This window comes from Impatiens glandulifera, chromosome 1 (assembly GCF_907164915.1).
Source record: "Impatiens glandulifera chromosome 1, dImpGla2.1, whole genome shotgun sequence".
NCBI lineage: Eukaryota > Viridiplantae > Streptophyta > Magnoliopsida > Ericales > Balsaminaceae > Impatiens > Impatiens glandulifera.
The window spans coordinates 64,300,302-64,413,880 of NC_061862.1; the positions used below are offsets into that span (position 1 = coordinate 64,300,302).

General features: G+C 31.5%; 2 protein-coding genes and 1 pseudogene across 2 annotated transcripts; 2 read left to right on the forward strand and 1 right to left on the reverse strand.

The window, feature by feature from the left end:
* Positions 1-55,995: 55,995 nt before the first annotated feature.
* LOC124918716 (cullin-3A-like) lies at positions 55,996-61,479 on the reverse strand. Its single transcript, XM_047458764.1, has 2 exons — positions 61,052-61,479; positions 55,996-58,195 (listed from the first exon to the last, which is right to left on the reverse strand). Exons 1-2 carry the CDS (start codon positions 61,210-61,212, stop codon positions 56,155-56,157), a joined length of 2,202 nt encoding a protein of 733 aa, XP_047314720.1. The 5' UTR covers positions 61,213-61,479; the 3' UTR covers positions 55,996-56,154.
* Positions 61,480-84,473: 22,994 nt separating this feature from the next.
* On the forward strand, positions 84,474-90,001 carry LOC124918717 (ABC transporter B family member 19-like). Its single transcript, XM_047458765.1, has 9 exons — positions 84,474-84,914; positions 84,992-85,046; positions 85,216-85,391; positions 85,475-85,675; positions 85,754-86,013; positions 86,106-86,422; positions 86,497-87,540; positions 87,621-87,862; positions 88,683-90,001. The coding sequence occupies exons 1-9, from the start codon at positions 84,672-84,674 to the stop codon at positions 89,889-89,891; spliced, it is 3,747 nt and encodes a 1,248-aa protein (XP_047314721.1). The 5' UTR covers positions 84,474-84,671; the 3' UTR covers positions 89,892-90,001.
* An 11,524-nt stretch (positions 90,002-101,525) lies between these two features.
* On the forward strand, positions 101,526-104,582 carry LOC124930154 (annotated as a pseudogene).
* Positions 104,583-113,579: the final 8,997 nt, after the last annotated feature.

Below are 113,579 nucleotides of genomic sequence, written 5' to 3' on the forward strand. Positions count from 1 at the left end.
ATGGATTTTTATTAAAAAAATAATTGTTTATTCTAAAAATTAAAAAAAATTGTTTTTCATGTTGTATTAATTAGTTTTATTTGATTAGTATCCTATTGAATTAGTTTTTTTTTATATAAAAATACATGTTTGTAAATAAATAAATAAAATTTAAAATAAAAGTAATGAAAAACTATATATATATATTGTTTTTCAAAAATAAAATTGTTTGGTCACTATTAACTTAATATAGGCACATAAGGGTTCAAATTAGTATTTTTTATTTAACAATTTTTTTTAAAATATTTTATAAATATTTATTTATTTATATTTATTAAATACTTGCAATCACTTTCATTTATTCTTTGAGTGAACTGTAGTATATTTATGTTCTCAAATGAATGAATGAAAAATATATATATATTTTATATTTTTCCTATTTAATTAAACTTGTCATAAATATTATTTTTTATATTCTTAAAAAGTTATTTATGTTCCTAGATTATACATTGATAATTATTTTTATTATTTTTATCATTTTTTAAATTGTATGAAAATTCAAAATTCTATTTTTTAATCAAAAATTATTCCTTACAAGAAATTGTCATGATACAAATCAAATTCAATTTAAAACTATAAGATTTTGTTAGGATTTCAGTTATTTAAATAATATTTATGAAAATTTGAGTTTTTGTTAAAAACAAATAAATAAAATTTATTTAAAGAGTTTTGATCTATAATAAAAAATTATATAAGATATTTTAATTTATTTATTTATAAATTAATTAATTTAATTGATAAGAAATATTTGTGATAAGATTATGAATTATTTAAATAATCAGATAAGTTATTCAAATCATCCTTATCAAACCAAATTTAAATTAAAATATAATAGAATAAAAAAATAAAAAGTAATACATGATATATGTACCTCGTACAACAAAATATTAAAATAATACAAACTAACTTAATATAGACTGTAATATTTTGTTTCAAAATAATATTATATATTGATTAAGATAAATTGTCAGTAATTCACAAAGGATAAACATTTTGAGCTTCAATTTCATTTATTTATTCTCATTCAAATTAAAATATCATTAATTATTATATTTAGGTTTTTTTTTTGAAAAAAAAGATAATTATTTAATGAAAATGTTTTTGTTAATTGGTTAAAATTCTATATAGAATGCCTTTTATATTTAAATTTTAAATTAAAATTAAAATGAAATATTTTAATATCTAATTTGAATAATTAAATATTAAAAAATAGAGATTATATAGTTAAATATTAAGTTTCTTTTATTTTGTTCATTAGTTGAGTATTAATAGAAGAAAGAAGATAAATATTTAATATAACAACAAACCAAAAACAAATGTATCTAGATAACATAAAAGAAATATTGAGGGTTGTTTGATTCAGTTTTTTATTTATTAAATATTTAAGTATATTCAGTTTATTTATAACTTAAAAGGTAGTTACCGAAAAAGAACAAAAAGAGAAGAAAAAAATGCTAGCCTTGTTTGTTTCAATTTAAATGTGGTTGGTATATTCAAGAGTAATTGAACAAAATGTTAAGTCTTGTATGATTAATTTAAATGATTGATGATAAAACAAATATGCAATCAGAAGAAAAAATAAATTATATCAAAGAAATCAAGAAGAAGAATTTAGGTATTCATTTATTATATTTTATTAAACAAAAAGATATGTAAATAATAAAAAAATTTAAAATAAAATTAAAGATTATAATTAAATATATTTAAATAATAGTCTAGAGTTTAATGTAGGAGATAAAAAGTGATATTTACACTTTTAACCAAAACAAACAAGCCTGTGTTTTTGAATTGTTAAATAAATTACGAATGGTATAAAGTATTTAACAATATAAAAATAAAATTATATTAATATTTGTTTACATATTAATCTGGGCTAGCAATCATTTTTATAATAGTAGTATTAAAATTTTATAAATATTTGTTTCTATATCATTATTGTGAGAATAAAAATAATCAATTATTCCTATTTAATTAAACTATATAAATATTAATTATTATTATTATTACACCATGTATTATGAATTGATAAATTATTATTTTTAATCAAATAATAAAAATAATATTAATTTTTAATATTATTATTTTTAATTTATTAAGTTTTAATAAAAATAGAAGCTGAAAATTTTAAATTTTTATTATAATATTAACAAAAATGTATTTTCTATTATATTAACTGTGCAGAAATTTTAAGAAATTAAAAGAAGGTGGCATCGTGATTTATTTGAAAAGTGACTATATAGAATTTAAATTAAAAATATATTTAATATAATATTTTTATAATTCAAATTATTAATTTATATTATTGTAAAAAAAAAAATCAAATAAATTTAGAATTATCCTTGATCTTCATAATTGTACTCAATTTTTAAGCTAGTTATGTTCAATTTTTTTTATAAATAATCAATGGATTATTTAAAAATCTTGATTGATATTAATTTTGAGAACTTATTTTTTAAAATGAAATAATATAAAATAAAATATTATTAATATATAATGATAAAATAATTTATTTTTTTAAATATACGTTATCTTAAAATTTTAATTAATTAATTGATTAAATAGTGATTAGTTGATGCTTTAATAACAATTTATTTAAGATTATATAAACAAAATTGTACAAGAACATCAATCATAATGATGTATTTTTTTTAATTTTTTTATATCATTATCTTAATTTTATAACTAATTTATTTTTGTTTTCTTCAAATTTTAATATAATAAAAAAAACTAATTTTGTATTTTTCTTTTCCATTATTTTCCTTTTTTTGTTTGTGTGTGTTTCATCCTAAATTAAAATTGTAAGTATTGATTTAGGATAATTAGTTGGTGAAGAGTTATGAAGATGAAAATTATTTTACATACTATATTAAATTAAATGTTACAAATGAATAAAAAGAATCTTAAATTATTTTTTTATAAAAGATGATTTATTATTCCTTTTCAAATAAATATGACTTAATTTTATGAATGAGAAATTATTGATAAAATTATTTGAAAATACTTTTATTTTTCTAAATTTAGATAGCCCATAATTAAAACCATTTTAAATATATCATATACAAGTGATTTTTATAATTTTTTATTCAAAAACACTATTTGAATTAAGTTATATTTAAAATTGTATATATATATATATATTAATTATTTGTCTTGATGAAATTTAGTAAAAAATAAAATAAAATTATAAATATATTAAATTCTCATATATATTTAAAAAAAAAGAATATTTGATCTTTTTAAAAGTTTATATTACCTATAAAGAAAAAAAAAACTCAATTGTTTTATGTTTTTCTCTCTGACTTTCACAATTATCAACTTTTATTTTTATTCAACATTTTTTATAAATATAATTTTTTACTATATTCAGTTAATTAACATTTTAAAATTTATGTATATTAAATTATAATAATATTTTATTTATTATAAATATTAAATTTATAATTATAATTTTTTAATTAACTTTGATTAATAATCTATAAATTTTAATAATGATTATAAATTTAATTATAAAAAAATATATTTAAAAACAATTAATGTGATATCTACAAATTTAAAAATAAAATAAAGATAATTTAATATGATTAATTTCAATAAAGAGACCACAATAAAATAAATATTTATTCAAAATAAATAATTATATCAAATAAATTAACAAATTTAACGTTATATAGGCTTATTAAATAAAAAGTGTTAAGTTATGTTTGGTTATAAATATATATTTCAATAAAAGTTAAATAATATTACTTGTAACTCTTAAAATAAATAAAAAAATTGATAATCTTAGTTATTCTATAAGAGAGGTAAAATAGAATAAAAAATAAAATTATTTAAATAACAATCACTCCTCTTTTCCTTTTTTTGGCATCTTTGTCACTATCCATCTATCAAGAGGCTCATTTTCTAATGTAAATTCCATCATAATAATTAATAATGATTTATGGTCCTTTCCTAATATAAACTCCATCATAATAATTAATACAAATAATCTGGATAGATATGGGATAGTTTAGGCCTCGTTCGTTATAGGTTTTTATTTTAATTTTTATAAAATTAATTTTTAAATTAATTACTTCTCATCAATCACATCATTCATTTAATTAATTAAAATATTAAAATACACTCTATTTAAAATTATTATTTTATATTTTATTTATATATATCAATACCTTTTAAGTCTTTTTACTAAAAATAATCATTACATCCTTAAAATTATCACCCATCATTCAATTTCTCTCTTAATTTTAAAAAAAAGTTAGAAACGAATAAGGCCTTAGAGTTGTTTGATATTTTAATTTATATATTTATAAATTAATTAATTTAATTGATAAGAAATATTTGTGATAAAATTATAAATTATTTAAATAATCAAATAAGTTATTGAAATAATTTTTATTGAATCAAATTTAAATTAAAATATAATAAAATAGACAAATTAAAGGTAATACATGATATAGTCTAACTCCTTCAGATTAGTCTGAAAAGAAACGTAGTTAGACGTGACGTCTAATAGATGAGAGTTAGACGTGTAGTCTAACTCCTTCAGATTAATCTGAAGGGAAACGTAGTTAGACTTGCCGTCTAACAGATGAGAGTTAGACATGCAGTCTAACTCCTTCAGATTAGTCTGAAGGGAAACATAGTTAGAAGTGTCGTCTAACAGATGAGAGTTAGACGTGCAGTCTAACTCCTTCAGATTAGTCTGAAGGAAAACGTAGTTAGACGTGTCGTCTAAGAGACTAGAGTTAGACATGCAGTCTAACTCCTTCAGATTAGTCTGAAAGGAAATGTAGTTAGACGTGTCGTCTAACAGATGAGAGTTAGACGTGCAGTCTAATTCCTTCAGATTAGTCTGAAGGGAAACGTATTTAGACGTGTGTCGTCTAACAGATGAGATTTAGACGTGCAGTCTAACTCCTTCAGATTAGTCTGAAGGGAATCGTAGTTAGACATGTCGTCTAACAGATGAGAGTTAGACATGCAGTCTAACTCCTTTAGATTAGTTTGAAGGGAAGCGTAGTTAGACGTGCCGTCTAATAGATGAGAGTTAGACGTGCAGTCTAACTCCTTCAGATTAGTCTGAAGGGAACCGTAATTAGACATGTCGTCTAATCCCATTAGACTATGTGGTCTAATGGATCCTGCTATTAGACGGGGGCGTCTAACTTCATTAGACTTGTCAGTCTAATTGAAAAACGTCTAATTCCATGCTTAAATAGTTGCTTGAAGCTAGCATCCGTCTACCCACGATCAACTAGTTGTATGCTACTCCTGCTCCACTTTTCCGTGCAAAGTAGTATGACAGTCAGTTGTAACCAATCATCTAATGTCATGTAAGCAAATATTCTTCCCACTACTTGTTTCTTGTAGGAATATCCTATAAGAATATTTGGCACTCTACCAGATTGGTACGACCACGATTGTGGTGCTCAGAGTCTACTATACCTGTGTACTATGGAGGCGTTCCAATGGAAGTTTTCCACGTGTCATTATAGAAGATTCGACCGTTGGTACCTGCTCTCTATTTAAAGATCTTCAAGGACAACGGAAGAACTACTGGAATTTAGAGAGACATTGATCTATCAGTCGCTAAACACTAAACTTACTCACGAATTACTTTCTTGCTTACTGTGTGTTTATCAAGAGAGAGAAAGAATCAAAGTATTGTCTAGCTGAGTTATATTCTTCAATATACTATAAGTTGAACAGAGCCTGTTCTGTTCAACAGTGAGCTAGCCTTACAACTGTATTTGATTCTAAGAAACGTATAGTGAATCCTTGCGGTGGTTGGAAGAAGGGGTGACGTAAGAGAGTTTGCTCCGAACATCCATAAACAAACTGTTGTGTCATTTACATTTTGTCATCTTCTCCTTCTTTGGTTCTTAGCTTCAAATCTGAAGAAACGTTTCCGCACTTGAATCGTTCAAGAGTTTGCAAGGATTTGTGAAGAATAGAAAGTGATTTAAATCCCTAATAGGATTTCTATCAAATCGTTTATCTAAAGCCGTCAGACCCCGTCTCTATTGATTACGTCGATCCTATCAATTGGTATCAGAGCCCTGTTTCTATTCTCAAACATCAAGAACCTGCATCATGTCTATCATCAACGAGATCCCTATTCTGTCGAGAGATAACTACGACTATTGAATGATGAGAATGCAAGCTCACTTGGCTACTCTTGATTGCGATATGTGGAGCGTCATTACCGATGGTCCCATAAAAATTTCGAAGCCAAGATGTGAGTGGACTACTAAAGATAAGATGACCAACAACCTGGACAATGTGGAATTTGTATGGTATCTTGATAACGGTTGTTCCAGGTATATGATAGGAAACAGACGACTTCTCACTGATATAGCAGATTATTCTAGACCTAAGATCACTTTTGGTGATAACAAGAAGGGTAAGACCATGGGTAAGGGTAAGATTATCCATGGTAATCTAACCATTAATGATGTGTTACTTGTTGATAATTTGTGATATAACCTAATTAGTATTAGTCGGAGATGTGATAATGGTTTGTTAGTTGGTTTTCAAACTCATGCATGCTTAGTTAAGGATCAACATGGTAATACTTTATGTTAGGATCTAGGTCGCCGCTGGAGGACCGGGGTTGGGCCGGTTAGCGCGTCTCACTCAAAGGGTGGTGATTAATCCGGTTAGAGATTAACACCGGGGTTTCAATACTACACAAACTGTCACAAGCCCTTGAACTAGGTTCAAGCGCGGAAGAGGTTTGTTTCAGGTTGAAGCAGCACACTCACGAGATAGGCAGAACCGGTTTTTGTATAAGGTAGGTTTGGAAATTATGGGTCGGTTTTTGTAACTTGGTGATTCAGTTTAGATAGTGTAGAGTCGGTCAAAATGGTGTAGGTCGGTTAGTACAGCTCGGTTATAAAGTAAATCAGGCGGAAAGTAAATAACAAGACAAGTTTTTATGGATGTTCGGAGATAAAACTCCTACGTCACCCCTTCCTCTCGAAACCGCGAGAAGGATATTCACTAAGGAATACAAATACAATCCGATCGAGACTTATTTCCTGCTCGATAACACCCGTACAATTTTAACCGAAATTGTAAAATTACACTTCAACTTAGCACTTAAGCTTTCTAGAGAGAGAACACACTCTTATCACTTGTAAATTAATTGTTCACTGTGTCCCGTATTTACTCCTCTTCAGCTGCTCCTTTTATAGGTGAAATATGCCGACGGTCATATTTCATTTCCTTGAATTTGATTGGTTGAGCAGAGGTTCAGTGATTCAGACCTGGCGGTCAACTTTTCAGACCTGGCGGTCAACCTTTCAGACTTGGCAGTTTGTTCTTCCAGTATATAGGACAAGCCGGCTAGGTTTGTTTTTTACTCAATGTGGTAACTGTCAGTTAGACAGTTGTCTGTACTTGGAAGATTGCCTTTCTAATTTATCCTGAAGTGGAAAGATTTTGAAGGACAGTTTTCTGCAGCCTGCAGACTGTCCTCAGACTTGTATGAATGTGGAAATGTTCAGTCTGTTCCTTTGATATCATTCTCAACAGATACCCAAAGTATCTTCTTATGCTGGTCGGTTATTTGTCTTTAAGCAAATGGCTTCCGGTTATTTGCCTTGGCTTCTGGTCGGTTAATGACCGACTGTCTGGTGTTTCCAGCCTTCGGTTTTGACCGATCCTGTCTTTCTTTGTGCGGTCATGTTTCTGGTCGGTTTGATAACTTGACCGGTTGAGTTTTCTTAACCGGTTCATTAGTTTGACCGGTCCGGTTCTTTGTTCCTGCATGGGAGGTTTATTTATGTTAAGTTCTGTTGGCCGGTCTAATTTTATCTAACCATTTATCCCTTTTTGATTATTTTATTTAAAATTATCAAAATCATGTAAGATTGCAAACGTAGGCCGGTTCTTTATTTGACCGTATTTTTTGAAACTGACTTGGGAGAATTTTTCGAAAAATTTGGCAAAATTTTGAGAAAAATTTTGGAAGATTCTAATCTTTTTATCTTATCAATTTCTCCCTTTTTGATTATTTTATTTAAAATTATCAAAATTATGTAAGATTGCAAGTATAGGCCGGTTTCAAAAATAACTTTATATATATATAAAAGTAACCGTAAAAGGTATTATATATGTAGAAACCGAAATAAGCATAGATTAAGAGAAGAAATCCCCTATTCTGATTCGGATAGCAGGAAGTCTTTCATCATATCATCGGTTGGTTGGTCCTCATCTGGTTGAGCCGTTCTTGAAGATGAACCTCCAGCTTGCGGTTGACCGACCGTGTTAATTGGAACCGCATGGGCGACTCGCTGTCTTGTAGATCGCGGCTCGAGATTCTCTTCGATTTAATCCTCGGTTTGCAGAGCCGGGTTCGGTTGAGTTTCGATATTCGTCTCGGTGATCCTCTCCAGCATCTTGGTTACTTGAACCTTCCTTGATGATATTTTCCTTTTCCGTTTTGCCGGAACCGAAGAGGAAGAAGCCGCCTTGGTCTTCTTGTGAGCCTTGGCATAATCGGCAAGCCTTCGTTTTTCAGTGTTTAACCGGTCTGCATCCTCGGCCTCTTGAGCTGCTATGTTCTTTGCGAGTTCCGGATCTCTGGCCATTGACATCCGTAATCGTTCGTATCAGATGATCGCGGTGCTTCCTTCTCTGTCCGGTTATGTTCATCCAAGGCATTCTGTAGTTCTTTAGCCGCTTGAGTATTTGCCTCGTCAACCGCCTTATCAGCATTAATCTTGACATTTATCAACTCAGCCACCTGTTCGGTGACCGCCTTAAGGTCGGCTTCAAGCTTGTCGTTGCGCTCTTCAAGGATTGCATTCTTCTTTTCAAGATCTGTGACCCTGTCAAGTGTTGAGCCGACTTCATTGCTTGACCGCCCTAGGTCCTCATCTACCTTTGTGAACCATTGATCGGTTTTCTCTTGAAACCGTTCCAAGTCATCCACCATCTTGGAGGTCTTATCTTCCAAGTCTTCGGTTCGCTTAAGATGATCGTTGTGCAGAGTAGTATCGTCCCGGTAGTCAGCTTCGATCTTTGTGATCCGGGCATCCGCCTTCACAAGATCATCTCTCGTTGTTTCGGCTAACTTAATTGTTTGAAGAGCGGCTTTCTTGATTTTCCTCTTCCATGGTCGAACCTTTGAGTTGGCAAACCCTTGAATAAGAGTCTTTACTCTTTCTTCTGTGACAGTCGGTTCTGAATCCCCAGGTTGACCGGTTTCAAGTGGCCCGGTGAAAGGAGTCTCTGTCCTTTCGTTGGTTTCGTTGATGACCGGATCCGCCAGAGGTGACGTATCACCTCGATTCTGACCGTCATTAGTTTCAAGACGCGGAGAGTGCGCTGTACCTCGCTGTCTGCGCACCGCTTCAATCTGCTCTATTTCGTCAATGAATTCTCTTTTCTTGACCTCAAGAATATCCAACACTAGGAGTTGTAACTTAGCTTTCGGTGTTCTCGCAACATACCTTTCTGTAAGCTTTCGTATGTGTACGGTTAGCTTTTATAGCCGAGCACGCGGTTTCACTATTGCGTGTCGGTCCATGGCTTCGTTAGGATCTTCGGCGTTTGTGAGTCTTATAACGTCTTCTTCTATCTCCTTCAGCCTTCTGAAACTTTGTCCATCGGTTAGGCCCGGTAGCATGTGCTTGAAGAATTTGTCGCATCGGTACCCGAACCATTCCCGGTATACTGCGGCAGCCGCTTGAGCTCGCAGATCAATTTCCTCCAAGATTTTTCGTACAATGTTCGCGACTATCTTTTGGTCGTTGTCAACGGGAACCTCTTCCTCCTCACGGCCGTCTGCACCGACATCGGTGTTTTCAAAGCTTGCGGTCGCACCGGCATTGTCAAGACTTGTAGCCGATTGTTCCTCTTCAATCGGTCCTTCTTTATCGGATGGATTGTCATCGGTTTTCTGCGAGCCAGTTCGGTCAGACGTGGAAGCCGAGTCTTCCTCATCTTGCGTTTCTGAGCGCAGTTCCGTGAATACTATCGGTTCTTTATCCTTGCTTCCAGACTTGTCTTTTACCGGAGCCGGTGTCTCGGTAGTAGATTTCTTCCTTCGGCCACCTGTAGAACTGGGGGCCGACTACTTCTTCTCCAGGAATTGTCGGGATCTTATTATCTTGCTCGATGAGAGAAGAACACCAGGACCGGTGTTGATGTTGTTGTGGAGCATGATCTTCCCAAGAGGGATGGCGTATCCCCATGACCGGGTGGAATCCGGTTTCACCATATCTTTCAGGTTGTTAAAAATTTCCTTCGCCCAGTTGACGTTTATACCGTCTAGTAAGCCGATAAGCATCTCGATTTTGGCCTTGGTGAGGTTGTCGAAATTTCCACCTCTCGCTTGAACCGACTTAGTGAAGATGTCACAGAGCGGTATATATTCCGGTCGCAGTGATGACTTCTTACCGGATACTTTTACAGGAGCCCCGGTTGCCGAGAGAATTTGGCAAGCCGCCTCGAATGTTGTTGGGTCTAGTTCCATCGAAGCGTTGCGGCCATCTGTTGGAAGACGTAGGATTTCCGCAACCGACTCTTCGGTTATATCGAATTGCTTGCCGCCAACAGTTGCAGTTATTTTGTCGCCATAGAGAGATGCGGTTTTGAAGAATTCTTCAACCGCTTCCCTGTAGAGAACAAAAGGGCCGCCTAGAAAGTACTCGAGTCCGGCTTCGGAAATCCGGGTAAGAACTTCCTTTGCCGGAACCGAACCGTTTTGTCGGATCTCCTCAAAATCCACCTGAATGATATGTTTGAATAAAGCCGAAGCACGACCCATTGTTGATGATTGAGAGAGTTTGAGAGAACAAGAGAATAACCGCTGTGAGAAAATTTGATAGCTTAGAGAGAGAAAACTATTTCGCGTAAGAGTAAAATGAAATGGCCAAGGACCCTTTTTATAGGCGCGGTCTGGAAGCCCAACCGTCCCATCAACTCTTGGCGGGATTTTTCCCTCCAAGCCAAAAGGCGGCAATCAATGGGCGGGAAGCTAAGGGCGCCAAATCAGAGGCGGGAAGTCAAGGGCGGGATTTATGAGCGGGAATTTCTGGGCGCGAAATTTCCCTCAAAAATTTCAATTTCGGTTTTGATGAGGCAATCCCTTTTGAAAACGTTTTATAGAGTAATTTGTTAACCGCGATGATGCGGTGTTTTGATCTTGACCGGAAAGTTCTACGAACACAGATTTGTCTATCGATTTAACCGGTTATGAGTGTTCTGAATATTTACAACTTTTGATTAAGCGATTCTTCTTGAGACCGTGCATAACTGCGAAGACGCGGTTTCTTTGATATTGACCGGATATTTCAATGAAAACGAAGTTACTTAATAATATTAACCGGTTACTTAGATGGATATTCTGATTGTTATGATGACCCAATTATTTAGACTGAAATAGAGTTTCATTGAATGAAGGTACAAGATAGAAACCGATATATGGATCGGTTTGGAAATAGAAATACATAAGAAATAAAGATATAACTTATGTGATAACGACTCTTGAGAGCTTTTCTTCCACTCCATCTATGTCAAGAATGTTTGAAGGAGATGCCAGTGTGCCCGGTCCAAATTCTGGGCGGTACTTGAGAATGATCTGACTGATGTGAGGAGCATAATCGAAACTTTTCTTGGTCAGCACCATTGTTTTCAAGTTCTGGAAGATAACCGATGACCAATTGATGGTCGTGTTGCTAACAATATAGGTCATCATGTCGAATGTTTTCTTGGAGTAACGCTGATTCGGGGATTGACAAATGATAGAGCGGTTTACAATCTCATGAAGGAGTTGAATGTGGTGAGCAAGGCGGGTTTTTAACCCATGATTTTCCACTGGTACATCGGTTCCAGAGAAGAATATTGAGTGATTGGTTACGGCGCTTCCCACCCGGGTTGGGAAGTCGGAAAACCCTTCTGTGGGCAGGTTGAACATCTGGGCAAATTCGGCTTCATCCAACCAGAAGGTATGGTCTATCACCGTGGAAACGATATAGTTTCCTCTGATGCAAGCACTTCTGAAGAAAGTCTTGACATCCTCAAGAAGTATGGGACCAGATTCTTCGAGAAAGGTTCGAAGACCGGTGTCAATGAGAGATTCAAACATGACCTCCTTTGTTTCTATATCCCAATGTTCCATACATGAATCGAAGTTGATGCTCAAGAAGTTTCCTAGAGTTTTGCTCGGCATGATTCGAACTTTGCTATTAGAGAGAGAAGGAGTTTAAGAGATTTATGATTTGAGATGTGTTAATTTGATTAGGAAAGGTCTCTTTATATAGATCCGGTTTTGGAGGGAAAATATCAACATTGAATGTCAGTTTTGTCTTATTGGAGAAGGGAATATTTATGTTTCCAAAGTGTGTTGGAAAGAGGTTACTTTTGACCAATTGCGGAGCTCGAGGTAGATATTTAGTTGAAAAGTAACCAAGTTAGTTGGGTAGAAATTACTCATGTGGTTGGGGGTTACCTCATTAATTAAATGTTACTTTTCATTAATGACTAATGCAACAACACACTGAAAAGTAACCGATTGAAACTGAAGATAACCTAGATTAAACCGAAGAGAACATAGATGAAACCGAAATGATCATAAGAGAGTTGAACAGAGATACAACCGATACGTGCAGCAAAATGACCGGGTGTAGGAGGGAGTGACCTAATATCCGCTTGAGTTGGTGTGACCGTTGGAGTGGATGTGACGGTTCCTCCTCTTCCACGCCTTCTCAAATCGCTCATAGAAAGAGTCGGTAACTTCCTTGGTAAGTACCTGGGCTTGGTTCAGCCCTTCCCCCGGGCATGTTGGAACTCCAAGCTCCAGAAGCAGACAACTTATTTGAGGAACGAGGCCGACTGTTTGAACGCCAATCATCCAGATTAGGACGTCGAACAGTACCCTCGACCAATTGACTGGTGTGCTAGTAGTTATAGCGGTCATCATGTTGAAGGCAGCGGTGCAGTATGTGTTGGTCACATCCCTTCCCAGGATGCCTCGACCGATTACATCATTGAGAAGCTGGTATTCATCTTTCAATAGTGACTTAGCACCGTGGTCATCCACTGGATGGCTTGACCGGGCAAAGGCTAAGGAGATCTCGGCTTTTAGTTCGACCGGTATGTTGAGATCGGTTAGCCCCTGCTTTGGTAGGTTAAAGCATCTGGCAAAGTCATTTTCGGTAAAGTCAAATACGATTCCTCCTACCTTTGACTGGATGTGAGTGTCAAAGTGAGGAGTTCCACGAAAAACCCTGGCGTTATAAAAGAACTCCAGGACAGACTCAAAATAGATGACATGTTTGTCATCTAGAAAGATTTGGAGACCAGTATCTTCAAGAGACTTGATCATCTTGAAGACATCATAATGCTCAGTGCTTTGAGCAGAGTTGAAATCCACTTGAAGGATGTTTGGAAACTGAGACATTTTGTCTTAGTGAGAGGAAGAGTTATACAATTTGTGATTGTTTTGTTTAAGGTTTGTTCAACTTATATACTAGTGGAGAGAGGAGCCTATTATCCAGGTATCACATGTGATAATGTCTATTAACCATAGGATAAAGAGTTTTGCATGAAATAAGCATATCTACAGCCTAGGATGTTGGTCATAGACCTGGACCATGAAAGATATCAAATCTTCACGTCTTTTTAGGTGCGACCATTTTACTTTGAAAAGGTAATGTTTCAGGACAGATAAGTTTAAATACAGGTAATTATTCCACTTTTGTTCGAAGACCAAATAATCTAAGATAACCTATTTCTAAACCGGTTAGTTATCAGTTGTTCGTCCCGATACGGTTATTTGGTGCATGCACTAAGTAACCGGTCGGTTTACTCTGTCTGATAGACCAGGCGGTTCTTCCATAGATGCCTTGGAAGATTTGAAATCCGACAATTTAGGAGGAACTACCGGTTTTGTCTGTCCGAACTGATTTCCCTTTTAAGCATCCTTAGGGATGATCTGACTAATGTCGGTTAAACCGAGCGTAAGTCTGAATTGAGAGAACTTAGCTTCCTGTAGAGGCTTGGTGAAGATATCCGCTACTTGTTGATCTGTTGGTACGTATTCCAACCGGATATGCTTCAGCATGACATGTTCCCGAATGAAGTGGTGCCTTATGTCAATGTGCTTGGTTCTAGAGTGTAGAACCGGATTGTAGGTGATTGCTATGGCACTTGTGTTATCACAGAAGATCGGAGACTCTTCAGCTGTGACACCGAAATCCTTCAGTTGTTGTTGGATCCAAAGAAGTTGTGAACAGCAGCTTCCGGCCGCCAGGTATTCAGCTTCTGCGGTTGATGTGGCAACTGATGTTTGTTTCTTGCTATGCCATGAGACAAGCCGGTCACCTAGGAATTGGCATGTTCCGCTGGTGCTTTTTCTATCAATCTTGCAACCTGCATAGTCTGCATCTGAATAGCTCGTTAGGTTAAAGGATGAATCCTTTGGATACCACAGGCCGACGTCAGGTGTTCCCTTTAGGTATTTCAATATTCGCTTTGCGGCTGTGTAGTGGGATTTTTTTGGATTGGCTTGGAATCTTCCACACACACCGACTGCAAATAGAATATCCGGTCTACTTGCTGTCAGGTATAGGAGAGAACTGATGATGCCCCGGTAAGCGGTCAGGTATACTGATTGACCCTCATCATCTTTGTCCAATTTGACCGATGAGCTCATTGGAGTAGCCGATGAGGAGCATGTATCCATCCCGAATTTCTTTAAAAGTTCCTTAGTGTACTTGGGTTGGCTAATGAAAGTTCCTTCTTCGAGTTGTTTAACCTGAAGACCTAGGAAGAAACTTAATTCTCCCATCATACTCATTTCAAACTTGTTAGTCATAAGGTTCGAAAATTTATCACATAACTTAGGATCGGTTGAACCGAAGATAATATCATCTACATATATTTGAACAAGTAGGATATGTCCCTTTTTCTCAAATTTAAATAACGTCTTATCCACCGAACCGATGGTGAAGTCATGTTTTAACAAAAATGCGGTTAGTGTGTCATACCAGGCTCTAGGTGCTTGCTTTAGACCGTATAAAGCTTTGTTTAACCGGTATACATGGTTCGGTAGTTCGGCATTTTTGAAACCGGGTGGTTGTTCAACATATACCTCTTCACGTAGATCACCATTCAAAAATGCACTTTTAACATCCATTTGGAAAACCTTAAAATTTTTGAATGCGACAAAAGCTAGAAAAATCCTAATAGCTTCAATCCTAGCTACAGGGGCGAATGATTCTTCAAAATCAATGCCTTCTTCCTGTTTGTAACCTTGTGCCACTAATCTGGCTTTGTTCCTCGTGACCAAACCGTCTTCATTGAGTTTATTTCTAAATACCCATCTTGTTCCTATGACCGGTTGATCTTTCGGTCTAAGGACTAGGTACCAGACTTTATTACTCTCGAACTGGTTTAATTCTTCTTGCATTCCCAAGATCCAATCCGGATCTGACAATGCTTCATCCACTCTTTTCGGCTCAATCTGGGATATAAAGGCGGAATTAAAGTATTCCTCCAGAATTTGATGCCTAGTTCGAACAGGTTCTGAAGGGTCACCTATAATCTGCTCAGGAGGATGTTTAGTGTTCCTTTTGAAATTCGGTTCAGGGATGTCTACCAAGTTACCGTTTATTTGACCAAGGCTAGACATGTCGGTAGGCTGAGCAGGATTGTCAGACCGACCGATTTCCTCGGTTTGAACCGAGGTGTCAGCTTCCTGTCGTGGGACAGCTTGATCCGGCTGGGCTTCAACATTACCCATTTGGTCATGGACAAACCGCCTGAAAACCGGAATTTCATCTTTACCATCAGAATGGATATTAATATTTTCTAATCTGTTGTGCAGATCAAAGCATGATGCAGTGTTGCTTTCAACCGATTCATCGAAAACAATATGAAGTGATTCCTCCACGGTTGAGGTTCTATTATTATATACTCTATATGCCTTACTCACTGCTGAGTAACCTAACATGATCCCAGTATCGGTTTTTGCATCAAAAGCAGAAAGATAGGTTTTACCATTTATATGAATATAGCATTTACAACCGAAAATCTTAAGGTACTTAAGGTTGGGAACCCTGTTAAAGTATACCCCATACGGTGTTTTGTTATGAAATTTGTTAATTAGAGACCGGTTTTGTGTATAACATGTAGTGTTGATATCCTCAGCCCAAAAATTTTGAGCAATGCCCGAATCGGCTATCATGAACCGTGCGGCTTCCTTGAGAGTCCGGTTTCTTCTCTCGGCCAGGCTATTTTGTTGGGGAGTCCTAGCACTAGACAACTCGTGTCTAATACCAGATTCATCAAGGAATGTGGTTAAAGTGTTGTTGGTAAATTCGATACCTCTATCACTTCTAATGCTATTAATGCGAGTTGATTTTTTATTTTGCAAACGTTTAAGCAGTGTGATCAAATTTGATGCGGTTTCACGTTTGGATGGTAAGAATATTACCCATGTAAATCTAGAGTAATAATCAATAACTACCATGGTGTAAAGCATATCTTCTAGGCTAATGACCTGAATTGGTCCAAATAAATCCATGTGAAGGAGATCTAAGCATCGGTTAGATTGAATATTTCCTTTACTTTTAAATGTTGACCTAGTTTGTTTACCCATTTGACATGCTGAACAAACCTTATCCTTATTAAATACTATGTCAGGAATTCCGTCGACTAACTTTTTACCGCGAATATAGTTTAAAGTTTTCATGTTCAGATGGTTTAGTCTTTTATGCCACAACCAGGTTTGATCAGTCTTATCTATCATGCATATAGGATATTCTACCTTAGTTTTCCAGTCTACCTTGTAGATATTTCCTAGCCTATTTCCGGTTAGTAGTATGGTACCTTGAGAATTCTTAACTAAGCATGTATGTTTAAGAAATTCCACCGCGTATCCAGCATCACACATTTGACTAATGCTTAGCAAGTTAAAACGTAGGTTTTCAACTAAGAGTACATTATCAATTGTCAGGTTACCATGGACAATCTTACCCTTGCCCACAATTCTACCTTTTGAATTGTCACCGAAGGTGATTAGTGCACCGGTTTCTATTCTGATGTCGGTTAGAAGGTTGTTGTTCACGGTCATATGCCTGGAGCAACCACTATCCAAGTACCACTTAGAGTTTCCTAGCCGTTTCTTTAAATCCTGCAAAATGTACATATTTACAACTATTTGGTACCCACATTTACTTGGGTCCACATGCGATTAGTCCCTTGGGCATCCAGACCTTGACAAACCGGACAACTTTCTTTGCTAAGGTCTTAACCGTTCTTTTGGCACTCGGTTTTGGATACTTCGGTTTTTTTACAAAGGCCTTAAATGAGGGTGATTTTTGGTTTGTCCTAGGCGGTTGAGGATTTGCTCTCCTATTATTGAGCAGGTCGACTTTTCTTTTCTCAGGGTCAAGCCACTTCTCAGAGTCGGTTGGACCTACATAGGTTAGTTTTTCTACCGTATAGTATGCGATCAATTCCTCTTCAGCGGTTAAGGAGCTTCTAATGAAACTTATAAGAGGGAGGTCGTTCTTTGTGAACCTTACTTTGTCTACGGGTTTTTGGTTTTTGGATCTATCATTTTTGTACCCTAGACCAAACATGCAAAAAGGATGTCTCTTATAGCTACACATCTTCTTTACCATGTCACTAGATCTTTTATATGCGGCCATTTTATACTGGAGTCGGGAATTTTCCTCTTCGGTCAGTTCTCGAGCTGATTCATTAGGCTGTTCGGTCTTAAGTGATGGTTCAGGTTCTGACTCGGTTTCTAAGGTAGGGGTTTCATCAGGTTCTATGATCTCTAGTTCGATTAGAGCGGGTATTTCTGGTTCTGTCAGAATGGGTACTATAGGGTCGGTTCTAAAGTTGAGTTGTTTAGGTAACAAGGCAAGTAGGTTCTTATACTCTGCTACCATATTATTCAATGCATTATATAACTCATCTTTAGTAAATTCTTCACAAGGAGAGTCAAATACCTGTTCCTCATTTGCCATGAGGCATGTGAGTTCATCATCACTGTCACTGTGAGCCCATAAGCTTCCTCCATCATCGGCTATCAGTGCTTTCTGAACCTCACTTCCTTCACCGGTTTGTTGATAGTTATTTCGGTTATTTTGGTTGTCCGCTTTCCGGTCATCCCTCCTCGGTTTTCTGCATTCCCACTTGAAATGTCCCAAACAGTTACAGTTATAGCATCTTATATTGGATTTATCACCATAGTTATAGTTTGTTGGTTGGCTTCTTTTCATGAACCTCCCAAATTTCTGTACAAGCATTGCCATGGCATCCTCGGTGAACTGTTCAGCGGTTCTGATTGGTGCAGGTGCAACCGGTTCTGTGGATGTGATCAGTGCTCTTGTTGAGGTTGAGGCTGAAACCTCTTCTTCAGTCCTAGATCTCTTTTCGAACTCATATGCCTTAAGGTTTTCGAATACATCATGTAGTTTCATCTTACTTAGAAAGTTTGATTCCCTCATCACCATTGTCTTTATATTCCACGCACTTGGAAGAGATCTTAACGCTTTCATGATGACCTTCTTGTTATCATACTTCTTGCCAAGAGTTGCTAGCTCGTCTAACACACCTGTGAACCGGCTATTGTATTCTCTCATTGTTTCTCCCGGTTTCATCTTGATGCTTTCAAACTTCTGAGTGACTACCATTACCTTGTTTTCCTTGGTTCTTTCATTTCTCTCATAAATCTGAATAACCGTGTCCCATGTTTCCTTTGCGGTTTTGCAGTCTCTGATCTTGCAGTATGTGTTTCTGTCCACACTGTTGGAGATCCGGTTTCTGGCATGGTTATCCAGGTTATTTCTTCTCCTGTCTTCAGTTGTCCATTCCTTCCTGTCTTTGTCAATGATTATCGGTCCTTCGGCCAGAATGAATTGCATCTCGTCATCCATGGTGATTAAGTGTAGGTGCATTCGTGCCTTCTAGTTGGCAAAGTCATCACCTTATAGCATTGGTGGCCTATCAAACGACATGCTTGCTTGAGTATTGAAACTAACGCTCTAATACCAATTGTTAGGATCTAGGTCACCGCTGGAGGACCGGGGTTGGGCCGGTTAACGCGTCTCACTCAAAGGGTGGTGATTAATCCGGTTAGAGATTAACACCGGGGTTTCAATACTACACAAACTGTCACAAGCCCTTGAACTAGGTTCAAGCGCGGAAGAGGTTTGTTTCAGGTTGAAGTAGCACACTCACGAGATAGGCAGAACCGGTTTTTGTATAAGGCAGGTTTGGAAATTGATGGGTCGGTTATTGTAACTTGGTGATTCGGTTTAGATAGTGTAGAGTCGGTCAAAATGGTGTAGGTCGGTTAGTACAGCTCGGTTATAAAGTAAATCAGGCGGAAAGTAAATAACAAGACAAGTTTTTATAGATGTTCGGAGATAAAACTCCTACGTCACCCCTTCCTCTCGAAACCGCGAGAAAGATATTCACTAAGGAATACAAATACAATCCGATCGAGACTTATTTCCTACTCGATAACACCCGTACAATTTTAACCGAAATTGTAAAATTACACTTCAACTTAGCACTTAAGCTTTCTAGAGAGAGAACACACTCTTATCACTTGTAAATTAATTGTTCACTGTGTCCCGTATTTACTCATCTTCAGCTGCTCCTTTTATAGGTGAAATATGCCAACGGTCATATTTCATTTCCTTGAATTTGATTGGTTGAGCAGAGGTTCAGTGATTCAGACCTGGCGGTCAACTTTTCAGACCTGGCGGTCAACCTTTCAGACTTGGCAGTCTGTTCTTCTAGTATATAGGACAAGCCGTCTAGGTTTGTTTTTTACTCAATGTGGTAACTGTCAGTTAGATAGTTGTCTGTACTTGGAAGATTGCCTTTCTGATTTATCCTGAAGTGGAAAGATCTTATAGGACAGTTTTCTGCAGCTTGTAGACTGTCCTTAGACTTGTATGAATGTGGAAATGTTCAGTCTGTTCCTTTGATATCATTCTCAACAGATACCCGAAGTATCTTCTTATGCTGGTCGGTTATTTGTCTTTAAGCAAATGGCTTCCGGTTATTTGCCTTGGCTTCTGGTCGGTTAATGACCGACTGTCTGGTGTTTCCAGCCTTCGGTTTTGACCGATCTTGTCTTTCTTTGTGCGGTCATGTTTCTGGTCAGTTTGATAACTTGATCGGTTGAGTTTTCTTATCCGGTTCATTGGTTTGACTGGTCCGGTTCTTTGTTCCTGCATGGGAGGTTTATTTATGTTAAGTTCTGTTGGCCGGTCTAATTTTATCTAACACTTTATTAATTTGTAGTAGAGTAGGAAACTCATATAAAATGAATAGGCAAAAAGAATCATCTCATCCTATGTGCATGATTGCCAACAATGACCAGAAATGGTTATGGCATGAAAGGTTAAACCATCTGAATTTTAAAATCATGAACAATATTTGTTCAAACAATTTAGTCATTGGCTTACCTAAATTACAATTTTCTAAGGACAAGGTATGTTCTGCTTGCCAGTTAGGCAACCAGGGTAGATCATCGTTCAAAAGTAAAAGGAAATCTCAATCCAGTCGCTGCTTAGAATTGTTACACATGGATCTGTTTGGTCCAATTCCTGTAAAGAGCCTAGGAGGAATGAGATTTGCCATAATTGTTATTGATGATCTTTCACAATTTATATGGGTAGAATTTTTACAATCAAAGGATAAAACTACTGGAAATTTGATTAAAATATTTAAAAGAATTCAAAATCAGAAATCTTTAATATTGCTTGCATTAGAAGTGATCAGGAGCTGAGTTCACAAACAGATACCTTTCCTCTTATCTCAAGGAGTCTGAGATTAGGCACGAGTTGTCTAGTGCCAGAACTCCACAATTGAATGGCATTGCTGAGAGAAGAGTGAGCACTCTAAAGGAAGCTACGAGATCCATGCTAGCTGAATCAGACGTACTTCAGAGGTTCTGGGTAGAAGCCATAAATGCAGCTTTCTACACACAAAATCGGTCAATAATTAACAAACATTTTGATAAAACTCCCTATGAACTGTATTACGGGAGAATTCCCACAATTTCATACTTCAAAGTATTCGGTTGTAAATGTTTTATTCATAACAATGGAAAGATTTATTTTACCGCTTTTGATGCCAAAGCAGATGATGGATTCATGCTGGGATATTTCTCAGTAAGCAAGGCTTACAGAGTATATAATAACATAACAAAAACTGTTCAAGAATCTCTTCATGTTATCTTTGATGAGCCTGTTGAGAGTAACTCCATCGATCCCATCGACCTTGTTAACAGATTAGAAGCGACGAGTCTTGAGTCTGTAAGTAAGGAAGAAGCTTTGGATAAACGGATTTCACTGTCTGATCCTGTGCCTATTCCGATTGAAATTCAACCAGACGTACAAACTCTTGTTCAACAAACTGTTGAGAGTTTGGACGTCGCGGAGTCACCTGTTCAGATGACCAATCCCTTTGGATCCAACTTCAGATGGAACAAGAATCATCCACCAGAATTGATCATTGGAAATCCTTTCTCTCCTTGAAGGACAAGACGTCAATTGTGGATGAAATAGTCAATTCTGCATTTATTTCTCAAATTGAACCAAAGAAAATTGGTGAAGTAGTGGTTGATACAGATTGGATCAATGCTATGCAGGAGGAGTTAAACCAATTTGTGAGAAATAAAGTGTGGTATCTAACTCCTAGACCGACTGATCAGTCAGTCATCGGAACAAGATGGGTCTTTAGAAACAAGCTTAGTTAAGATGGCTTAGTTATTAGAAACAAAGCCCGTTTAGTTACTCAGGATACAAATAGAGGAAGGTATCGACTTTGATGAGTCTTTTGCACCTGTAGCAAGACTTGAGGCAATTAGAATCTTCCTGGCATATGCATCATTTAAGAATTTTAAAGTTTTTCAAATAAATGTGTAAAGTGCATTTTTAAATGGTAAATTAAATGAAGATGTCTATGTTGAGCAACCACCTGGTTTTGTAGATCATACTTTACCAAATCATTTTTTAAACTTGATAAAGCTTTATATGGTTTGAAACAAGCTCCTAGAGCTTGGTATGACACTTTGACTGAATTTCTATTTGATCATAATTTTGTTATTGGAACTGTGGACAAAATACTGTTTAGATTCACTAAAGACTCTCACATTTTGCTAATTTAAATATATGTAGATGATATTATATTTGGATCAACTAACCCCAAATTATGTGAGAAAATTTCCAAGCTGATGCAGGACAGATTTGAAATGAGCATTATGGGAGAATTAACTTTCTTCCTCGGTCTCTAAGTTCGTCAACTAGAAAAAGGAACCTTCATCAATCAGGACAAGTATACCAAAGAGTTACTAAAGAAGTTTGGGATGGAGAACTGCTCTGTTGCAACCACTCCAATGAGATCCTCTAGTAAATTGGACAAAAATGATGGTAGTCAAAGTGTAGATGTAACAGCCTATAGAGGTCTTATTGGGTCACTACTCTATGTTACTGCCAGTAGACCAGATATCCAATTTGTTGTTGGTGTCTGTGGAAGATTCTAGGCTAATCCTAAACTTTCTCACTTTACTACGGCTAAACGCATTCTGAAATATTCAAAGGGAACTCAAAATGTGGGACTGTGGTATCCAAAGAATTCCAGTTTCAATTTGACTATTTTTTCAGATGCAGATTATGCAGGGTGCAAAATTGATAGAAAGAGCACGAGTGGAACTTGCCAGTTCCATGGAGATCATCTTATCTCATGATTCAGCAAGAAGTAGACGTCGGTTGCCACGTCTACAACGGAAGTAGAGTACCTTCCAGCTGGTAGTTGTTGCTCTCAGCTCTTGTGGGTTCAACAATAGCTTAGGGACTATGGGATTGAGGCTGAAGAATATCCAATTTTCCGCGACAACACTAGTGCCATCGCAATCACCTATAATCCAGTTCTGCATTCTCGGACAAAGCACATCGAAATTAGACATCATTTTATCCGAGAGCGTGTCAATCAGAAGCAGATCCGTCTTGAGTATATTCCTACAGATCAACAAACTGCAGACATCTTCACGAAACCTCTACCAGAAGTTAAGTTTTATTACTTTAGAAATGTTTTAGGACTTGTTGATCTTGATTGATTGCATTACGTGCATAAATTGAGGGGGGACATTTGTTCAAATATAACTGGACAGACAAGAAGATAGAGGTCTCAATACGTCCAATGGACTAGGAATTTAAGAAGCATGACTACTTAGACCTATGTCTACTCAAGCATATTTTATCTTCTTTTGGGAACTCATGTCTTGGTTAATTAACTTGCGCGATTAGATGTATACATCTAATAGACGTTAGACGTTTTTAAGACGAGCAATTGGAAGCTCACGTCTAACCGAACACACGTCTAGCACGTGGTGTTTATGCGTAATTAGACGTCTACGTCTAATAGACGTTAGACGTTTATAAGACAAACTTGATTAGACAACAACGTCTAATTGACGGATTTCCAAATTAGAAGTGAAGAATGTGAAACTAGACTAAACGTCTAACTACTTGTGTATTTAGACTTTTCATCTTCTGGCTATCGGGACAGTTGTCATCTGCAAATGAATTTGTCTATGTACTTATTCCCGCCAAAAATAAATCAGTCACTTCTCAAATAGATTGAAGACAAGTGTCTCTCAATTTTTCAAAAGTGACTAAAATTTCTAATAACTTTCTTCTATACGTCTAATATTGACTGTGCAGTTTCATCATTAATATTAATTGATAGACGTGTCCCTTGGGAATATGTTTCTGAAATTTTTGACGGTTGGTATAATCATTAAATATTAAATGTTACACGTTAGCTCTCTTATATTTAATGAATGGTGTCACTCAAATGGTTGAGTACTCCTAAATCCTTGTTTCTCTCTCTAGAATTCGAATCGATAAGATCTTGTGTTCATCGTGACTAAAATGGATTCTTTCTCTTCGAAATCCCTGCAAGTAGACTTCGAATTTGTCTCAACTCTTAGGATTCCTGAAATGGTTCAAATGTTTGAATCATTGAAAGTTTATGGGCTGAAGAAGTTTCTTCGTCCTCACTGCATCTATCACGAACAAGTTGTTTGTGAGTTTTTCGAAACCGCTAGCTTTTACCACAGTAAATACATTCGTGCATAACTTTATCTTTTAGATTTATTATTAAAATGTTATATATTATATAAGAAATCAAAATTTAAAAAATAACAATTCAAGTAAATCAAAATACTAATCGACAATTCTATTCACATTATTTGATTTATTCTTTCATTTTTATTTTAAACCTCTAATTTTTATATTATTATTTATTTGATTTTAATTAAGAAGAGTTCATTAATATTTGACTGTTATTTAACCATGATAGGTTTTATTTTTAATTTATCAAATTTCAAACAAGATTTTCAAGTTTTAAAATAGTATTTATAACTTTTATATGGGCAATCTGTTCAACATCATGTCTCAATGTCGTCCTGGGAGAAAAACTTGTCTTCAAGAGATAGAAGAATTTTGAAGAGTTTAAAAAAGAGGACCTAGACAGTATATCCGGATATATGTAATAAATAAAATATTTACAGTAATTATTTGAAACAAAAAGTTTGATAAAATTTTAATAATAAAAAGGTCTATAGAGGTTATTCCATGTCAGATTTCAAGTACTATTTAATGTATATATTTATGCTCCTCTCGTTTATTAATGTAATTCATAATATAATGGGTTTAGATAGAGAACTTATAGTTATTTATAGTTATGGTGAGAGATGATAAAGTGAAGTGAGGACTTAGTTTTTTTTGTTTAATTTGAGGATGAGAGAGATTGCTTGATATTATTAGGTTATTTCGTATAAAGTTATAAACAAACCAAAATGAAGAAAATATTATCCTATTAAGCAGGTTTGATTTAACTTATTCACAATAGTTTAAAATATAATAAAAACTACATGTTATATATAATTTTATAATTGTGTGGTTTGATACTAAATATAAGAGTAAATATATAATAATAAAAATAAAACAATGGTGTATCCTTTATTAATAAATGAAGAAGTTTTTTCTTAATTTATATTATTATTAGTCTTTAAAATTAGATAATAAATAAACTTAGAGCCGGCTCTGAATTTTGGTTTGCCCTGGCCCCGATAGAAAGAATGTCGATATTTTTTATGTTACACTAGGTCTAGTTTAAAAACTTGATAAAAATATAGTGTTTAGCGAGATTTCAACACATAACAAAATAAAATTGCAAGTTCTTATTTCCACTAAACTAGAGCCGTCTATGTTTAAACTTACAACAAATTTAATAAAATATCTTATTATATTTTAGTAAATGGGTTGCCCTAACTCAAAGACTTGTCGGACTTACCCTGATTAATTAAATTAACATGCCTATTTATTTATATAATTTTTTATTATTATTTTGTCACATTTAAATTATTTAGTAGTTAACCCACTAAACAATATCATAAAAGAATAATGTAAGATGTTTTTAATTTGTTTGGAAATTCATGTCAAATTCACATTAAACCTAATTACTTTTATAATTTATGACCTTAGGTTTTATTGCATCGATTTAATATTTTTGACTATCTTTTTCTGAGTTTTATTGTTTTAAAAATAGACAATCTAAAATTTTTATTTAATTGAGAATTAAATATGTTTAAAAACATTTGTTAGAAATTATTAGTTAAATAAAAATAGTAAGTATATAATATTTTTTTGAATAAATGTGTGCAATTAAATAATAATAATAATAATAATTACACAATATTTTATAAAATAATATAAATATACTAAAATAAATATTATTTAATAAAGTTACAGAAATCAGATTTACACTACAAATACAGAATTAATGTGTAATCATACAAGTTTAATTTAAAGAAATATTAGTTATATATTATTAAGTATTTTATAAATTAATAATTTTAATATATATATATATATAAATATAAAATTAAATTATTTATATTTACAAAATTAATTATATTAATTTATTTATTTGAAAAAATAACATTTTTATAATTTATAAATATAATTTTTAATATAAAATCGTAAAATTAAAATAATTTATAAACTTATTAATCATAAAAACTTAATTATTTAAGAGTTTAACTAAGACTCATTAATCTCTTTAATGTAGTTAAATTTAAAAAATTAACTCTAAATTTTAATATTTTGATGATGTTTCCTAAACAATTGTATATATCGTTCTTTAGTTATTGGTATTAACAAAGTCGCCCAATAAGCCAATTAATTAAGGTAATTTAACTATAAAAAAAAATTTAATTAATAAGTTTAAAATATATTAATTAGAAAAAAAAACTCACTTAGACGTATATACAACTAGCTCACTTTAAACGTATGTACTAATAACAAGTCATTTTTTCATTTAGCCTATTTTAGTAACCATGGTTAACTTTTATTTTTAAATTTATATATTTATTAATTAAATATTAATATATTTTCTCTTTCTTTCTTTTTTATTTATTATTTTATTTATTATTTATTACTAATAAATAAAACCTTTATTTTTATTTTATTTTTAAATTTTTATTATTTTTATATGAGTATTTATGATTGATTATTTTAATTTTATTTTATATATGAGCATTCATCATTAATTATTTTAACTCTATATTTCTTCTTTTTTATATATTTTTTATATTCACATTATTTATTAATTATTTTAAAATTGTTTGATCCCAATAATTGAATATAACAATAAAAATTCTTTCAACAATAAAAATCCTTCAACACAAAAATAAATTAATTAAGAATTAAGAATTGAATAATAATAAAAACTCATTCATCAAACACTAAAAGAGTAATAATCAAATATTAGACAAAACAATTCATTTACTACTAATATAAGTCGTGGATAAAAATTAAATAAAAATTATTAATTTCATTTTTATTTATATTAAACTAAATAAAAAAACCCTTTTTATTTTAATTATATTAAATTAAATAAGAAAAAACCATTCAAAAAAATATTACAGTAAAACATAAAATTCATAAATAAGTTGTTAAATATTTTTTAAAAAATGATAATTTAAGAAATATGAGAAATAAAAACTAATAAAAAAAGAAGATGAAATGTAAAAAAAAAATTAATATTAAAATAATAAAAAATTTAAAAATAAAATAAATTATCTAGTTTAATTAATGAAAAAGAAGAAAAGAGAAAATATATTAATATTTAATTAATAAATATATAAATTTAAAAATAAAAGTTAACCATGATTATTAAAAGAGGCTAAATGAGCCAATTACGTATATTTAAATGACATTTTATTACTACATACGTCAAACGTAAGCTAAAAGTACTTAGACAATATGTCTAAGTGAATTTTTTTCCAATTAATTATTCAAATTAATACTTTTAGTTAATGTTTGATTCCGTACTGAAAGTGTAACCTAGAAAGTGTAACCATTAGGATGACAATAATACATATATACTCGTGGATATACTTGATGATATGGGATGAGAAAGGTAGAAGGTTACCTTGATCAGATTCAAGGTTGAAAATGAGAAGGGTGATTATATATATATATTATTATTATTATTTTGTATTGAGGTAACTTTTTAAATTCTTAATTATTACAATTATTATAATAATATATCATTTATTATATTTTTATTAAAATTTTATGTCAATCCAAATATTTATCTATCATAATTGTGTTCATTTTCACATTAATTTTAATAACAAAAGGTTATTTTTATCTCATTATTCTTCACTTTCAACTTTATTCTCTCTTATTTCTTCAATACTATTCTTTCTATTTTTTTTTTTCAATTTTAATACATTTCTTTATTCCCGTCGACCACGACGAACAACAATGTTATACATTAATATTTAGTTACTACAATAATAAATGTTTAAACTATTCATTTATATCATTAGTTTAAAGTTATATTTCTTATTTTTTAACATTTAATATTATATAAATATTTAATCGGATAATGGGTACCTATTAAAAATCAAATACCCGACAAATCAGAGATAATGATATAAATAGAGATACATGCAGAAGGCTTCAAGTTCGGATAGTAAAATAAAAATCGAGTTTGGGGATAAATACTTCATTACCCGGGTAAAAAAGTGCATGATGGTCATCCCTATGGTATACTATAACCAATAGTGTTTTATTATTATGTTGGTTAGGTTTTCACTATTGATTTAAATATATACATCATGTCAGGGGCGGAGCCAGGATAAAAAATTACCTGGGGCTGACTCCAATTTGCATCTCATATTTAACTTTCTATACTCCGTTTTATTTCAATAAAATTTTCACGATTATTCAAAAATGGAGACTCGTCATGCCCTCTCAATGCACACGCTTACAAAGTGAGTCACCGAGTGCTTTCAATAGTTGTTATAAGCCGTAATCTGTTATTTTGTTTTTCATCTGAATACTATGCATTCAGTACTTTGTCAATATGACAAGGATATTCATTAGATTATCAAGATATTCAACTGCCCTATTATGTGATGAAATATTACATCCTATATGTATAACAAAAGAGCATATATCTCCATCATTAACTCGCTTTCAATATTTGAATTCATCTATTGTAAATGTAGATTTTTGGGGTTGCTTATGTTCAAACAAGAAACATGGAAAACAAAAAGTAGCATCTTTCAAAAGAGAGTATTCTAACCAAGTAAATTTCTTAAACCAATGACTTTGGAACCGTCGATTTTGATTTCCAAATTTGGTCGGCAGGTACTCATTCTTAATATGTTGATATGACCCCATCTTATATAAGCTAATCTAATTTCATCCATTTTATTAAAAGGATATTTTCATATCGGAATACGTAATATTGGATCAAGTTTAAGAGAACTTACATCAACATCAATTCTAGGAGATTTATTAGATTTTTGAGTATTTGTATATTAGAAAATATTGTTAGTATAAAATAAAATAATTATGAATTAATTTATAGATAAAATATATAAATTAAAGTTATTTATATAAATAAATCTTATTTATATATTAATTAAATTTTATGTATATTAGAAAATATTGTTAGGATAAAATAAAATAATTATGAATTAATTTTTAGATTATAAATAATAATTTTTATTATATATATTTTTTCATTTTATATTTATTTTATTATAATTATTAATAAAATTTAAATTAAATAAATATAATTTAAGTTTATATTATAATTTAATTAAATTACATTAGTTATTAAATATAATAATTTTAATATTAAATAATAATACAATAATTTATAATAATAATAATAATAAATAAGTTAATAAAATTAAAATAAATAATCATTATATAAAAATAATTTTAAATTCATATTTTAATTAAAAATTCTTATATTATATACAAACACAACATTATAAACTATATACAACTTATATTATTTATTATAATTTAAACCAAACAAAAATAACATATACAACTTATAATATCATATACTATTTATATATATTACAATTTAGGGTTTTACACAATTTATACTATATAATTTGTATTATATACCAAATGTTATCTTACTAAGTTATTTTCTTTTCTTAATTTATTATCTAACAACTTCATTAATTTATCAATAAAGTAATAATTTATATATACTAAAGTAAAAGAAATTGATAAAAAATAATAATTAAATTAAATAAAATAAAATAATAATAGTAAGAGAGTAATATATATATATTATAAAAGTTTCAAATAATAAACACCATCTAACATAACTATATTTTAAGAAAAAATATTATTTATTACTTATAAAAGTATGTAAATAATTTATTTATTTTAATTAACATCGTTCTCTTTATATGAGGATAATATTATTTTCTCTCCACATAACTCAACAACTCATATTTGTGTGGTTACTAGTTGTTACACTCAAAATTTAACCAAATAATAAACAAATTTCTAATTTTATAGATATTTTAATCTATATATTTATTTTTTTATATAATTTATTTTAATCTTTTAACTGAATTTTATATTTAATTTTGTATATAATTTATTTATATATTTAACTTTTATCTCATATATTTTTATTAATATATTTTACCTATCATAAATTTATAAAAATAAATAATATTAATAAAAAAATAAAAAATAACAAAAATATAATAATTACATTTCTTTAAAAAATACTTAAATTATCAATATTGTATTTATTTAACAATGTTTAATTTATTTTTTATGTACATAAATTATTAATTTATAATTAATTTTATCATAATTTTTCTTTAATTGATGTCAGTTCGAAAATTTGTTTGGGTTTAGTTTGTAAAATTTATAAATATATAAGTATTTATTGAAAATGTTAAAAATTGGTATAAAAATAAACATTTTTAGAATCTTTTAACTGAATTTTATATTTAATTTTGTATATAATTTATTTATATATTTAACTTTTATCTCATATATTTTTATTAATATATTTTACCTATCATAAATTTATAAAAATAAATAATATTAATAAAAAAAAATAAAAAATAACAAAAATATAATAATTACATTTCTTTAAAAAATACTTAAATTATCAATATTGTATTTATTTAACAATGTTTAATTTATTTTTTATGTGCATAAATTATTAATTTATAATTAATTTTATCATAATTTTTCTTTAATTGATGTCAGTTCGAAAATTTGTTTGGGTTTAGTTTGTAAAATTTATAAATATATAAGTATTTATTGAAAATGTTAAAAATTGGTATAAAAATAAACATTTTTAAAATATTTTTTTGAGTTTGAAACTTTTAAGTTTGAGAATGAATTGTTAAGTTTGAGGTAGTTTTGAGAGAGTTATTCTAAATGGATAAATCAACTTTATTTATTTATATCCAAACAAATCTCTTCTCCTTTTCTTTTCTTGCAAATCTCTTTCACAGGAATCATTTTCAATGCAAACCATTATTATGAATTAGATCATCATAAAGTAGTCTTGCATCATAATAAATGAACATAAATGTATGCATGAATTAGTCTTGCATAGATATGACCTTTTTTTAATTATAATTATCTATCCTTTTGATGGGCATTTTTGGATTTAGGGTTAAAATAGAACACAACCGGTTTTATAAATAACCAATGTAAAATGTAACGAAGAGAGATACTTTATTTACTAAATTAAATTAAATTAAATTAAATTAAATTAAATTAAATTAAATTAAATAAAATATTATAAATAAATAAAAAGAATATCAAATTATTTTTTTATAAAATTATTTTCTTATAAAAAATAATTTATTATTCTTTTCAAATAATTATGACAATAAAAAATTATTAATAAAGTTATTTGAAAATTTTTTTTTCTCTAACTTTATAACCCATAATAAAATTCATTTTAAATATATCATATATGACATGTTTATATAATTTTTTTTTTATCAAAAACACTATATGAATTAAATTATAGAGTAGTGAGAGAGAATTTGATGAGGGAATGACTCACATCACCTTTATTTCATTGGTTGAAAAATGTAAAAATAGGAGGAAAGAGAGAAAAAAAGAGAAATTATTTGATTTTTTCGGCTAATAAAATTATACCAAGTCATTCCTTCACCAAATTCTCTCACCTAATCATTTCTCTTAAATTATATTTAAAAATTGTAAATATATATATATATATATATATTTATATATATATAAAAATTATTTATCAACTTAATGAAACTTAGTCAAAAATATAAATATAAATTATAAGGAAAAAAGCTCACTTAGACGTATGTACTTGTACAATTAGCTCATTTAAACGTATGTACTAATAAAAGGTCATTTAAAACGTACCTACTATCAAAAATTGGCTCATTTAGTCTCTTTTAGTAACCATGGTTAACTTTTATTTTTAAATTTATATATTTTTTAATTAAATATTAATATATTTTCTCTCTCTTTCCTTCTTTCCTTTTCATTTATTATTTCATTTGTTACTAATAAATGAACCCTTTATTTTTATCTTTTTTATAATTTTTTATTATTTTTATATGAGTATTTATGATTGATTATTTTAATTTTATTTTATATATATGAACATTCATCATTAATTATTTTAACTCTATATTTCTTCTTCTTTTTTATATAATTTTTTTTATATTCACATTAATTATTAATTATTTTAAAATTGTTTGATCCCAATAACTGAATATAACAATGAAATTTTTTTCAGCAATAAAAATCCTTCAACACAAAAATAAATTAATTAAGAATTAAGAATTGAATAATAATAAAAACTCATTCATCAAACACTAAAAGAGTAATAATCAAATATTAGACAAAACAATTCATTTACTACTAATATAAGTCGTGAATAAAAATTAAATAAAAACTTATTAATTTCATTTTTATTTATATTAAACTAAATAAGAAAAAACCTTTTTTTCATTTTTATTATATTAAATTAAGCAAATTGCTTTTCCCACACCCTCCCATATTCTCACCCCCGCTTAACTCCTTAATTAATTTCAAAATGACTTATTTATCCCTACCACCTTTATATATTTACACATTTTTTATTTTATTTATTTTATTTTATTTTATTTTATTATTGAGTGTTTTTATTAAATATAATTAATTAATTAATTTTTAATATTTTTTAACTTTATTTATTTAATTAAAAATACAAAATATTATTATTTTTATATTATAATTATTTAAAATATATTAAATATTGAAATATATAATAATTTAATAAAATATAAATAATTAATATTTTATTATATTAATTATATATATATATATATTAAAATACTTACAAAAATTATTTATCAAATAATAATTAATAATTAGTCTAATTATAATATTTTAATTAATAATTAGTTAAACATAATATTTTTAATTTTAATTAATAATATTATATATTAATAATTATTTCTAATTTTAATTAATAATATTATATATTAATAACTAGTCAAACATAATATTAATAATTATTAATATTTTTATAAATAAAATTATCTATTAAATAATAATTAATAATTAATATAATCATAATATTTTATTTAATAATATTATATATTAATAATTATTAAACATAATATTTTTAATAATAAGTCTTAATAATATTATATATTAATAATTAGTCAAACATAATATTTTTAATAATAAGTAGCTTCACAGCCGCCCTAAAATAAATAAAATAAGAAATGTAAATATATAAAGGTGGCATGGTTAAATAAGTCATTTTAGAGTTGATTGAGGAGTAAGGGAGGGGGTGGGAATATGGGAGGGGGTGGGAAAAGCAGCTCCCTTAAATTAAATAAGAAAAAACCCTTTATACAAAATATTACAGTAAAATATAAAATTCATAAATAAGTTGTTAAATTTTTAAAAGAAAATGATAATTTAAAATATATGAAAAATAAAAATTAATAAAAAAATAAGATAGAAATATAAAAGAGAAATTAATATTAAAATATTTAAGAATAAAATAAATTACTTAGTTTAATTAATGAAAAAAAAGGAGAGAAAAAAAATATTAATATTTAATTAATAAATATAAATTTAAAAATAAAAATTAACCATGTTTTGTTTGTTAAAAGAGATTAAATGAGCAATTTTTGATAGTAAATATGTTTAAATGACCTTTTATTAGTATATACGTCTAAATAAGCTAATTGTACATATGTCTAAGTGAGCTTTTTTTCAAATATAAATATAAATGATAAGAAGGTCACTATTATAAGTTTGAATAAATTTTAGGAAACAATTCATCTTTCCCATATTTTAAGAAGAAAAATTGTTATTTGTTTTTTTTTTTAAAGTTTATATTACATATATACAAAATAAATAAAAAAAGGTTAATAAACTATTCTTTATGCTTTTGCCTCTCTCTTTTACAATTAGGGTTATATTTACCATTAGGGTTGTATTCTAAGTATCAAGCTTTATTTTTATTCAGCATTTTTTATTAATATTTTTTTATTATATTAAGTTAATTAACTTTTTATAATTTACGTATAAAATTGTAACAAATTTTTTATTTTATTTTTTAATTAACTTTGATTAATAATCTATAAATTTTAATGACGATTATAAATATAATTATAAATAAAATATATTTACAAAATAATGGGATGTCACAAAGTTAAAAATAGAATAAAAATAATTTAATATAATTAATTTAAATAAAGTGAACACAACAAAATATATCAACCAACAAATTAGTTTTATTTAAGCTTATTAAATAAAAAGTGTTAGATTATATTTGGTTATAATTATATATATCTCAACAAAAATTAAACATTTTTTTTAACTGCTAAGTAAGATAAATAAAAAATTATGATCTTAGTTATTCAATGAGAAATATATAATAAAATAAATTTTATTCGTATTTTTATTATAATTTATTTTTAATAATAAATTAATTTTTCATAATTTTATATCAAATAAAAATAACAATTAAATTTCTATTCATTTTCTTACATCTCTTTCGCTATCAATCCTTTTCCAATGCAAAATTCATAATAATTAATAGTCGTCTACCAAGACTTAAGAGGTCCATTTTCACTGTAAATTTATCGTGATAATTAATTTTTGCAATCGTTCCTAGACATTGGATGAGATAATTAAGGGTATGTTTCATATTTAGTTATTGGAATAAAAGTAAGTTTTTATCTCAAAACTCAACTATTATATCAATTATTTAATCAATTTAAAATCAAAATTATTCTTTATTATTTTTAATATAAACTAATTATAAAATAAAAATATTTAAAAAGAAGTTTTTATTAGTATTAATCAAACGCAGATTTATTTATAAAAAAAACATTATTAGTAGGTTTTTTTTAATTCTAATTTATTTAACCATTTTGTTCAAATAATTATTTTAAAAAAAATTATTTATTAGATATATAAAATTTAACCTAGGCTATAATTACAATTTTAATTAACTTTTAGTAAATATTATTTTAAATAAATTAAAATTAATTTATAATGATTATAAAAAATACAAAATTAATATGTTGTAGAGTTAAACTTATTATCACATGTGGAGAGAAAAAATGTTGACATCTAACATTGTCATTTAATTAAAATTTTAATATTATATTTATGACTAATGAATAATAAAAATAATAAATAAAATTATACGAATTATGATGATTGACAAATAAGGATTGTTAGGATCTATGTAGCCGCTGGAGGACCGGGGGTTGGACCGGTTAGCGGTTCTCACTCGAAGGGTGGTGGTTAATCCGGTTAGAGATTAACACCGGAGTTTCAATACTACACAACCTGTCACAAACCCTTGAACTAGGTTCAAGCGCGGAAGAGGTTTGCTTTTAGGTTGAAGCAGCACACTTGTTTGATGGACAAGGCCGGTTTCGGATGATGGAGGTTTGAAAATGGTGGGTCGGTTTTGGTAATCTGGAAATTCGGTATGGATAGTATAGAGTCGGTTTAGAGCGGTGTAGTTGAGTTAATCGGTTAGACAATGGAGCCGGCAGAAAGTAAATAACAAGACAGATTTTATGGATGTTCGGAGATAAAACTCCTACGTCACCACTTCCTCTCGAAACCGCGAGAAGGATATTCACTAAGGAATACAAGTACAATCCGATCGAGACTTATTTCCTGCTCGATAACACTTTTACAATTTACACCGAAATTGTAAAACACACTTTAACTTTAGCACTTAGGCTTTCTAGAACAGCACAGTCTTATCACTTGTAGAATAAATGCTCTTAGAATTTCTCACTTGTCTCACTGTATGTTACTTGTCCCGCATTTACTTTTCTTCAACTGCCCCTTTTTATAGGTGAAATATGCCAACGGTCATATTTCACTACCTTGAATCTGATTGGCTGAGCATAGGTGCAGTGATTCAGTGTTTCAGAGATTCAGACCTGTGGTCGTTTCCTCAGACCTGATGGTCAACCTCAGACCTGGCATTCTGTCTTAGACCTGGCGGTCTGTTCTTCCGGTATGTAAGACAAACCTGCCGGGTTTGTCTTTTACTTGATGTAGGCACTGTCTGTTGGACAGTTGTCTGTACTTGGAAGATCTTCTTTTTGACTTATCCCGAAGTGGAAAGATCCGGTAGTACTGTCTTCTGCAGCCTACAGTCTTTCCTCAGACTTGTATGGATATGGAAGTGTTCAGTCTGTTTCTTTGGTATCATTCTCAACAGATACCCGAATTGTCTTCTTGTACTGGTCGGCCGCTTGACTTAGCCTGATCGCTTCCGGTATGGGTGATATAACCGAACTTCTTCCGGTTATTCCTTTGCCTTGTGGCTGATCGGCTGTTTGATGATTCCGGTTTTAAGCTTTGGCCGATCCTTTCTTTGTGCGGTCATGTTCTGAGTATTCTTGGTCGGTTTAGTAGCTTGACCGGCTAGTTTTCTTAGCCGGTTCTTTTGTTTGTCCGGTCCGGTTCCTTGTTCCTGCATAGAAAGTTTATTTAAGTTAGGTTTATTTGAACCGGTCTAATTTTATCTAACAATTTCTCCCTTTTTGATTATTTTATTTAAAATTATCAAAATCATGTAAGTTTGCAACCGTAGGCCGGTTGTTTTGTTTGTCCGGATTTTTGAAACTGACTTAGGAGAATTTTTCGAAAAATTTTGAGAAAAATTTTGGAAAAGTCTTTATCTTTTATCTTATCAATTTCTCCCTTTTTGATTATTTTATTTAAAATTATCAAAACTAAGTAGAGATGCAAGAGATGGCCGGTTTCAAAAATAGCTTTATATATAGTATAGATAACCGAAAATAACATAATATGTAAAAACACTAAGACAAGTAAAGGAAAGAGAGCCCCTATTCCGAGTCCGAGAAGTCATATATGCTCTTCTTTTTCTTCTTCGGTTTCTGTCGACTGGTCGGTTCGGAAGGTCGTCGTCTTGTAGACCGGGACTGCAGTTGTTCTTCAACTTCCTCTTCGACTTGATCAGCCTGCTGCGATGTACTCGTGATGACCGTTTCAGTGACCTCATTTAGCAGGTCGGCTATTTGAACTTTCTTAGGGGCTTCCCTCTTTCGCTTTTTCGGTGCTGAGACGGAGGCGGCCGCCTTTTTCTTCTTGTTTTCGGCTGCGTAGCCTTCCAGCCTCCGTGCTTCCCTTTCCAACCGCTCAGCATCCTCCGCAGCTTGAGCGGCTGCTTTCTTGGCAAGTCCTGGGAATATGGTCTCTGCCCTTTTAATCCGCGCGGCTTCCTCTTCCTCTTCGGTAAGTTGGGATGATCGCGGTGCCTCCTTCTCCTTACTTGCTTCGGCGTCCAGCGCATCCTGGACCCTTTTAGCCGCTTGAGCATCAGCCGCTACAGCCGCGGCATCCGCGTTCATCTTAACTCTCAGCAGTTTGGCAACTTGTTCGGAAAGCGCCTTGAGTTCGGCCTCGAGACCCACATTTTTCTTCTCGAGTTCGGAGACCCGTTCGAGTGTTGTGCCGACCAGGTCATCACCCATCGTTGTCAACCGTTGACCGGTCTCTCTTTCAAACCGGTCGAAGTCTCCCTTTAACTCGGAGGTCAAATCCTCCAAAATTTCGGTTCGCTTAACATATTTATTTCGCAGAGCCACCTCTTCCTGTAGATCTTCGTCGACTTCTGAGATTCGGTCCCGATTGGAGTTCAAGAGATACCATGTGGTGTCGGCGAACTTGAGTGCCGAGCCAGTGATTCTTTGGACTCTATCTTTGAATGGCTGAACCGCGGAGTCTTCAAACTCTTGAATGCGGTTGTCAATCCGTTCTGCGGTCGAGTCTTCAAGCCTTTGGAGACGGCCCTCAACCCATTCCTTTGTGAAGTCTGATGCGGAGACTTCTGGTTGTGGAGGAGGTGATTGCCCGGTGAGATTGGGATCGGTTCTTTCATCGGATTCTTTTGATGCCGCATTCTCCCTTGGAGGTGTTGGACAGTGATCCGGAGTCGTATCGATCCGGGGAGCAATATAGACCGGTATTTTCATTCGGCTGCATATTGCTTCTAGCCGTTCGATTTCTTGAATGAGTTCCCCTTTGGCTTTTTCAAGCCTTTCTAACACCCGCGGTGCTAAGGTGTCTTCCGGTCCCATCGCTTTGAGCTCCTCCGTAATTTTCCGGATACGTGTTGTTAGTATCCGTAGTTGGACCTTTGGTTTTAAGAGGCAGGTTCGGTGTAATACCTCTTGAAGTGTGTTGGAGTTTGTAAGATTCATGATCAAGTCCTCCACTTCCTCCAATCTGTGGATGCACTCCAAGTCTGTGTGGCTCGGTAGGTTTCCCTATACGGTGTGTCGTACCGGTGCTCGTGCCATTCCAGGTATAATTCTTCAATTGACTCGGCTCGCTTTTTGACGCCCTGAAGGAGTTTCAGAGATATCCTATCGGCCTCTGCTTCTTCGGCCTCCTCCTTATCTTTGTCGCCGCCTTCATCATCGGCTTATTTATCATCCTCTTCTCCACCCTCGGTGGTCTCAGGATTGGCGTTATCGGGGCTCTGGGCCGAATTCTCGTTCTCATTGACCGATCTTTCGTCCTCGGTCTTCTCTATATCGGTTCTTTCAGAGTGGGAAGCCCACTCTTCATCCTCTGTTTGCTGCGGCGGTTCCGAGAAAGTTACTTTCTCCTTTCCTTTGCTTTCAGCCTTTGCTTTGGCTGGGGCCGCTTTCTTGTCGGCTTTCTTCTTCCGGCCACCTGTGGAACCAGGGGCCGACTGCTTCCTTTCTAGGAATTGCTTCGATCTGATGAGGGAATTTTGGGCGGGAATTTTCTCTCCAAATTGAAAGAAGCGGCAAACCGTGGGCGGGAGATAATGGGCGCCAAACCATGGGCGGTAAACCAAGGGGAGGGCGGCAGTTTTGGGCGGGAAATTTCCTTCCAAAGCCTTTGCTTATGCCATTGATGACGCACTCTTCTTTTTGAAACCGATTGATGGTGCGGTTTCTAAGTCTAACCGGTTATTTTGAGTGATTAGAGTGTTTGCAATCTTTTTATTTTAAGCGTTTTTAGGTGACCGGATGAAGACGCGGTTATAGTTTGAAGATGTTAGCCGGTTACTTAGATAATTGGTCAAAGTATTAAGAAGACCCGGTAATTTAAACTGAAATGGGATTGAATTCAAGAAACGTTACAGAAGGAAGACCGATAAATAAGTAGGTATTGAAATAGGCATGCATAATTAAAGGAAAGTACAGCCTATGGAAAAGACATTCTAGAAATTCGGTCTATTGCCGAATCCTTGTCGAGGATGTTCGAGGAGGAGGCCGGTGTCCCTGGTCCAAACTCTGGCCGGTACCCAAGAATCAGCTTGCTGATATGCGGTGCATAACCGAGACCTCTCTTGGTCAGCACCATATTCTTGAGGTTTTCGAATATGACCGTTGACCAGTTGATGGCCGATTCGCAAAGGATGTGGGTCATAATGTTGTAGGTATTTCTAGAATACCGTTGATTCGGCGATTGACACAGGATCGAACGGGTCACGATTTCGAGAAGTAGTTGACCGTGACTAGCAAACTGGGTTTTTGGCCCATAGTGTTCCACCGGAGAAGGGGTGGCCGATAGGTATTGGGCGAGTTCAAATCCCGCTAGGTCCTCTATGGTTGGAAAGTCAGAGAATCCTTCAGTGGGTAGACCGAATAGTGAAGCAAATTCAGCTTCATCGATCCAGAATGTGTGGTCTCTGACGGTAGAGACGACATATTTTCCCCTGATGCAGGCGCTTCGAAAGAAGGCCTTGACATCCTCTAGGAGAATTGGACCGGCCTCTTCAAGAAAAGGTTGAAGACCGGTTGCAGTAAGAGAGTGAAACATGAGCTCTTGTTCAGGATTTCCGTCCCTCTCTCCCATGCAAGAGTCGAAGTCAATGCTTAAGAAGTTTCCCAAAGTTCGGCTCGGCATGATTACGATATTGAGAGAGATGGAATTAGAAGTGTTTTTTTATGCTTTCGTATGTGGTAAGTTGATTAGAAGATGGCTCCTTATATAGGGTCGGTTTTGGAGGGAAAACATAAGCTTTGATTGTTAGTTTTGTTTTATTAAGCAAAAGAATCTTTATGTTTCCAAGGTGCATGGGGAAGAGGCAGATTGCGGAGCCCGAGGTAGGTGTTAGTTGAGAAGTAACCAGGTTAGTTGGATATTAAATGTTCAAGTGGTTGGGGGTTAACTCATTAATAGGGATTCCTTTTTCATTGAATGCACTAATCATAACCGAGATTAATTAGTTGAGACCGAAAGTAACATAGGACAGTGCCGAACAGGCATGGATAATAATGAAGAAAACATGAGATCAAAAGAAACATAAATGAAACCGAAGAGGACGTAGATCTGGCCGAAACGATCAATCATAGGTTGGATAAGGATACACCCGGTGCATGAAGCAAAACGACCAGGTGCAAGAAGGAGTGACTCTGTGCATAAGAGTTGACGACACCATTGCGGCGGTTTCTCCTCTTCCAAGCTCTCTCGAACCGCTCATAAAAGGAGTCGGTTACTTCTTTAGTCAGCACTTGAGCTTGGTTCAAACCTTCTCCGGGACAGGTTGGAACACCAAGCTCCACAAGAAGACAGCTTAGTTGGGGGATGAAACCGACTGATCGAATGCCAACCATCCAGATGAGGATGTCAAACAGCACCCTGGACCAGTTCACCGGTGTGCCGGTGATTATAGCCGCCATCATGTTGAAGTTCGAGGTACAGTAGGTATTTGTGACATCCTTTCCGAAGATGCTCTTACCGATCACATCATTGAGGAGCTGATATTCAGCTCTTAGGCGTGATTTTGTACCGTGATCCTCAACCGGTTCGTCAGATCGTGCGAAAGCGATGGAGATCTCGGCTTTTATGTCGGCTGGAACTTCTAGATCCGTTATCCCGTGCCTTGGCAGGCTAAAGCACCGCGCAAAGTCCCTTTCGGTGAAATTAAAGACAATACCTCCCACTTTAGATTGAATGTGAGTTTCAAAGTGGGGGTGCCTCTAAACACCCTGGCGTGATAGAAGAACTCCAAAATATATTCAGGATAGATGGTATGTTTGTCGTCTAGGAAGTTCTGAAGACCGGTTTCCTCTAGAGATTTGATTATCTTGTACACTTCATAGTGCTCTGTGTTTGAACAGGATTGAAAATCAACCTGAAGGATGTTGGGGAACTGAGACATTTTTGTCTTAGTGAGAGGATAATCTTTTGTCTTGTGAGTGTTTTTGGTGAATGTTTGCTTCACTTAAATACTGGTTGGGGGGCTATCCTATTGTCCGGTATTAAAAGAGATGATATCTATTAACTGCAGGATAAGAGGTATTGCATGAAATAGGTATGTTTGCAGTCTAGGATGTTGGTCATAGGCCTGGACTGTGAAAGATATCAAAATATCTTCACGTCTTTTTAGGCGCGACCATTTTACTTTGAAAAGGCAATGTTTCAGAACAGACATCTATAAACACTGATAATTATTCCACTTCTGTTTGAATTTCAAATAATCTAAGATGACCTGCTTCCAAACCGGTCAATCATCAGTTGTTCATCCCGATGCGGTTATTTGATGCATGCACCAAGTAGCCGGTTGGTTTACTCTGTCTGATGAACTGGGCGGCTCTTCCATAGGTAACTCGAAAATTTGAAGTCCAACAGTTTAGGAGGAACTACCAGTTTTATCTGTCCGATCCGGTTTCCCTTTAAGCATCCTTAGGAAGGATCTGACTAATGTCGGTTAAACCGAGAGTAAGTCTGAATTGAGAGAACTTAGCTTCCTGTAGAGGCTTTGTGAAGATATCGGCTACTTGTTGGTCAGTTGATACGTATTCCAGCCGGATATGCTTCAGCGTGACATGTTCCCTGATGAAGTGATGCCTTATGTCGATATGCTTGGTTCTGGAGTGGAGAACCGGGTTATAAGTTATTGCTATGGCACTCGTGTTGTCACAGAAGATCGGGGACTCTTCGGCTATGACACCGAAGTCCTTCAGTTGTTGTTGGATCTAGAGGAGTTGTGAACAGCAACTTCCGATCGCCAAGTATTCAGCTTCCGCGGTGGATGTGGCCACCGATGTCTGCTTCTTGGTATGCCATGAAACAAGCCGGTCACCTAGGAACTGACATGTTCCGCTGGTGCTCTTTCTGTCAATCTTACACCCTGCATAGTCTGCATCTGAGTAACTTGTTAGATTAAAGGATGAATCTTTTGGGTACCACAGACCGACATCAGGTGTGCCTTTTAGATACTTCAGTATCCTCTTTGCGGCTGTGTAGTGAGATTGTTTTGGATTTTCTTGGAATCTCCCACAAACACCAACTGCAAACAGGATGTCCGGTCTACTCGCTGTCAGGTATAGTAGAGAGCCGATCATTCCCCGGTATGCAATCTGGTCTACCGATTGGCCCTCATCATCCCTGTCTAATTTAATCGATGAGCTCATTGGAGTAGCCGTCGAGGAGCAAGTGTCCATCCCGAATTTCTTCAGTAGCTCCTTGGTGTATTTAGGTTGGCTAATGAATGTTCCTTCTTTGAGTTGTTTAACCTGAAGACCTAGGAAGAAACTTAATTCTCCCATCATACTCATTTCAAACTTTGTCAGTCATCATTTTTGAAAATTTATCACATAACTTAGGATCGGTTGAACCGAAAATAATATCATCTACATAAATTTGAACAAGTAGGATATGTTCCTTCTTTTCAAATTTAAACAATGTTTTATCCACCGAACCGATGGTGAAATCATGTTGTACTAGAAATGCGGTTAGTGTATCATACCAGGCTTTAGGTGCTTGCTTTAGACCGTATAAAGCTTTATTTAACCGATATACATGGTTTGGAAATGCAGCGTTTTTGAAACCGGGTGGTTGTTCAACATACACTTCTTCACGTAGGTCACCGTTCAGAAATGCACTTTTAACATCCATTTGAAAAACCTTAAAGTTTTTGAAAGCAGCAAAGGCTAGAAAAATCCTAATAGCTTCAATCCTAGCTACAGGGGCAAATGATTCTTCAAAATCAATGCCTTCTTCCTGTTTGTAACCTTGAGCCACTAATCTGGCTTTGTTCATCGTGACCAAACCGTCCTCATTGAGTTTGTTTCTAAATACCCATCTTGTTCCTATGACCGATTGATCCTTCGGTCTAGGGACTAGGTACCAGACTTTACTACTCTCGAACTGGTTTAGCTCTTCTTGCATTCCCAAGATCCAATCCGGATCTGACAATGCTTCATCTATTCTTTTCGGTTCAATCTGGGATATAAAAGCGGAATTAAAGTATCCTTCCAGAAGTTTACCCCTAGTTCGAACAGGTTCTGAAGGGTCACCTATAATTTGCTCAGGAGGATGTTTACTGTTTCTTCTGAGATTCAGTTCAGGGAAGTCTACCAAATTACCGTTTATTTGATCAAGGCTAGACATGTCGGTAGGCTGAGCAGGATTGTCAGACCGACCGACTTCCTCGGATTGGACCGAAGTGTCAACTTCCTGTTGTGGAACAGCTTGATCCGGCTGGGTTTCAATGTTACCCATTTGGTCATGGACAAACCGCCTGAAGACTGGAGTCTCATCTTCACTATCAGAATGAATATTGTTATTTTCCAATCTGTTGTGTAGATCAAAGCATGAAGTAGTATTGCTTTCAATCGATTCATCGAAAACAACGTGAATTGTTTCCTCCATGGTTGCAGTTCTATTATTATATACTCTATATGCTTTACTTACTGCTGAGTATCCTAGCATGATCCCGGTATCGGTTTTTGCATCAAAAGCAGTGAGTTGGGTCTTACCATTTATGTGTATATAACACTTACAACCGAAAATCCTGAGATACTTGAGTTTGGGAACCCTGTTAAAATAAACCTCATACGGTGTTTTGTTGTGAAATTTGTTTATTAAAGACCGGTTTTGTGTATAGCATGCAGTGTTGATAGCCTCAGCCCAAAATTTCTGAACAATGCCGGAATCGGCTATCATGGACCGTGCGGCTTCCTTGAGAGTCCTGTTTCTTCTCTCGGCCAGGCCATTTTGTTGAGGAGTCCTAGCACTAGACAACTCGTGTCTAATGCCGGATTCATCAAGATATGCAGTTAATGTACTATTGGTAAATTCGGTACCTCGATCACTTCGAATGCTATTAATGCGAGTTGATTTTTCATTTTGCAGGCGCTTAAGAAGTGTAATCAGGTTTGATACGGTTTCACGTTTAGATGGTAGAAATATTACCCATGTAAATCTAGAATAGTCATCAATAACTACCATGGTGTAGAGCATACCTCCTAGGCTAATGACCTGAATCGGTCCAAATAAATCCATGTGAAGAAGATCTAAACATCGGCTAGATTGGATGTTTCCTTTACTCTTAAAGGTTGACCTAGTTTGTTTACCCATTTGACATGCTGAGCAAACTTTATCTTGATTAAATACTATGTCAGGAATACCTTCAACTAGCTTTTTACCACGAATGTAGTTTAAAGTTTTCATGTTTAGATGGTTTAGTCTCGTATGCCACAGCCAAGTTTGATCAGTCTTAGCTATCATGCATATAGGATATTCTACTCTAGTTTTCCAGTCTACCTTGTAAATGTTACCTATCCTATTTCCGGTTAGTAGTACGATACATTGAGAGTTCTTAACTAAGCATGCATGTTTAAGAAATTCTACCGTGTATCTAGCATCACACATCTGACTAATGCTAAGTAGGTTAAAACGTAGGTTTTCCACTAGAAGTACATTGTCAATAGTTAGGTTACCATGGACAATCTTACTATTGCCCACAGTTTTACCTTTTGAGTTGTCACCAAAAGTGATTAAAGCACCGGTTGTGGTTCTGATATCGGTTAACAAATTGCTGTTTCCGGTCATGTGCCTGGAGTAGCCGCTGTCCAAGAACCATTTAGAGTTTCCTATCCGTTTCTTTGGATCCTGCAAAATGTACATATTTACAACTATTTGGTACCCACATTTACTTGGGTCCACATGCGATTAGTCACTTAGGTATCCAAACCTTGATAAACCGGACGGTCTTCTTTGCTATGGTTTTAATTGTCCTTTTGGCACTCGGTCTCGTGTATCTCGGTTTTCCTACAAAGGTCCTAAATGGTGATGGTCTTTGGTTCGGTGATCTATGGTTTGACCTGCGTGGTTCAGGAAAGGCTTTCATATGTTTGAGGATTTCGGCTTTTCTTTTCATAGGGTCAAGCCATTTCTCGGATTCGGTTGGACCAACATAGTCGTATTTTAGCTTTTCTTCCCTATAGTATGCGGTCTCCTCTTCTTCAGCGGTCCAGGAGCTTTTAAGAAATTTTATAAAGGGAAGGTTTTCTCTTGTAAGCCTTGCTCTCTCTATGGGTTTTCGGTCTTTGGAGCTATTCTCTGTGTATCCTAGACCAAACTTGCAACGAGGATGTCTGTAGTGTCTGTTCATGTTCTTTACTATATCACTAGATCTCTTATATGCGGCCATCTTATATTGAAGTCGGGCATTTTCTTCCTCGGTTAATTCTCTAGCCGGTTCACTAGATTGTTCGGTCTTAGGATCTAACTTGGTTTCTAAAATATGGGTATCATTAGGTTGTACGACCTCTGGTTCGGTTATGATGAGTACCTCTGGTTCTGTCGGAATGGATACTATGGGATCGGTTCTAATGTTGAGGTGCTTAGGTAGCATGGCTAGTAGGTTCCTATATTCTTCTACCATGTCATTCAATGCATTGTATAATTCATCTTTAGTAAATTCTTCACAGGGAGAGTCAAATACCTGTTCTTCATTTGCCATGAGACATGTGAGTTCATCATCACTGTCACTGTGAGCCCATAGACTTCCTCCATCGTCGGCTATCAGTGCTTTCGGTACCTCACTTCCTTCACTGGTTTGTTGATAATTGTTTCGGTCATTTTGATAATCCGGTTTCTGGGTATCCCTCCTCGGTTTCCTGCATTCCCACTTAAAATGTCCCAAACAGTTACAGTTATAACATCTTACATTGGATTTATCACCATAGTAGTTGTTCGTCGGTTGGCTTCTTTTCATGAACCTCCCAAACTTCTGTGCAAGCATTGCCATGGCATCCTCGGTGAACTGTTCGGCGGTTCTGATTGGTACATGTGCAGAAGCCGGTGCCGGTGCAGGTGCAAGAGTGAGTGCAACCGGTTCTGTAGATGTGATTAGTGCTCTGGTTGATGTTGAGGCCGAGACTTCCTCTTCAGTCCTAGATCTCATCTCGAACTCATATGCCTTAAGATCTTCGAATACATCGTGTAGTTTCATCTTACGTAGGCTCTTTGATTCCCTCATTACCATTGTTTTTATGTCCCAAGTACTTGGAAGAGATCTCAAAGCTTTCATAATGACCTCTTTGTTGTCATACTTCTTGCCCAGAGTTGCTAATTCATCCAACACACTAGTGAATCGGTCACTGTATTCCTTCATAGTTTCTCCTGGTTTCATTTTGATGCTTTCAAACTTCTGTGTGGCCACCATTATCTTGTTCTCCCTTGTTCTTTCATTTCCCTCAAAGATCTGGATAACCGTGTTCCATGTCTCCTTCGCGGTTTTGCAGTCTCTGATCTTGCAGTATGTGTTTCTGTCCACACTGTTGGAGATCCGGTTTCTAGCATGATTATCCAGGTTGTTTCTTCTCCTATCTTCAGCCGTCCATTCCTTTCTGTCCTTATCAATGAATATCGGTCCTTCGGTCAGAATGGACTCCATTTCATCATCCAACGTGACTAAGTGCAGGTGCATGCGTGCCTTCCAGTTGGCAAAGTCATCACCTTCTAGCATTGGAGGCCTATCCTGATACATGCTTGCTTGAGTATTGAAACTAACTGCTCTGATACCAATTGTTAGGATCTAGGTAGCCGCTGGAGGACCGGGGGGTTGGACCGGTTAGCGGTTCTCACTCGAAGGGTGGTGGTGAATCTAGTTAGAGATTAACACCGGAGTTTCAATACTACACAACCTGTCACAAACCCTTGAACTAGGTTCAAGCGCGGAAGAGGTTTGCTTTCAGGTTGAAGCAGCACACTTGTTTGATGGACAAGGCCGGTTTCGGATGATGGAGGTTTGAAAATGGTGGGTCGGTTTCGGTAATCTGGAAATTCGGTCTGGATAGTATAGAGTCGGTTTAGAGCGGTGTAGTTGAGTTAATCGGTTAGACAATGGAGCCGGCAGAAAGTAAATAACAAGACAGATTTTATGGATGTTCGGAGATAAAACTCCTACGTCACCCCTTCCTCTCGAAACCGCGAGAAGGATATTCACTAAGGAATACAAGTACAATCCGATCGAGACTTATTTCCTGCTCGATAACACTTTTACAATTTACACCGAAATTGTAAAACACACTTTAACTTTAGCACTTAGGCTTTCTAGAACAGCACAGTCTTATCACTTGTAGAATAAATGCTCTTAGAATTTCTCACTTGTCTCACTGTATGTTACTTGTCCCGCATTTACTTTTCTTCAACTGGCCCTTTTTTTAGGTGAAATATGCCAACGGTCATATTTCACTACCTTAAATCTGATTGGCTGAGCATAGGTGCAGTGATTCAGTGTTTCAGAGATTCAGACCTGCGGTCGTTTCCTCAGACCTGATGGTCAACCTCAGACCTGGCATTCTGTCTCAGACCTGGCGGTCTGTTCTTCCGGTATGTAAGACAAACCTGTCGGGTTTGTCTTTTACTTAATGTAGGCACTGTCTGTTGGACAGTTGTCTGTACTTGGAAGATCTTCTTTCTGACTTATCCCGAAGTGGAAAGATCCGGTAGTACTGTCTTCTACAGCCTACAGTCTTTCCTCAGACTTGTATGAATATGGAAGTGTTCAGTCTGTTTCTTTGGTATCATTCTCAACAGATACCCGAATTGTCTTCTTGTACTGGTCGGCCGCTTGACTTAGCCTGATCGCTTCCGGTATGGGTGATATAACTGAACTTCTTCCGGTTATTCCTTTGCCTTGTGGCTGATCGGCTGTTTGATGATTCCGGTTTTGAGCTTTGGCCGATCCTTTCTTTGTGCGGTCATGTTCCGAGTATTCTTGGTCGGTTTAGTAGCTTGACCGGCTAGTTTTCTTAGCCGGTTCTTTTGTTTGTCCGGTCTGGTTCCTTGTTCCTGCATGGAAAGTTTATTTAAGTTAGGTTTATTTGAACCGGTCTGATTTTATCTAACAAGGATGCATTTTGTGTTAAGAACACATTTATTATAAAAAAAAGTGATAAAAAAATTTTTATTCATTAATTATATTAAAAAATAATACACATAGTATTATATATGTTTATATTATCAATATTAAATAAGTTCAGATAAATAAATATAAGATCGGGAAATTTGATGAAATGGCTCTCATAAGTGGCTTAATTCCAAAAAAGGCCCACGCCTATTAATGTTTGCAAAATGGGCCTTTTTGCCCTGCGAAATGTCCATTTTACCCCTGTAATTACACTTACTCGAATTACACTTGCGCGTAATACACTTACGCGAATTACACTTACGCGTATTATATTTACGCGAATTACACTTACGCGTATTACACTTACGCGAATTACACTTACACGTAATATGTAATATGCGTACATTGAAAGACGCATATTACATATACGCGCATTATGTAATATGCGTCTTTCATACTATATAAAGCGCCTAATTTTGATCCTCATTTTAAATCTCCAATTTTTAAGGTTCCGACTCTCTCTCAAACCCTATCCCCTTCGATCCCGCTGCTCCTCTAAGGTAAGACATTCTCATCTCAATGCATTCTTATGTATTTTAGGGTTTTGAATATTATCCAAGTGCTATTATGTTGGATGAAGATTTAAGATTTTAAGTAAATCTTACAAGTTTATTTATATAAATGACAATCAACAACAACACATGGGTTTGTACTTCATTGATCTATGGAAGCAGAAGTTAAACATTTCGACGGATATGGAAATTGAAGAGGAGAATCTGACGGAGCTTAACACTCTCAACATCGGTAGAGGATTCGCTAGCGTAGGCAGATTGATGGATGAAGTAGGCAGAAAGTCAGATTGGACGATGAACCATGAATTCAATGCTCATTTATATTAAAAACATGCTCTTTCATTTTGTTTTCCATCTTCCATTGATGATGAACCTATTCCTATTTTGATCTTCTAGAAGGTGCATCCATATATTTTCTGCCAAATTTTCCTTTTGCTGCAATTAAGTAAATAACTTAACATATGGATTAATTACTATGGTACACATTTTCCATTTCTCGTTTTTTTTTTAAATAAACATAATTTTCAATTTGTTTGAACATTATTTTCCATTATTGCAGGAGATTCTTGATGGAATTGAGTTTGTTAAGGGTGACTCCAAATCAACCTGGGGTTCTATGCGTGCAGCAATGGGGCACCCATAACCTTTTGACTTGAAATATATTGCTATTGGGAATGAAGACTTTGTTACTATTCAATGATATTTTTTTATTGAAAAAGATCCATATTTTATGAATAGTAATAAAATATGTTAGTATTCAATGATCTGCGAATGTGAAACCATCAAATGGCAAAATTCTGAAATGAAATGCATAATCTATTTGAAATTGCGAAAACCTATGTTGTTTCAGGGAATTACCTCCAGTTCTATTCTGCCATAAAACACGCCTATCCAGACATCCAGATAATCACAATCTGTGACAGTTCTTCTCAACCATTGGATCATCCAGATGATTTTTATGATTTTCATGTAAGATTCAAGTAATTTTGTATAGATTAGAATTTGAACTGAATATTCTTACAATCTTCCTTCCTGTTATTAGATTTTTTTGTTAATAGATTGATTTTCTCAACAAATTTATAAAAATGCAGATGATGTCTTCTCTAAGACTTATAAGTTTGATCAAACATCACGAAATGGCCCAAAGGTACGCGCTAAATCTTGTCTTATATTTACATAATTCCATAAATATATATTAACAAAAAGATAATTGTTGCAAGAAACATTTAGATGGTTCTGAGGCCGACTCTATTATTTCAGGCTTTCGTTAGTGAATACGCTGTGACAGGAAAAGATGTCGGTCAAGGAAGCCTTCTAGCAGAATTAGCTGAAGCTGGATTCCTTATTGGTGTAGAAAAGAACAGTTTTTTTTATATAATTCTAAAAAAAGATCAATAAAGTTTGCCTATAGATGATAATACTTGGTTATATGTAAATATAGTTTTTTTCCACTAATATGCAAAAAATGAACAAGGAGGCAATTACATATCTTCTTTGCTTTTTCGGATTTTTAACCTTTCTTTGCTCGCCTTTGATACTTGAATGCAATGATGTTGTGTCAATGGTCAGTTATGCACCTCTATTTGTTAACTCCAATGATAAAAGGTGCATATGTTTTATTTGACTCTTGTCTACTATAATACTATTACACTAATGATGGTGTTTATATCAAAGTGATACTCTATTTTTTTATATGATCCCAATGAAGAGTCAACATATTTTGTGAAGGTGGTACATAATGGAACACATAATCTGGAACAACAGATTTAAGGAAGATTTCACCCATATATAAGTTCGTTGCAATGTGCAGTTGGCTCCAATCCAGAGTGTGTTTGATAACATAGACACGAAAATAGATGTAACGATCTCCCCGCATTCGTTTACATGTTTAGACTTGACAATTTATCAGTTTAACCATCTACATACAATATCAAACAACGTCACTGCAGTCAATGCTTTCAACATGAGAAAGACTCAATCTATCTTACTCGAAATACAATAATAAAATTGTGGGGGATGTATAACTATGATCACTACAAAGTAGTTAATTAATTATATATATGTTTGACTTCTTTATTATTGATTGTGCCTCTTGGACTGTACTGCACAGATGCATGTTTATTTTATTCTATGACTGTTGTTTATGTTTGAATTTGAGAAAAATATCTCATACTAATTTAAGGGTCAAAATTAATCTGGTTTCTTTTAGTACTTCCATTTAAAAAGCAAAAAATATGTAGAAATAATCTCAAACCAGTCATTCTGGAAAATATAAAGGCAAACAAGAAAATAGAATTAAGCCACAAGCTTAAAGAAAAGATATCACTGTCATAGTAACATTTTTAACAAAAGATCACAAACCAGATGACCATTATCTCACATTATGATTGTCTAATGTAACATTTTTAACAATGTTATTATTACAAATATCATATGACCGAAATTACTTGGTCGGTCGGTGTCTTATGAGTTCACACAGCTAATAAGTAACTTCATAAAGTCTTAGCCTGGTGGCCAGTTCATTTGACGTCCCCCAGGGAGATGGACATGAAGGTGTTGATTTACATTCTGCTAGTCCATCATTAATCACAACTCTAAAGCCATCTTCAAGGCCTTCCTGCTTGGCAACAATTTTGGCAGTGCACATTAGTCGGCCAAGAATCTCACAGTGCCTCTCCTCAGCCTGACAATAATATTAAGCAGCTATCTATTAGTTTTTCGTAGACTTCTGTTATTATGCAGCTTTCCATCTAGAAGGGTTAAGGTTTCGAACAAATTCCTTTTTTTCTTATATAAAAATACAAATTTTTAGCTTGTCCAAGTTATATGCCCATTTATTCTTCTGAATTTCTTTGGGAATGAATGAAGCAACTAGGTTCAAAAGAAAATATAGTCAACCAAACCAATCCTTGGATTTGCACTGAAAAATGAGAATTCCCCATCAAATAATTGGTTTAGTTTAATTATGTTGTCATAGGACCACAAATGGAAAGTTCTCAGGGTCATGTGGGCTAGCCTAAAAGACCTAAAAAAACTAACAAAATAGTTAGTTCGGTAATTTATGAATTTTTAAACCAAAATAGTTAGTACCTGAAGCAAAAACGACTTCATCACATTAACATCATAGACGTTCTCAGCAATCAGCCTCTCGATAAAAAGCCACGCCAAGACTTTGGAACCTTTCTTGTCCTGCTGTGTTCCATATCTGCAGGGATTGATTACTATACTAAGAATATTGAGAAATTAAATATATAGAAACTTGTGTAATGAAAATTGGAAGTAGAAGTGAGACATTTAGTCCATCACCAAACTGGCATTTCCATGTTCAACTTATTAAAGAATGAAAAATGAATATAAATTATCATCTAGCCATTATATCAAGTATATAGGACCATATTGGCATATTCAACATAAACATTTTGTTCATTGCAAATCATTAGGTGTTTGAATCCCGTTGTTAAACCCTAAAGAAAATGGCACAAAATTTAACCTCATTATCCTTTTGTGACCACCAAATACATTTTTTTAATGTGTTTAAGGATCTTGAAAAAAAGAATCTAGTGCTGACATTACATACCAATTAAATAATCCAATCAAAATCTAATAGTGAAGAAAGCTGACCTGCAAAGTGAAGGCTCTGTCTTCAAACTTTAAATTGCTGAACTTCTTTACTAAGGAAATCAGCTCCAATGGTAGCCTTATACTGATTGCTAAACTTACGATTCACATACTTACAGAGTCGAAGCAATAAATAAAACACTGGACAAAGAAATACATCAAAGAACTTCAATAAAAGAAATCATTATCAGAATGTAGGGTACCACATGATTCTTATTGATTCATCAATGACGTCTTCCCGACCTACCAGAAGAAGATGAAAGATATATCCATGTCAGCAAATCAAAACCTCGAACCTTATTATACAAACGAAATCAAAAGTTGAAATTCTATAGAAGGGCATGTTTTGACCAAATTCAGAAAATAATGTTTCAGATCTACGAGCAGCCAACATGATATCTCAAGTAAATGATTCGAATAGCAACATATTTCAAGTCAAAAGGTTATGGGTGCTCCATTACCGCACGCATAGAACCCCAGGTTGATTTGGAGTCACCCCTAGCAAACTCAATTCCATCAAAAATCTCCTGCAATAATGGAAAATAATGTTCAAACAAACTAAAAATTATATTTATTTCAAAAAACCAGGAAATGGAAAATGTGTACCATAGTAATTAATCCATATGTTAAGTTATTTACTTAATTGTAGCAAAAGAAAAATTTGGCAGAAAATATATGGATGCACCTTCTAGAAGATCAAAATAGGAATAGGTTCATCATCAATGGAAGATGGAAGACAAAATGAAAGAGCATGTTTTTAATATAAATAAGCATTGAATTCATGGTTCATCGTCCAATTTGACTTTCTGCCTACTCCATCCATCAATCTGCCTACGCTAGCGAATCCTCTACCGATGTTGAGTGTGTTAAGCTCCGTCGGATTCTCCTCTTCAATTTCCATATCCGTCGAAATGTTTAACTTCTACTTCCATAGATCAATGAAGTACAAACCAATGTGTTGTTGATTGTCATTTACATAGATAAACTTGTAAGATTTACTTAAAACCCTAAATCCTCATCCAACATAATAGCACTTGGATAATATTCAAAATCCTAGAATACATAAGAAGGCATTGAGACGAGAATGTCTTACCTTAGCGGAGCAGCGGGATCGAAGGGGATAGGGTTTGAGAGAGAGTCGGAACCCTAAAAATTGGAAATTTAAAATGATGGACAAAATTAGGCGCTTTATATAGTATGAAAGACGCATATTACATAATGCGTGTATATGTAATATGCGTCTTTCAATGTACGCATATTACATATTACGCGTAAGTGTAATTCGCGTAAGTGTAATACGCGTAAGTGTAATTCGCGTAAGTGTAATACGCGTAAGTGTAATTCGCGTAAGTGTATTACGCGTAAGTGTAATTCGAGTAAGTGCAATTACAAGGGTAAAATGGACATTTCACAGGGCAAAAAGGCTCATTTTGCAAACATTAGCAGACGCGGACCTTTTTTGGAATTAAGCCACTTATGAGGGCCATTTCATCAAATTTCCCTATAAGATCATTATATTTTTCACGTCACTTAATTGTTTTTTATTTTTCTTATTTTTTATTTTGGAATAGGAAGGAAATGACTATTTAGTGTAGTGATAAGACGGGTTTTTAGTGTAGTGATAAGACGGGTTTGTAGTGCTTCTTATGTTAGGGTTTTTTTGTTTTAAAATCACTTTATCAGATTTTAAGTTAGTTCATGTTTGATTCATTCCTTTAACTTTTGACTAAATAAAAATGAGGGTCTATACCAGGAAAACCCCAAAAAATTACTTACCAGGAAAACCCCAAAAAATACTTATCAAACTAAGGATTGTTTGAAAGAAAGCATAGCTTCTAATTAATAATATTTCACTCATATCTAATTTGTGTTTATAACATAATGTTTCGTTTTAAATTATAATAAATTAAAAATACAAAATAATAAACAAAATCACCAAAATAAAATATACACATATATTTGTTTTAACACCTTAAAATAGTTTATACTCTTTCTACTATTTTTTAAATATAGTGAATATAGTTAGTAAAGTGATCAACACTACTATTTATTGCTACTATTTATTACTACTATTTATTAACAAGTTAATTATTCTTATGAAGTAACAAAATAATATTAAGTGAATTAATATCTAAAATAATTAGTAAAAGAAAAATTAAAAAAACTAAATGAGTTAACTCTTTTAAATGTACATAAGAAGAAGTCCTTACTGAGATCACGAATCACTAATCGTCTCAAGTCCTTTTCCTCCTCTCGGATTTTCACTATTGTTAATTGTGATTTTATACAAAAAAAAAAAAAAAAAAAATTAACATTAATCTCATTGCATATATCATTTCTCTTAATATTTAATAAAACATATTTAATACACAATTAACATACATTATTTTAATATGTTATTTAATTTCTGTTATAACAAATAAATCAAATTATCCCCATTTTAATAGTCAAATATTTATCTTATTTCAGATCAATTTAAATGCAACAATTCCTTACATTTACTCCAAGATGTAAGTGGTAACACGAAGCTCCATTTCAAGGGGAAAAAAATAGTAAAAAAAACATTCTTTTATTTTGTTCATGTCAAATAAAATATTTAAAAGTATAACATCTAATCTTTAATTTAAAATAAATTACTTTAATAAACAATTCTATAAAAAAAATCTTATTATATAGTTATAATTTTTTTTCATGTGACACCTGATTCATTATTTTAATTTTGAATTAAGATATTTTTTTTCATTTCCTTCCCTTTTATAATTTTATTACATGAAGTTCTCTTTTCATAATACTAGTTTAAAGTTTTATAAATACTTGCTGTATAATTATTGTTATCACAATAATGAATAGAAGAAAAATAAAAATAAAAATATTTTATATATTTTTATTTAATTAAACATGTCATAAATATAAACTATTTTCACACTCTTAAATCTTAATAGTCTTACTCCCATAATACATTAATTATTATTTTATTTAAATTGGATAAAGTCTTAAATTTATACCTTTCTTTTTTTTAATCAAAGTTTATTATTTATAAAAAAAATAATAAAAATAAAACCTGAAATTTTGTATTTTTATTATAATATTAAAAAATAAAATTTTAATTAATTATATTAACTTTTGTGAGAAATTTTAACTTGTTTGTTTGGATATTAAAAGAAGGTGACGTGGTTGAAAAGTGGGTAACATGATTCATAGAGAATTTATATAAAAAATATAATAGAAAAAACAAAAAACAACTCGGTCATAAAGTCTGTCTCAATAATATTTTAGATGAACAAAGAGTAAAAAAAATAGATAAAATCACAATAAATTTAAAAATCACCAAATCTATTAATAATAAAAATTCAACAAAACAAAGTTACATATTACTCCTCTTACAAATAATATTATATTTATCGTATTTACATAACTAGACAAATTTACAGTATTCACGTTAGCTTAGAAAAATGACTACTAAAATAAACCATATTATAAAGACTAATGAAAAATAAATAAAAATTGCACTTCTTATCGTCTTATATTATGTTTTAATGATTTAGGGGACATTCAGAAAATAGAATTTTTCATTCGAGCTTCTCGCTAGCCCTAGAAAATAGAAAAATTAAGCAATATATTAGGGATGTAAATTAAAATAGAGAACAAATTACTAAATTAAATAACATGTATATATTTATGCATTTTCTTTGAATAATACTATTTAGGTTAAGAAAATTCCAAAGTAACCATAATACAATTACCAAAATAAATGTTCATTCATTCAAAATAGTATAAAATCAAAGTATGTACCTACATAATCAAAAACAAACAAAACATTAAAGAAGAAAACCATGAGAGTCTATAACATTTCAAACATCAAATTCAAGATCCAATTTCGGAAAACCACCCCTCCATTTCATGCGAGGTATCGATACAGCTTCCGATCAACCTTATCCCTTTCAAGAAACTCCCTCTCAATCAAACTCTCGATCCTTTTCTTAATCACCACAGGATTCGGCAAGAAACGCGACTGCAGCTGTTTCGTGACCTCGGCAATAATATTATTATGATCAAGCACCCTTCTCGACTTCATAATCCTCACGATCGCAGCTTCGATCTGCGGTTTCCTATCTTCCTCCACTCTCTGCCGAGTCTCCTGTTTCTCCGGTTCAGATTCCTTCTGAGCAACCACTGTTCCAATCTTCACCTTATATAGTTTACTCGTAAACTTATCGTTAAAAAGAAACGAATCTTCTTCACCCACTTCCTTACTCATCGGCTCCTTCCTCAGCACGTTCTTCCCCTTCACGCACGCTAACGACTGTAGAGAACGTTTTAGATCGGGGGCGGGTATTTCTGTCGCCTGCTCGATTTCTTTATAGGTTAACCGATCAGCGTTGTTGAATAGCATTAGGATGCACATTTGGTAAGTCGACACGTTTAGTTCGTGTTTCTTGTCTTTACCGAATGTTAGTTTTAGATCGGCCGTGCCCATGTTCGTTTGCCATGTCAATCTTCTGCCCGTGTGGGTCCCCAGGTAAAATGTACGAAACTTTTCACATATTCCTAGGATTTCGGATGGGAGATTGCATGTGACGGTTGTTTGTGTGGGCCATGATCCGGTTGTGAGGACTTGAACTGTTAGCGATGGGTAATCCGAAAGTTCCCCACCAATGATATCGTGGAAGCTTTGCATTGTATCTTGAGAGGTTTTCATATCGGTGAACATACCTTCTAGTTTCGAGGTGAATTGGTAACCGCATTCCGTTTTAAGCTTGACGATTAAGCTTCTTTCAGCATCGTCGGAAAAGGTTTTACCAGAGAGAAGTCGTTTAGCTAAATGTTGCTTGTAGTACTTTTCGAATACGTCTTTTTCCTGGAGGTAACGGAAAAGCATCATCACTTTGTCGAGGATTGTCTCAATTTCATCCTCGCTTACGCCTTTAAGACCTTTCCGAAGCTTATCGTCGACGAACAACGATATGAACTCGGGGGAGCGTGGGTTTAGATTAACAAAATACTCGAACGACGAATTTAGAGCGTTTTGGAACGTCTTGTCATTGTTGAACGCTAAGTGGATGATGTTATCGTGTTTATCTTTAGCGTCGAGTAGCCTTTGAACAAAATCAACTGGATCCTTTAACTTTTCTGGATCGGTAACGAGTTGCTTACCCGTTTCTCTAATGTGAGACGTCATTACATCTCTTATAAATGGAAGCCCATTCGACACCCTTTTGAACAAACAATACATTCGTTTGAGATCGTCGTATTTATCGTTGACGATCATGTTAACCAACCCAGAGTTCTCCATGTGTACAAGCCTGTTCATCTGATTCTCAATCATTTCCTTCTCGACAACATTGCAAATCTTGGCTTCGGTTTTCGAATCAAGATAATGGGAGACTCTTTCGATCTCTTCGTTTAATCGTGTCTCAGCTTTCTTAAGAAAATCTCCACAATCACAGCACTCAATATACTTTTGAGACTCAACCCAATAAAACGAAGCCGAGTCTGCGAGAAATGTTTTCTCAAAATCTTCCTGGTAAACAGTTGAGCCCAAATCGAGTAACATCTTTATTATGTTGCGTAATAAACCCCTTTCTATGACTTCCCCTGTTCTTTCTCTCTGCACTAGTTCGAGAAGAGTGCCCTGTAGCCTAGGCTGGATGTTGGGTGAATGGATGACATTTATCCTCCATAAGTTCAAACCCAACTCATAAACAGGGGTTTTATGAGTACTGGGGATGAAAGTTCTGTCCATGTACATGAGTATGTCTCTGATCATCTGTAATGCCTTGTTTTGGTCAGCCCATTTCCTGTTTAGCTCCTCTAGAAATACATCACCCTGAGCAACCTCGATTGATTTCGCTATTTCATTCAGATGTGACGTCATCGTGGTCACAAGCCCAGAGTATAGTTTCTCTCCAAATTTGTGAAGAATCATATTATAAGCATTCCTGCATCAAAAATTTACAGTTTAAACACCCATGAGATCTATATGATAAAAGCAACAAAAGCTACATGGTCACTGGTTAATTCATTTGGAAACAAAAACAACCAATAAATTTTTTAATCTGTCTGTAACTAAGTTTAGTTTCCAAACATTATATCATCCAGATGGGTTTCTAGATCCAAATATTTTGTACCAAGGTGTTTCCAAATGGGGATTGTTACTAAATAAGCCTTGCATTTCTAGCCAGTTTTGACTTCTTATGTTGAGGATAAGTTGTAATATGGAGTTAAATGATGGAAGACAGCTCGGTTTGCTTCCTGGACTTTTAAAAAATCGGTCAAATTACCTATTGTCGTCATTTATTGGTTAACTCCGTTAAGGTTTTAAATAATCTCTACACAATTATTGAAACTCCTTAATCTAAATTATTGGTTAATATGGTATTCTCTTTATAAAGTGCAGAGCCAGAACTTAACCAAGAAATGACTACATATAACTTGAGTCATGTTTAAAAGCTTATGAAACAAAACGAGTATGACACAAGTATAAAATGCATAACGACCTTTTGATGCATGTTTAGGAAGCAAATTGAGCTTCATTCATTAGACGATTGTAGCACACAACTAGAAATGATCAAAATTGATTCAAGCTTTTATGCAATAAGTTTCATTCAACAGTATAAGTATCAATGAGAAACATATTGGATGAGATAACTAGAAGATAATTGTAATGGATGAATGAAATCAAGGAGCCCTATTCAAATGAAATAAGCTTCCACTTATTTAAGAAAATAAGACCATCTTTCCTGGTCCATTAAATGTGTTCTTCATTGGTTTAATTTTGCTAATCTATCAAGTAAACAAATGTTTGAGCGCACTGTATTGTTATTAATCAAAATAGAAAGTTGGAAATTGTTCCATGTAAATCCATGAAATATGAACATTGTCATAATCAGCCCTGCTCGGACAAAAGAAAAGGAAAAAGAAGACAGATAATGTGATAGATTATTTTCCTGAGATGAGAAATTGGAGAAAAGCCGATGAGAAAATAGGTGGGAGATGATGAACATTGAACATAGAGAATTCCTTAATAATCTGATGATATATGTATGATTATTTACACAATGATAATCCTATATAATCTCCTAATTTCAATCTAGCTATTATCTTATTTAACAAATTACAATTATATACTTACAAAAAAACATAATGATTTAATCTTTTGGCAACGTGTCATATTCAGATTGACCATACTATGCCCTTATATTTATCTCATTTGAGTGCTCCCAATTTAAGAAAAATAACTCATCATCAGTGTTCAAGAACTTTTGATAGTAGTGTTTAACTCGGATTGTTGTCTGATTTCCTCCTTTCTAAAAGCACGGGGAATTTAGCTCTTATAATGATTGTTTTTCTAGAGTGAAAAGGATATGAATAAATAGGAGAAGATGAGACCATTAGAGAACTTTTCAATGATCTGATAATATATATACTAATAGGTAGTGTAATTCTAATGGAACTCTAATCCTATCTAATCTGCTCATTCTAATCTAACCAATACCCTAACAAATTATAATAGTCTACTTAAATAAAGATAATTTGCTCTAATCTTTCGGCGACTTGCATTCTTCAGATGGCCCTTTTATGTCCACATACCTATTTCATATCATAATGATGCAACACTATGTAAGTAAATTACACTCAAACTCCTTAAATCATGGACAAGGATCTTTAGTTTACTCTTATGGAAGAAAGAGTTTCATTTCTTTTTGATCATTGGATCTCATCCTAAGGATGGCATCTAATCTCCAACATGAGATGAAGTTGGAGCAATTAGATCTCATAAAACAACTTCAATTAAGTTAGTAGCATGAACGTGGATGACACATGTTTATGAGAGGCTCAGTATGCACCATCAGTGTTGTTGTAATCCCATTTACCTTTTATGCTATTTAATGTTGACGGCAATCATTACCTGAATAACAAGACAAATAGTATACCATATAATGTGTTGTCGTACTAAACCCTATACATTGTTCCCTGTACAGAACAAAAGTGCCTTTCTCTATAACACAAATAACTGGTGGTTACACCACCTTGAATGTCTCTTGCCTTTCATGATCTAATTTGGCAGTTTCTTTCTAAAGTCAATGCCAGGCCTTTAATTTGGTTCACTTGCATTGCTATAGTAAGTATATTCTACCACATTTAGTGCAGAAGGTTGAGGAATAGGGGATAAATGGATATTGACTCACAGATGGAGGTTGTGCTGACTCGTATGATTTCCTGCAATCAGGTGCAAAGAGAAACAAACAAAAAAGGCACCAGTCTACAGGACATTAAGTTGTATTCTAATTCATTGAATTAATGTGCCACAGAGAATATTAGTGCTACTGATCACAATTATGAATAAGGATGCAAAGGTTAATTTTCAAACCAATTGAGATGGAGACACTCAGTTCACATAGTCAGGTAAATGATGTCGTTTATATCATTTCCTGAGTACCCTTGAATCTCTATAAGTGTGTGGGAGGACCTCCACCATATCATGAATTGAATGCAACAAATTCCTTTCTTTCCTTTTAATTTGTTCATTACTTGCAAGGCTCAATCTCTAGATTTCTTCCAATTCAAATTTCAAAGAGAAATGGAGCCTTAACCAGATTGATTTAGATATCTACCTATTCAATTATCTCCAAAGAATGTCTAATTACATAAGAAAAAAGAATCGAAATCTAGTAACGGTGAATCAGAATCAGAATCAGTTTAGCCACCAACGAACAACGAAGCTCTCAGCAAATACATCCACTTTCCGGCATGAGAACTTGTTAAAGTCTGAGAGAGGTAGAGAGGAAACAAACCTGTAAAGCTCCTCGAAACTAAGACCACTGGCGTTGTGATTGTAAATTTCGTTAATGGCATGCTCCAATATCTTCCAGGTTTTCTCTGCATATTTGGGATCAACCACCACCCGATGTTTAAAGGCTTCTATCTTGAAATTCTTCCTCTTCGGAGCACTCATCCTCAGTTGGATTGCGAATCAAAGCAGCTCCAATAAGCAGACGATGTAGGGTGGGAAAGTGAGGATTACGCACGGCGATAGATTAGGGTTTCGGATTGACGAAATGGAGTTGTTGGTGGTGGTGGATGATAATATAGCAAGCAAATTGCTTCGATTAATTTTGCTAAAGCATCAATCAAATCAAATGTTCAAATTGAAGAAGAAAACCCTCGAAAACGGATTTCTCGATGCTTTGTCCAAATTTTCTCCACTTTCGCTTTTTCTCTTATTAAATAAAACTAAGGATTCATCTAATAAGATATATAACTCTCCTCATGCTCAGCTCATACAATATTTTGTTCATTTTTTTAAAAATTTTATTTTGAAGACAGACAATAAATTTAGAAATAAATCACATAACTTTTTTTTAATGATAATAAAGAATTAAATTTATTTTGTTTAATTAAATTATATAGCATATTAATAGAAATTACTAATAACTTATTATATAAAATATTATTGGCTTGAATCTTCAAATTTGACTTTTAATTGAAATTTTATACCATATTTTTAAACTTCAAAATTTGGATTCATATAGTTAAAGTCATAAAAACGATATTTTGGATTAATAGTTTCAAATTTGGTTAACTTATTATTTACGTTATATTTATAAATAAATAAACAATATATCTATATTATTAATTTAACTACTGAATTTTGATTATCAATTCTATTAATCCTAGTAAATTTTATTAATATAATAGTAAAACTTGGTATACAAAACAAAATATTATAATTTTTATTAAAAAAAATATTTTGAATAATTTGTGAGACTTTCATTAAAATATCTTAAATTTGTGTGTAATTAAATTATCATTCTAAATTCAAATATATATAAATATATATAATATTATTTTATATGAGTGATAAAGATTGGGAAATTGAGAAAGTAATGATAAAAAAAAAAATTGAGGAGAAAGAAGAGATAATTTTTTAATTTTTGTAGTCAATGAGATAAACTATATTTCAATACAAATTTAATAATTCATTTCCCAATTTTAATCTAAAATGTTGAGAAGGCCCGCCACCATCATATAAACATTTTTTAGGAAAATTGTCTCAAAGTTTATTTAAATACTCATCTTGATTTACCAATTTTTTTTCTAGTTTGTTTTGTTCTTGAATTTTTAGGAAACTCAAATTACTTATATTTTTCAGTTAACTTTGTTAAAATATTAAACTATATATACAAAATTGTTGGAGCTCCTTAATCACAATAATTGATTGATATGTTATTTTATTTCTAGATGCTTAAGCCTAACAAGGTTCGTCAACAAATAAGGGTATTCAAACTAGTTGATACACATGGACGAATCTAGGAACTCGGGTGGCCTGAAACTCACCCCGAAAAAAAATAAATTTTATGGTTAAAATATGAAATTACCTCTTAATTTTAAAAAAAAAAATCAATAGAATTCACTATTTTATTTATTAAATTATTAAAAAAAAATGGTAAAACTTACCTTTATTTACCCGTTTTATCCAAAATTTTCTCGTTTTTTACTTTAGCTCACCCTAAAATTTTGTACCCACACCTCACCACCGAATCCTGGATCCGTCCCTGTTATGCATATGCATAATGGAGAATTGATTGGGTTTTTATGTAAATGATATTTCATAAAGGTTGACTTTTAATGACGATAAAACAAAAATAAAATAAAAGATTATATAAAAAAAAGTATGAAATTATTTTTTGAATATTGTTAGCATTTTTTTAAGTCTTTTCGGTAGGTAATTTCAAGTTTTAATGATGAAAAATGAATCCATATTCTAAAATTTGATGTTGTCTTCATTGAAGAAAAAGCAATGACAATATTTGTTTAGTAGGTTGTATCAATAAAAGTTCATTCATAATAAATAGATTAATAAAATATATGGGCAGCGAAAGTAATGTTACGAATTCGACGTGACTTGCCACATAAGAAGAGAGAATTTTTTTTTAATTAATTTAGTATAGTTTCAATTCTAAAACCCGTAATAATCCTCAAAATATTTCTCTCTCTCAAATCTCTTCGGCAAAAATCTTCTCTCAAAACCTTAGATCATGGTATGTTTTTTTTATCTAGTTATACAAAACTTTTATTTTTTTATTTTAATGATAACGTACTTAATGTTCAGGAAACCAGCAAAGACAACATTGCAGTAGATACAGTATTGAACAAATCGTGCGTTGAGAGCGAAAGGTACCGATTTCTTTGTTAGCAACCTATCGAGAAGTTGATGCTGTAATTGAATCTGATGTTTGGGGAGATTTTTGGTTGGAGCTAGTGAATGTGTATATTCGGGAGAAAATGTGCATAAATATCCCGAAATGTGATAGTTTAGGAGATTTCGAGACATTTCAGGAAGATTCTGTTCCGAAAATCTACATCTCTATTCCGAAAATGTACATTTTGGGATAATTCTGGGAAGATTCTATCTTGAAACTTTATAATTTTGTCCCAAAAATATAATATTATTCCCCAAAAATGTACATTTCGGGACATTTCAAGATAATTTTGTCCTGAAACATTACAATTATGTCCCAAAATTTGACATTTGTGTCCCGAAAAGGATAATTAATTCCCGAAACTTTACAATAATATCCCAAATATTGACATTTGTGTCCTAAAAATATACTTTTCGAGAATTCTATCCTAAAACTTAACAATTCTGTCCAAAAAATTGACATTTTAAGATTGTCCCAAAAATTTACATTTTTGTCCCAAAATGTACAATTATGTTCCGAAAATGACCAATTTGGAATCACCTTTCGTAGTAAAATTCTCAATGTTGGAATGACATTTTCCTCCGAAGAAAAAGTTCGTGATTTTTACATATCATATGCCCACTCAATTGGATTTTGCGTCAACAAGTTAGGGACCAAAAATGTAGGTGATAAGAAGAAATACTTCAACATTGGTTGTGCCAAGAATTGTATGAATGAATCGAGGGCCAAAACAAAGTTTCAACGTAGACCTACAACTAAGATAAACTGTAAAGCTAAGATTAATGTAGTTGTTCGGAATGAAGGGGAATATGTTATAATAAGTGTATGTCTTGAGCACAACCATCCATTAAGCCTTAAGAAGATACGACATACTATATCCTACAAAGTAATAGACGGAATTGCAAAGAGGAGATTGTATACAAACGATGAAGTTGGAATAACTGTGGCCAAAACGTATCACTCACTTGTAGTGGAAGCTGAAGGTATGATGACATGTCTTTTGATGAGAGAACATGTAGAAATTACATTACAGAAGCACGATAGTTTAGGTTAGGGAGTGGGGATGCTGAAACACTCACTAATTATTTTTTAAGAATGCGAACCAGGAACTCTAACTTTTTTCTACTTGATTGATTTATACGAGGAATCCCGAATTAAAAATGGGTTTTGGGCAGATGAAAGGTGCATGACTGCCTATGAGTATTTCTATGATGTTATCACTTTCGATACAACCTATTTGACAAATCGCTATGACATGCTCTTTGCTCTATTTATCGAGGTCAATCATCATGGTCAATCCATTTTACTTGGATATGGCTTATTGTCAAGTGAAGATTCATAGTCTTTCACTTGGTTGTTCACAACTTGGTTGGAATGTATGCTTGATCGACCTCTAAATGTCATCTTCATAGACCAATGTCGATCCATGGTTGTAACCCCCAAAACAATCTTTCTACCCCCGAGGTCCCATAGCTTAGCACACGACGCGACGAGGCAGACACGTGGAAATATGGGAGGGAAATATCATATCGCAAGGTGGCTCGAGGTTCGATTCGTTTCAACCTCGGTTTGCGTGTCATACATCTTTTAAAATGAAACATTTAGTTTTTAAAAGATTTTGAAAATATCTGGAACGATAAGAAATTAATTATGTAAAAATAATTAATCCCTTGTTCAAATTTAAATAATTTGAGAGGCTAAATAACAATTTAAGTAGAACCCGATTTAAATTAATCAAACATAACTAACTTATAAGATTATTTATTTAAAAATCAAAGTCGTCAAGTGATTTTATAAAAATAAATAAAATGATACGTGTATAAACGTATTTATACAAGATTTTTTGAAAAAGGGTGGTTCGTGGTCTATTTACGCTCGGGAAATGACTTTCGCGCTATGTCCTCTACGCCCGCCTAATGACGGTTTTCAAGAATTCTTCTAAAATAAACAAAGTATGGCTTTTATAAATCTATTTGTAACACTTATTACTTTTAATTAGTAATCTAATGGTCCTAAATAAGGAGGGGTTTGAATAACTGTACAAAATTATTTAAAAGTGGTGTGTTTCTGTTGCGTTGGTATTTAGATTTAACAAAACCTGAAAATATCATTAGAGAATGTTAAAATTTAAAAATAAATTACAAACAGGGCCTTACCCAAAACATTGACTTAGGAAACATCCCAAAAATATAAAATATATAATTTTCTGACCTTTATTTTAAGATGGGTTCAGGTTCTAAAATTACAAAAATAACTTTGAATTTTGAAAAGTGGAACCAAACAGGCCTTAGAGGTCTGGGTTCGGGTTGGCCTATTTAGGCTCGGTCGGGCTCGATCAATACCAGGGTGGTTCGGACCATGGTTTGGGTCGTATGGGTCAAAAGACTAGAGAGCTCAGTCCCAAACTCAGGTTGGTCGATCCTAGACCTAGGAGGCTCGGTCCCATGTCAAGTCTTCCGGTCCAGGTGTTGTCTTAGGGTTATGCAGCTATCGGTCCTAAGTCTAAGGTTAAGGTTAGTTTTTTTGGTCCTAGATCTAGGAAACTCGGTCCTAATCATCGATCCTAGGTCTAGGAGGCTCGGTCCTATGTTAGAAAAATTGGTCCTAAGCTAAGTGGAGGACTCGGTCTTAAGTTTAAAAAAACTCGGTCGGTCTCCACAGTTCTAGGTTAAAACCATCAGTCGCGGGGCTGGGTCCTTCCTCAAGAACATCGGTCTTGGTCCTCAGTCGGAGCTAAAGAAAACCGGTCCCAGGTCAGAAAATTCGGTCATGGGATTATCGGTTCTAAGTCAATTTTCTTGGTCAGATTTCTCGGTTGCTAGTTAAGTCTCTCGGTCGTCGACGATCTTATCCCTAAATTTATCCTCAATCGTGGTAGCCTTATCTAGATAGAATAAGGCTGGAGGATAAGGGCGTCTTTCTGGCGGGAATAAGAGGATCACGTGGACGAAATTCAAGAGATTTGATCGTTTGTGGAGGAATATGGAGCTTTTGGAAGAATCGTCAGGGCGATGATCTTGAATCTAGTGAGGTCACGATTCCAGCGAAGAAGACGGGTTGGACGACGTTGTTTGGCGTGACGGAACGCGGGGTTCCGTTGGGTCTGTTAGCGGTCAGCTCATTTGACTAACAGGGTTAGTCTGTCCCGTTAGTTGATCGGGTGTGGCAGGCGTGCGCTTGATCCGTTTTAGCGGGTTGCATGAGAGCGTCTAGGCTGTTGGATAAAGCCTGAGCGCTCATCTGATGGTCCAAAATACTGCTGCAAAGATTAAAAATAATTTCGGCTACACTAGATTACCATATTTTATTTTTATTAAAAAGGTTATTAAAAATTGATTTTAATTTCTTTTTTTTACATTTTTTCTTCACAAAAAAATTAACAAAAATAATTTTTAGAATCATAATAAAAATTATGATCATATTCTATTTTTGTTTTTGGGTATTTTGAGAACTTTGGGGTATTTTATTTAATTGCTTTAAGTCTTGAATTAAACATAATTCATGATTAAATCACATTTAAATATTTTTAACATCTTCTTTGGTCTAATTTGGGTAAAAGAAATACAATATTTTATCCTCAAATTATTTTTGGAATTTTGAACGATTTTCCTAATTATGATTTAATCATAATAATTAACCCTTAATTAGGTTTTAATTTCTTCTTTGAGTTATTTTAAATATAAAAATTCAAAATAATATTTTAATATTATTAAAAGTAATAATATTATTTGAAAATTAAGGTATTTTCATGCTTACAATGACAATTGCAATTGAGAAGGTATTTCCTAAAGCTCATCATCATTTTTATTTGTAGCATATCATGAAGAAACTTCCTACAAAATTTTGAAGCCATGTTGAATACAAACTAATACAAAAAATGTTGAAAAACATTGTATACAACTCCATTACTATTGAACAATGCGAAGACGGTTGGATGAGACTATTAGATGATTGTCAGTTTGAAGATAATGACTAATTACATTCTTTATTTTTGGGAAGACCTAAATGGATACATGTTTATGTGAAATGACAGTTTTGGGCAGGGATGTCCACATCTTAACGGAGTGAAATTTTGAACGACTTCTTTGATGACTATGTGCAATCCAAAATATCCCTGAAATAATTCGTTGAGCAATATGATAGGGCTCTATTGAAGAATATTGAGAAAAAAAAGAAATTGAATTTTCAATCGATTAATTTTATTATACCAATTGTGAGTGATTATGCCTTTGAAATGAAATTCCAAAGCTTCTACACTCAACATATATTTAGGTTGGTCCAAAAACAATTTAGGAGGTGTTGTTCTATGATATCTTAGTATTGAAAGAGGAAATGGCAAATTTAATATTTCAAGTTAAGGAACACATTTTGGGTGTTAATGGAGAACATTTAAGAAAATTTCTTACAAAGTGCACTATACCGAACTAGACTACAATATTAAATGTTAATGTTAAATGTTTGAATTCAGAGATATTTTGTGTAGGCATATCATGGTTGTGTTGAAAAAAATGAGGATGAATGAGGTATCAATGTATTATATCATGGACCGGTGGCGTAAAGATATTAAGCTTGGGTATCAAACTATCACCAACATTTACAATTTAGATATGTTTGTGGAAGAAAAAAATGTTACAATAGTCTAACCCCATTTATGTAGGAGGTTCAACACCTTGAAGCAAAATCTAAAGAAAATTGTTCTTTTGTTATCAACGACATAAAAGCTATTAAGGAACATAATCATGGAGACAAAAGCATAAAAGCATCTCCAAACAAAGGCATAGAAGCATCTGAACAAAAGAAATCAACATGACATAACTACAAGAAGCATTTTATTTTTATGGAGAGAAAACGTCCCAAAAACAATGACATAGAAGCATCTCCAAAAAAAAGGCACACCAGCATCTCAATAATGGCAAGCATTTTATGTCTATGGAGAGAAAACTCCTAAAAGATCCATTTTCGGGGGGAAAAACGTCCCGAAAATATACATTTCAGGAACAAATCATCCCGGAAGATTCATGTTTGGGAGAGAAAACGTCCCTAAAGACTCGTTATCGGGAGAGGAAACGTCTAAAAATATCCATTTTCGGGAGAGAAAACGTCCCGAAAATGTACATTTTAGGAACAAATCGTCCTGAAAGATTCATGTTTGGGAGGAAAACGTCCTGAAATACTCATTTTCGGGAGAGAAAATGTCCCGAAATATACATTTTTGTGAGAGATAACATTCGGAAATGTATATTTTGTGAATAAATCGTCCCGAAAGATCCATTTTTGGGAGAAAATCTCCCAAAAATAAATTTTTCAATAACCAAACGTCCTGAAAATGAAACTTTCGGGAGAGAAAACGTCCCAAAAGATTCATGTTTGGGAGAGAAAACATCATGAAAGACTCATTTTTATGAGAGAAAATGTCCCAAAATATCCATTTTCGGGAGAGATAACGTCCTGGAAATGTATATTTTGGGAACAAATCGTTCCGAAATATCTATTTTCGGGAGAAAATCTCCCAATAATGGATCTTTCTCTCCCGAAAATGAATCTTTCGAGAACAAAACGTCCTGAAAATGAAACTTTCGGGAGAGAAAACGTCCCGAAAGATTTATTTTCAGGATATTTTTCTCTCGAAAGTAAAATTTTCGGGAAAAAATCATTCGAAAAGTAAAAACAGATTTAGTGGTTCGCCCAAACAAAAACATATTTTCAGCAGCTCCAACCAAAAATCTTCCTAATTGCTAAACCCTAACATCAAACATGCATGCAATTAATATATCGGGATCAAAATATCAAACAATCATACAATATATCGGGATCGCAAAATCCTAATCAAGAAATGCTAATCGCAACCCTACCCTAATCGAAAAACGATAAACCCTAACATCAAATAAGCATAAAATGTATCGGAATATTTTACCTTTTGGATGTAGGAATAATCTTTTCCTGAAACGAAGACGAAGAGACATAGGTTTAGTGACGAGGAGAAACGAAAACGAAGCAGACGGAAGTGACTTACCATTTCGAACTTTTAATCTGAAGAAGAAGGAACAAGACGAAAACGCTGAATTGATGTTGTCGGAATCGCTAACTGAAGAAGACGAAGACGCCGAATAAAAAAAAAAGAGGTTTTGCCGAAGAGAAAACTGAAAAGACGCCGAAGAGAGAAATGAAGAGAAGAGAGTGAAAGAATGGATAATATATATATATATATATATATATATATATATATATATAATTTATTTTTAAAAATAGGCAAAGTCACCTCAAATTCGTTGTCTTATTTTCTTATCCTTCATTGCGTAGGTTAGGTTAGTTGCCTTCTATAATAGTGAAAAAAATTAAATAATTTTATTGATACAAATTCATTCATAATAAATAGAGTAATAAAAAATATGTCTTAGATAAGATCATATAAGAGCGCTAATTTAAATAGTCGTTTTTTATAATAAAATAAATAAATGTATGTTTTTATTATTAATTTACTCTCTAAGTTGCCACAAAGATTTTATTTTTGAATAAGAGTAAATTGTATGTTTAAATATCATAAATAATCCTGTATTTGGATCTTTATTTGGAGGCTTGTGCTAGAGCACTTTTTGAGTTGGATCAAAAACACTAATTGTGTTGATTCTATAGATTTCAATTTAGAATAAATATGTTTATTTATTAATTAATACATATTAAAATAACTATGCATATTGTTTTTATATATTAATAAATAAATCTATGTATTATAAATATGTTTTAAGATTAAAAACTAATTTTAAAATATGTTAATAAAAATATTTATTCTGAACCCAGACTCATTCAAACAATCCCAAAAAATAAGTCCATAACATTTAAAACCCATTAATTATTAAAATTTTAATAAATATTTTCTTTCTGCTAATAATTGTTTTCCTTAAGAGATGTAAAATAATTTAAAATTTCTGTTTTGTTTATTTATTTTTCTAACATGGGAGGTTAGATTCTAATTAGAGTCTCATTTTAGTGAAAATTTTAAAGGCATGATAATATAGAATCTCACCACATGTCACAAAAAAATCATTATTTTTCTCTATTTTTATTTGTTATTTATTTTTCTCTCCTAAGAGTTACTTTTCTATATAACAGTCTATTTTTTTTAGCTTAACCGTAATATACTTTCGATAGGTATTTTTTTCTTTAATAACGCTTTGATACAATATTAGAGATAAAGATACTACATAATTTTTCTGGTTAGGTTCAATAATATTTAACAAATTTTGAATAATATATTAAAAGATGATAAATAAATTATTTTTGCCTACTTATTATTAGTTAATAAAAATTCAAAAATAATTATCATAAGTGCAAAATATTTTGACCTAATTAAGGAGACATGACGGGGATTTAGACTGATAAATGAAGAACATATATCAAAGGTCACTCGCAATTGACACATTTATATATAGATTATACTCCAATTTTCATATTTTTTATAATGTATATGTTTTAGGATAGATATTAAGAGGCCAGATCTTAAAGATCACACCCTTCACAAGATTTAACTAATGTGTTAATAGTATTATGATATTTTTATAGAGTAATAATAAAGAACGAAAATTTGGTTTCATGAATTGTGTCGAAAATAATATGAAAACACATTGGACTTAAATATAATAAAGTGGAAAATTACATTTTCAAGTCTAATCACGTATTGTTACATTATTCCCGATATCATTCCTGTCATTAAATTTTTATTTCTATCCTTACTCATTTGTATAATAATTTAGTAGTATAATATTTATGGTTAATATTAATCTTTTTTATTTAATATATAATATTTATATTTTGAAGTTAGGATAAACTAAGTATAAAACACATATATGTTATAACTAATCATTATTAAATGATTTTAAAGGTTTTATACTTTTCACTAATTTCTTTTGTTATTTTTTTTTCTCACTTTCTTAAATAATTTCACACTATCATTATAATATTTAATTATAATATTTAATGAAAAAAACTTTAAAAAGTAAGAAAAATCCTCATAAGAAAAATAGATGATATTTTATAATTTCATCCAATAATCTTCTTACTTTTATATCCTATTAAATAAAAAAAATAAATATTATCCTAATAAACTAAAAATAATATTATATCTTCACTCCCTTTTTAGAGAAAAAATATATATCATAATACATTCTATTAATTGACTCACATATTGTTTTGTTACATTATAAATTATAATGAGGTATTATGAGATATAAATTATATAAGTTATTATTTTTTAGTTGGGAGTAAAATATATATATATATATATATATATATATATATATATATATATAAATTATATATGTTTTATTATTTTGTGTTTGTTTGGTTATTATTAATTAGATGGAATTTTATAAAAAAAATAATATATAATTATTTTATAAATATATTTTTAAAATAAATAATATTACTATATAGTTTACATTATTTTATATATAATTTTTTTATAATTTAATTTATATAATTATATAAATAAAATTTATTTATATATTAATTAATGTTTAATTTTGAAATTTATTCATTATTATAAATATTTGTATAAAATAAAATATTTGAAATTAAAATGTTATAATTATAAATTAGTTTTAGAAATAAATTATATAGATATAAGTTGTATTAATAAATAATAATAAAAATAAAAATATATGTAATTTATATAATTAATTATAAATATTATTTATTAATAATGAAATACAATTTTATTTTATAAATTAATTTTATATATGACTATTATTTTTAATTAACATTATTATTATTTTTAAATAATTATTATATTTAATTATATAAAAAAATTATCGCATTAACAAATTTTATAATTAAGATAATATAATTTTTTTTATAGAGATAAAAAGTATATAAATTAAAAAATCAAATAAAAAAGTAACAGTGTATTTATTATTATTATTATTATTATTTAAATTTGAAAATTAAACACTTTTAAATTTAAAATAATATCTGGATATAATTTATTATTATTACTTTATATTAAAATATAATAAAAAAATTAAATTTTTAATAATTTTATAAAATTAAGAGTTAAATAAGAATATTATGTTTTATAATTGTTTATGCATTCTTGTAATTAGTGTGGGTAGATATAATATTATATTCCTTATAAGGTAGGTTATACCTAATTAATATTGTATATATAAATATCAATCAACCAAACCATCTTTCTAATTTATTGTACATATAATTATACTTTATATAGAGGATAGTACACCTTACCAAAATGTAAGCCTGAAAACATAAAACAAGCACGCTTATCTTGACGTGATTTACATTATCTATTAATTATCACATGTTGTTTTTGTAAAATAATCATAAATTAATTAGCAAAATTTTCTACAATTCAATTCAGACAGGTTTAACTTGTATTTATACATATATTGTTAGTAACTCTTAACAAATCATAATGTATTAATAAAGTGTACTCTTAATTTATCTCGAAAATAACTGTGATGAAAAATATTCAATTATGCAAATTTTGATTTTTAAAAGTGATCATTCAGTTTTCTATCTAAAAATAAATAAATAAATTGTTTTGATTAGTTGTTTATTGACATTCGAGAAAACCAGCATCATATTCCAATTCTATCACGCATTTAAATTTTGTCACAACAATATGTTCCTATTATATGCCTAGGAATAGTTAGGATTTCAAATCGAAATAAAAATGAAAAAAAAAAAGTAGTTGTAAAAGCAATAAATGAAGCGGATGAAATTATATGTTATTTTCAAATAAAGAAATGTCAGGATTTTATTTGTGATGTCAGTTTTATTTTAGTTTTGTAATTTGTAAATTAATTGTTTGAATAAAAGAAGGGCTAAAAAAACAAATGGATCTAGGGGAAATTTGATTGAATAACCCTCATAGGAGGGTTATTTCCACTTTTAACATGTCATTAATAATTTTATCATTTTTGACCTTTTGCCAAGTTTTACCCTTTATTAAAAAAAAAAAAAAAAAAATTGGTTTTCCCCTTTCTTCTTCCCTTCTTTCGTTCTCCTTCCCTCTCACTCTTTTCAACTCTCCCCCTCCTCCGTCTTCGACCGATCCAGCCTCCCTCTCCCCGACGACGAAAAGCTCCCGAAACATCAACGACGATCCAAACCCATGTAACCCTTCCTCTCCCCCGACCTCCGACGAGCCCCTGACGAAAAGCAGAACGACTATCCATTGAAGGTAAGTTTAAGGTTTTATCTTATATTCCATGCATGCTGAAATGGAAGAATGGTTTAGGTTTAGGTTTAGATTTATTGGTTATTGCAGGTTGTCGAAGGCGAATGTGCATCTGTCGCCTGCGAATGCGCATCTGTCGCCTGCGACAGATGCGCATCTGTCGCAGACGAATACGCAACTGTCGCCTGCGACAGATGCGCATCTGTCGCCTGCGAATGCGCATCTGTCGCAGACGAATGCGCATCTGTCGCCTGCGACAGATGCGCATTCGCAGGCGACAGATGCATTTTTTGCCAGATGCATTTTTCGCCTGCGACCTTTTGTTTACTTGGTTGTTTGTACAAACAATGTTAGTTTGCTTTCTGACATTGTGATTTACTTATCAGATAATTCAGCACAAGTGGGAATGACCCTTTATGTAGTATGTTGATATTGAAGGTCTTGGGTTGGATGACTACTATGAGTTAAAATACTTGTGCTGAGTTAATGGGTGGTCTGTTTTTCAGGTTTTCGGTACAAGAAGGACTCTGTAATGGAGGTGACTGAAAAAGAGTTCAATAACTGCAATTCAACAAGACCCATTTCGTTTTCTAACAATGGTCATACAAAAATTGAGTTTGAACGTTCTGGGTTGTTTTATTTCATTAGTGGCGCTTCTGGTCATTGCCAACTTGGACAAAAGATGGTAGTGAAAGTTATGTCACCGGACGAAGATGGAAATAACCGGTCTTCTTCTTCTATGTTGTCCGGTGCTTATGGAGGAATGATGGCTATGATTCATCTTGCTCTGTTTTGTTACTTTAATTAAATTTTTAGTGGTTTGATTAAGGTTAATTTATGTTTTTAATTATTTCGTATTTATGGTATAAACAAATTGTTTCTAGCTACTTTGTTCTTGTTTTTTTAACCCATTTATCAACTTTTTAAGAAACCCTTCTTTGGAAACCTACAACATATATCAAATCACTACTAATGGTATGAACAATGCTTATAAACAGTGATAATCTTTTCATTAATCCAGGAGCAATAGAAACATTTGCTCATTAAATTATTAAATTTCAAGTATTTTGATTATGATTAATGAATGAACCATTAGATTATAAGAAATCATCTCTATTAATTAATAATTAATGATATGAACAAATTGTTTCTAACTAGCCTAATTAGAATAGAGATCTATCGATCGATCTAACCAATGATTTATCCATGCATGGAGAATCCATATTAAAGAAAGAATTAATTAATTATAAGATAAAAAGAGTTCTTAAAAAAAAAAAAAAAAAACTAGAGCCGGGCAAGCACAAGCGTTTTAATTAATACACATGCATATTGATTGATCCATTGTTATCTCTCTTTTATGAGCCATCGGCCATGATGATCATCATCATCCATAAAGACACCATCATCATCATCTATCTTATAATCATGGTGATCTTGATCTCAAAAACAGCAAAACCTAGTTTTCTTCTCCTGCAAATGAATAAATGAATTAAGGGTGTGAATCCCATGAATTTTATAAAGGTATGATCTTTAGACATACACCGCTGAAGGGTACTGATAATTTGATGTGGATTGAGGAGGGGCGGTGGCGCCGGAAGTACCGCTGGTTTTCTTTTCATCTCTAGCTTTGGCAAATATAACGGTGAAACCATCTGCAGAAAATGGATTGTTTAGCCTAGTATTTTTCAGTCACCTATTGTGATTTACTTGTGCTGAGTTATCTGATAAGTAAATCACAATGTCAGAAAGCAAACTAACATTGTTTGTACAAACAACCAAGTAAACAAAAGGTCGTAGGCGAAAAATGCATCTGGCGAAAAATGCATCTGTCGCCTGCGAATGCGCATTTGTCGCAGGCGACAGATGCGCATTCGCAGGCGACAGATGCGCATTCGCAGGCGACAGATGCGCATTCGCAGGCGACAGATGCGCATTCGCCTTCGACAACCTGCAACAGCCAATAAATCTAAACCTAAACCTAAACCTAAACAATAAACACTAAACCATTCTTCCATTTCAGCATGCATGGAATATAAGATAAAACCCTAAACTTACCTTCAATGGATAGTCGTTCTGCTTTTCGTCAAGGGCTCGTCGGAGGTCGGGGGAGAGGAAGGGTTACATGGATTTGGATCGCCGTTGATGTTTCGGGAGCTTTTCGTCGTCGGGGAGAGGGAGGCTGGATCGGTCGAAGACGGAGGAGGGGGAGAGTTGAAAAGAGAGAGAGTTGAAAAGAGTGAGAGGGAAGGAGAACGAAAGAAGGGAAGAAGAAAGGGGAAAATCAATTTTTTTTTTTTTTTAATAAAGGGTAAAACTGAGGCAAAAGGTCAAAAATGATAAAATTATTAATGACATGTTAAAAGTGGAAATAACCCTCTTATTAGGGTTATTCCATCAAATTTCCCGGATCTAGCAGCTTATGGAAGAACTGGCCAGCAATTGACGAGTTAACTGGTTGGTATAACTTATTTAAATATTATTATTATTATTTAAAATATTAAAATATTTTTTATTTTAAATTATTATTTTTTATTTTATTATTATATATTAATACATTTTAAGTTTATTTTATAAAAAATAATCACATCTCTTTCAAATCATTAATGTTAGGATCTAGGTCGCCGCTGGGGAACCGGGGGTTGGACCGGTTAGCGGTTCACACTCGAAGGATGGTGGTTAATCTGGTTAGAGATTAACACCGGGGTTTCAATACTACACAACCTGTCACAAGCCCTTGAACTAGGTTCAAGCGCGGAAGAGGTTTGCTTTCAGGTTGAAGCAGCACACTTGTTTGATAGACAAGGCCGGTTTCAGATGATGGAGATTTGGAAATGGTGGGTCGGTTTCGGTAATCTGGATATTCGGTATGGTTAGTATAGAGTCGGTTTGGAGCGGTGTGGTTAAGTTAGTCGGTTAGATAATGAAGCCGTCAGAAAGTAAATGACAAGACAGATTTTATGGATGTTCGGAGATAAAACTCCTACGTCACCCCATCCTCTCGAAACCGCGAGAAGGATATTCACTAAGGAATACAAGTACAAGCCGATCGAGACTTATTTCCTGCTCGATAACACTCTTACAATTTACACCGAAATTGTAAAACACACTTTAACTTTCAACACTTAGGCTTTATAAAACAGCACACTCTTATCACTTGTAGTAAATGCTCTTAGCGCTTGTTATCTCAATAATGTGTCTCTTAAAATCTCAATATCACACTGTTGTCTCTTAATGTCTTACATTTACTCTTCTGCAACTGCCTCCTTTTATAGGTGAAATATGCCAACGGTCATATTTCACTTCCTTGAATCTGATTGGCTGAGCAGAGGTGCAGTGATTCAGTGTTTCAGAGGTTCAGTCCTGCGGTCGCTTCCTCAGACCTGGTATTCTGTCTCAGACCTGCCGGTCTGTTCTTCCGGTTTGTAAGACAAACCTGCCGGGTTTGTCTTTTACTTGATGTAGGCACTGTCTGTTGGACAGTTGTCTGTACTTGGAAGATTTCCTTTCTGGCTTATCCCGAAGTAGAAGGATCCGGTAGTACTGTTTTCTGCAGCCTACAGTCTTTCCTCAGACTTGCATGGATATGGAAGTATTCAGTCTGTTCCTTTGGTATCATTCTCAACAGATACCCAAATTGTCTTCTTGTACTGGTCGGCCGCTTGACTTAGCCGAAAGGCTTTTGGTATGAGTAATGTAACCGGACTTCTTCCGGTTGTTTCTCTGCCTTTTGGATGATCGGCTATTTGATGATTCGGTTTTAAGCTTTGGCCGATCCTTTCTTTGTGCGGTCACGTTCCAAGTATTCTTGATCGGTTTGGTAGCTTGACCGGTTGGTTTTCTTTAGCTGGTTCCGGTTCGGTTCCTTGTTCCTGCATTGAAAGTTTATTTTAAGTTAGGTTTAGTTGAACCAGTCTTATTTTATCTAACAATTAACCATAATTATTATCTAAATAATTCGATTATTTGAATAACTCTAGTTCGAACTAGACCAAAATGAGTTATTATAATTTATTATTTGACTTGACGACTTAAATACCATAAAAGGTGATACTTTTATAACTCCAAAATTTTGGAACACTAAAATTCAAGCCTTACCAAGTTAAATTGGGATCTGAGAATATGCTTAATTATCGGGCTTGAAATTTGAACGTTTTTATCCTATGAGGCTTGAACTATGATTGGAATAAGGGTGTCAAAAATTAACTCAACACATCAATCCGACACGAGTTGACACGAAAAATATTTAGTTTGGGTTGGAGGTTTTCAAGTTCGGGTCAAGTCGGGTTAGACCCAAAATTTGATATGAAAAAAATAAATTGGGTTAGGTTTGAGTCAACCCGGGTTGAGAGTGAAATAGTCCACCCCGAAACCCGAAACCAAAGGATATTAACTAATCGTAGAAAATACTAAGGTGAATTGGTCCAGTTAAATGATTTGACTCAAATATTATGAGTTTATTCATAAACGTGCACGATAGAGATGGATCAAATGATTCTAAAAAGTATACAACAATGGGAAAGTGGAGATTGAACTTGAATTTTTTTAAACAATTGTAGACTTTAAATTTGAATAGTTAAACTTATGAACATAATGATCATATTTAGGTCAGTTTTGTTTTTTTTAAATTAAATATTATTATTATGTATTTTAAATTTTATATTTAATGATTTTGTTAAATAATAAAAAATTAATTTTAATCGTAAAAAGTCATTTCAGGTTGGTCGGGTTTGTCTGAGTTCGAGTTTGTTATTTTCGGTTTAATTCAGATTTGAATCGAATTTTAATTAAAATTTTGTTAATGCACCTACGTCAACCCAACTCAAACTCAACCGACAATATAGATTGGAGTTACATAGAACTCCAATCTTCTTTTGGTCATTTGTATATTTTTATTAAACGGACGTCAGGTTAATTTTATACAGTAATTGGACATATCTAAATTGGTATACAGTAATTGGGCATATCTAAATTGCTATTATTTCAATTGCTATACATTAACTCATGAGTTGAGTTTTTATGAGCCACTCTTTTAATCATGCTAACGATTTTGAAAGGTACAAAATAATTTAGTATTTATTATAGGATATCATAGTTGGTTGAAAAGTTTTATTTTTATATAAAATCTTTGACACGGTGAAATTAACTTAAATTCTTTGTAAATAAAATCAATTTTGCACATGAATAGGGACTATTATTATTGAGATGGATAAGTGATCTTTCTTATCATGTTCACCCTAATATATTTAGGAGATTTATACTTTACTATCATCTTCCAAATTGCCAGTTCCAATTGAGACACTTATTGTTTATTTTATATTGAAATATATATATATATATATATATATATATATATATCTTTATGTTAAAAATTATATTAATTATGTTTTATTTTTTATGATATAGATAGTTTAACTATATTAAAAAAATATATTATTATGATAAAACCGAAAATAATATGGGCCATGGACTATGATATATGTATAATAGTATATATCTTTTGAGGGATTTGCCTTTGATTTTAAATTGCCAAGTTGGACTGGGCCTCTGGGTCTAATTTCTTCAAATGTTCAAAAATAATCAAGGCATGGGCTTTTCATATTGACCATCTAAAAATAATAATGTTTAAATAAATTAATATAATAATTATTTATAAAATTTAAATTAAATCGCTAGAAAATAATTGCTCAAAGTATCGATTGTTAATTTTGAAACGATAAGTTTTTACTTGAAATAAATTCTTAAACTAAGAGTGTAAATAATTTTAATAGAATTTTTTTAACTATAATTTTTATGTTCAAATTCTCCACTATACAAGACATTTTTTTATATGACTAGATCATTTTATGTTGTGCACATCATTACATCAACACCTATATAAATTATAAAATAAAATCTAGTTTTTAAATATAATGTAACTTAAGTGATTAGGTTATCTTTTCTTTTTTTAATGAGAAACAAGGCTTATATATCTACCATTTGACATTATAAAAAAGAAAGAAGAAACTTATTAATTAAACATTATCATTAGTTCTACATTATTTTTTTTTCTCTAACATTTGTCCAAGGTTTGTGTGACTTGTTTATATGAATAATATTAATTCATGGAGGAAGAGTAAGTGTTTTAATTTGTAACAAACAAAAATTACATTTCATAAATTACCACACATGTATACATTTTATCATTATCTTAGTTATAATAAACAAGCATAGATCAATATATATTTTTGTTTATTGAAAATGATTGTAAGACATGTTTATGAATTAAAGTAGACCCCATTAAAGATGTATAAATATTCCTATTGTCAAAATATTTAATGAATTTATTGGGACAATTATAAAATCATGAGTAGAGTCACTTGTCAAGCTCATAACCACCGCCAGACAACAAAAAAGTTTTAGGGTTGAAAGGTTCATTATTAATCACGATATATTAATCCAAGACCCTTTTCCAGCTCGGATTTCCTTTCATGATTAACAATATATATATATATATTTTTTAAAGTGACAGATTAGAGAGGGCCATATAAGTTCTTCTGGTTTTGGTTGTAACCATTACAAGTTATCCCCTCTATTTGGAATTTTTATTTTATCATTTTTTTGGTTGTATCTATCTTGTTTTATATCTTTTTAGTTGATCAACATATATTAATGTGAAAATATTAGTTTCTGGAGTAAGAAATAATACAAACCAATCAAGATTTCTCATAAGTTTTTATTTTTTAGTTAAAACATTCTTAAGAGTTTGTTTGATGTAGGTTATGCAATGGGTTTTAGTGAGTTTTTATAAATAAAAATAGTTTTTAAGAAAATTAATTGATTGATACTTTTGTATTTAAAATTTTAATTTTATAAAAAAATAGGAAAGATATTTTAATTAAAGAATGAAGTGATTTGATTGTTAAAATAAATATATTATGCAATAAGTTAGATTTTGAATTAAAATTTCAAAAAAAATCGCATTTAACGATTTTTTTTTAATGAAATTGGAACTTATAACCCTCACATTTAAATTATTAAGATTTCTAATAATAGTTACACATACAAATAAAAAAACAAACTCCCAACAATATAATTATCAAACATTGCTACAACCTCAAAGGTGATAAAAAAAATTTGGTATGATTTCTTTTCACACCCGATTTTCTACCAATTTTTAATTTTGCCATTTTCTAGTTTATCTTTTTTTTTTTTTTTCATATTTACTTTCATCATTTTGAATAAATACTTCTTATTTTACAATTTTTAGTTCATATGATCTTACTAATTTATTTTCCGAATAAGTATAGAAATCATGACATTTCTTTTATTTGTTAGATTGTCCACACTTCAATAAAGTTATTTTAAATGATAATTAAATTTGAAACCTTTAACATCTCAAATTTAATTTCTTGCACACTTTTACTATATTGAGTGAGGTTAAAAACTATAATTTCGACGAGAATACAACGCTTTCTTATTGCACCTTTTCAATATATTTTATATGATTGTAAGCATATTAAGCTAACATCATCTCAACACATAATTAATTTCTCTAAACATATAACTAATCTCACACATACATAAATATATGTAATGAATACTAGCATAATTAAATAGTAAATGATCTCACATTTAGAAGGGTTATTTCCCTATGGTTAACCGACTATTTTTATGCAATCAATTAGTTTGAGGAATTCTTATAGAAAATGAAAATACAACCATAAAAGCATCCATCATAAGTGATTAGGTGGAAAAGCTTAGCATTACAATGTTGTACTTTGCTAGACATCCCTTTAAACATGTTAATTTTGTTATGAGTAGTCTAAAAAATGTGGTCCATAGTCTCCTTAATCATAAAGTTTTACATGCCTTATAATAGCATAACTAGTTTGAATTTCTAGGTCATGTGAAGGAGGTCAATCTCGAGAGGCATTCCATTTGTAGTTATTAAGTGGATTTATTGAATAATCAAACCATTTGTAGTCTGTAAGTGGATCGAACAAATAAACAAATTCAAAAGAATAATCGATGAGACATGGAAGTCACATATATCATTCCACACCTTTTATTTTTAATTTTAGTCTCAAGTAAAATAGAGCGGTGAAATTAGGGTTGAAGTTGTATTAATGAATTGTAATGGACATGGTTTTGTATCAAAATATCAATAAATAAATGTTATAATATTAAAAGTTGACGTAACACATAAAATAGTCCATATTGATTCAAAATCAATTGTAATAATGATAGGTTAAACATGATTAGTAATTAGGAGTATTATAGTTCATTAAGACAGATCTAATTGTCCCAAAAAGGGAGTACAACACAATGAAGCCCACTTTCCCAAATCACATATAAAAATCTCTAGTTTAATTTCCCTAACAAAACCCACCGATTTATTTTTTAAATAATTTTTAAATGAGAGGTTATTATAAAGAGTAACTAGTTGGTCTAATCCAAGACCAGGTAAATGATCTTCCTATATTTTATTTTATTTTAGTTTAGTTTAAGATGTTTTTAATAAATTTAAAATTTAATTTTAATAATTTTTTTCCACTTAAGTTATTTTAATAATTTTTTATTTTTTTTATTAATAATATTTCAATATACTAATAACATCTCATTTGAAAAAAAAAAGTATTTCAATCACCTTCGCATACCATAAAGTTACAATTAATTATATATAAAATAACACTTAACTACAAGTCAATCAGGTTTCGTACCAAAACACAACTCAATTCATAATAAGATTATAAAAACATAAATCATTATATATTTATTTACAAATTGTTTGACGCTTAACATTAATTCATCTGAAATAATTTTTCTACCATTGTCTTCATATAAAAAACAATTCTTAAGTGTAATCAATATATTCTTTGATCTTAAATAAAAGATTTAATAAATAAGAATAATAGAATTTTAATTAGTAATTTTATTTTAGATACTGAAATTATAACATAGTTAATGATTTGTTACATTTTTAATGATGTTATTTACATGATTTCTGTTTTTAAAGAAATCTTTTCATTCAGTGTCACGATTTCTTGTCTAGTACTTTTTTACTGACGCTTGAAAAGCGTTGGAAGAAAGAAACACCGGATGTTATTATAGAGAAAGTAATGTATATTACTCCCTACCGACGCTTTTTATTATGTATCTTATTTTTTTTTTATTATGTAATGTTAGAAAATATATTATAAATTATGAAAACAAACGTTTATTATTTATAATGTTTTTTTAAATGGTTAAAATTATGATTGATGGAGCTCTATATATATAATATAATTCAAAGTTTGAACCATATTTAATAAAAACGACCAAAGTTCAAGACTTAGTTATTTTAACGAATAATCTACCTATAAGTAAAATCAAACCTACATAAATGTGAATAAATTGGATAATTGAAACAAATAAGAAGGATAAACTAAAGTGACTATGAATATTACCCACAACTTTACTGATTCGAATAAGTTAAATATATATTTATTTATTTTTCATGTTTCGTACTTTAACTCAAAGCGTTTTCTAAAATTCGTGACATTTTGATCTCTTACACTGATTATTACCACTAATACTTGGTGGGTGAATAAGTTAAATATTATGAAACATATTAAGCATATATTAACATTTTGTAAATAAGCTGAATGAAATTATATGCATGATCTGATTCAGATTGACGGGTTAGCGGATTGCACGATATTAATCTGAACCTAACTTATTTAGTAAGTTTGTTCAAAAATTTTAATCAAAATTGTTGATTCAACTAGAACTCAATCTGATTTAACTTGAGTAATTAATATCATATCTCTATTTTAGATTAAAATGATATAAACACAAAAGAAGAATAAAATTAAATCACTAATTTAAGTGAATGATTGAGTAAACACAACATCCTATAAAAAATAAACTATATATGGGTTGTCGAGTTACCTTATGTCAATTCAGGTCAACCCAATTTCGACCGGAATAAAGAAGTAGATGACTTTCACATTATTTTTTTGTTTTGTTTGTGTATTCTGTTCATATTGGTTTTGAAATTGGCAATAGTACATCAACTCTATTATGGTTTTTTTTTGAGAGACTTGGAAAGATGAATTGTATTATAATGGATTACTTAACATCTTATAACCTCTTTTATAAATTATAATTTTTAAACTAATGTGTTTTTGTTAATTAGAATATATTTGTAAAAAAATTAACACTATTTCTCACTTCAAAATCCATAATCTTTTAATTAATGCTTTTTTGCTGAAATATTATACTTTATCATTATAATTATCCAACCAAATAATTCATTAATATTTTTAATATAAAAAACTAAGACCTCCACCCCAAATTAAAACGTTTTTAAATAAAAATTGAATATGTAATATTAAATTTATTAAAGTAAAACTCTGGTCACTTTATATTTTAGCTACCTTGGTATGTAAGTATGTTAATAAGTTTCTTAAATTAAAATATATTTACATTATCTTTATTAAATTTAAATTTTAAATATAAAAAATATTTTAATAATTTACCTTAAACAAATTTCAAATATATATATATGGTAAGAACTCATAAAAATTCTAAAACTCAAAATCAAACTAGCTCTACATATTATTTGAAAAAAATCCAAATGAATTATTACTAAAATTTGAAGAAAGCACAAGATTTTGACAAGGACATGAAAACGGGCCGCGGGGGGTCCGAGTGGAATCGGTCTGCCCGGAATAGAAAAAAGGGAAAGATTCCTTTTTAACTGAAGAGAGTGGACACATTTTACAACGCATAGTTAATCTCTTCTTCTGTATAAAACTACTTCCCTTCACGCCTCTTCTCCATCAACTCACTCTCTCTCTTCTTCTCTCTCAAAACTCTACTTCAGTGTCATTCTTCTTCTTCTTCTGATAACCGTCGTTAATATCCATCTGAAAGAACCTCGCATCCAACCTTCAATGGCGTTGATATGGAAAACTGATACGATCACCTGATTCTGAACACATTGTCATCACTCCGCGTTCCATACGAATACTTTGCTGCTCCTGCTTCCCTACAATGGCGGATAACAGAGAGCAGAAACCAATGCCGGAAGCTGAGAAGAAGGAGCAGAGTTTGCCGTTTTTTCAGTTATTCTCCTTCGCTGATAAGTACGATTGGTTACTTATGATCTCTGGTAGCATCGGTGCGGTTATTCACGGCTCCTCCATGCCTGTCTTCTTCCTCCTCTTTGGACAAATGGTTAATGGCTTCGGGAAGAACCAGATGGATTTGCAGACAATGACTCATGAAGTCTCCAAGGTTTTTTTTTCCGAACAAATTTCCATTAAACTCATCAATCCTTTTCTCTAACATCTCAGATCTGATTTCTAATGCAGTACGCACTGTATTTCATCTATCTAGGACTGATCGTCTGCGTATCCTCATATGCAGGTGATCTCTTAATCTAATATTTTTTAGTTTATGATAACATTTAATGCATCTCTTCTTATTGGTTTAAATTCCAAATTTAAATCTCCATCAGATCGGTTGGTGGTGTAGGCATTAAGTATTGATGTGATGGTACCGTTTAACGTTTCCTGTATTTGTTTGTATAAACTAGAAATCGCTTGTTGGATGTATACTGGAGAGAGGCAAGTTGGAACTTTAAGGAATAAGTATTTGGAGGCTGTGTTGAAGCAGGACGTCGGTTTCTTTGATACAGATGCTAGAACTGGAGATATCGTCTTCAGCGTTTCAACCGATACTCTGCTCGTACAAGATGCAATCAGTGAGAAGGTATTTCTCATCTTCTTCTTCTCTTCTATCCAGATCCAGTATGAATGAATGAATGAATGATAAACTGTCTTTAACGAAATTAGGTTGGGAATTTCATTCATTACTTGTCGACATTTTTGGCCGGACTGGTGGTGGGATTTGTGTCAGCGTGGAGACTTGCATTGCTCAGCGTGGCCGTGATTCCTGGAATTGCTTTCGCCGGAGGCTTGTATGCTTACACTCTCACCGGCCTCACCTCCAAGAGTCGTGAATCTTATGCTAATGCTGGCGTAGTTGCTGAACAGGTGAATCTCTCTTCAGTTTTCACTACCATGTGTTTGTATAAATGCCTATTAACTCGTTGGTTTTGCCATCTTTTGTAGGCAATTGCTCAGGTTAGAACTGTTTACTCGTATGTTGGTGAGAGCAAAGCCTTGAATGCTTATTCAGAAGCTATACAACATACCTTAAAGCTCGGATACAAGGCTGGGATGGCTAAAGGCCTTGGATTAGGATGCACTTACGGAATAGCCTGTATGTCGTGGGCTTTAGTTTTCTGGTATGCCGGTGTTTTTATCAGAAATGGACAGACTGACGGAGGAAAGGCATTCACCGCCATATTCTCCGCCATAGTTGGCGGCATGTAAGATTTGGAATGCGAATCTCTTCCTTTTATTGAATTTGTAGTTCTAGATAGATGTGGGTTAATCAAATTTGTAATGAAAATAATCGCAGGAGCTTAGGACAGTCGTTTTCGAATCTTGGTGCGTTTAGCAAAGGTAAAGCTGCTGGTTTCAAGCTTATGGAGATTATCAATCAGAAGCCTACTATAGTTCAAGACTCGTCAGATGGGAAAATCTTGGATGAAGTCAATGGAAATATCAAATTCCAAAGCGTGACCTTCAGTTATCCTTCTCGACCGGATGTGATCATATTTAGGGATTTCTCAATCTCATTCCCTGCTGGAAAGACTGTTGCCGTTGTTGGTGGGAGTGGATCAGGGAAGAGCACTGTTGTCTCATTGATCGAGAGGTTCTATGATCCTAATCAAGGTAAGAATTTGTTTTTGTTTTTTTCCTTATATGTGAATGTATATATATTTATTCTTCCTTTTTTAATGAACAAGGGGAGATTTTGCTTGATGGGTTTGATATCAAGACACTAGAACTAAGATGGTTAAGGGATCAAATCGGTTTAGTGAACCAAGAGCCAGCTCTTTTCGCAACCACCATACTCGAAAACATACTCTACGGAAAGCCCAATGCATCCACAGCCGAAATCGAATCCGCAGCATCAGCAGCCAACGCTCACTCATTCATCACCTTACTCCCAAACGGCTACAACACTCAAGTAGGCGAAAGAGGAGTTCAACTCTCCGGTGGTCAGAAGCAAAGAATCGCAATCGCAAGAGCCATGTTAAAAAACCCAAAAATCCTCCTACTCGACGAAGCCACAAGCGCCCTCGACTCTGCCTCCGAAAACATAGTCCAAGAAGCCCTCGACCGTCTCACAGTAGGCCGAACAACAATCGTGATCGCACACCGCCTCTCAACAATAAGAAACGTGGACTCGATTTCGGTCATCCAACAAGGACTAGTTGTCGAAACGGGCACCCACGAAGATCTGATCGCGAAAAACGGAGCATATTCCTCGTTAATCCGATTCCAAGAAATGGTGGGGAATCGGGAATTGTCATGCGGTTCGACGAGGCGATCGAGATCGTCGCGTTTGAGTCATTCTTTGTCGACTAAATCGTTAAGCTTACGGTCTGGCAGCTTGAGGAATCTAAGTTATTGTTACAGCACTGGAGCGGATGGTCGGATTGAGATGGTATCGAATGGTGAGACCGATAGGAAGAACCGAGCGCCTCATGGCTATTTCTGTCGGCTTCTGAAATTAAACGGGCCGGAATGGCCTTATTCTATTATGGGTGCTGTTGGATCGATCCTTTCTGGTTTCATTGGTCCTACTTTTGCTATTGTAATGAGCAATATGATTGAGGTTTTCTACTATACTAATCCTCAGACCATGGAGAGAAAGACAAAGGAATATGTTTTCATTTATATTGGAGCTGGCATCTATGCTGTCGTTGCCTATTTGATTCAACATTACTTCTTCAGCATCATGGGAGAAAACCTGACCACTAGAGTCAGGAGAATGATGCTTGCAGGTATTTTCAAGAAATTTTCTTCAAAAATATTTGAATTATGTGATTAATTAACAGCAGCCACAATTTGTTTAATCTATCAGCCATATTGAGGAATGAAGTGGGATGGTACGACGAAGAGGAGCATAACTCGAGCCTGGTGGCTGCTCGGTTAGCTACAGATGCTGCGGATGTGAAATCGGCTATTGCAGAGAGGATTTCTGTGATACTACAGAATATGACTTCCCTTTTAACTTCCTTCATTGTGGCTTTCATAGTGGAATGGAGGGTCTCCCTTCTCATACTTGCTACCTTTCCTCTTCTTGTCCTCGCCAATTTTGCTCAGGTAAGTAATTTGAAAAGTTATTCATTTCAGTTTTTTATAATATATAAAAATACTAAATAAACTCCAAATAAATTGGATTTATTTGTATACATATCTCAAATTTAAATAGGATTTGTTTGGATATAAAGATTTATAGGGAATCTAAATTCACTGCCTTCTTTCTAGAAGAAGACGACAAATTAAAAGAGTGATCACGTGTTTTTCCTCCAATTCCAGTGCAGTGCAGTGCAGTGCAGATTTAAGTATATATAGATAGATATGAGTAATCTACTCTATTCTATTCCCTACTAGAACCCTTCAAAATATCTATTTTTAAAAGGAAATTGATATATTAAAATTTTAAATAAATTAGAAAAGTTAGACTATTTTCTGTTTTCTTCATTTAAGAAACTATCACTATTTTGCCATTATATTATTATTATCTCCACCTTCTTCACAGTCAGATAAGATTCTTTTCACTTCACCCAATTTTTAATTTTGTTTTTTTAATTTTCCCATTCTTATTCGGGCCAGTGAGGTCGAAACTGGGGATGATCATAAACCCAAAAAGAACTTAGTCATGTGATATTAACAATAGTAAATGTTGACCTGACAGAATTCTATCTTTCCTCTGTGCACCATTTATTTAGGGACCATCTTTGTTCTTATGGAGGTGCCAGAGGGAAAAGATTATTAACTCCTATTTGTTACTTAGGCCTAGTTTGATCTTGAGTTATTTGAATTAGAGTATGGAATGAGTTATTTGTGCAAATAAAATTGACCATTATTAAAAAAAAAAAACCAAAAAACAATTTGAATTGTTTTATAATTTTTGATGTAGCAACTCTCTCTGAAAGGGTTCGCCGGAGACACAGCCAAGGCCCATGCAAAAACCAGCATGATAGCCGGAGAAGGAGTAAGCAATATTCGAACCGTCGCTGCTTTCAACGCACAAGAGAAGATTCTATCCCTCTTCTGTCACGAGCTCCGTCTCCCACAGCGCCAGAGTCTTCGCCGGAGTCAAACTTCCGGCATCCTCTTCGGTCTCTCTCAGCTAGCTCTATATTCTTCCGAAGCTCTCATCCTATGGTACGGTGCAAATCTAGTTAAAAAAGGTCTCTCCACATTCTCAAAAGTCATAAAAGTCTTCGTAGTCCTAGTCATCACCGCAAATTCAGTTGCGGAAACCGTCAGTCTTGCTCCCGAAATAATCCGGGGAGGGGAAGCTGTCGGATCGGTCTTCTCAATCCTCGACCGTCAGACCAAAATCGAACCCGACGACCCCGAATCCGAAACCGTTGAATCCATCCGCGGCGAAATTGAACTCCGCCGCGTCGAGTTCGTGTACCCATCGAGGCCTGACGTTGTCGTTTTTAAGGACTTCAACCTGAGAATCCGATCCGGCCATAGTCAGGCTCTGGTTGGATCAAGTGGCTCCGGGAAGAGCTCGGTAATCGCGTTAATTGAGCGATTCTATGACCCCTTATCCGGAAAAGTCATGATCGACGGCAAAGATATCCGCAAATTGAACTTGAAATCTTTAAGACAAAAGATTGGTTTAGTCCAACAAGAGCCAGTTCTTTTCGCAGCGAGTATATTCGAAAACATCGCGTACGGAAAAGAGGGAGCAACCGAGGCCGAAGTAACCGAGGCGGCTCGCGCCGCGAACGTGCACACGTTCGTAAGTGCACTCCCCGAAGGATACAAAACGCCAGTGGGAGAAAGAGGGGTTCAATTATCAGGAGGTCAAAAACAGAGGATTGCGATAGCTCGAGCTGTACTAAAGGACCCGAGAGTTTTACTACTAGACGAGGCAACGAGTGCACTTGACGCAGAGTCGGAATGTGTGTTACAAGAGGCACTCGAGAGGCTAATGAGGGGAAGAACAACCGTGGTGGTGGCTCATCGACTATCAACTATTAGGGGGGTCGATAATATCGCGGTTATACAAGACGGGAGAATTGTGGAACAAGGTAGCCATGGCGATCTTATTAGCCGACCCGAAGGGGCCTATTCGAGGCTTTTACAACTCCAACACCACCATATATAACTTGTTAACCTAATAAAAGGTTTGAATGGTGATAGTTGTACGTAGATGCATATGAACTTTTAAATTATTATTAATGTTCATCTTTGCTAATTATTATTATCTGTTTATTATTAAAGTTCAAGGGGTTCATATATATCATATAGAGACTACGTTTGTGAAAATTACTTTCCTTTTAATTTAAATTAAAATAATAATAGAAAGCTGGCTACTTCTTTATATTGTAGAAGGCCGACAAGTACAAAGTAAACAGCTTATAAAATTCCCAAGGGAAAGGTTAACATGTTTGTGTTTGTGTTAGTTGGAGATCACATGGATTTGGACCCAATAGAATATATGTAGTGAAATAAAAGCAAAAGAGATATAATTCAAATCTTCTAAATATAATAATAATAATAATATATATCTATATATGAATTGGAGAAGGACCCACCTTTGTGTATATTAGGAATATATCACATGGATGACCTTTTTTCTCATGTTGTTCTCAATAATAATAATAATAATAATAATAATAATAATAATTTATTTTCTATTATTACAAAACCTAAAAGGTATGCATGCTAAGGAGATAAGACATGCAAAGGCATAATTAAATAAAGAAGAATACAATGAAAAGGAGATTATTATTATTATTATTATTATTATTTTCAATGAGGTTATTAATAGCTATAATGTCCTTTAATTCAAAAGGTAATTTAAGTGGGAACAAAATTGTCACTGCTAATTAGGATATTTAGGAGTCTAAAATGAAAAAAAACAATAACTTCTTTTTCAAATCATCATAAATTTATGGTAAAACTCTCCCGACCAGAATCATTAGGAGCTCGATAATCATTACGTTAGTTGAGGTTCTCTGAAATTTTCGTGTTTCCTATGTTGGAGCTATCTTGAACCTTCTTGACTAACATGGATTATGTTTTACTTTTGGTTCATTGTATATATTGATGTTGCCTTAAATATTCTTTTCAATTTTTTGTACACGGGTAATTTGTTTAGATCTTTGTCTGAAAAAATATAAAATGACCTTACTTCTGAAAAAAAATGAAAATGTATGATTTGCATGTTAGTCTCTTTACCAAACAAATTAAAATTCAATTTTAATCTCTTTGGTGCAAAGATACAAGTAATAGGGAAAGAAACACTAATTTTGTTGTACTATAAAACTGGAGCAATATACATAAGGACTCCAAAGCTCACTTAAGAGTAATATTGCAACCAACATATATATATAAATATATATAGTTCAACAATAGAATGTATTAGCCATCTAGATAACCTAATATGTAGTGATGTTGACCCAAGTTCTGAATGAAAAACCTTATTAAACTTAGTGCTAGCAATGAAAAGTCTCACCTTTTCAAAAAATAAAAAAACATATATTGAGCTCTACAAAAATAATGGCATGTAATTCAATGTCAATCCAACAAACAAAAGTGATAAGATGAGAGGTTTCCTTTATAAAATTTCTACACAGTGATTTGATTATACTGATTGTAAGGAAAAGTGAGGATGGCTTCTCATTAGTATGAAAGATTGATTAAATTCACCAAAAGATGGAAACCATAAGTGTACTTGGTTTGTCTGAAAACAAGAAGGAACCCAATACAAAAGATGGGTTATAAGAAAAAAGAAAAAAGAAAAAGAAAAAGCTTTCCTTGCTGCTTATTGGCATGTTCTTGTCCCAGAAAGGTTATGGAAAGTAAAATTGAAAAAGATAAAGGAAAAAGTAGGCTATGATAGAAGGAGCTAGCATGGCCATGGGATAGGAAGAAGATAATGGATGTAGTAGTAATTAGTATTTGGGTTTAGGTCCCACATAGGAAAAACCTGGCTGGCTGGCAGAGGACAGAGCCAGTAGTAGTCATATGACCATTCAGTCAATTACTGGTCATAGAACCAGAGCCAGACCAGACCAGACCCAGCATGGTCATATGACCATTCAAATATTTACCAACCATAGATTCAGATATTCTAATTTAGACCAAAGTTTTAATCATTGCCTATGAGTGAGTGAGTAAGTGGCATTCAATATTTTAGCATCTTTATATACAATGTATGTGCTTAAACTTTTTAACCAAATGACCTAAACTACCTAACAAGTTGTTGGAGAAAAGAAAAGAAAAGAAGAACAAGATTCACATGTTATGTAAAGCTAGGCATGCATAGTCTAGACTCTAGAGCTAGAAGTAGAAGATTCAGCCTTTTTGAGATTTTTATTTATGTCAATTACATGAATTTAAATCACTTTAACATAAATTTGATATTTTTTTTGAAATGAGATTTTATTAAATTAAATTAAAGTAACTGTAGTAAAACACTGTTTGTCTGAGAGTGGATTCAGGTTGGTCTGGCAATTTTGACTAACGGTCATCATATTCTCTCTCAAATCTGAATGCTCATGCATGGGTCTTGTTAGGTCTAAATCTGCAAATCACACCACAGTTCAATTATTCAGGCCGTACCTGTTATTTTTATTTCTTATCATTTTTATTTCAATTATTTTTATTCATTTATTTTATAAATAATATTATATATATATATATATATATGTTTTTGAGTTTTGATTAATTGAATTTTAATAATAATTTTTTTAATTTAAAATTTAAATGAAGTCAAAATATTTTTGTTTTTGTTAATATATTGTTATGTTGAGTTTTTTAGTTTTTTTATTTGATTTTCAGTTTCTTAGAATTTTGATAAGTTTTTTTTCAAACAAAAAAAATATTTAAAATTTAAATTTAATAAAATTAGTTTATTATTTTAGTTGATTAATTAATTGATTTAAAAAAACAATACTAAAAAAACAATTAAAAGAATATAAAATATGAAAAATGTAGGAGCTTGTTTTAATAATTTGTTTATATTTTTTAAGGTAAAAAACTAATATAACCATCATAATAACTTTAAGACTTTAAGTGAGAATTGATATGTGATTCCTTTGTCATTGAATTATATATAAAATATGTTATAATAATTCAACCAACTAAAATATAAATATTTTTTTTTTTATCAAATAAGACAATTGCTATAAAAAAATAATTACAACAGCAATACTAAATAACCCAACATCAAACAAGGTCTACAAATTTATTTATCATATGTATAAATATTTTAATTAATCAATGACTCAATCTATTAAACAAAAATACTATAATTTATTTTTATCAAATATAAAATGATATTATGAAAATTCAATCAATTAAAAAAAGGAAGCAAATAACCTAATTTTTTTATAAATAACCAATAAAACATTGGCACAACATCACATTTACAAGTCCTTGATTGATCAAAGGAATTGTTAGATTAATCTTGTTAAACTTATATTATTAAAAATGATTTATGTTGATAAAAATATATTAACCATATTATATATGGAAAAAAATTAAAAAATATTTTGATTTTGGCTTATAAAATATGATATGTGACTCCATTTACAATTAAATTTTGGGTTATTTGAATTTAAAATATATATTTTTATATAATAATTAAACACATGCCTCCAAAAATTCACTAGAGTTGGGTTTAGACTAAATATTTTTTAATTTACTTAAAAAATATATTTTCATTTTCTTATTTCGTTATTAATTTAGATGTAATAAATGTTTTATGAAAGGTTTTAGTTAGATATATATTAATAAATTTAATAATATTTATTCGTTCAACTCTATCTCTAATCTAGTTGTAGGTGTTTTCAAAAAGAGTCGAATTCATTTATTTTCATCAATTATATCATTAACAAACGTTTTGAAATAAATTTAATTAAAAAATATATTTTTTATCATTATATATTAATAATTTTTTCAATCTTTTTATAACAAATTATATGTACTTCTTCAAAATAATAATTATTAATAGAACGTGAGATTGTGTAAAACTTCTTATATTATAAAAATAAAACAAAAAGTGAAGTACTGTTATACATTACACAAAGATGTGACCTAATGAATGTTATTGAAAAAAATTATCATAATTTTTATATTTTTTAGACTAATCTTACAACGAAAATAATAATTACTTTTGATTTTTACCGAATAATATTTTGAGTAACAAATAAACATTCTAGAGAGGCCAAACTCTCTCTCTATATATAAATGGATATAAGTGATAATTGAATTATATGCCAAAATATAGAAGACAATATAGAAAGGGAACTAAGAAAATCAACATTAGTGTGATAGTTGTTATGAAGGCATCACTTCCTCAAGAGCTTGTTTGATATTGGTTTATCTTATTTATTTTATTATAGTTTTTTATGGTTTTTTATTTATTTATTTTTATCGGTATATAATTTTAATAATTAAATCAGTTAATTTATCCATTAAAATACTAAAATGTCTTTATTTTATATTTATTATATTTCAATTTCAAATAGAAAAAAGACATTTAGATAATTTATCTTATAAAAATTCCAAATAACTTATTTTCTATCAAATAAAATTATTTTTCAAAAAAATCATAAACTTATCATATTTTACTTTTTTTTATTTTTTAATTATTGAATTTATTAACCAAAATATTAAAATTTTATTTTTTAAAAAATTTAAATTTAAATTTAAAATATAAAAGCATATATTATCTAACCAATTAAAATAAAACCTACTTTTTCATCAAATATTTTTTTTTTTTCAAAATACACTAATAAAACCCTCAAATAATCTAAGGCCTCAAAATAATAATAAGTGATATTGTTAGCTAAGAAAATGAACCAAGGCCCAAAACTATGGACACGATGTTTTTCCATCACTTTTGATATTCAATATAATCGTCCAAAGGAACAGTTTCTTAAACTAACCTTGTTTGGTGTTCACTTTCCCAAACTAACCTATTTTGTTTATTTATTCCCAAACTAACCTAGTTTTCTATTCAAACTCAGTTTTTTTTATTTTTTACTTTTTATTTTTTTTAATATTTCAAATTTATTTTATATATATAGATATATATATTTAAATTATTATTTATATAAACTAAATTATTTATATTTTGATATATATTTTAAATTATTATTTTTATAAATTTGATTATTTATATTTTGATATATAATTTAAATTATTTTTTTATAAATTTAATTATTTATATTTTAATATATATATATATTTACATTTCAAATTTATTATATACATATATATTTACATATATATATATGTGGCAGTATGATTTTCATCCCCATAAATTTATTTTTTTTACTATTCAAATTATTATTTATATTTATTGGGTTGTCTTTTATTAAAATAATTTTGACAACTTTTCATTCAAATTATTATTTATATTTATTGGGTTGTCTTTTATTAAAATAATTTTGACAACTTTTCATATAATTTCATAATAAAAATTTTATCAATTTTTATTGTGTTGTCTTCCTAAAAATATATCTTAAGTTAATGAACCATTAAATATTTATATTAAAATATAAATAATTAAATTTATAAAAAAATAATTTAAATTATATATCAAAATATAAATAATTAAATTTATAAAATTAATAATTTAAAATATATATCAAAATATAAATAATTTAGTTTATATAAAGAATAATTATATATATATATATATATAATAAATTTGAAATTTAAAAAAAAATAAAAAAAAAATGAGTTTGAATAGTAAACTAGGTTAGTTTGGGAATAAAATGAACAAACTAGGTTAGTTTGGGAAAGTGAACGCAAAACAATGTTAGTGAACCTACTTTTTCATCAAATATTTTTTTTTTTCAAAATATACTAATAAAACCTTCAAATAATCTAAGGCCTCAAAATAATAATAAGTGATATTGTTAGCTAAGAAAATGAACCAAGGCCCAAAACTATGGACATGATGTTTTTCCATGACTTTTGATATTCAATATAATCATCCAAAGACTATATAGGACTCTAATAGTTGATTTGATTGAGAATATGATGAGTAGTTTTTTTTTTTTTAAATATTGCAATAAATAATGTTAGTTTTTATTACTTTAATTTTTGTATAATGTCATTAATGTATATCATGTATTACCTTTACTTTAATGTTATTAACGTATACTAGCACGTATTCCATGCATTTGCACGAGTAATAATATAAAAAACCGTGAAAAAATATTACGATAAAATTTTTATGGGCGGGTCAACCCATAATCCGACCCAAGTATCCATTTACTCTCACATATATCCAAACTAATCACAGCTCTCGACCCGGCAATCCGGACACCTTAAAAATTAAGCATCATATATATAGATTAATTAATTAAAAAATTGAACTTATATTTTTAAAATATCACACGTTTATCAAATTTTGGGTTGAATTTAAAATATAAAATGTTATTAGCATAGTTGGTTAAAAGTTTGTATTTGTTTTGTTAGGTTGCAAGTTCGAACCATGTCTATAGCATTTTTAATTTTATTTTTAACCGTTTTAAGTTTATGGGTGGCTCAACCCACAATCCGACCCAAGTATCTATTTACTCTCACATATATCCAAATTAACCACAGCTCTCGACCCGACAATCCGGACACTTTAAAAATTAAGCATCATTATATATATATATAAATTAGTTAATTAAAAAGTTGAACTTATATTGTTAAAATGTCACGCGTTTACCAAATTTTGGGTTGAATTTAAAATATAAAGTGTTATTAGCCTAGTTGGTTAAAAGTTTGTACTTGTTTTGTTAGGTTGCATGTTCAAACCATACCTATGCATTTTTAATTTTATTTTTAACCGTTTTAAGTTTATGGGCGGGTCAACCCACAATCCGACCCAAGTATCCATTTACTCTCACATATATCCAAATTAACCACAGCTCTCGACCCGGCAATTCGGACACTTTAAAAATTAAGCATCATTATATATATATATATATATATATATATATATATATATATATATATATATATATATATATATATATATATAGATTAGTTAGTTAAAAAATTGAACTTATATTGTTAAAATGTCATGCGTTTATCAAATTTTGGGTTGAATTTAAAATATAAAGTGTTATTAGCCTAGTTGGTTACAAGTTTGTACTTGTTTTGTTATGTTGCAAGTTCGAATTATACCTATAGCTTTTTTAATTTTATTTTTAACCGTTTTAAGTTTATGGGCGGGTCAACCCACAATCCGACCCAAGTATTCATTTACTCTCACATATATCCAAATTAACCACAACTCTCGATCCGGCAATTCAGACACTTTAAAAATTAAGCATCATTATATATATATATATATATATATATATATATATATATAGATTAGTTAATTAAAAAATTAAACTTATATTGTTAAAATGTCATGCGTTTATCAAATTTTGGGTTGAATTTAAAATATAAAGTGTTATTAGCCTAGTTTGTTAAAATGTTGTACTTGTTTTTGTTAGGTTGCAAGTTCGAACCATATCTATAGTATTTTTAATTTTATTTTTAACCGTTTTAAGTTTATGAGCGGGTCAACCCACAATCCGACCCAATTATCCATTACTCTCACATATATCCAAATTAACCACAGCTCTCGACCCGGCAATCCGGACACTTTAAAAATTAAGCATCATTATATATATATATAGATAATGTATTACCTTTTATTTTTTCTATCTTGATTATTCTAATTTAGATGTTTAATTATTCTAATTTAGGTGTTGGATAAGATTATTTTTTAATAACTCATTTGTTTATTTTAATAACTAATCATTTTCTCACAATTCTCTTTATCAATTAAATCAATTAATTTATTAACTAAAATTTTAAAAATATGTTTTTTTTTTAAATATTAATACTCTTCAAAAATTCTTTTACCAAAAAATCAAATTTTCATAACCTCGTACCAATCAATATTATTTTAAATAATTATTTTAACAGAGAAACATGTTAAGATTTACTAAGTGTTATTTTTTTTATAAATACAAGATTTTGCATCTGAAATTTTATTACAATGTTTTTTCATTATTATTATTTAAGATTTGACTGTATAAATATATCAAATGAGTGATATAGGATTATTTAAATAACCCAATTAAAAATATATAATCTCTTTCTTTCTCTTATTTATTAAATCATTCAATTTATTTATTAAAATATTAAATACTTTTTATTTTAAATTATTATTTTTTATTTTATAATTATATATTAATATCTTTAAAATAATTTATCAAAAAAATTCACTTTCTCAAAATTATAACCTATCATTACTTTTTAAATAATCTATATTTTTTTAAAAATTCCAATAACAAGACCCAAGTCACAATGGTTTTGGAAGGCATGGATCAGGGAATGAATTGATGTATTAGGTGATTTTGTTATTGATATTTTTGGTAGTTTATTTGAATTGAGGCATTCTTAATATTTTTTTAGAATAGGCATGTTCTTTACCCTCATTAGGTATTTACTTTTGCTACTTTTAGATATCATAAAGTTATGTTTTTTTACTATTCATAATACAAAATAAGATGTCAATTTTTATTTGATTTTTTATTTTTGTAGTAATCTTTTATTTGATACAACTGTCAACACAAAACTCGTATAGTAAGTGAGAAAACCCAAACAAAACAAAACAAAATTAAAAACAAACATAAACCATACAATTTTTTTTTTTGACAAAGTTCTACAAGAACTCAATAATATAGACAATGAGATTTTGAGAATTGTTTCTTAATATTAATAGTCTTAATATTATTACAACAATTACCAGACTTAATTTTGTCCTAAAATAAATAAGTGATAGAGAAATTATTTATATTTATGTGATAAGCTTTTTTTTCGGCTACGGCTACGAGGATTAACATTGAGCATCCAAAAACAGTACTGATATTGTTATAGGGTCACAAATCTTCAATAATTCAACCTTTTTCAGATTCTTTCCCTAAAGTCGAAATACCACATTACACAAAAGATAAGGTTAACATGATCAATCTTTTCCATAGACATCCAACATGCATAATTTATATCTATTATTAATATATTAATAAATAATTAATAATATCTATTAATAACTAACTTATTTCGTCATTTCCTATCTAGCCCAAAGTATAGATGCTCATCCATTAACTAACTTAGTAATTGTAAGAAAATATTGATTAAGCTTTATCCTTTGAAATTTTCCTTCTAAATGAGTTGCCTTAATCCTACTAATTATAAGGGATAAGACTTTGAGGATAACTAACTTATAAATAGAGAGATAGAAGCACTACAACAAAATATATCTTTGATGACCCATAATTACCGCCGCTTAATAAGGGTTGGTAAAAGTATTAAGAAAAAATAGTTTTGCCAACATTTATAATTTTTAATTTTTTTTTTAATAGAGAGATAGAAGGAAGTTGGAATAGTCGTCAATCTGAAAGAGTGGTGGAGCACAAAGTTCATGATTATAAAGTTATGTATTCGAATATGATGTAAATCTCAAGACAATTTAAAAACTCAAAATAAATTTACATAAGTTTTAATACTATAGCAAACAATTATAAATCAACTCATAACAAGCCCAATTCACGTACTATTTTTAACTTATTTCTACACGCCCATAAGTTAAGATATGGGCTTCTAAGAAGTCCATCAGGCTGTTATAGACAAGATGAAATAGGTCATGCTCTGCATAAAAAGAAATTAACAATAGGTCCAAACTTGAAAACTGACCTTATAAAAAACATTTACAAAAGACAGTCATTCCAAAAGAAATTGGAAGATATCCAATTTAGGTTATGACGTTGTCTTGGAGGACTGATCATTTAATTAAGTTAGTTAACTTTGATCATTTAGGACTAATGAAGAGCATAATGCATCTTAATTAAAAACATCCTGACAAGAGCCGACCAAATAAATATTGCTTAACCAATGTTTAAGCTCGATGATTGCGTTATTTGTACTATAGTTTTATAGTTTTCACGTTAATACAAACTTTAACATTTCAAAAACTTATTCATGTGATATTAAGATTTGTGTTTAACACTCAAATGTAATAAGTTTTTACAATTTAATAGAGCTTGTTTGAATTTTGTTTTCTTATTGAAAGAAAAAAAAAACAAAAAACCAAATACAATCTTCTTGATATAAAAAAAAGTGATTTGATTGAATAAAAGAGCACTTTATATAAATCCAACTGAATATTATTAAACAATTCATTAGTTATAATACGGAACAAGTTTTGATGTTACAATTTTATTTATATAATTATTATAATTAGTCAATACATTTATTTATATATATATATATATATATATATATATATATATATTACAATTAATTACAAGTTAATGATACACAGTGCTAAAGAATAAGAGTCATTTTAACCTCTTATAATCCTATGTGACAAACTAGAGAGGTTGCAAATATGTGAACTTGAGGGGGTGATATTACTATACCACATTCAATACCATTTCCTGTACTTTTCAAAATTAACATTAAAAATTATTATTATTATTTTTTATTTATTCATAATGTATAATTTATTTGTTTTGAAAGAGTATTACAATAAATGAAACAATATGAACGTTGTACATAAGATCTGCACCCGAACTTAAGATAGACATATCAAAATTCAGAATAAGAGGGTATGATAAATCATGACTACTTTACCATCATTTAGACATATATTTATATAAAAAAAGTTAGCTTCAACCTCAAAAGACACAAAGAGGAGGCAATAAAAAATATAAATTACAATGTCACAAATTTGACCATTTGAAAATTATATTTTGTTTCTAAAGATTTATTCTTCTTAGTGTTATTATAAATGATCTTGTTTAGTGTACTTTATTAAGATTTAAATTATTTTATCGGTTTAGTTTAATTTAATGGTTTAGAATTAAAAAGTCATTTTATTACACGAAGAGGTTGAGTACTTGACTGTTCGACTCTTCTTAACCAACAGAACCGACACCGAAGGGCCCTAGTTGAATTATATTTTTTAAATTTATATGTTATATTAAAAATATATAATAATTATGTATTCAACCTAACAAAAAGTAATTTAGTCTAATTGATTAAATATTTTAACATCGTTATTAAGGTCATAGGTTCAAAAAGGGGTTAAGGGAGGTGAGAAACTCTAGACACTATCTAATTCACCTTGACATGTTGCACCTTTAAAAATGCATAGATTATTTGGATAAAAAAAGCTAAATGTATAATGAAAAAATAATTTAAAAATATGGGAAGTTAATTTAATATATTAATTATTGGTTTAAATAATAGAATTGATGATAAAATATTTATTTATTGCATATTCAATTTAAATGATCTAAATCAAATTAGGCCTAAAAAATATAATTTTTATTTTCATTTCCAAAACTTTACAAATTTGTAGTTGTATTAAGAATTTGAAAACAAAATGTAGTTAAAAAATTGTTTATATTGTTATGATATCAATTTTATTTTATTTTACATAAATGATGAAAAAGATGATCAACCAGTTTCAGAAAATGGACGCTCCAGACTCTGAACAACATCTGCGGTTACAATATACATAGCTTTCTTCACGAATTAGTGATTTTTCTGGCTAACTATCACGGGCAAGGGTCCTCGTCTCTTTCTCTATCTGTATATATATTTGCTTGCATTTTCTATGTGTGGTCTAGCTCCAAGAGTTCTTTGGTGCTATAAAAATGTTCAATCAATCAATGTTTTCATATTTGTTCTAATGTCTTTGTTCTGATTTGATGTGGTACATATTGTATACAATGATTACCGGAATGACCACAAATTCACCATCACCATCTACTCCCCAACTGGAGTAGTGAGTTTTCTTCATTCCTCTCTCTATATCTGTTTCTTCAGCTCGTAGAACTACGTACAGTCTATATGCATTTAGTTTTCATTTGAGTTTCCTGAATGTTGATTACTATCTATTGTAGGCTTTTAGTATCATTGGAAGACTTACATGAGGTCTAAATGTTGAGTTACTTATGCCATGTTTTAGGTCTGCATTAATAGACGCCTAAAGAACATACCAGATGATTGTGTTTCATATTGTAAAATTATTCAATGACTTCCCATTAATATCCTAAATGGATATGCTTATTGGGTACCATTATGGATGGATCATAAAGCTTTGGGCAATATGCAATTGGAGTTCTTATATGTCAAATAGCTCAAATTTGGTGAAACTGTTGAATTCAGCTAAAACGTGCAATGTATTCCATCCATATGAACCTACAATAAACTATTACAACCTCTTGTTTTTTTTTGAGTTTAGGGCTTGACATTAAGGTATGGTTGCACACGATGATGTTTTGACTGAATCACACGTTTTATTTTTCTCTTCTTATGCTCAAAGAGAATGTCTTCTCGCCTTAAATAATGTGGCACACAAATGATATATGATTAGCTAATGATTTCATATTATTAGGGTGTTGGATAAAAATGAATATTAAGTGTTGAATACTGAATTTTAGGTAAAGAATTAGTTAAGTGTATGAAAATAAGATGCTGAATAAGCAATATAATTATTTGAATTTTAAGTAAGTGCTTAATATGGAAGCTGGTTTGATAAGATGTAAGGCTAATGTAGGGAAAATATTTTAAAACTATTTTACCTTTCTAGAGATGTAATTTGCTTAATTTCATTTCCGTTTGGTTGGAGTGAAGAACTTACTGCAACTCCTGGAATTAATAAGAAAACAAGCTTTAAGGTTTAAAGTTATCTTTTGTACACTCTTCTCACGCTTACTGAAAAATAAGTGATTTTTAGTGAAAATTATCAAATAAACTTAATTCAAAACTGATAAGTTGTGATGCATTATGTGTCACACTCTTGTTAATTAGTAGTAATACATTTAATTGTGCCTCTTTTCTTCCTTGGTTTGTATGGATCATGTTTTATGGTAATGTGGAGTTTTAATATTTATAGTGTGCACATTCTAGACTATTAATTCGTTTGGTGTGAAGAAAGACAATGTCTTCCTTGCTGATGTTAATACACAGCGGAAGAACAAGAATATCACCTCTGATATTAAAGTGGACAAAAATTCTAATGTGAGTTCTTTGTTATACTTTTCTTAGAATGTCATCTTTATAAGTTGTAGTAGATATTGTAACTTGACGAATGCGTTGACAATTTTTTTACACTGAATAATCTAACATGTAAATGGAAATGATTGTCATATTGCTTAGTTGCATGATGAAAACCTATTCTTCATGCATTCCAGGTCTTTGTGTTTAATATGCTCTACAACTGGTTCAATTTAATTTATTTAGGCACTTTTCACAAAATTTACTACAAGATACTATGTTTTATTTTTTTAACTAGTTGAATAATAATGGAAATTTATATCAAATTGTCAATTGCTCTTATTAGATTCTAGTTTTGATTTGCCTGATATAAATGAAGAATGTTTTGCATGATGATGTGATGATCTTGGTTTTGCATGATGATGTGATGATCTTGCTTGGTATAATAATGGGGATGAATTATGCTGGGCTCATTTCATGTGTTATTTTTTATATCAAGTTATTTGATACTATAACCTATTTGAAAGTTGGTATTTTATCACAATTATGATCCCAATAGGAAATCGTCAAAGCTCAAATTGAAAGTTTTATATTCGTTTGGTATAAGATTTTTTTGTAACATTATTCAAATTATAGTGTGATTTTTGTAATTTCATTCAGTAAACAAATTTTTTAGCTGATCCAAATTTGAATGTAATTTTGTATTCATCAAAGTATAAAGATTTTTTCTTGATTATGATCAGATTATTGGTTGGATCATGTTTCATATTACTTTCAAAATCATTGTAATTTATGACAAACATAACACGTGTAGATTTTTCGGTTAATGATTAACATAACATAATGGTATAACAAAACAGCCCAATGTGACAATTTGATCCATACCGTTCATATACTTTGAACTACTATAATGTTTCGAATGACATGTGAATTGAAATGGAAGTGACATTTAAAGCCTAATGTGTTTAATGCATTTTTGTGCTATTGTAAGTTAACACCATATATTGCATGTTCAATTAATAAATTTCCTTAGCTGGATTTTTTGTGAGATTAATCTGTTGTAGTTCTTTGTTTGTATGCTAAGCGCTTTTCTTTTTAATATTATTTTTATTCATGTCATGATATTTCTGAAGCATTTGACAATGTTGAGCTTTTTACAACCATAACAGTTGATGAAGCTACTCCTGGTCTGAAGACTATCTTAAGTTTCAGGATTCCCCATCAAAGCTCCCTGAAAAGGTAAATGAGGTATTTAAATCTTCATTTAGAGTTTTTCATGGATCAATTTTGTTAACATGTTGTTCAGCTTTTTTTTTATGAATTAATTCAAATAACCCCTAATTGGACAATACATATAAAAAAAACCAATTATCTCATATCCCATATCAAACATTTTTAGTTCTACATTCTATTGATCAATTGTATGTCATATATGTCTCTTCATTTAGATTATGTTTTTGATGATTAAATGTTTATTTCTTGCAGTTGGAAGTTTATTACTTGAATGGTAAGCTCATGCTTGAGCTTGACAGCAAACCCTGTAGTCAACTTCTCTGGTGTTATTGGTACAAATATTCTTGCCATTGGAACAGATTTATTTTTTGATACCAAGGAGGGGGTTCTTACTAAATACAACGGTGGATTGAGCTATACAAACTTAGACCTTATTGTATCTTTGAATGACGTCCAAATCACTTTTTATAATCTCTGGAGAAGTGGACACCAACCAAGTATATCGATAAGTTTGGTCTGGCTTTGGCACTCAAACCTCAAGTAGTAGCCAACATGAGAGACCTCCAATAATAAGTTAGATGGTGTACCCTTTTCTATACATGTTATTTTGTAGCTCACTTAGACAGTAACAAATATTTAATACTTTTTATCCTTGTAAGGAGACAAAATTAGAATTGGATTTGAGTTTAAGATTCCAAATTCTACTTGAAATAAGAAGTTGGAATATAATTTTAATGTAATTGGATGTTTATGGTTTTTTTAAAGTGTTAGTTTTATCGTTTCTTACTCTGGAATTACAATTCTATAGTTTTTTTAGAACACAAATTATGTCATAGATTATTTAATATATTACATCTGTTGAATGAGTCTTTGATCTATTTTATTTCCCTTAAGTATAAGGTATCTCACTCAAATATTAGAGAATAAGTAAAGAATAGGGTTAGGATATGAAATGAAATGAATATTGAATAGTCTGAATTCTCTCCATTAGGTCTTAGTTCTAAGTAAATAATATTGACTCATTTAACATTTTTTTTTTTATGTTTTAAATAGGTTAATAATGTGTAATTGAGTGTTTGATCAAAATATATTGAGCTAGTATAATTTAGGTTAAACATGTTATAACTATGTTAAAAATGTCAACATCATTTAATCAAGTTCAAATGTCATCATTTTAATTTGGGAAAATTATATTAAACAAAAAAAAACTTTAATAAACATGTCAAATTATAATCTAATTTAAATTGGACAAAAACGAGTTAGTTAAGAATACCTTCTTTGAAAATTTAAAACCATGCTCATTTGATTTGAATTCTATACAAATTTGAATTTCAATTTAACTATAGTTTTAATTATAAAACAAACAAAATAATTAGAGCTGAACTCCTCCTAAGCATAGCATATATTATGAATTTTATGCATATATCTGGTTGTTATTTAAATTTAAAAGTAAATATTCGTTATATTTAATAATACAAGTATAGAATAAAGCCCTCCACCAATGGCTACTCCGGCCATTAGTAGAGGCAGCGAAAACCCTCTAAGATTTTTAACCTTGGAGTTCTGATACCATGTTAAAATCTGGAAGAATAAGAAGTGTAAATTTGAAATTGTATTATTGAAAGTTGTTATTCAAACATTACATGTCTCCCTTATATAGGAATTCAATACTAACTAATTAACCAAACTAACTAATTAGTTACTAACTAATTAACGGTTTAATAAACCATTAGTTATTATTTTTACAACTTAAAATGAGATTTTTCAAAAAACCCCTAACATTAGAAGCACAACTTGCCCGTCTGCATATCTCGTGCTTGTATCATGTCAACCCAAGACCCGCGTGAGATAATATCGTATCGTGTCTTGGGTCTTGGGTTGACACGATACAAGTACGAAACAATACGATATTTGTACGGAACAACACGATACAATATTATCTCACTCGGGTCTTGGATTGACACGATACAAGCACGAAATAATACGGTCACAACACGATTATGAGTTTATACGATCGAAGCACGGTTACGAGTTGACACGGACACGACACAAGTATAGACACGACACGAGTACGAGTATACACACGAAACGACATAAACACAATTAGTCAAATGACCTAAGCTATCCACATTAACATTCTCTAAACCTATTACATTTCTATTCAATTAAAAAATTATTTAATTTCATAAATGTAATATTTATAATTAAAATTAAACACACTAAAATATAATATGAAAATAAAATATTAACTTAAATAATATAAATTAAAATAATAAAATTCTCTTCGATATTATTTTATTAATTACTTATTAATTTTTTAATTATTTATAATTTCAATTATTATTAATATTTTAATTTTAATAATATAATAATATATATTTATAAATTTTACCCACCTTTCCCACTTTCTTTCCCATTTTCTTTCTCAAACTACCCACTTTTACATTAATATTATCAAATGACCACGTCTTTCTAATTATATTTACATTCTCATTAAATTTATAAATTATTTAATTTTATAAATGTAATATATATAATTAAAATAAAATATACTAAAATATTAAAATAAAATATAAATATTAAATAAATTATATGAATAGAAATTTGTGTCTCATAATAATTATCTCACATATTAATTTACATATTATTTTTAAAATTTTAAATTATTTTAAAATTTTAATTATTATTAAAACATTAAAACAAAATATATAATAATAATTTAACTTTAATAATATAATAATATTTTATAAGTTTTACTAACAATATAATTTAATATATATAAATAATTAACTTGAGTGTCAAGACACGATTGTGTTGACACGATAACCAAATCTAGTCGTAATAACACGAAACACAAATTTAAACACGAGTTAGTACGACACGAATAAACTCATGGATACGAATAACACGACACAAAATAGTCCGTGAATCATAATATTTTGAGTGGGTCAAGACACGATACGACACACATAAGATTTAGACACGACACAATACGACACGATTGAGAGTCTAAAACGACTTGTCCGAGTCGAATACGAACATTTATGTACAATGCCCAGATCTAGCACCCATAAATGCTCCGGAGAAGATGAACAACACATGCACATGCCCTAGGCACTTGTGGGTTCTATTAGCTGGACTGAGTTCGTTAGTTATTGGCTCGGGCAACATTAAGGCGTCGTGTCTCCAATTTGAGGTCGAGTAGTTCGACTCCAAAACTAGGGTGGGAAAGAGGAACGTGACCAGTTATTTTAACTGGCATTACGTGGTTTGGACCCTAGTATCTGGCCTGGGAACCGTTGGGGTTATACAAATTCAGGACAATGAGAATTGGGTCTTGGGTTTCATTCTACCCATCTTCTTGATGTTTGTTTCAATAGTGTTTTTCGTAAGAGGAGAAAAATACTATTTACATTCAAAAAAAGAATGTTCCAGCATCTTTTGAGGAGTTATCCAAGCATTTTAGGCTACTTGGATGAATCGAAAATTAAGACTTCTCCCAACTACTGCCTACTACGATCCGCCCATGGGAGACACTTCGTCGTCGTCGTCACATAGTCTTACGTACCATTTGAGGTAACATGAAGTTAATTTATAAATTATATATATATACAAAATTTTGAGACTAAATTTTAAGTTGTTATAGAAGTTTATTAATTATTGGATGAATAAATTAACCAAATGTTATAGGTTTATGAATTTTTAGGTGTTATATCCTAGAGCTGGGTAATGAGTTAGCTAAATACGAACCGACACGATCCAACACAATATTTGTACGGAACGACACAATACGATATTATCTCACTCGGATCTTGAGTTGACACGATACAAGCACGAGACGACACGGTCACGACACGATTATGAGTATATACGATCGAAACACGGTTACGATTCGACACAGACACAACACGAGTATAGACACGACACGAGCACGAATATACACACGAAACGATATAACCACAATTAGTCAAATGACCTTTAGCATTCTCTAAACCTATTACATTTTTAGTCAATTAAGAAATTATTTAATTTCATAAATGTAATATTTATAATTAAAATTAAACACACTAAAATATAATATTAATATAAAACATTAACTTAAATAATATAAATTAAAATAAAATATAAATAAAAAATAAATTATATGAACAATAATGTGAGTCTATTAATAATTCTCTTCGATATTCTTTTATTAATTACATATTAATTTTTTAATTATTTATAATTTCAATTATTATTAATACATTAAATAATAAATATATGATAATAATTTTAATTTTAATTTTAATAATATAATAATATATATTTATAAATTTTATCCACCTTTCCCACTTTCTTTCCCATTTTCTTTCTCAAACTACCCACTTTTACATTAATATTATCAAATGACCATGTCTCTCTAATTATATTTACATTCTCATTAAATTTATAAATTATTTAATTTTATAAATGTAATATATATAATTAAAATAAAATATACTAAAATATTAAAATAAAATATAAATATTAAATAAATTATATGAATAGAAATTTGTGTCTCATAATATTTATCTCACATATTAATTTACATATTATTTTTAAAATTTTAAATTATTTTAAAATTTTAATTATTATTAAAACATTAAAACAAAATATATGATAATAATTTAACTTTAATAATATAATAATATTTTATAAGTTTTACTAACTATGTAATTTAATATATATAAATAATTAACCTGAGTGTCAAGACACGATTGTGTTGACACGATAACCAAATCTAGTCGTAATAACACGAAACACAAATTTAAACACGAGTTAGTACGATACGAATAAACTCATGGACACGAATAACACGACACAAAATAGTCCGTGAATCATAATATTTTGAGTGGGTCAAGACACTATACGACACACATAAGATTTAGACACGACACAATACGACACGATTGAGAGTCTAAAACGACTTGTCCGAGTCGAATACGAACGTTTATGTACAATGCCCAGATCTAGCACTCATAAATGCTCCGGAGAAGATGAACACACATGCACATGCCCTAGGCACTTGTGGGTTCTATTAGCTGGACTGAGTTCGTTAGTTATTGGCTCGGGCAACATTAGGGCGTCGTGTCTCCAATTTGAGGTCGAGCAGTTCGAGTCCAAAACTAGGGTGGGAAAGAGGAACGTGACCAGTTATTTTAACTGGCATTACGTGGTTTGGACCCTAGTATCTGGCCTGGGAACCGTTGGGGTTATACAAATTCAGGATAATGAGAATTGGGTCTTGGGTTTCATTCTACCCATCTTCTTGATATTTGTTTCAATAGTGTTTTTCGTAAGAGGAGAAAAATACTATTTACATTCAAAAAAAGAATGTTCCAGCATCTTTTGTGGAGTTATCCAAGCATTTTAGGCTACTTGGATGAATCGAAAATTAAGACTTCTCCCAACTACTGCCTACTACGATCCACCCATGGGAGACACTCCGTCGTCGTCGTCACATAGTCTTACGTACCATTTGAGGTAACATGAAGTTAATTTATAAATTATATATATATACAAAATTTTGAGACTAAATTTTTAGTTGTTATAGAAGTTTATTAATTATTGGATGAATAAATTAACCAAATGTTATAGGTTTATGAATTTTTAGGTGTTATATCCTAGAGCTGGGTAATGAGTTAGCTAAATACGAACCGACACGATCCAACACAATATTTGTACGGAACGACACAATATGATATTATCTCACTCGGATCTTGGGTTGACACGATACTAGCACGAGACGACACGGTCACGACACGATTATGAGTTTATACGATCGAAACACGGTTACGATTCGACACGGACACAACACGAGTATAGACACGACACGAGCACGAATATACACACGAAACGACATAACCACAATTAGTCAAATGACCTTTAGCATTCTCTAAACCTATTACATTTTTAGTCAATTAAGAAATTATTTAATTTCATAAATGTAATATTTATAATTAAAATTAAACACACTAAAATATAATATTAATATAAAACATTAACTTAAATAATATAAATTAAAATAAAATATAAATAAAAAATAAATTATATGAACAATAATGTGAGTCTATTAATAATTCTCTTCGATATTCTTTTATTAATTACATATTAATTTTTTAATTATTTATAATTTCAATTATTATTAATACATTAAATAATAAATATATGATAATAATTTTAATTTTAATTTTAATAATATAATAATATATATTTATAAATTTTATCCACCTTTCCCACTTTCTTTCCCATTTTCTTTCTCAAATTACCCACTTTTACATTAATATTATCAAATGACCATGTCTCTCTAATTATATTTACATTCTCATTAAATTTATAAATTATTTAATTTTATAAATGTAATATATATAATTAAAATAAAATATACTAAAATATTAAAATAAAATATAAATATTAAATAAATTATATGAATAGAAATTTGTGTCTCATAATAATTATCTCACATATTAATTTACATATTATTTTTAAAATTTTAAATTATTTTAAAATTTTAATTATTATTAAAATATTAAAACAAAATATATGATAATAATTTAACTTTAATAATATAATAATATTTTATAAGTTTTACTAACAATGTAATTTAATATGTATAAATAATTAACCTGAGTGTCAAGACACGATTGTGTTGACACGATAACCAAATCTAGTCGTAATAACACGAAACACAAATTTAAACACGAGTTAGTACGATACGAATAAACTCATGGACACGAATAACACGACACAAAATAGTCCGTGAATCATAATATTTTGAGTGGGTCAAGACACGATACGACACACATAAGATTTAGACACGACACAATACGACACGATTGAGAGTCTAAAACGACTTGTCCGAGTCGAATACGAACGTTTATGTACGATATCCAGATCTAGCACCCATAAATGCTCCGGAGAAGATGAACACACATGCACATGCCCTAGGCACTTGTGGGTTCTATTAGCTGGACTGAGTTCGTTAGTTATTGGCTCGGGCAACATTAGGGCGTCGTGTGTCCAATTTGGGGTCGAGCAGTTCGACTCCAAAACTAGGGTGGGAAAGAGGAACGTGACCAGTTATTTTAACTGGTATTATGTGGTTTGGACCCTAGTATCTGGCCTGGGAACCATTGGGGTTATACAAATTCAGGCAATGGGAATTGGGTCTTGGGTTTCCTTCTACCCGTCTTCTTGATGTTTGTTTCAATAGTATTTTTCGTAAGAGGAGAAAAATACTATTTACATTAAAAAAAAGAATGTTGCAGCATCTTTTGTGGAGTTATCCAAGCATTTTAGGCTGCTTGGATGAATCGAAAATTAAGACTTCTCCCAACTACTGCCTACTACGATCCGCCCATGTGAGACACTCCGTCGTCGTCGTCACATAGTCTTACGTACCATTTGAGGTAACATGAAGTTAATTTATAAATTATATATATATACAAAATTTTGAGACTAAATTTTTAGTTGTTATAGAAGTTTATTAATTATTGGATGAATAAATTAACCGAATTTTATAGGTTTATGAATTTTTAGTTGTTATATCCTAGAGCTGGACAATGAGTTAGCTAAATACGAACCGACACGATTCAACACGATATTTGTACGGAACGACACGATACGATATTATCTCACTCGGATCTTGGGTTGACACGATACAAGCACAAGACGACACAGTCACGACACGATTATGAGTTTATACGATCGAAACACGGTTACAATTCGACACGGACACGACACGAGTATAGACACGACACGAGCACGAATATACACACGAAACGACATAAACACGATTAATCAAATGACCTAAAGCTACCCACTTTAGCATTCTCTAAACCTATTAAATTTTTAGTCAATTAAGAAATTATTTAATTTCATAAATGTAATATTTATAATTAAAATTAAACACACTAAAATATAATATTAATATAAAATACTAACTTAAATAATATAAATTAAAATAAAATATAAATAAAAAATAAATTATATGAATAATAATGTGAGTTTATTAATAATTCTCTTCGATATTATTTTATTAATTACATATTAATTTTTTAATTATTTATAATTTCAATTATTATTAATACATTAAATAATAAATATACGATAATAATTTTAATTTTAATAATATAATAATATATATTTATAAATTTTACCCACCTTTACCACTTTGTTTCCCATTTTCTTTCTCAAACTACCCACTTTTACATTAATATTATCAAACGACCATGTCTCTCTAATTATATTTACATCCTCATTAAATTTATAAATTATTTAATTTTATAAATGTAATATATATAATTAAAATAAAATATACTAAAATATTAAAATAAAATATAAATATTAAATAAATTATATGAATAGAAATTTGTGTCTCATAATAATTATCTCACATATTAATTTACATATTATTTTTAAAATTTTAAATTATTTTAAAATTTTAATTATTATTAAAACATTAAAACAAAATATATGATAATAACTTAACTTTAATAATATAATAATATTTTATAATTTTTACTAACAATATAATTTAATATATATAAATAATTAACCTGAGTGTCAAGACACGATTTTGTTGACACGATAACCAAATCTAGTCGTAATAACACGAAACACAAATTTAAACACGAGTTAGTATGACACGAATAAACTCATGGACACGAATAACACGACACAAAATATTCCATGAATCATAATAATTTGAGTGGGTCAAGACACGATACGACACACATAAGATTTAGACACGACACAATACGACACGATTGAGAGTCTAAAACGACTTGTCCGAGTCGAATACGAACGTTTATGTACGATACCCATATCTAGCACCCATAAATGCTCCGGAGAAGATGAACACACATGCACATGCCCTAGGCACTTGTGGGTTATATTAGCTAGACTGAGTTCGTTAGTTATTGGCTCGGGCAGTATTAGGGCGTCGTGTCTCCAATTTGGGGTCGAGCAGTTCGACTCCAAAACTAGGATGGGAAAGAGGAACGTGACCAGTTATTTTAAATGGCATTACGTGGTTTGGACCCTAGTATCTGGCCTGGGAACCGTTGGGGTTATACAAATTCAGGACAATAGGAATTGGGTCTTGGGTTTCCTTCTACCCGTCTTCTTGATGTTTGTTTCAATAGTATTTTTCGTAAGAGGAGAAAAATACTATTTACATTCAAAAAAAGAATGTTCCAGCATCTTTTGTGGAGTTATCCAAGCATTTTAGGCGGCTTGGATGAATCGAAAATTAAGACTTCCCCGACTACCGCCTACTACGATCCGCCCATGGGAGGCACTTCGTCGTCACCGTCGTCGCATAGTCTTACGTACCATTTGAGGTAACATGAAGTTAATTTATAAATTATATATATATATACAAAATTTTGAGACTAAATTTTTAGTTGTTATAGAAGTTTATTAATTATTGGATGAAAAAATTAACCAATTGTTGTAGGTTTATGAATTTTTAATTGTTATATCCAATCATAATCACAACTAGCTAATAATTTTTAGCTCT

Excerpts from the sequence above, each read along its gene's own strand:
- LOC124918716 (XM_047458764.1), bottom strand. The coding sequence starts at position 61,212 with ATGAGTGCTCCGAAGAGGAAGAATTTCAAGATAGAAGCCTTTAAACAT. Across the intron at positions 58,196-61,051 it reads AGTTTCGAGGAGCTTTACAG|GAATGCTTATAATATGATTC; the intron begins GTTTGTTTCCTC and ends TTTTTGATGCAG.
- LOC124918717 (XM_047458765.1), top strand. The coding sequence starts at position 84,672 with ATGGCGGATAACAGAGAGCAGAAACCAATGCCGGAAGCTGAGAAGAAG. Across the intron at positions 85,392-85,474 it reads AAGATGCAATCAGTGAGAAG|GTTGGGAATTTCATTCATTA; the intron begins GTATTTCTCATC and ends TAACGAAATTAG. Across the intron at positions 86,423-86,496 it reads GTTCTATGATCCTAATCAAG|GGGAGATTTTGCTTGATGGG; the intron begins GTAAGAATTTGT and ends TTAATGAACAAG.